We start from the raw sequence: 142,896 nt of genomic DNA, 5'->3' as shown, positions 1-142,896 counted from the left end.
ATATATATATATATATATATATATATATATATATATATATATATATATATATATATATATATATATATATATATATATAACTTTTTTTTTTTTTTTTTTTTTACTAGTGTGTATTTACTGTCTCTGATAATAAAGGTTTGTCAGTCTAATAAATGTGCCTTTTTTTTTTTTTTTTTTTTTTTAACACATTGCAGTATCCATCAACAGACATGACAGAGACTGGTGAAGTTATGCGTCCCCATATTGTTGGTATGTAGCTTTTAGCATTACTGATAATTGAACTTGAAATATTCTGAACAAGAATATTCTGGCTTAAATGTATGTCATCTTTATCTCATCTGTACTTCACAAAATAATACGAACTCACAACTTTACAAGTTTATAAACACAAAATGCTTTGGTGTTCTTTAAAACCACTAACTTGTGCAGTATTTAAGCTGAAATGTTACAAAGGAACAGTTGTGATGTTTTCATACTATATTGGAAATTTGAATTTTTTTTTTTTTTTTTTTTTTTTTTTTTAATGCTTCTTGGCATAAAAGGTCATTTTCAGATACTGTTTGATGAAATGATGTTATTAGGTATTCAAAGCCCAGACCAGCGCTCCCTTCTGGCCAAACACAATCCCTGCAATCCTGTGTTTGTGGAAGGCCCATTTCCACTATGGCTCAGAAAAACCTGTGTTCATTATTACCTACTCAGGGCAAAAAAGGTACAGTAATTGGGCTAATGATGGCATTTCTTGAAAGTCAACATATCAGTGATTTCTAAAGAATCGTGTGACACTGGAAGCCAGAGTAATGGCAGTGAAAATTCAGCTTTGCCATCATAGGAATAAATGACATTAGAATGTTGCTGTTTTACTATATTGTGTTCAGATAAATACAGACTTGGTGAGGATAAGAAATTTAAAAAAAAATCTTAATTTATTCTAAACTTAGTGTAACAATCTTCCTTTCCTGTAGGTTGAGGAAGAGTTTGACCCTGAGATGATTGGTCCAGAGCAGAGTGTCTTCTATCCTCAGCGAGTGGACCTCGACCTGGAAAGAGACATGGGTGATGATTTCAGTTTCAATGTGGATGATGGTGAGACTCGTATTGCTTTGTCAACGTGGTTTGAATAAAACGGTTTGCATATCACCAGACACATACAATGATGTCGATTCATTTGATCCTGCAGTGGAAGAGGGGCCGGTTTACGCCATGTGTATGACCGGTCAGGGAGACGAGGCTACCCTGTCTAAGTGGATTTCTGGTCTACAGGAGACTTGTCCCATACTGGGCCAGATCCCTACAGTGTTCCGGCTGGCTTCTGGACCCAGAGAACTGCAGACCTCGTCGGATACTCAGCAAACCCCCAAGCAGGAGGCTGAAAATGAACAAATTATCGAGGAGGAGCCGCTACAATCACAAAGAATGAAACAGTGAGAGCCATGCCAATGGATGTGTTTTACGAAGGCAACTGTGGTAGTTTTACATTAATCTAATTTAATGAACCTTATATTTAATTTAGTTAGGGGATACTGGTTCATGTCTTATCTATTACACACTGCTTTTCAGTTGAGATCTGTCTACAGTATGAAGAGTTGCTCTGTGTGTAAATATGCTATGAACTCATTTGGCAGTGCAATAAAACAAACATTTCTCTGATATTTAGATTTATTTAGTTTTGTACTGTAATGATTGCTTTAAGTTGACAAGAAGTTAAAAACTTTATGTTTTAAAATTGTAAGCAAGCGTAGACTATATAGCCAAATCTCTATGCGGTCAATGTCATAAAAAGGTTCTCATAGTGCTAGACTGTATGTTAAGTGAATTAACATTTTTAAATTACAGACAAGCAAACAAAGACTGCAAAAGGTTTCATTTAAACAGTTTTATCTAAAAAAGATGCGGACTGAAGAGGGAATGAGAATTAAATGTTTTACTTATCCTAGGTCTAGACGGTACAGACTAACAAACTATGTTTGCTAAACTGTATGTAATGTTTAATGATTCTCATCCTTGTGCCTATTTTCTTTTGTTTTTTCTAAAACACGTGGTCTGTGTATAACCAAACATTACCTACCACACTCTCAGATAATTTGGAAGGTTAACTAGTAATTAACAAGGAAGATCAAATTAGGTTACATGTGAATTATATTTGATTCTATCACCTCTATCTCCTAAGGTTTTTACTTTAAGCCAGTGCATTTGCAACCAAATTAAAGATAATCTTACCTAAGACCCTTGGACAGAGGGAATGTTCAGAATAGAGCACTAGTGTAATGCTTACAGCATCATTTAAAATAGCATGAGAATGCAATGCTACACATACTGTAACTCAACCACTGTCACGAACTCATTGCGTAGATTTTTAATGTGCAATTAATGTGTCAATTTGTATAAAGTTGGCACTCGTACTCAATCTGGTTTATTGTGGCACAAATGCAGGACAGTTCAAGTGCATTGCATTGTGGGATACTGAACTGTTTTCCTGTCTAAAACAATTATGATCCCCAAGAAGGAGCGCATGCAGAATCAGCAAGCCCAAATAAAATGAAGATGTTCAAATAAACAAACACTAAAAACAAACAAATCAAAGATGAGCGACTGCATCTCAACCGTGGTTTACAAAACCATATGCTCCGTGCAAAACAGTCTGTGAAGCGTTTGGTATCCACTGCCAATCACTGATTATGCAAAACAGTTTTAACTAAGTCCGCCCCTGCATCTTCATTCTTACTCACAAACACAAATTCTTACCTCCCACGAGACAAAAAGCAAGAGAAAAACCTGAAACAACCTTCAAAGTTTATACATAGAAGAACTATTAACTAAATATTATCTAGCTGGGAGGCTTTCTTGCGTTTCTCCGAAAAAAAATCCTTCAGTTTGAAATAAGACAGTCGATCCAATTTTTCCATTAGAAAATTTCCAGACCGATTCTGATCTGTTACTGTTATGAAGTCAATTGAGTTTTGACAGAGACACCGTTATGCATCTCAAAAAATAGCAGAAACTTAAGCACTAAACATTTGATAAAGATGAGAAAGAGTAGTGAGAAATTCACAGCGAGGAAAAATAACTTATGCATCTAATATCTTCCAAAGCGCATATTACAAGAAAACACCAATTCAGTTTTCAACTTTAGTTCAGCGTGCTACTTGGAATTTCTCTGTAATATTTACTCGCAATTTATGAGTGAAAAGTGACTCTACAACACGGTTTAGTGTATGTATGAGTTTCAAGATGCCATCAAGGTCAAAGACATTTCATTTTGATAATTCTCGTGAAATGAAAGCATGTGCAAAACTATTTTCATTTAGGCCCGTCACAATAACAGCTTGATATATTGCCCAATAAGTAGTTGCAATAAGCAATTTTACTGTCCTTTTAAGACCATTTTATGCCACAGCATAATAATGCAAGAAGGCCTACACACTTTCAATTGACAACTAATTTTTAACCTAAAAATATTTAAATCATTGAAAATAAGTATCTAAATATTAAGTACCTTAAAAAACTTGAATAAATAGTAAATACACATTTTCTTACAAGAAGAAAAAAGACAGATTTTACAGATTTTCTCTCTGAAAAGTAATGGTGAACACTGTTGCGCACAAGTGGAATGCAAAAACCACATATTTACATTTTTTTATTGTAAATATAACGGGCAATATATTGCGTCACCAAAAATTATTGAGGTCATGTACCACTGGGCGACAAGTCAATATATTGATTATTCTGACCTTTACATGTTATTTACATGTACATAATTTTCAGGAAACACAACATGGTTTTATTTACAATTAATTTCTTTACAAATCCCAACTAATTTCTTTAGTAATCTGATTCCAAATCTATGCATTTATAAACCACTTCCACAGTGACACACTCTTTTAAACCTCATTTTTCGACACAAGGAAAACCAAACACTCCAATCATGGCCGTTGCACCAATTATCAGACATCTCTGGCGATCATCTCTTCTGACATGATGCAGACTTTGAGGCACTTGAGATCATCAGAGAAAGACAAGCTGGGAGAAATTAAGCATCTGTGGTAAAAGAGCGACGCCAGAGGGCTTCCTGCATGACATTTACTGCTGTCCGCTGACCCAGCATGTTAGCAAACAGTAAACAAAACAAAAGCACATGCGGTGTCACTGCTACAGACACCCACTCAACATTGACAATAAACTATGATTAATCCTTAATCGCAACCAAAATAAAAGTTTTGTTTTTACATAGGAAATGTGTGTGTAATGTGTATATTTATTATGTATATATAAATACAAACACATGCATGTATATATTTAAAATAAATATGTTCTGTTGGTATATACAGTACAGACCAAAAGTTTGGACACACCTTCTCATTCAAAGAGTTTTCTTTATTTTCATGACTATGAAAATTGTAGATTCACACTGAAGGTATCAAAACTATGAATTAACACGTGTGGAATTGTATACATAACAAAAAAAAGTGTGAAACAACTGAAAATATATGTCATATTCTAGGTTCTTCAAAGTATCCACCTTTTGCTTTGATTACTGCTTTGCACACTCTTGGCATTCTCTTGATGAGCTTCAAGAGGTAGTCACCTGAAATGGTCTTCCAACAGTCTTGAAGGAGTTCCCAGAGATGCTTAGCACTTGTTGGCCCTTTTGCCTTCACTCTGCGGTCCAGCTCACCCCAAACCACCTGATTGGGTTCAGGTCCGGTGACTGTGGAGGCCAGGTCATCTGGCGCAGCAGCCCATCACTCTCCTTCTTGGTCAAATAGCCCTTACACAACCTTGAGGTGTGTTTGGGGTCATTGTCCTGTTGAAAATTAAATGATGGTCCAACTAAACGCAAACCGGATGGAATAGCATGCCGCTGCAAGATGCTGTGGTAGCCATGCTGGTTCAGTATGCCTTCAATTTTGAATAAATCCCCATCAGTGTCACCAGCAAAGCACCCCCACACCATCACACCTCCTCCTCCATGCTTCACGGTGGGAACCAGGCATGTAGAGTCCATCCGTTCACCTTTTCTGCGTCGCACAAAGACACAGAGGTTGGAACCAAAGATCTCAAATTTGTACTCAGACCAAAGCACAGATTTCCACTGGTCTAATGTCCATTCCTTGTGTTCTTTAGCCCAAAAAAGTCTCTTCTGCTTGTTGCCTGTCCTTAGCAGTGGTTTCTAGCAGATATTCTACCATGAAGGCCTGATTCACAGTCTCCTCTTAACAGTTGTTCTAGAGATGTGTCTGCTGCTAGAACTCTGTGTGGCATTGACCTGGTCTCTAATCTGAGCTGCTGTTAACCTGTGATTTCTGAGGCTGGTGACTCGGATGAACTTATCCTCCACAGCAGAGGTGACTCTTGGTCTTCCTTTCCTGGGGAGGTCCGCATGTGAGCCAGTTTCTTTGATGCGCTTGATGGTTTTTGTGACTGCACTTGGGGACACTTTCAAAGTTTTCCAAATTTTTCGGACAGACTGACCTTCATTTCTTAAAGTAATGATGGCCACTTGTTTTTTTTTACTTAGCTGCTTTTTTCTTGCCATAATACAAATTCTAACAGATTATTCAGTGGGACTATCAGCTGTGTATCCACCTGACTTCTGCACAACACAACTGATGGTCCCAACCCCATTTTATTTAAGAGAATGCCAAGAGTGTGCAAAGCAGTAATCAAAGCAAAAAGTGGCTACTTTGAAGAACCTAGAATATGACATATATTTTCAGTTGTTTCACACTTTTTTTTGTTATGTATACAATTCCACACGTGTTAATTCATAGTTTTGATGCCTTCAGTGTGAATCTACAATTTTCATAGTCATGAAAATAAAGAAAACTCTTTGAATGAGAAGGTGTGTCCAAACTTTTGGTCTGTACTGTATATTATAGAAAATATAAGAACGTAAATATACACATATTTTTAAGATATATACTGTATGTGTGTGTATTTATATATACATATTAAATATGCAGTATACACTCACATTATGTAAACAACACCCTTTTTGAGGAGAATTGTGTTGTAACAAACATTTGCTTAACAATACCAGTTTTGACTGTTACTTTAAAAACATATATCAATTAATATGGGCAAAAAGTTATTCATTTATATTTATTGTTCATGTCAGTGCTCTCTCTTAAGACAGATATTTAGACTAACAACCAGTTTGTCTGACCAGCCTAGGAGACCAGCTAAAACCAGTTTAGGATCGTCTCATTATTAAATAATATCAACTTATCACTTTTAATACAGCAACAACGAATGTAGCAATTATATGTTGCAAAAACCTTTTATGAACTCACCGAGACTATTCGTAGATCCATCCATGTCTGAGTCAAACAGTCCTTACAGATCTCTCAAATATTGTTTCATACTAGTATATCCCACTGGCAGAAACGCAACACATAAGTCCATATATGCTGTCAACAGCATTGCCGAGAGCGGGCGGGACACGCGTGGAGGTGCCACTGAGGACTGCAGAAGTTGTTGAACAGATAAAGATAAAAAAGACAAACTAAAACAGAACTTTGACAGCTGCGGCTGTGGTTTTCCTCCAATGCCTTTCTGCCATCTAGCGCTGATGTCGTGTATAATACACCCAGCCCGGAACCAACGCGAGAGAAACCTTCCTCGTAACGTTTCTGGGGGGAAGTTAAAAGACGATGGACCAGGAAACCAGCCGGTGCGTGTTTGAAGGAGACCTGATTATTTCTCTTGAGTAAATTATTATTTTTATTTTACAGCTTACTTACATTTCTACTAAATGCAGTAGCGAATGTCACAGTAATTATTAATAGATTACATAATTGCTATTGCATTATATTTAAGTACTCTATGATAGATCACTAATAATTAACATGGATATATAGATAGATCTAAAAATAATATTATTTTTCCATGATTTAATTATAGATAGATAGATAGATAGATGGATAGATATTGCATAAATTATTACATGAAAAAGATATTGATAATCTGATGTTTTCCTTTGTTTCCTTTCCAGGCTGATTTTAACACATTTGTAATCCATCTGATGTGGTTAGTAATGTCATAATCATGAATGCTCCTCGTCATCTGTTTCGGATCCAGTGTATTGGGTGCGTTGCAGGGTTTTTGAGAACTCCTGTACAGCGTGTGATACTACCTGGTGGAGCACATCTGCAAACCCCTGGATCACAGCACAGCCATGGCCAGGTACCTGCTGTCCTCTGAATAATGCCCATTCATAAACTGTTAGTGCCTGCATTAATGCCCTGTGTTTTTCCAATTTTCTTAAGCTTCAGAGGCCATTCCACTGCAGTTCAGTATGCTCCACGAGCCGTCCAAGCCAGACACCTGAAGATAAGACACTTAATAAAGACACAAGTTTAGTCACACATGATGATTTATTTGAGCGAGCTGCTAGCGACTCAAAGAGCAAAGCTGATTTTAATAGAGTCGTGGATGTTTTCAGCCAGAAGGACATTCGACGAAGAGGCCATGTGGAGTTTATTTATGCTGCTCTAAAGAAGATGCCAGAATTTGGAGTAGAACGAGACATTACTGTTTACAACAAACTCTTAGATGTGTTTCCAAAAGAGGTGTTTGTGCCACGGAACTTCATTCAGAGGATGTTCAACCACTACCCACGACAGCAAGAGTGTGGAATACAGCTGCTGGAGCAGATGGAGAACTATGGTGTGTGTTTGTTTCTTTTAGGAGAGAAAGAAAAACATACATGGCTTAAATGATTTGCCAATTATTTGTGTTCTTAATTTTTCTAGGTATCACGCCGAATGTAGAGACCAAGGTTTTACTGGCTCAGATATTTGGAGAAAAGAGTCATCCTATGAGAAAGTTTCAGCGTATCATGTACTGGTTTCCCAAGTTCAAGCACGCAAACCCTTTCCCCGTCCCACATGTGCTCACCAGTGACCCAGTAGAGCTCGCTCGATTCAGTCTTACCCGGATTGCAGATGACCTGAGTGCTAAAATAACAATCTATCAGGTGACTATTGAACCTACAATTTAAAGCAGCATTAAACAAGCAGAACCACTACTGTACAAAAGATTGGGGTTAGTAAGATATATATATATATATATATATATATATATATACATACATACATACACACACACACACACACACACACATATTTACTCTATCTGAAAATAAAGGCTTTTGTCTGATAAATGTGCTTTTTTTTTTCTTTTTACACATTGCAGTATCCATCAACAGATATGACAGAGACTGGTGAAGTTATGCGTCCCCATATTGTTGGTATGTAGCTTTTAACATTACCGATAATTGAACTTGAAATATTCTAAACAAGAATATTCTGGCTTAAATGTATGTCATCTTTATCTCATCTGTACTTCACAAAATAATACGAACTCACAACTCAGTTTATAAACAATGCTTTGGTTGTTCTTAAAAACTACTAACAGTATTTAAGCTGAAATGTTACAAAGGAACTGTGATGTTTTCATTCTATATCTTTATACAAAGTGATTGGAAAACATTTTTTTTTTTTTTTTTTTTTTTACATGCTTCTTAGCATAAAAAGTGATTTCCGATACTGTTTGATGAATATGCACACAAAACAAAACTCATTGCATCTATATGTTATTAGGTATTCAAAGCCCAGACCAGCGCTCCCTTCTGGCCAAACACAATCCCTGCAATCCTGTGTTTGTGGAAGGCCCATTTCCACTATGGCTCAGAAAGACCTGTGTTCATTATTACATACTCAGGGCAGACCTTATACCGTCTGAGGAAAAGGTACAGTAATCGGACTAATGATGGCATTTCTTGAAAGTCAACATATCAGTGATTTCTAAAGAATCGTGTGACACTGGAAGCCAGAGTAATCTGAAAATTCAGCTTTTCCATCATAGGAATAAATGACATTAGAATGTTGCTGTTTTACTATATTGTGTTCAGATAAATACAGACTTGGTGAGGATAAGAAATTTAAAAAAAAATCTTAATTTATTCTAAACTTAGTGTAACAATCTTCCTTTCCTGTAGGTTGAGGAAGAGTTTGACCCTGAGATGATTGGTCCAGAGCAGAGTGTCTTCTATCCTCAGCGAGTGGACCTCGACCTGGAAAGAGACATGGGTGATGATTTCAGTTTCAATGTGGATGATGGTGAGACTCGTATTGCTTTGTCAACGTGGTTTGAATAAAACGGTTTGCATATCACCAGACACATACAATGATGTCGATTCATTTGATCCTGCAGTGGAAGAGGGGCCGGTTTACGCCATGTGTATGACCGGTCAGGGAGACGAGGCTACCCTGTCTAAGTGGATTTCTGGTCTACAGGAGACCTGTCCCATACTGGGCCAGATCCCTACAGTGTTCCGGCTGGCTTCTGGACCCAGAGAACTGCAGACCTCGTCGGATACTCAGCGAACCCCCAAGCAGGAGGCTGAAAATGAACAAATTATTGAGGAGGAGCCGCTACAATCACAAAGAATGAAACAGTGAGAGCCATGCCAATGGATGTGTGTTTCACGAAGGCAACTGTGGTAGTTTTACATTAATTTGATGAACTTTATATTTAATTTAGTTAACAGATACTGGTTCATGTCTTACCTATTACACACTGCTTTTCAGTTGAGATCTGTCTACAGTATGAAGAGTTGCTCTGTGTGTAAATATGTTATGAACTCATTTGGCAGTGCAATAAAACAAACATTTCTCTGATATTTAGATTTAGTTTTGTACTGTAAAGTTGATTGAAAGTTGACAAGAAGTTAAAAACTTTATAGTTTTAAAATTGTAAGCAAGCGTAGACTATATAGCCAAATCTCTATGCGGTCAATGTCATAAAAAGGTTCTCATAATGCTAGACTGTATGTTAAGTGAATTAACATTTTAAATTACAGACAAGCGCTATATAAATAAAGGTGACTTGACTATAGTATTTTCTATACTGAAGAAGGTCAAAATTCAAAGTACAAAAAAAATTACATTATACATAAATCTAAAAAATATAAACATTATGCAGTGCAACAATTACAAAAAGAACATTTATTGTAAAATGTTTTCAAAAATGCATAAACTGTACAGAAATAAATATTGAAAATACAAGCTCAAAATGCAGTTCTTTAGATTACCATGCTGTTTGTGAGAGAGAGAGTGAGAGAATGTGTGAAAGTTTTTACAAATGGATCTTATATTGTAAACTGATTTACAGGATCTGCAAATGCACTGTTTGGAGTATTACCAGAATTTAAAAGTAGAGTTAATGAGGCTCAGTACTCTGATTTACATGACTGATGGAACTTACAAAGAAAAATGTAAGAAAACCGAATCATTAAGAATTAAAAAAAAGAAAGTTCGATTTTCAGTGGAGACCACGTCCACTAGATGGCCATCGGGACAAGTCCGGTCTGGTCTGTCACCCATTAGTTTACTCAAAGTCTTCGGCTTTGACCTCAGCTTCAATTTTGACTGTGCAGGTAAAATTCTGTTCATTCACATTTTTGTAGCAAATTAGTATTTTCAAAGCCTGAAATGCAGATGTCCCCGTTACCGCCGCATCGCTGTTGAAGCTGGTGGGTGATAAAGTGCTCTCGGGCGGCCACCTGTTTATCCCAGGTATCAAGAATGCCTTGACGTTCAAGGTCTCCCAATGATAGTGTATCAGGATGCACCTCCTCAATGTGAGCCTTCACCCCTTCCACACTCACAGAGTACTGCTGCTCTCCACAAACCATACACACCAACAACGGGTTGACAGGATCAAAGTCCATGAGGTAGACATTTCTCCACTGTGCCGGTGATAAAGGTCCCTCCGTTGCCTCATTTGGTGCAAAGCATGATTCCTCTTTAAACAGAAGATGTTGGCAATGTCATTAAACTAATTTGAACTGTTTGCTAAAGTGTTAGTTAGAAAATGTAGCAAAAATAACCTTTGAGTGCAGGTTGACATGTTTCATCAAAGCAGCCAATTTGGTCTTCTAATTTTACACTGTTGGGGAAAAAAAGCCAACATTAATGTTTTTCAGCATGTTAATATGATTTCTGTAGTATATATTAAATATATATAATTATTACTTTTTTTTTTAAATGGTGATATTGTTTGACAATATTACAGTATCAAATAAATGCAGCCTTTGTGAGCATAAGACACTTTAAAAATATTATTAAAGATTTTACTTACCTCTGATCTACTTCTGAGCAGAGACTGGTGGAGTTCTGAAGATATATAGAGAGAGAGAGAGAGAGAGATTTTTTATTATTATTATTATACATTCACATATGTATAAATGCTCTGAGTGCCTTGAGGCATTTTTAATCACGCAGTTAAACCCTTAAATCCATGTTGAGGAGGTTCAATCATTTGAGAAACTGGAGAAAGGAACAATGAAAATATTCAGTTAATTGGTATTTTAAAAAACTGGCATTTCGCCATCTTCATCCAATGTATAAGTAATCTAAAAGCAGCAAGCTGTGAGAAGGCTGCTGATCTTAAATGCTAAAATAAACATTATTTTTTTACATGCTTGTTTGTTATTTGACTTCTAATCAATTACAAAACTCTCCACCATGACACAGTCCTAAATTTTTCCCTACATTCTGCATGGTTCTACAGTATGCTAGTGCACATACATGCCTGGAGGCACAGGGGCCCCACACAGGGCCTCTGTACACTGCCAGGAGTCTAAAGAGGCCTCCAAAATGTTTCTGTGATATTTTAGTGCTGAGGTATGGCTGGGGCCCCACATGGGGCCCTGTGAACACTACTCCAATTCAAAAGAACTCACCCCCATTTGTCTGTGAACTTCTGGTGCTGAGATATAGCTGGGGCCCCCAGGGGACATAAAGCATGTAGTGTTATTATTACAGGGTTTTGGTATACTGTGATGTTTGGTTCTCAGTATAAACTGGCCTTCATGTAAGCTTTTCTCTGACTGCAAATACATTACTTCCCAAAATGTTGGGATTGGTAAGGTTTTTTTAAGTCTCTTGTTCACCCAGGCTGCATTTATTTTATCAAAAATACAGTAAAAAGAGTCATTTTCTAAAATATTATTACAATATGAAATAAAAGTGATCTATTTTAATACATCTTAAAATGTAATTTATTATTTTGATGGCAAAGCTGAACTGTCAGCAGTCATTTCTCCAGTCTTTACTGTAAAACGATCCTTCAGAAAATAACTAATATGTTATTCAATAAACATTATTAATATTTTTTTTTTAAAAACTGTGCTGCATATTTTTTTGGAAACATTTCAGCTTTTTTAAGCTTTTCTCTTTTTGACAGAAACCATTTGTAACATTGGAATTGTCTTTGCTCTACAAAAAAACGAAATATACTACAACATCTGAATGGCACTTCCCCTTAAAAAAAATAAACAATAAACCTCTATATTACCTGAATTATTACCTGTGAATCTCGGTCTTGTGAAGGTACCATCATCTGGCATAGTTTTATTTCACGTGCTGCCTTTCTAGCTCTCTGTTCCTGTTTCTTGATCCTCCACTGCATACGTCTTCTACATATGACCTCCTCTGGATCTTCTTGTGGAATTGGCATTGCCACTATTTGACTTCTTTCAGATTTTGATTTATCTGTAGGCTGTGGAACTGAGTGCTTGGTGCACCTGCTTGTTTGTTTCTGAATGGGAATGCGTGTGGAAGCGCCCTGGGATATGGCTTGCATGAGAGTTACGCTTCGTGTTTGCTTCTGTGGGATCTGAGAAATGCAATAGTTCAAATGACGACACATTTAATAACTCCACATTATTATTAATTGCTTCTCATGACATTCAAATATCAATGCAACTCACCGGTGGAAGATTACGTTGAAATGCATGTTTAGTTGCATCTTTGTTGGCTTTTTTAGCCCTCTGTTGTCTCTTCTTCAACCGCCAATACTCTCTCTTTCGTTGAAGCTCATCGCTTTCACCAAACTTCTGCTCTTGCAAGGCTTTGGAAGGACAGGTCTGCTTGGGATATGCTCCATCGTCACTTAACTTCTGAGGTTGCAGTGCCACTTGAGTTGTGTCATGACTTCCATCTGTAGCCTCTTGACAGACGTCATGAGTCTTATAATTACTGGTGTTTTCAAAAGTTGATGCATCAGGACTCAATTTGATATCTTTAAGGCTTGTGTCTTTTGAGAGGTCACACTGTAATAAGACATTTTGTTGTATGGTAAGACTTGGCTTTGCATCTTCAGATGTTAAAAGGTCATCTTTAGTCAACGGAAGAGGCTCATTTTCACACTTGAAATGCATTTCGTTGGCATTATTTTCTTCTGGTGTGCAAAGTGTTTCCTCCAGGAGCTTTTTCATGGAGGCAACAGCCTGAAGAGTTGTGGAGTTGTGGTCCACAGCTGTTGGAGGCTCAATGTCTGATTCTAAAGAAGCACAGGGTGAAGGTTTGCTATCTTTAACACTGAGGAAGGAATTCATTTCTGGAAGGGAAAACACAGCTTGTATAGTGGGATAGATGGGCTCTTCTTTTATAGGCGTTGGGGCACTGGTCATAGTTGTTCTGGTCACAGATGAAGTAATACTCTGCCTTTGGTTTGACTTCTTGTTTTGCTCTCTCTGCTTTAACACTAAAACCTTCGACCTAAGCAGACCATTTCCAAGTCGCGCAGCTCGACTAGCCCTTTGCTCTCGTTTCTTTATTCTCCAGTACTCCCTCAAACGGGCGACCCTTTCTTCTTCTGTTGGGGTTTCAGAATGGATGGTGACTGTCATACTGCCCATAACTGCTCCTCTGCTTAACCTAGATTTTACTTGAGAGTTTTGGTGAGCATTAGTACAGTTACTGGAACTGTTGCATGAAGCGGAATATAGCTTTGTGGCTGGCTGATTCTGGTGAGAATTTCCTTGAACCTGGAGTTTTACCTTTCCAATGCATTTCACATTGGAAATGTCTTGACTTGCGGGTAGGGAAGCCTCAGGAGATGTCTTTGAAATGGAGACTGTCACCGTGCCATCTTCTTTGATAAAACCACCAGTGGTATCTGAGGGAACTGCAATTGCACTTGCTTTGCTCGCTTGAACTCCACATGCTTGATTTAAATTGTGGTGGGAGTGTCTCCCATGATGCTTTAGTGCATCTCTTTCCTTCAGGCGTGCTTTTGTTGCCATAGACAGTCTTGCTCTCTGCTCACGCTTCTTAATTTTCCAGTACTCTTTCTGCCTGGCATGGCGGTCCTCTGGAGACTCGACTTTGAAAGCAGAGAGGAAGGATTTCCTCAATTGTTTTTGACATCTCTTTTTAGTGTGTGCAAATTTTTGTACTTTTGATTTGAATTTACTTGAGGATGACCGCAAAATAGCAGGGGTTAAGGATGCATGGTTTGGTTTAGTACTTTGAACATGTAGTTGTGTTGTCCGAGAACCATTACATTTTGCACCCAGTGACTGTTGATTGAGTGATACAAGATTCGAGATGAGGCTCTTTCCTCTCAAGGCTTTACTATTAGTATGAGACGAAGTATGCATGATACCACCAGATAAATGTTGTCCTTGACTGAGACTCCCTTCTCGGTCCCTGGACAGCTTTGCAGCACGCTTTGCTCTCTGTTCTCGCTTTTTGATACGCCAGTTCTCTCTACGCTTAGCAACCATCTCTTCTTCAGTTATAGCTCCTCCCATGTTGTGCTCTGAAGCAAAGGCACATGTTCTTCTCTTAGTCACAGATCTCTGGTTTTCACGAACCTTACATTCTGCACAGATCAAGGGTCTAAGTGAGTTCTGAGGCATATTTTGGTTTCTGTGCTCTGGTAAAACCATGGACACATGGCTTTGCAGAGATGTTGTCAATTGCTTGCCATTAAGGCATGACATTCCTGATTTAGATTTTTGAGGAGGATTATTGTTTGGATGCAATTCAAAGCACGTTGTAGGCACCGAATGGATGGTAGGGCAGAGAGATGCAACCATCGAAGCATTTGTTGTTGATGACCCTGTATCTGAGGACTTTAATTTTTTATTGCCCATTAAACCCTTTAGGGAATTTGTGCTTGTTTCTGGGTACTGAGGTAAAGCATGGTTGGGCTTGGTCCTTTGAAACCATCTCATCTTTTGGGATGGCACCACAGTGACATTACTCTCAGATACTGATAGACCTGAGCTGTAGGAATTTTTAGGAGCATCAGCATCTTCACGTTTCAATGAAACATTATGATTATGTTGAGAGGGATCATCGCTGGCTACACTTACAACAGACATGCGCAAGCGCAGATTTTCATTTCCAATCTTCTTTTTGGTAGATGACTTTCTCGCCCTCTGCTCTCTTTTCTTACTTCTCCAATATTCCCTTTTGCGGGCGATAGTGGCATCATCAAACTCTGCTGCTGGTTGATAACGACGTTTAGAGGAAGTCTTGCTGGACATGGCTGCTGTTTGGTCACACCATCATTATACTAATGTCTGCCGCTGGAGTAAATCTTCTTAGGCATGGCAAACCCTTCTCTAAACAGGATATCTGTGGGGTCACATCTTTAATTAATGTGAATCAGTCTCTCAAGGTCGTTCTGTTTACATGGACTTTGCATGCAGTGCTTGATTCAAACTGTCCATTTTTCTGGAAAACCAAGAATAGTTGACCTTTAGGGGAAACAATAATGAATAATAAATAGTAATAATCAATAATGAATCTGATGAATAATGAAAACGTTGTCAACTTATGTACTTCAACACAAATCAAATGACCTTAAGGCCACACTTCGGCAAAAATAAAATTTAGAGGGCCCTTTGTTGGGTGACAAAATACTCAATTGTGATTCATATGTGATCATAAAGCAACAATAGAAGTCCAGGGGCCCCTGTAGTCTTCCAAAGTCATGGCTGAGATCAGAAAAGGAGACCTCAAGTACATATTGGGTTTCGGTACATGCACATTTAGTCATTTAGCAGACCCTTTTATCCAAAGTGACCTACAAATAAGGAATAGTGCAAGCAATTTATCATGAGAGTAATTTATGCAGTCACAATGACAAGCGCACCCTTAAGTAGTACATGTAGATACAAGAAATAAGGGAATGATGCCCTCTATCCATGTGGGGGAAGGGGACGTCTGGGGCCCGGGGGAATGTGCCCCACATGCTGAGTCTGCAATGCTGATATGAATTTATAGGAACATCAAGCACTGCCACGCAAGAATCTTCAAGAAACGTCTAAAGACAACTCAAACTCGCACCCATTACCAAGTTACTTCCAATCTTGTCTCCATCTTAATACTAGCCTAAGCTTTTCAAGCCAACTTTGGGATTTCGTATTGCAGCATTTTTATGTCACTAATCACACTGTAGCATTGCTCATTTGCAAGTCGCTCTGTACAAAAACATATGCAAATATGAATACATGAAAATGCTTTATTCTTTCCTTTATCCATCATTCCTTATCTTATACATTTTTCTGCACTAATATTTTGGGCCATTCTTTGGAGGTCGATGGTACCCGACCACGTCTACGTTCATGCATGTGTGCATTTCACACAAGAAAGGAAATCTTACAGGTAAGCAAGCAATTCCCGGTTTTATTGTTTATTCAGCTAACGTTACTCGTCTGATAACATTACGACTGCTACGTATCGCCAAAGCATGGGGCTAACGAATCTATTCGAATCGGAAGCATACAAATACGCCCACATTCATAAAATGCGTGGCAAACGATAACTCGAACAGAACCCAAGGAGAGGACAAACACGTTGCTGTCACTTTAAATCTTATCTCACGATCGCAGGCTGACGGTTTCTTCGGCTAACGCTGCCGTTTTGTTTTGACGCCGCGATGGCAGCGCGTGGCTATTTATATCAAATGTATATCGTTTTAAAAGCATCCGAGCAAACGCTGAAAGTGATTTTACCGAGCAAGCGGTCGCTGTCTCTGTGACAAGAGACAACGTTGTCTTCTGCCCTCCCGAGCGGCGGTCCGTGTTTCTGATTGTTAGCTCGCGGACTGTCGTATCGTTAAAGCAAAAGGCGTCATGACAACGCCTAGTGCGCGAAGCGTGCGTCTGTTTTACCTGCTAAATGTACCTAACTTTCTTCAAGCTCAGTCTCAGGACACTGCAGTCGCTTCCCGTTGCAGCCTTTCTTCCTATCGGTGCCTTGACAACGGTGTTAAAAAAAAAAAAAAAAAAAAAAAGAAAGAAAAATACCAGGATGTAGGAACTTACAGCATGTGCTCGGACGAATAGGGTCTTTTAAAGCAGTCCCTCTCTCTATAAAACAAAATTACGTTTTGTAAAAATAATAAATAAATAGAAAACATGAATAGTTGCCGGTACATTTTTTGTTTTATAGTTAATGTGTATTTAAAAATTACCGGCACACAAAAACGTGCCCTATGTGTCACTCATGAAAATGTAAACAATGGCCTTAACAATACAAATTATATTTTGGCATTATGTAGGCATTACGTATCTCATTTCTCTTTTCTCTCTTTCTCTTTATATATATATCTATATATAACGTGTCAAATAATTAGAAAATTACAGATGCAAACCTGTATAAACCGAAGACAAATGTTTATTTGCGCTTTTTTGAATATTGAAGATATTTTAATATAAAAATATATAATTTACACAAATTTATACAATTTCATTAAACTGTAATTTCATGTAGAGTAACTGTATTTTACAAAAAAAAAACGGTCTGTGAATAAATGTACCGTTCCGAACTAAAACGAACAACATCTATTTAATCCTATTTTATAGTCAATCAATTAATTAATTAAACGCCATGTACAAAATGCACAGTTTTGGTTACAATCTGATGCGAAATATAAAATAATACCTTCAAAATGGGCCCCACGGTGCACCCGTCACTACAGCACAGCCGCTACTGTCTCTTTAAATTTACCCAGGAGCCCCTAAAGGAGCCCCAGGGGCCCCTAGCTCGGCTCTCCACCCTGAAGACAAGCAGAACATCTAAATACAAACAGGAGACCGCTTAAAGTCACCGACCATTTGACAGACCCGCACTCCAACCTCGATCCAAATGCGACTCGAATCGTCTCGCAAAGTTAAGTTTAACTGTTACTTAAAGCAAAAAGCAAAGAGCGGCGGGGCTTCAGTGCAGAGACAGACACCGCACACACTGTAATGGGTGAGTGCGCGTTTCAGATATTTAGTCAGCCACCCGACGAATGCATCTGCGAAATCCTCCGCTTGTGACATTTCTACGTACAAAAGGGGAGAATCCTGTACGTTAAAATCACACAGCACAGGTATGGATGAAGCGGAGTCCAAAGAGTCGGTGCACAAAGCTGAGCAGACAGAATCTCGCTCATTAATAATAAAAGCTGAGGAAGAGGAGGCGACACCGCAGCGGGGACACTTGGGGGACCTCTCGGCAGGTAAATGTTGTGTTAGGTGTTTAACTTTGACCAATAGCTCGATGGCTCGCTCTTGGAAGCGTTAAAAGCCGTGACGAACAATAGCATGCGGAGGCATGGCCCCTAATCTTTCGGGCTCCACTATAAACAAAGGCAAAATAACCATGCTGCATATGTATATGCGGTGCGCTGTCTCCACCTAGCGGCGGCGCGGTGGCACTGCACCATGCCGCCGCCCCCTCGCCGTGCTAAAAACGGGCCTGCAGAAATACCACGTTTTCACTTTGATGTCCCTTTAAATCGCGCCGCACTGTTATTTACCTTAGTATTTTTATTAAATGGAAAAATATTTTCAGCAGCAGTAAAAATGGCGTGCTGATAGCTTATTGTATCAGTATTTTTAGTTATTGAACTATATGAACTATAGATAATTAGTATATCGTAGAATATGCAAAATCATTTGCCTATTTGTTTCTTGTGAAGTTAACTTTAGTTATAATATTTGACAGAAATAATAATAATAATAATAATAGGAATGTAGACGTGTAATGAAAAAATATGTAATGTGTAATGAATTATTTATAGGTTTATGCACAAAATTGACTTTATTATTGTTTAATACTCAAATTGTCTGATGAGTTTAGTAACTTGTCTTTTGAGAATGACTTAAAGTCTATCGGTAATATTAAAATTAAAATACGACTTCTACTACTTGTTATTTACATTAATAATTAGTGCTGACAGATTTTTAATAATTTATGCACAAAAAGCACTTATTATATAACATTTTACATTCACCATGACAACATTTTTATCATGAATTAAATATACATTAAACTATTTGTGTATCACAAAATCTACAAAATACAGAATAATTTTACAATACCATAAAAATAAAAAATTTCTTACTTAATTGTTTCCCTTCAGTTAATATATTTGAGAATGACCTTTATTCTTTAGCAATAGTAATCCTATATATGTAATAATAATAAATACATCATTGTCGTCCTGTATTACATGCACATTGTATTTTCTGAACATAACTACACAAATTATTTAAAACATTTACGCACAAAAAGGGCTGATGAAAACACATTTTCACTTAATATCCATCTCCATCATTTCATATCTACCTCTGTTATTTTATATTTCCCTCTGTTAGACCACAATGTAACAATTTCACATTACGCTTCATGTTTTTCCGTTTCTAATAGTTTTTTGTGTCCTCCCCAGGTGAAGAGGACATGACCAATGGTCTCACATCTCATAACAGCCACGATGTTCCTGTGACCTCTGTATGCTCCCCAGGCACCAGTTACTGGTGCGTCTCCGAGAGCGCAGACTCTCCTTTCCTTCTGTCTCCAATCCCAGGACCATCTACAAAGGACCCCCTCCCTCAAAGAACACGCCTGGCCGAGACCACCGGCGTTATTACCATGAGTACTGGCGCAGCGAGTACCTCATGGACTTTGACCCGCAGAGACAGGGGATGATCTGCATGGTTTGTGGCAGTTCACTGGCAACCCTGAAGTTAAGCACCATCAAGAGACACATCAATCAGAAGCATCCGTACTCGCTGCTGTGGACCGAGTCTGATAAAGACGTGATCCGGTCGGGATGGGAGAGTCATTTGAATCGAGAAAACAGCCAGCCGTTGTGTCCCGAGCCAGATGTTCCTCCGGAGTCACAGGAGATTCTGGATGTTAACAGGCACTCCACAGGTTTGTGCTTATATTTCTTTGTGCATGCGTTTGTTTTACTGTGTGTTTTTGTGCTTTTCTGATGTTCTGAATCACAAAGCATGTCTTAAAGTTCACCCCAAAAAATCTAATATTATATATTTAATATTATAAATCGGAAAATGATCTAATATTATTATCATGAGATTATTTTTAAATAAGCACATTTACCTCTCCCTTATTATCATGACCAAAACAAAAACAAATAATATATATAAAAATACATTTTATTTATATATATAAATATAAATACATTAATATATATAAATTAATGTATAAAATACATAAATACATTTGTGTGTATATATATATATATATATATATATATATATATATATATATATATATATATATATATGTATATATATATATATATATATGTGTGTGTGTGTATATAATTCTTTTATAATATATATATATATATATATATATATATATCTTTAAAGCAATAACAAATAAAAACTTTTATTATTTGTATCTGGATGAATAGAAAAATGATGAATGACAAATGTGTTTAAAAATCATAAAAAAATGTAACAATTAAAAACCTGAAATTAACTCATTTTATATATGATTTCTTTATCATAAAACAATTAATGATCTTTATAAATACGATTTTTTTTATTTCATAACACTTTATTTTACTTTTGTTTATTATTATTATTATTATTAATAAAATATTTTATATCTTGTTCTTGGGATGTTTACTTATAATTACTTCTTATTGTATTGCAGTGCTTTGAGTATAAGAAATGCACATTATAAATAAGATGCATTATTTATTTTTCATTGAATTAAGTTTATTATTACTATTAATATTATTACATAAAGTGCTCATTCTTCTCTTCAATCTAGGCAAACCTAGTGGTTCCATCTCTCCAGTACTTCAGGCCCAGTCTGGCATTAGCAGGGTCACACCTTCCCCTCCGGCCTCCTCGGTCCAGGAGCTCCCAGGCCCTACAGCTCAGGTGATGGAGCGCTACCTGAACGACTCGCTGCACGCCTGGTTTCGTCAGGAGTTCCTGATGGAATACCAGGCAGAGGAGGGCCGTCTTGTATGCATGGTATGCAGCTGTCTGTTGCCTTCACTGCACCTGGATCACATCAAAAGTCACATGTTGGATCTGCACCCAAACTCTCTGCTGTACAGTGCTGAGGAAAAGCACTCTATCCTGCAGACCTGGGCTAAGACGCACGGTGAAGGTGAGAGACAAAACATCTATCTCTAAAAAATATCTCTAAAATGTCATGGAATTATTGCATACACAAGATATTAAATTGTAAAAATCGATTAAACGGAGGACCAGTTAAATATGATGCTCAAAAAATAGAATAAAGATAGTAAATGCGTGTTATTTATAAATATGTTCATTTTTATGAGTCATTACATTTTTTAAAAAGCAAAGGTTCAAATGAAAAGGTAGAATATATATGTATGTATGTATGCATGATATTTATATCATATCTGTGTATATTTATTATGCACATAAAATACACACACATGCATGTATATATGTTGGAAAGATATGGTACGTTTATATATTAAATCAATTTTATGAATATAAATATATTCATGTAAATACAGGTAACTATTTTAAATATATTCTTTATGTGTTCATATTTAAATATACACAGTACACATATATATTATGTAAACAAAAACCTTCATTTTGGTGGATTAATCATGATTAATCGCTTGACATCACTAATTTAATTCTGTTATATAATTATAAAATCAAAAGTCAAAAATGTACACACTGAGTAAAAGGTAAACATAAGGATAAATAAAAGCACATCAATTGCTTTATTAGAAATATAATGTCCTTTTGTCACTGACTGTTTATTTTCAATTTTAACATGTATTTTTCTCTTTGCGTTTCTCATATGCAATGCAGAATATCACTCTTTGCAACCTCAAATCAAATCGGAACAACATACCAAAGAAATAAACCTAGACGGTTCAGCGTCGTTTGTCCCTCTGAACATGGATCCCATTCAGGGAAACCTGATGAACTACACAAGAGGAGATGAGAATCCCCCCGACACCGGCCAGAGATCCCAGTCCTTACCTTACTATCCCAGAAAGAGAAGACTGAAATACGGCAGCCCCTGGCGTCTCCGGCTGGATTATTTAGTGGCGTACGGTCCTCCGGAAAACCCGCTCTGCTACTGCATGGTGTGTTCCGAACACCTGCCTGTGCCGAGGGTCAGCAACTTCCGCAAGCACATCCAGGAGTGTCACCCAGAGACGTGCAGCCTCAGCCGAAGTGAGAGAGATGCCGTGGTCAGCGCCTGGATAAAGGAGGAGAAAATCGACAAGGCCGCACCAAAAGAGGATGGTGAGTCCTATAGATAACTTATAGATAAGAAACAAACTATCGTTGTTGGGCTTGTTCTAATTTTTTTATTAAAAGGCATTCATTTACATGAAAATATAACACCACAAGTTAGATACAAAAGTTCTTACTCTGTTAAAAACAAATGCATGTGGCTGTTAGGTATGTTTTGAAGCTGGCTCATGCTGGTCTTAAGATGGTTGGACCAGCGCATGATCAGCTCAAACCAGCATCCCAGTTGGTGTTTTTTTTATCAGCAGGGTACAAATCAATTGTGACCAGGCTGATTAAACCTGAGAAGCAAAACTGATTCTCTAAAATGAAAGATTATTTATTTTATCACGTAAATCTACTTTGTTTTAAGGATGAAATGACAAATTAAGAATTGAACATTTCTTTTTCCTAGTGTTTTCAGTTAGCCTTTGCTTAGAAAACTAAAGATTAATTAACTTCTCAGACAAATTAATCTCGTTTAAAAAATTAATGTTATTTAATGTCCTTTAAATGTCGTATTATATATTTTGGAACATAAAATTACCACTTTTTTTTTCTAGTGTTTCTAGTGCCTTTGCCTAGCAAGCTAAGATATTTAGCTTTTCAGGTAAATACATTTCGCAAAAGTATACATTAATGTTGCGCTTAATCATGTTGATGTTTATAATTTACGCAACATTATATTTCAAAAGCCAAAAGCAGTTACACTTCTTCTTCTTCCTGGTGTTTGCAGTTTGCTTTCACTTAATTAGCAAGTTAGATTATTTAGATTCTCAGGAAAATAAAGTAAAGATATTCGTGTTGTACGTCTGAGCTAACTTAGGCCAAGGTGGGCAAACTTATGTAAACCTACTACAATTTCTGTAGTAATTGTTAGTGTTGCTTGGTTAAATCCTGCTATAAATCCAATACACTGTTCAATGATGCGTTTCTCGTTTTTCGTTTGCCACTAAAGACCCGCAAAGCGGCCCCGTCACTACAAACGCTGCCGGTGACACACGGGTGTCTCCTGTGAAAGCCACGGAACAAGGAGGTGAAACCGAAGACAGTAATAGCACAAATATCACACCGTCAACACAGATGACTGGGCGGCACAGGCACTACCCGGGGAAGGACCAGCGGCGCAATTACCAGGCCCGCTGGAAGATGGACTTCCTGATGGACTACGACTGCAGGAAGCACGGGTTGATCTGCATGGTGTGTGGCGCCACGCTCGCGACACTAAAGGTCAGCACCATCAAGAGACACATCTTACAAGTGCACCCTCACTCGCTGGACTACAACCCAGAGGAGAGGCAGCTGGTCCTGCTTTGCTACAACCAGATCTCAGCGCACTTTCATTCGGATGACTGTTTTTCGGGTTCGAGCCACGGCCATAAAGAGAACGCTAACGGCAATGCTTATGTTAATACCGAATGCACTACGAGCCAGAGCACTTAATTGAAACAGAAGGGTTAGGGATGAGTTTTCTACATCCTGTTTTCGTTTTCCTTCACTCAGGAAGTTTGCTGCGGGGTTACGCTTTTTTTTTTTTTTTTTTTTTTTGAAGGATTTGACATTGTTGAAGAATTAATGTACTTTTTGTCTCTAACAAAGTGAGTAAAACATCTAAAATGTTTGATAAGCTTAAAAAGAATATTTATGCTTGAATCACTTTTGTAAGCGGAACATACGCCGTTTAAACGGTTCGTTTTTTTTCAAGAAGCGGTTTTGCTGAACTTACATTTTCTCTTCTGTGGATAAGCACTCTTAAATGCATTTGTACATTCATTGCTCTTTTTGCAGACTGCAAGACTGTTATTGATTCCCATGCTTGACATTTTTGCATGACATCAACACATTACAGTGAACGATATTGTTTTACTTACCGCACTTAAAATAGGTGCTCAGTGAGGGGGTTAAAACCTTTTGCGTTTTGAAAGAAAAAGCATAAATATAATATATGGTTTATAATGTTAATGTTATATATTACTGGTTCAGTTCACCAAAAAGTTATATATTGAAATAAAAATCTTATGGACGTCCTGTTTAGGCAAAGTCCGGTTTCTTTTGAGTGAGATCCAAGCCTCAGGGAGTGTTTTATTCATCACTGATTTTCTGCATTTATGAATCTTGTTCCATTTGGAAATTGAATTTATTCAGAAAGGTGCAATTAAACGGGCAGGTAATGCATGCATGTGCTCTAATCATTAACACTTCCTGGTTGCATTCATTTAATATATACTATACAGCCTGGAATATGTTATCAAGACGTATCCTGTTTGCTCATTTATTTCTCATATCAGAGGAATTTTGCACTGGTCTATGACAAACTTGTGACGTTTTCAGTTCTTTTTAATCCTGTACAGAGTGAGCTAAAAAAAAACGAATGCTTCGTCAGCACTGGTGTCATATGATGATGCACAAGTTTTTCACCTCTTCTTTTAACGCCATTTTTCTTGACCAAATGCAACTTGGAGGCACTTTCAAAGTTTGGAACATCCCACAGATCTTTTCCTGGAAAATGGCACACTGTTGTGATGACGAGGTTCAAACTCTCAGGGTTGTAATGTTTAGCAGTAACATTTCATCGATTACTTTTTAAATGATGTATGCATATAACGTACTACATTCATCACATGTACATACACTCTTCTCGAGTTTGGATTTAAATATCATTCCTTGTATGATTTACTGCAACACCAATAATCAATAAAATGTCCATTAATGTCGATATGAAAAGCCTAGTTCTTTAAATTAATAAATTTTTTTTTTTCCCATAAATGACATTTCTGGTACAAATGAGATGTTCACAACAAAACTTTGATCTATAAGATTTTAATATTATTTAAATGTTCACCACAGCATTTATTTGATGAAAAATACAGTAAAACGGTATTACTGTAAAATGACATTTTTATTCTAATTTAATATATTTCTGAAACTTTTGCTGGTAAAGCAGAATTGAGCACCACTTCAGTCTTCAGTGTCACATGATCCTTCAGAAATCATTCTAATATAATTTTCTGATTTGGTAATCATTTTTGTCGGTGTTAAAAACAGCTGCTTAATATTTGTGCGTATTTTCGGTCACTTTCGATGAAGTTAATGCACTCGTGTTTATTAAAAATAACAATCAAACAAAACGCGGCAAGCGATACAAATGCTTTTGGCATTTTATTAAGTTCACTTTGACATCATTACAGGGACCACAAGTTTTCCTGTTTGCATCTTTTTGCATCCCCCAAAAGCTCCCACATATTAACTTAATTCAAAACTAACAAACTGAATGTAGATGTTAGTCATCACATCTAGTCTTCAAGAATCAAAAGCAAAAAAAGAACGTGACCTCTGTCACCCCTTCTCGGAGAGAAACACGGGAAAGAAGAAACAGCAAACATGCTAAGGTACTACAGGAATAAGTAAAAAAAAAAATATGCCCAAATATTAAACTGAACCTCAGAAAGAGAAGAAAGCAGATAATAAGACAAAGAACCTAAACAGAGGTTTGCATCTCTTAAAAAATTAGTTATATAGTCATCATTTACCCTTAAATTCAAAGAAAACAATGTGGTAATGCAAATTGTCAGAGCTTGACCTGTTCTTCGAAAGCAACACCGCACATGTGATCTCGACTGTAGAACATGCTAGTTAAGCAACACAATGACAAGACACTTCCGTCTGAATCCGATCATGTGTGTAAGCATGCATACGACACAAATAGGATGAAAGAGAGAGAGAGAGAGAGAGAGAGGAAAAAAAATAAAAAATTAACAGCAAATCAAATTATATTAGAAAGGGGCCGTAATCACAGAACAAACTTTTAAAACGTGATGGAACGTGTTAGTGTTAAAATGTCAATTTTCCCAATTTGGACATGCTTCCAACTGCATCAGCTGGAATGTTAAGCGAAAAACACGATAAAACCATCAGGAGCCGACAGGCTACGCAGTGACAAAAGCAACAATGCGAATGCAACTTGATATACGGCAGATAATCCATTTATCACGTCGTAACTGTGTAGTAGTTTTTGCGCGGACTGATGCTGCTTTCAAACACAGCGGGCCCAACCTGAAGTTATTTTCACTACGCTACCCTTCCCTTTCTCGCAGTTGTGTCCTAAAAGCCAACAGTGTTTACAGTGGGGTTTCGACTTTTAAGGAAAAACAGTGTTATTAGTAAGTGTGTAATTATCCAGCTTAAATAATAGCTCTTTGCAGCCTTTAAATATTTCAACTTCTTCAGTGCTCAAGGTGGTAAACGATGCCCCGAAATGCTGACAAAAACAAAAAAAAAACCTCTTACTTATCTAGATGACAAATGATGGGCACTGGCCCCGTTTCAACAGAAACCGATGACTTGTGGGGCCAACATCACATCAAGCAGAAAGTTACTGCCTTCCTATACTCCTATATTCTGGTGCTCTGACGATCCTATACATAAAACTCAATCTTAAGGTGATTAATATTTATTGTTATGAAGCTAATGTCAGACAGGGGACTTAAAGCAGCCATCCTAATCGAGATATAATTTAATAACTATTATTCGAAGAGTAATAACAATAACATTTACATGTGAACTCAACTCAGGTGACTGAGTGCGAGAGAGGTGCGAAAGAGACAAATATAAGAGCTGTATATTTGTTTTGTTTTTTTTAAATATAAAAAGCAACACTAACTACTTCACAGCAAAGAGCCTGTTGTAATTGAACTATATATACATACACAAAATTAAAAATTGCGCCAATAACGGGGAGGAGAGTGAACTAGACCGAATTATCACCGCTGGTGGCATCCTGATCAAAACGTCTAGAACTGTTCAGTGCATTTCAGATGAATACGGACACATTTTTCAAAGAACAAATAGGAGGGAAAGTATAGTTCATTAGGATCTCTCTCTTTTTTTTTTGTCAGTATTTTTCAGTGAAATGTTAATTTTTTGGAAAAAACAGACATTTGCTTTTGAGTCAAATACCTGTCTTTATTCATTACTACAGCACCACCCAACCCAACACTCAAAACCAGGTCATAGGTTCAGTCTAGTTCACAAATCCTTCCGTGCACCGGCCTTCAAAACGGGCATCCAATAGCATCACTTCCTGTGTTGAAAAACACCAGCTCCTGGAGCCCCGAGCTTCTTTTCCTAATGCTCATTAATAAGCTGCAGTTAACATTGAATATCAAGAAGCTTTTTAGATTTTACATACTAGCTGGTTCAGTGCAGATGGTTGTTTTAAGGTGTGGGGTTTAACTGGGGAAGAGAGGGAAAGGGGGCTGGGCTTAGTATAAGGGGAGGCGGCTAAAGATAGAAGGATGGTAAACATGGTAACGAGGGATCGGAGAGGAGGATCATTCTGCTTTACAGCGCTTCATGGCTCCTGGGAGTTTCTCTTGCAGCCTGAAGGTGAAAAAAAAAAATAATGAGACAAACGCCCATTAGGTGGCAATGTTACTACATGGCACTAAGGTTTTTTTTTTTTTTTTTTTATTAGCATGCACAGATGGCATACATTTTTACTAAATTACTCTACTCAAACCATACTTACTTGGCAATTGTAGTGTTGATTTGAGTGCGTGCAATGTCAATGTAACGGTCAATCTGAGTCTGTGGAAATAGCAAAGAGAGCTTGCATCATAAACAATGACTGTAATATCACTGTACTTTGAAATGCAATTATTATATTAAATCACAGCCTCGTGCAGTTTAATGAATCACATTAGGTTGTATTTTTCTGTCCGCAGGAAATTGCAATGAAACGTTTCTTATAACATTAGAAATATATTCAATATTCAATTTAATTAATTAAATGACCTGCAGGGACTCTAAATACAACAATCTTTATCGAGGTCGCATTTGTGGATGTAAATATATATACTGCTGGAAAATAACCTGAATCGTAGATCAATGCTTTGTCTTACCGTTAAACACTTTTGCTTCTTTTAAACTAAATAAACTGAACTTTTAAAACATTTAAACATTTGAAACATTTAAAAACGCAAACATTTTATTATTTGAGCTAGTTGCTCTTTTTACATTTACTGTAACGTGATGTACTAAAATAACAAAAAATTCGATTTTTAAAACAACTGACACAAGAACTTACTAAAACTAAGATGAGAAATTAAACGGATGAAATATAAAAATAAAAACACTCAAAATATTGATAAGAACCATCGTAGTAAAGCTGTAAGAGAGTTGTGGCTATTTTCTCACTGTAAAGATATTAAAAACTGGGTTACAGCAGTTTTGAGGTCAGTGCATAGAGCTCTGCGCCTTGGAAATTAAAGAGACAGTTCTGAGTTTTGTGGCACCATTATGGATGCATCGTTATAGCCGTGCATTAGCACTGTGTTTAATTTGTGAAAAGGTCAGAAGAGGAAAAAAAACTTCACCAGGCACTCATTAACAATCGCTCTTATATAAGAATTTAAGACTTGACAAATGCTTTAAGTAAAGATTATGACAAGTCTTCAGTAAGGGCTTACATAAGACCCCTCTGGTGTAATAATCATACATACTGATTACTGTTCGCTCTGAGTGGGCCGCCTGCTCTCAAACACTAACTGCATTTGAGCATGTGTCATCCATTATTAGATGCTTTTTTTAAAAAAGCAACTCTTACGGACTTGTTTTAAAGCCTTGTGCTTGTTATGAATGCAGTGAAACTATCTTCTTTGTACATGTTTCCTCTGTGTCATGAAAGATCATGTGTAACAAGAGCAACCTGTAATACTAGTTAACATGACAGAGTTAATTGTTAATACATGGAGGCACGTGAATACAATAAAACATGGTTTTCTATCCCTCACCTTGATTAGGTAGAGCTAAATTAGTTACTATGCAAAACCTTTTATTATAATTATAACATTACTGTTAGGTTAGGTTCAGTAAGATTAATATAATAATAATAATCATTCTTTCAGCAAGGATTGATCGATTTTTTTGAACAACCTATTCAAAATGATTAAACGGTGCATATTTTGCAACTGAAAGATGGAGATCTAACCTTGTTTTTCTCATAGACGGGCGGTACACTGAAGAGCAGGATGTCGGCTGGAAAAGAAAACACCCGGTATGAGCTCATTACAATCATTCTTAAACTCTGTGGACGTGGATTCATTTTTCATTGGTCAGGCTATAACTAACTATGAAGCAATTTTGCTCCCCTCGAATTTTAGTGTGAGGCTAAAAGTGGAACATTTGGCCTACCGAGGATGAGGATAGTGATGCCATTGAAGACCGCTCCGACGTATGTCAGCAGCCACATAACCACTGCCAGCTGAAATCAGAAAGTAATGTGGGTCAAGGCAACAAAAAGCCTCAGAACATAATTATTATAATGGATTATGAAGTAACTGCATTGCTTTAATAACAATACTTTAGTTGATATAGCAATAAATAACTTTGATCCTTTGACAATCTGTATTCTTAAAAGTGCTATATATATATATATATATATATATATATATATATATATATATATATATATATATAATGGAGTCACTATACATTTAAACAGTATATAATTTATAGTTGTATGTACAAAAAAAAAGAAGAAGCAAGCTTTGAACAACAACTAGAAAACTCATAGCATTTCTAATTGCGGGCACTGACCTTGAGAGAATCCACCAGATCCTCAACCAGAAAGAGGCGGCTCATCTGCTTGAGCACACGGTTGACGTGGGAGAGACAGGCGTCCACGTGCTTGCGGAAGGTCTCGGGGGGCACGGTGACATCTTTCTCCATCAGAGCCCTGTCACAAGAACATGGGTCAACCCAATTAGCCCTGCCCCTGTATAGCCACACACCTCTGAGCACCACTGCACTCAAAACCAACACAGAGCCTAACATTAAAGTGCCAAACGGAGATATGTAAATATATGTGTGTGTGTGTGTGTGATATATATATATATATATATATATATATAAAATACCTGAAACAGAGGGTTTACATTTATAAAACATTTGCACACAAGACTAGCTACTTTTCTAGCTAGTTTTTAAAGCATTTATGTTGATACACTGTTAAAGAAATTTATGATTTTAACAGTAAAACACACAATGCTACAGTAATAACCTGCTAATTGGTTAACAGTAAGTTTTCATATTATATACGGTGAATAAATGTAATTATATTTAATGTAATTGTACAGTAAAATACTGTTAAAATGACGTCTTCGGCTAAAATCATTGTATAATTCATAACTGACTTTATTTTTATCAGTTGTGCACATTAGGGTTTTATTTTACATCGAATGTTCTTAAATTACTTATGTATTTATATAAATAAACACACACACACAGAGAGATATATATCGATCTCTATAATTTAATATGTTCATTTAATACACTGATATTAAATGAACATCATTTAATTAAATAGCTTATATTCATAATAAAATAAAAGTAAAAATGTCTAAATGTTGCTACCATACAAGGTCTGGCAACCACATCTGTCGGTATTTTACCATAAATGTCAGTTTTTGTGAGTTTTTCTTTAAATTTCATTTTGTTGATAAAATGAATATTTTCCTGACAGCTTTATTCACACCCACTTATTAAATTAAGAAGACAACAGTTTAAGTAAAAACACTGTCAAAACATCCCATCAAAAAATCCAAGAGGATAAAGCGATTTTCTCAAATATTTACACCGCAGTGAGTTTATTAACAGCAGACATAGACAGACAGGCCTTACTTGAAGGGGTGTCCTTCGCTGGACTTCTGCACAGCCTGGATGACAGATTTGTAGATGCGGAAAGAGATGGTGACACAGAGCAGGGCCAGCAGCAGGTAGGAGACCACGCTGATCACGCTAAACGCTGCCAGAGAAAGCAGCAACAGCAGCGACACGCCAAACACCACCCCTGACTTCTTAGGGTCCCGCCAGTGCACCAGGTCATTCACTGCACGACAGAGAGAGTATGTGAAAAACGTGTGCGTGGCGCGTTTCCACGAACAGTGACACAATGAATGAATTGTTGAACTGGTGCAAAACACTTTAAAATCCCGAGCCTTCAGCTGTAAAAGGCTGCAACATATTATTTTAATAGGTTCTCTTTTTGCACCTGAACTGCAAAATCATTAGGTCTCTCATAAATAATACAGAGCTCATATGTTCCATACGGCTGCGGTTACGTAATGCAGTTTCCGAGTGGCTGGTGATGCGGCGTGAAAGTAAGCTTTTAAAGAAGCCTTACATAAAAGGCATTCTCCGTGTGGAGCGATGCCTTGAGGGGGTTCGGCTCTGCGTGTTTCCATTACTCAGGAAATCACGGACATATGGTCTGTGGGGGAAGACGGTGGTATTCAAAACATCAAATTTCATGCGGAGGATGCTCAATTTTGTAGCCTACAAGAACAGAATAATACACCTATATATATATATATATATATATATATATATATATATATATATATATATATATATATATATATATTTCCCTGGCAAAGACTCTGTGTTTTCAAAACACTGTCTTATTAGAGGAGGAATTCCAACTTGGGCATGTGTGGGGACGGGTCTCGTAACATAAGACCATACACGTGCAAGCGCTGCCCGCTTGAAACATTACCACCATCTTCCACTCTTACTATGTTTGGTCTGTCAGCTTTAATATATCACCTCGAGAACAGATATGGCATTCACACTCCAGGAGACTGTAAATGCATTCATGTATTAAAGCAATACATGGTCAAGTACAGTTTTCCCCATCAAATTTTCAGAGAACTTTTAAACTCTGAAACGCAAGAATATTTTTTTTAAATATACAGATTTAACAACTGTTCTACAGGGCATATAAAAATGTATTATTTTAATTGGTGAATACAGCCAAGGTCAAGGTCGCTGAAGAAGTAGGAGAGTTATGGTTAAACATTTTGGTGTTGTATCGTTTTTTTTTTTTTTTTTTTTTTTTTTTTTAATTTCTTTAAAAAATGTTTTTGTAAAGGCTACATTTATTGTTTTTATGAAAAATACAGTAATAACAGTAATATTGTGAACTATTATTGCAATTAAAGAGCATGCACAAAGATACTACATGGTGCCTGAAAATGCTGGGGACCATTTTAAAATGCTGCGTTACATCAATGCGCCTGCAAAGGCCATGGTATGGCAGTAAAGTCCCTTGATTATTACTATTAATATTATTAATATTATTATTATTATTATAATTCCTAGTCATTTAGGTCTAGAAACTCTCAAATTTTCATTTTATGTCAGTCTTAGTACACAGTGTAACTACAGAAGAGCCAAGTTTTTAAGTATTTAAACTCTTTGGTAATTTTTGAGCATGATGCTACCGGTCTAATCAGATTCAATGATCTATGCTAAGCTATGCTAAAAGTGCTACTGCCTGACCAAGAGATCAGCTGAATGGATTCGAAAAAGGTAAAAAACAATTCTTTCTTACCAAAGACAATTATTAAGATCAAAAACATGTTAAAATGTTCAGCCTCTGTTCAAAAGAACACATTTTATTTGAAATATAATTAATTTGTAATGCTGTCATTAGTGCTACATCTTTCTTTACCTACTTGCTCTCACAACAGAAAAAAATGCCTCCGTGTCATTTCCTAAGACTTGCTTCATAAATTCTCACGAGACACTGAGGTCAACTAAATAAAACCAACAAGTATACTTAAAGTACGTATGTGTGGAAAAAAAGTGTTTTTTTTTTTCTTTTCTCTTTTTTAAAATGTGGAACTCTAAATGAGCTCTGTTTAGATGAATGCTGCATTTTAAGGGAGTAAGTAGGCAAAAAGTAAAAAACAAGAATAACTGCTCGAGCAACCCATGGAAAAAAATATTGTTTACAACAACAGTCAACGTGACATAACTCCAGCACAATGGTGTGGGGCAAATGATTCAGAGCCTGAGAGAGCACCATTGTTTTTGTCCACTCTCAAAGCTCGGGGGCTAAAACGCTCGGTGCATGTGAGGGGTTTCCTTATTGCTCACTGCAGGGGTCTGAGTCCCTCCCAGCATGCTTTGCTAGTGCCCACGGGGAGGCAGCCTAGGCTGAGAACAGTTAGCTATTCGCTATCATTCCCTCCCTCCCTCGCTGGCGTTAGTGGACCCAGATACAACAGCATGTCCCAGTGGCCGTTGAGCCGCAGTGGCCTCTTTTAGTTCTCTGAGCTCGGCTCTTAAAGGTACATACACCATCTAATGCACTGGAGCGAAACCATGTAAGAGTCCACGTGTGTGTGAATCATTTAAGAGTCATGCATAAAATCACCCATCCCAAACAAGCACAATAATTCCAGCTAAAATTCACATTTTTCCCTCATCACAGTGAGTGCTCATTTGTATGTTCAGAAACGAACAGTGTGAGCCAATTTTCATGCAATGAAACCCTAATGAGGTCAGTTATTTAAAGGCTATTGGCCATATTTATACACTACGGTCTGTTTTAGCGTGCTTAAAATGTTTGCACTTGTTTCTCATCCTTTTAAAGTCTCAAGTGAAATTAAACTACTATATTTTATAAGGCAGACCATTTAGAAAAATTCTAATACCCAAAATGAATATTTGTAGCTTTATATTCCTGTAAGTAAATAATTGAGTACAGTGATTAGCCAAACCTAAGTTAAGAGTTCACACAACCACATGCTATTATCTACAGCCATGACAAACCCAAGTGAAAATTGCCACACCCATTAAAACAATTTTAAAACCACGGGAAAGCTCTTAGTCTGCTGTATTTAGGTGATTGACAGCTAAAATGCAAAGTTGCAATTGTTTTCAGAAAATAAATAAATCTCACCCACAGTAAACAACTCAAGCAGAATGAAAAGTGAGACAAGGAATATGCTCTAGATCTATTAAATAACCCATTTACTAGGTTACAGCTATATATGGCATTTGGCACAAGAAATGAATTACTGTCTGTATGAATTGGTAACACTTTACAGTAAGGTTGAATTCATTATTATGAGCTGCTTTACAGCATTTGTTGAAGTTAATAAATCCTAACATAGTTAACATTTCAAATAATGAACACCAAAACATATTTATAACAATACAGTGTTATTACTATAACTATACATAAATTTATTAATACAAGTTAAAGATAATTTAACTAAGAAAAAAAAGATACCTGGTGCATTAACTAATGTTAACAAATTAATACTTACTGTAAAGTGTTAAAATTATATAGTTTTATTCATGCTTTAACTACTATTTACTAATATGGAAACTGGTGCTTCACAATTATAAATTTAGCTGTGAATTGTGATAAGCAAACTTATTCTCTATTAACTTCGAACCTAACAGGATCCTTCACAGTAGTCCAAGGTTCAAACCTCAGCATTAAAGTAATTGAGGGAAATATTTTAAGCTTGTTCTGGACACGTAGATTACCAAAAAAAACCAAAAACAAAAAAAACAAAAAAAAAAAAAAAAAACAAAAAAAAAAAAAACATAATATAGGCTACTAATTTAATTAAAAATAATAATTGTGCTGATAATGAATAAAATCACAGTAATCATGTAGCCTGATTATACATTATTAAGAAAGTATTTGTTAAGAGAATAATTGTAGAGATCATAACAGTCATTGCATGCAGAAAATATACACGTTTTAGATAATGAGTCAGGCATTGGATCGCATATGTGAAACAACTGAGTTTTACCGGGCAATGTGTGGCAAAGGGAGGGGGTAATAAATATGTATATTTATTAAGTCTCATTATATGAGACTTAATACTTAAAATCATATTCTAAGGAATGCATTAGAATTATTTATAATTAGCAAACAGGTAAAGAATTGACTTCACTTTCTCTCAAGTCACACCAGAGGAGTACACATAAAACAATTGACTACTAACTGCCAAATGTAAGATAACGCTACTCCTGTTAAACAACACATTTACCCTGACTTCCTGAAGAAGGTTACATAGAAAGATGAAACCTGAGACAAGACACAAACTGTACCATTTGACTTCAAGGGCTTTGCATGCAGCCATCCTGCAAGATTGTTTATACAGGTTCTTATCCATTTTAATATTGCACCATCACGTTTTACAGGTCATGATGCATGTATTAGAAAAAAAAAAACATTAGTACATTTAATAAAGATACAAACAAGACATTTAGAATCTTCATAAGGCTATTGTAATAGTTTGAGAGTGTTTAGTTACTGACATTTTCAGCAGCAATTTTATAGGTTAGAGTTGAGAAAATGAAAGCTCAGTTATAAAGTAAAAGAGGAAAGTAAGGTGTAGTGTCTGGGCATACTATGCGTGCAGGGTTAGCAGGCTACTTGCCCAGAAGAAAGACATGTTACCTGTAAGATGGGTTAGTATTGCTGTCAAGACATGCTCTGCAAGATGGTAGGCCTCTGCTACCCAAATGTCGATTGCCTCTACCTCTTTGGGAAGCAAGGCATCAGGCTGATACTTGTTTTGAGTGAGAGAAGATGAGGTTTCTGAGGCCTCAGGTTTAGCTGTAGGAAGTGGAGGGTTATCAGGCTTTAGGGCAGTCTTCATAGTGGGAATATCCTTGTCTTCATCTTCTTGGCTGCTCCCAAGCTGTTTCAAAGCAGAAATTGTGAGACGCTCCTGCTCTAAATCCATGATCATAGCCGGAGAGGATTGAGTGGAAGCAGGAGCATCAGATTTGGGATTCTGGTCTATAGTTTTTTGTCTGGGACTGAGGACCTCCGGTTCCTCATCCTGCTGTGACTTAAGACACTCCCTCATGAACTCCACGAAGCTGTCAGTTGCTGCTGTTACTGAGCATTCTGCTTCAAACGTCTCTGTATCGCTTAGGGTCTCTGGTGAATCCGGTCGGTCTAAAAGATCTTTGGTGGGAACAACTCGAGGTTCAGACTTGGTTATCACTGATCCTTCAGTAATCTCATTTGCCACAGGGCCAGAAATATCTTCACTGATTTTGCTAGACTGTTCTTCATGAAAAGAGGGGAATGGTGAAGGTGGGTTCTCTTGAACTGGTGGTTGTTGATCAATTGACTGGACTGGCAACTCTTCCTGTTCCTGAAAGATTGAAGCCTTGATTTCTGCTGCTGACTTTTGATCTTCTGGATCAACACTATAATCTGTAATTTTGTTTTGACAGATTATAGTCTCAAAATCAGAAATATCAGATGAAGGATCAGACAGGAAAGGCTCAGGCAAAGATTCATAGTCTAGCCTGCATTCATTGGGTGTCTCATTGAAATCATCATTAATATGTTCAAAGGACTCCCGAACATTGGTATTTTGATTATCTTGAGTACAACTTGATTTTGAAATCTCTGTTTTCTCACCTTTACTTTCCTTAAAATAAGATGAATTCAGCTGGTCTTTTAAAGCAAGCTCTTCACTGGCGTAATGATCCAGGTAAGTTTCTACATCACTGGGTTCATTTGAGGGGGAACTGATGTCGGGTGGCAGGTCAGAAAGTATTTCTGCAGTCTTGTCAAGGTCTTTTTCTAGGAAAGACTCTTTAAGGGGTTCAAAGGACACTAAATTCCGAGACATAAGCTCTTGAGAGTCCTCTGAATGTAGTCCTCCGGAGTCTGGAGAAGACTGGAGAAAAATGCCACTTTCATAATCATCTTCAATCACCTTGTGTTCAGGAGAGCACTCAGCATCAGAGCAATTTTGATTTGTCTGAGAGGAAATGCCATGGTCAGGTTTACACTCACCACATAGAGTTTCCACAGACACTTGTTCTGGAATCTCTGAGTCGTGTTGCTCTGGTGACCTTTTGCCATCACCTTGCAATATTTCACACTTTTCATCCTCCTCCTCCTCCTCCTCCTCCTCTTCCACCTCAAGTGGTTCCTCATCATCACTTAAAACTTGTTCCTCTGTTTCAATAACATTAATAATAGGTACCAAAATTGGCTGTTTTTCAGTGGTTGGAACTACCTCCTCTTCTTCGTTGGTTTTTATGTCAAGGTCATTGTTTCTCACTGTTGGAATGCTCATGGTTTCTTCAATCACTGTGTCATCGGATTCCCCAGAGCTGTCTACCTCTTGGATTTCAGCAGGCTCCAAGCTTTCCTTTGAAATATTGGAAGGTTGTGTAGAACTAGGCTCCATCTGTTGGGACACAGGGGGGGGTGGTGATGTTGACTGAAAATCTGCCGGAGGAGCAGGGGAGGAAGGAAGCTCTTGATTGTCAAGGAATGTCTGATATCCTTGAATGCCTGTATCAGCTTTGTCTTGTTTATCCCACATATAGGCTGTTGGTAAAAAGTTCAGGTCAAATTCAGAATCTTCCTCAACACTTTCTTGTTTTGATTGCTTGTTTTCATCATCCTTTGACTGACTGATATCATCTGGAACTTTGATGGGACTGTCCATAAACTGATCAGGAACTCCTGCAAAAGGTTCTGGAACTTCTGCTGTATCTTTGTTTGGTTTCATAACTTTGGATGGGCTCTCTTGCACCATGGGAGAATGATTTCCCTCATCAAGATCAGGATCTTCAATGTTGAAATCCGGTGCTGGAGGTAAGTGAGCTCTCATCCAGTCAGCGGTGTCTTCAAAATCACTTCCACGCCTTTCCTCTCCAAGCACTTCAAAGGGGGATTCTGGAGATTCCTGTTCATTTGACATGGTCCTTTTCTGAAAGGGTGATTCCTGCTCATTTGACATTTTCCTTTTCTGAAAAGGTAATTCTGAAGATTCCTGCTCATTTGATGTTGTCCTTTTCTGAAAGGACAAACGAGAGGAAATTCCTTGTGGTTCAGTAGGGGACTTCTCATAGTGACGCTCCTTAAAATGTGGAAACCCCCCATCACTTCTATCAAAATCATTCTGCTTTGCAGCTAAAGCTTCTAGTGCTTTGATTCTCTCAGACACTGGGGATGTCTTTATAGGGGAGTCCTGCTTTTGAGAGCCAAAAGACGAATCAAAAAGCTCCCGTTTCTCTTTGAAGGTACGATCTATGTTGTCAGCAGGTGATCCCGATGAGTCGATTCCATAAGCAACTGGTGAAAAGGAACTTGACTGAGAAGAAAAGCGAAGAGATGAGGCCAAATTCTCTGAAGGTTTGTCAGAGCCCAGTACCACTCTTTTGTCTGCATCCAACATGCAGCAGGAAAGAGGAGGAAAAGGAGGGTTGGAAATAAAGATCAAGGCATACTTTACCTTAACTCCGATTTGCTAAAGCAGGGGAACATGCTGAAGCTCAGGTTTGTATAGGATTGTCTTAAATTAAGATCATAAAAATTTCACAGCCAAAGATCCCGACAACTTTAGCAATCAGCAACTATATTGGAACTTTATGGAGCATTCCCAAGATGCTTAATTTGCTTGCATCCATTTAACTGAAGCTAAAGCGATCATGCACACACTGCATGGTCCCACATATTAATGGATGGAATTTGATGTCTGCATGCCAGCTTGACAATGTGCTGATACCATTGAGGAATCGCAATGACACACAAGCCTTCTTAATGGTTTTAATGTACTGTTCCTATAAGGGCAGATTTACACAACGGTTTACTTCAGATGACATTTTTAATCAATCAACACCCCCCCCAAAAAACAAAGATACAATTAAAACAGACAAACAAAAAGAAGTACCCTCAGGAAAATTACTAAAGATTTTTTAAAGCACTCCTATTGGGGATTACACTAATGGGCTGTCTTAACTTCAAACATCTCAAAAAAAGAGATTAAATAAGAGCACAGGGAATACAGCAAAGTGAACATGCTAAAAAAAAGGCAATTCTGACCACTTTTCCATGCAACACAATGGCAGTGTCCGAAAGATGAACAATTCTGCCATTATAGGCACTATGTGGAAGTAAGATAACAAGGCATATCTGAGTACAATGTTTTGAGTTAAAGCAATTTTTTCCTCCTGACTCTCCTGTAGGGTGATAAAACCAGTTCTAGAGAGACTACAGGTAAAAGTATAATATGACACACTGACTACCACATTATAACATCCTATAAATTTTGTCCCTTCATAAACCTGCCATTTCCTGGTTTTACTTTAAGAAAGGAATTTTCATGCTTTAGGCTATATATATATATATATAGTTAAAAAACACACGTACACTGCATCTAATAGAAATTAATTCATTTCTTCATACTATACTTACAGGGTTTACCTGGGTAAAACCTCCTGAAAATAGATGCAGTTTGTAATATAGACAACACGTAAGTTATTGTATTTCATATGTTACTTTACATGTTATGTTGCAAAACATGTTTCAAATTTAAGACTTCTGCTCCTTTGCCTCTTCAAGATTCTGATATTGTTAAGTACTCGTTGTGCAAACTAAGCAATAATATTATTAGGAGTCATTTAAATAAAAGGAATTAATGAGAATTATGAGATTAAAACACTTTGGCAATGTTTAAAAATATGCACACTATTTTATATAAATCAACAAAGTAAACCAAAAATTTAAAGACATTGTCACCTAAGATATCTGAAAACTTCAACACCGTGTGAAGAACTTATTTAAGATCCACTAATGCTAATGCTTCTTATACATAAATTCTACAGTGATCAAAAAAAGTAAATAGACAGGAAAGAAAAGAACAAACAAACACAAATAAAAAGACTAAAACTTGAGGATGTCCTCTTGCTCTGTGGTAAAAGACAACATGCAAAATGCATGGAAAAAGCAGGTGAAGAGTCAGCCGCAGCACTCATGGGGATGTAACCCCAAGCAGCGTCCTGTTGCTAGATCCCTCCCCAGTGGCGCTCTACCTTCAGGACCAGTGCGGTGTTGGGGGTGTAGCTCCAAACATGGCTTGTTGTGGGGGAGGGGGGGCATCAAGGACATGAATCCTCAGGGACACCAACCTGATCCATATTTAGGATTCTGCTCTCGCACAAAGTGAACTTGAACTTCTCTGCTATCTTAAAATAAGGTGGCAATCTTGGGATTAAGCTGGACCCACAGTAACGCTGACCTAAATCGTGTTTGCAGTGGGTATATAATGGAGCCGATTGAATTTCTAGCATCTGTGGGGACTTAGCTTTCCCATTTTTAATCTGTGAACCATGTCAGATGTGGGATGGCGACGAAATGACAGGGGATACTAATGGTAAATGGGAGGTGGTAGCCACAAATTATTGCCAGGAATGGCAACGTTCAACCTTTTAGGCTGGGAAACCATTTACTACAGGGTATTGTTGGATTTACAGAGCCAAGTAGAGACTGTGTTAGATCAAATAAGGCATTACAAGACAAGCCACAGAAATTTGGATGACCTCAGTTGATGAGCGTTCATGAAGTGAATCCAAGTTTGAGGATTTCAGAAACTGTTGAAAACAGGAGGGACTTGGCCGTTATTATGGATTCCAACGTGCATGATTGCAAGGGGGACACCATTAGAAACAGCAAGGGTCTTGTTACAAAACTGGTCAGGGAGGGTGGTTGGACTGCACAGTACACGGTCAAGTGGCGTGCAGGTGTGAGACTTACTGATTGTTAATGTTTAGGTAAGAACTTTATCATCAAGACCATACAGACTGAAGGAGAGGACATTCTGATGATATTCCACAGAAACTGGTTGAATTCTAGCTTGAGAGATAGAGATCTAATTCTTTAGTTAAACAATTGGTAGCTTCTTTCTGTGTCCTCTGCTTCATTTCCTACTCCTAAAAGGAAGAACTCCAAAAGAAGCCCTTAATGCGAACATCTAGTCTGGTATAGAGGAGGAGAGGGTCACTGGCGAGAGGGATGGAGAGCGTCATAGCAGCAGCCCAGCGGGATATAGCATACTTAATAGAACAGAGATGACAGAGGAGCATGGAGAGAAAGATAAAAGGTAGAGAAGCAGGCGAGCATCATAAGAGAACTATACACTTGCCTTGAGGAGACTGAATGAGAGATACAGGCGAAGAAAAAAAGGAATCTGAAAAAATAAAATAGGACAGAAGAATGAGAAGAAAAGTCTCAGTATCCTTCTTATACTCTACATTTGAAAGGGGAAAATGTTAGTGAAATGCCCAGCGAAGCACCTTTTACATATCAAGAATCTAGAAAAGAAAAAAAAATGACAGCAAAAAACTAAGCCATAAGGAATAGAGAGGAAAAAAATAAATAAAAAAATTATCATTTACTCAGCCTCTTATCATTCTAAACCTGACTAAACCTGAAACAGATTTGAAATAACACAAGGGTGAGTAAACAATTACAGAATTAACCTTTGCCTTTAACCTACTATTTAAACAAGATCTAATAATCAACCATTAGCAATGTGTGAGATGCTCTTGTCTTTGTAAAGCTATTCCAAAAAGCATTCCTCATTTTTTAAGCATGCAGTTTATACTACTTGGAAAAACTACACATAGGCAAAAAACAAAAGGTATGTGAAAGTTTTTCTTTACAAAATTAATTAAATGTTTAAATGTTAAAAAAAAAAAAAAAAAAAAAACCCAACATGATTAAATAAAATAAAAAAAAGCCACGGATAGCATTTCATTGACAAGGCTCATGAGATAACATTATATTATGAGCATTTAATTATAGTTTTAACTATAATTAAACTGGGCTTTAATGAACTGTTAAAAAATATTAAATTACATATTTTTGGTTTCGGTATACTTTATTACTACAAACGAAGAACTTAAATTGCATTTGATTTATTGTTTGAGCATCCATTTTAAGAATTTGATTTCAATATTTGACAATTTTCTTTGCGAGAAAAAAAAAAATCCATAAAGCTGATAAAAAAAATAATAAAATAAATGTTGACCAGTCCAAATACCTAAAATAAACACTTCTGCTTTTTTACATGATGCTATTTGCATGTGTATGATACACAAAAAAATATTTTGTATCAACTATTTAAAGCACTTTTAGCTGTACAAACAGAACTAATCATATACACAACAGTCCTTGATGGTCTGGCCACATAAATGTACAATACTTACTCATAATAGTCAAATGGTGGAACTTTCTCATGGAATTTTCAATGATCCCTCCCATACTTTCTGACATCTAACCCTGCAAAGCACCCACATGTTGCACCACTGTGTTATGTAACCTGTTAAGGGAAGCCATTTTCAGCCACACTTCAAAAATTCATGTGATTTGGAAGCAAACAATATTTGCATTCATCCAGAAGCCACTTACAACAGTTGGGTCAATCATCAGGTTGTACTAGGTCACCAGAATTGGATTAATCATCTCTGGAATCTCCACAAGAACAAGGAGTGCCAACAGTGAGAGTTGTGAGAAAGTTAAAGAGAACAGGTTGATCGAGTATCGCAACAGTCTTAAACGGGGCAAGCTCTACAGGTCACAGATAAGGAGTGCACCCCTGCTTCACGGCATTCCTTGCCCAAACCACACCTGAACGTATTAATAAGCGACACACCTTGCACCATTGATGTGGACACCAAACCCTGACAAATCCAAACACCCTCTGTCATCTTGATTGAAGTTTTTTCTCCACTTGTGAGTCAGCCATATAGAATTTGCTTCACTTTTTGACAGTAGGAACCATGTGATACAAAATATGGCAACACAATCTGATATCCTACCATGGTCGGTTGGTCGTGTTTAGCCGGTAAACGTTTAATAGGGAAATAAGGTGTAGTAATACAACATCCAAGGATCTAATAGACAGATACCATCTACTGCAAGGGCAGAGGTTAAAAGCACAGAGATGGCTTGGGTTACAGTGCAATGCCTAAAGTGGTACTGGACTGGCCTCTGACTCTGGAAGAGCCTGTGTGGCATCTCTGTCATGCCAGCAATATCAGCTCTATTCCTGAGGGGACTTAACGATGACACCTAAATCTTTAAGAGTGCGGCCTCAGCCAGCTGTATCGACCTTAGGTATCATGCCCAGACAGAAGAGTTTTCTGACCAAGCAAAAAGAAAGTATTGATATAGCAAAGATGAAATTGATTCGAATACGATCTCTTGGTCTCATATAGCATAACATTTTTAACAGATTGTTCTGGGTTGAACACAAGTTAAGGTCTACCAAAAACATCTTGGGGTGGCTGACACAATACTTTTGGAATGTTGAAGCTGGAATGTTAACTATGCTAGCAAAACGCAAATAAATGTATAAAAAGAAATTAAAGCTTCATGAACAACTTATACTCTATATAATTGATATGCATGTAGCTTTAATTTGCACTCATTTAAATACACCCGAAAGACTACTTGATTGCATTGAAAACTAAACTGTTATGACAAAAAATAAAAATAAAAAGATTTCGCAAGAACGAATGACTTGCAAACAAATGTACTGGCAAAAGATGCCTATGAAGCAACCAATGCACGCTTGCTCCATAGATTTCCAAATTAAAAGAATGTAACCGTTTGTTCACAGCTACAAATTCTACAGATTGATCTTAACCTGCATTTAACCCAGAATATTGGATTAAAACAGCATTTGGGTAGGTAAGGCTTCATTTAATACCTTATATTTACATACAGGCTTTTACTATGAGTATAACGTGACAACGGCACCCAGACAGGCATCTCAGACTGTGTTTTGGAGGGCCATTGCAGCTAAATTTAACCATCCAGTCCAATATGTCACCTTCACATATGGTGTCTGAGATAGCAAGCCTGTAGGCCAGTTATCATGTCTACATCCTTCAAGCAATATTTGGACTCTGATACCCATCTGAAGTCAATGAGCCTAAACTCAAGAGCCAAAAAAGCATTTGACGGAATTAAGTGATGGAAAAGAGTGCTGAAAATTCAGAGAAGGGTGACGTCTTGAGCCTTAACTTCACGTTCTAATTCTATTAGACTCCCAGACGCCTTAATGACGCCTCAGCAAGGAGGCCAGAAGAGCTTTATATATTGCTGACGACCTAAAAAGCAATGAGCCAATATCCCAAGTCAACAAAAACCATGCTGCATTGTTTTCACAACGGAAAAATACACAGGAAGCGAACAAAGAGCAACGAGTCATTTCCAAAGAACGACTTTTTACATGTAAATATGGGCTACCTTAACTGCGCATGCATATATATATGTGTGTGTGTGTGTGTGTGTGTGTGTGTGTGTTGTGTGTGTGTTTACGGCAAGCAACGTGACAACTGAGAACAATTTATTAACAAATCAATCATTGAATGTACTTGGACTTGGCAGTAAGAGAATGTAATTCTGACTCATTGCCGCAAATCGATTCTTTCATACTGTCCATTTTAAAGCACCTAGACAATTATTTTACGCCGTGACATAACTACGTCAGTCTGACTGGGCATATTTATACGTACCAATACAGTAAAACGCAATCTTTTTGATAAATAAACCAGTTTATTTGAATGTCATATGTCCCAGTTCAATATGTTGCAGCCATGGTTCAGTTCATAAAACAAAAAACAAAACAAAAAATATTATAATAACATTAATTCTTAAAATCTTAATGTAAACACTTCCTCGCACCGATTCAGTTCTGAACAAATTCAACTGATTCTTTGAATAGATCCGACTCGAACGATTCTTAATAAGTTCTAGGCAGCTACATTGATTATTCTATCTTGTCACGTCGCTAGCACTGGAGATGGGGTGTGTTTGTAACGGTAGGGACTTCCTTCGTTGTACACCGTCTTCCAGTTTCGGATGCATCTGCAGTGCAGATCATCAGCTGAGCCGCAACATGTGCCCATTTCAGCACGGGTTCAAAGGGGTATTACGTGTCCCCATATTTCTCCGTGGCCTTTTCCTAAAAATAAACTTCAGGTCAAAGCTGTGGATGAGAACACATTCATTCCGAGTCCCAACATCCGCCATGCCATTTCTGCCTGCGAAGTGTAACGCCAAAACCCTCCTACTATGCCCAAAAGGAGGCGATATGGAAAGTGTAGGTGAGAAATAAACAGTGCAAACATATTACATAACGCCAGAGAGTCCAGTGCTGGCTTCAATGCATTTTAAACTTGTGCGTTCATTCAAATCGATCTGATGCACACTATATGACCTGCTATTGTCCTTAAACTCTCTATTCCGCGCGACCTGCCAAACGCGCTTCCATTTGGAACGTCGGTAAACTCGTCGGTGAACTTCAAAAGAAACAGAACGCACTTCAACGGAACTGTTGTATGACGTTCACGCTTTCTTACCGGAAAACTTGGAGTCTTTGGACGATGCAGAATGCCCATCGTTTAGGCCTTGTGACGACGAAATCTGAGAAGATTGGGTCATTGGATCTGCCATGTTCGTCGCGTTGTTCTACAGGATCTGTAGTTTAGAAGCGTCGTTTGATGTTCGGCTGCCGATTAGTACTCTGAACACTCCCGATTCACCGAGTATTTCCCAACACAGCAGCGGCGTCACCGAGCCTGCACAAGCACATTAGGTGAACCTGCCTGAATGTTGCAGTGGATGGGGGCGGCGGAAGAGACAAATAGGGCGGGTACACAGCGCGCTCGAGAGAGAGAGAGAGAGAGAGAGAGAGAGAGAGAGAGAGAGAGAGTGTGTGTGTGTGTATTAGGGTGATAGGTCGTTATTTTTGTTTAAAGATGTACGCAATAAAACTATTTTGCCTCGATATCGTGCCACAGAAATTCCTTTTACTTTTTAGAGAGACCTCTGACGTTCCTCATACAGGTCTACAGCATCACGTGTTGTAAACAAATGCTTTCTGCATTAAAATGATGATATGCAACACTAAGCATTTGTTATATATTTTCAATCGTTAAAAAAAATAATACGATAATATTAAACGTAATTTTCCCAGATTTTCCATTCTTTTCTGCCGTCTCGAATATCCATGCAGTTGTTATTAACCCTGAAATCTACGGACGGTTTAGATTAGATTGTTGTCTCATCTATCCTCGCCTACTTAGAAAAGATACACCAAACGCTATGTAACTCTATGTGGTGCGATTATGTAATGTTTTCGCATTTGTGCTCCGGAGTTACCTTCTACCACAACATTAAATGGTGGGTCAGCGTTTAATTTCTTGTTCAACAGCGCGCTCTTTTGGTTAGCAGCAGACATGCACTTGTTTGCTTGTTAGAAAGGGAAACGGTTGACCGCATTTCCCTCAGCACCAAGAAAACGGTTAGCTAATAAAAAACACCAATAAAACAGAATTAATAGCAACTGTGATAATTCCTAGATTAAGTAACCCGTCTTTCTGTCGACGCTTTACACTCCAGTCCGATTGGGGGCGATAACGCGCCAAACTCTAGTTCGCCAACCGCAAAGGCAAACTAGAAGACTACACTTCCCAAAATTCTTCGCGACAACAGGAAGCACTTTTCGCGTCGCCGATCTGTTCACAATAGTACCGAGCATAGTCCGGTCGGCGCAACGTTTTGACGTGCGAACAGATTGCATACGTCTCAGGTGTTTGTAGAAACGTCTGTCTTGTCTGCTGCGCGGCAAAAGCACGGGGCAAAACAAAAGCATGTGGATGTAATTTCAACAAAGGTATGTAGTGTGAATGAACCCGAGCGGGGCTTTATTGTCTACAAAGTAAGGAGAGAACAATCTGTTCGCTGCAAAGCGCCCTTTAAGCTGGAAAACGCCAGAAAGGGATAACGTAGTCTTAGCTAACTAGCTGCAGCATCATCACGCAGATGTCCGCCCATACGCACATGGGTTGCACTTGCGTTGTTTTCCATGCTCAAATTTCACGCACTGGCTACATTTTGGTAATCTCTAGTTTATCATTATTTTTGTTTGTAAAGCTGGGTTAAATTTCTGTATTCGGTGTGCATAAAGTAAACATTAATGCTGCAACGAGATACCGTTTTAAACCAGTCTAATGTAATTTTCAGTCAGAGCCAAAAGCTGTATTTTGCATTTAAACTTTTACATGTCAAATTCAATGGTACATTTCATAATTGGGACATCAGATACGGTCTCACGCGTGTCTCTGGGAATTCCCCTAAGTTATCGTCACTACTTTGGATAATTAAAAACAATAAATAAATAAATAAATAAATCATAAATTGTTATTATGCAGCACCTTTAAAGCACTGTCGCATAATACCAGAACTAAACCATTTTCCCTTACATATATAGTGTAGTGAGCAAAGATTAGTGTAAACTACTGCTCACACTTTTGAGACACACACAAAATTAGATAAGACATATGTTTTTTGTTATCTACAGAACACAATAAGGGAGTAAACCTGGCTGAAATATGTTGATTAAAGCTGGATCTGGATCTCTTTTTCAATAACCCCTTTTATAATATGCAAAACAATTAACTGCATTAAAAAGTAAATAAAAGTAAAAAAAGTAAATCTTTATATTCTACGTACATGTGTGTTGTGTACATTTATTATATATATATCTAATACATCTAATGTGTGTATTTATACACTCTATGTAAACAAACAAAAAAAAACCCCACAACAACTATAAGTATGCACATGATGAATTCCCATGAGTTCGCCAGGTGCCATATATCCTATATTGTTGTGATTTCATGAAATATTTACAAAGGGATGTATTCTATTATTGTTGTTAATATTGCACAGTATGCACGCAATCAGCCTTTAACCTGCGTTTGAAAGCTTGAATTATACATGTATAAAATAGTTTTGCTATGTTTTATTATTGTAGTTCACTCTTTATTCATGTTTTTAAGATTGGAATTGAACTCAACCACTAACCATGGGGATTCGGGCAGCTCAGAAGAAGCATTTCCCTCTTCGGGGCATCGATGGAGTGGTGCAGCTTTTCGAGTCTGAGCTTAGCAACCCAGAACCGGACCTGGCTCTACTGTCCCTCGTGCTAGGTTTTGTAGAGCACTTCCTGGCTGTCAACAGAGTTGTCCCTGTCAATGTCCCGGGCGTTCGCTTTGAACCTCTTAAACCTGACTGCCTCGACTCCTGCTTCCCCACAGTAGAGCTGAATCTCATATCTGCCCTCTATGAACGCTTCACCGCCCAGATTCTTGGTGCCGTGGACCTGTCACAATACCGTAAACCGGCCGGCGGTTCCAGCCGTGAGCTGGTGAAAAAGGTCTCGGATGTGATCTGGAACAGTCTTAGCCGCTCGTATTTCAAGGACAGGGCACATATCCAGTCCCTTTTCAGTCTGATCACAGGTAAAACTTTAAGTCCTACGTTCTCCGTTATGCTGTATATTTAATGAAATGATAGCAATGTTCTCATACAGATTCAAATTGCATTTTTGTCTCCCTTTCATTAAGGCACAAAGCTGGACAGCTCAGGAGTAGCTTTTGCAGTGGTAGCTGCATGTCAGGTGTTGGGCCTGAAGGATGTTCATCTGGCTCTCTCAGAGGACCACGCCTGGGTGATCTTTGGCAAGGGCGGGGAAGAGACTGCAGAGGTCACATGGCATGGGAAGGGCAACGAAGACAGAAGGGGTCAGACTGTCAGTGCAGGAATCACTGAAAGGGTGTGTAATGTTCTATTATTAATGTTTACCATGATATTAATAACTCATAAACACCATGTATACACTACCATAGAGTAGTCTGGGATTAGGCTGTTTTTTTTTTCAGCAAGGATGCAATAAATAGTTAAAAAAAATTACAGTAAATAAATTTATTATAAGTTATAATTTACTATGTAATTTATTTAATATAAAATTGTAGTAATATTATACACATTGCTGTTGTATTATATTTAGCATCAAATAAATGTAACCTTTGTTGAGAAAATGTTTCTTTTTTTTTTTTTCCTTCTCTTTTCTTAGAGCTGGTTGTATCTTAAAGGCTCCTACATGAAATGCAACAGGAATATGGAGGTAGCGTTCATGGTTTGCGCCATCAATCCATCTCTAGATCTGCACACCGACAGTACAGAGTTACTCCAGCTCCAGCAAGTATGTCTACAAATTTGATCTGTTTTTATAGCATTGATTTTTATCGCATCATCCTATGTTTCTTGCCCTATATTGGCTGTTTCATCTGTGTTATGTGCTGTTAACTGTCATTACGTTGGCATATACATTGTGTACACACAAATATTTAAATATCTGTTATACTCATTTATATTCAGATTTTTAATGGATTAAATTTTTTTCTTGCAGAGGTTGTTATGGCTGCTATATGATCGAGGAGATTTGGAAAGGTGTGAAATGTTTCTAGTAAATCAGACAAATTCAGAGCCAGAATGGGACTCATTGGAGCTGATTGTTGTATAGAACTCCTCTGAATGTTTGTTCTCTTGTTTTTGGTTAAAGGTATCCTATGTCAATGGGCACTTTGGCCGACCTTGAAGATCAGGAACCAATGACTGGCAAGGAAAACCCTCTCTCCATTCACCTAAAGGTGTATGATTTTAGCTATATCAGAGATATTTACAAGGTTATAATTATACATGTCTATACTAATCTTTATTTTTATTTTTTTTTTTTAATTCCAGGCTGTTGACTCGGCTAAAAGATACTACAACAATGAGCACATATACCCTTTCATGTATCTAGCAGGGTATCATTATAGGCACAGAAATGTCAGAGACGCTTTGGGTGCCTGGGCAGAAGCTGCATCAGTAATGCAAGAGTAAGTCAAACTTTGTAGAAATCAAAATATTAAATGATACAGAATTTTAAGTTGCCTCTGATAAAATAGTGATCACACACAGGTCACACAAGTAAATACATTTTTAATTTACTTGAACAGCAGGGGGCAGTATTTACTACTGCTGCATACAATTTATTACCAAATTATTCTGTTAAAAACCTCTTAAATCTAAAAAGAAAGAGATTTATGTAAAAAGGCTAAATCAGTCTCTAAACTTAAACTGTATCTACTGCTGCACATCATGATTAGATGGCAATATAATTTCTTAAGCCTCTTGAATGTTCATACGGAATGGAAAATGTGGCCTTTGCCAGCATTGTCTGTTTTGCCTCACGCTGTTTGTCTTTAGAAAGCTCATTCGTGTCTTAGCCTTGGCGTCGGTCCCTGTCGACAGAGACAATCTGTACTTTCCTCCCTCTAAACACAGTGCAGTGGACAGAACGCTAAAAATACTATATTCTGATGTCCTGAAGGATGTCTGCACAAAGCACGCCTAGAACCACTGCTCACTCCCATCCACTTCCGTTTCCTGCTCTTCCTGTTTCCTCTTCCTTCATGACAACATTAGCTATCTCCTGTCCTCTGTCCCAGTGACGCGTTTTCTTTTTGTTTGTGCTGCTTTGAACCATGACAGACTTGCTTCATAAATTGTGTAATCATAAGCATTACTATATACTGTATATATGCTTTCAATTTGACTATACCCATATGTAATATATTTCATATATTAAAATAGTAATTATGTACAGTGTGTATATATATATATATATGTATATATGTGTGTGTGCATGTGTGTGTGTGTGTGTGTGTATGTATATAATGTATATATATATCTGTATATATATATATATATATATATATATATATATATATATATATATATATATGTATATATATATATATATATATATATATATATATATATATATGTGTGTGTATATATATATATATATATGTGTATGTATATGTAAAATAGTTTTTTGTAGAATTTAATATTGCTTTAGGCAAGTCAAGAATAAAATGTAATGTTTAATTCCATAACATTTTCTTGTTTATAGTTACAACTACTGCAGGGAGGATGAGGAGATATATAAGGAGTTTTTTGACATCGCTAATGATGTCATTCCCACCCTCCTTAAAGAGACAGCAGCCGCTGCTGAAAGCGGTGGCGAAGGGGCTGATGAAACAGAAAAGGAGGTCTTGTTTAATTTTACATAGACATTTTAAAATGTTCTAAGTAATAAAAAAAAAAAACAAAGGTTTGAACAGGTTTTTCTCTTGTTCTACTTCTACCTAAAAGGACCAGCCCAGAGAGGTAGCTGCTTTATCTGCCCTTCAGGACCCAGAGTGCTTTGCTCACTTACTTCGGTTCTATGATGGTATTTGCAAATGGGAAGAAGGAAGTCCAACACCGGTGCTTCATGTAGGCTGGGCCACATACCTGGTTCAGTCCCTTAGTCGCTTTGATGCACAGGTAAAACCTCCTCTGTTTACTCACTTTTAGGTTTCATTAAAATGACATTTATCATCGTACTTTACGTTCTTGCTTTTTCAGATAAGACAAAAGGTTTCAATCATCACCAAGGATGCAGAACCAGTGGATGACGATGACCAATCCAGTGAAGACCAGCGCGAAGGGCGCAGACGGGGCCCGAGACGAGAATCCAAGTTAGATGAACAAGCAGGGCCATCGTCTCCCTCGAGTGCAGCGTTGCCCCCTCAAAATCCAGTGCCCAAAAAGGTGGGAGGGGAAGGAGGACGCAGACGGTCTTCTGCTAGCACTCGAGGCAAAGAGTCCGATGGCAAAAATGAGCCTTCATCCCCAAGTCCCACACCTTCTCCTACCCAGCCACCTGTAGTACAGGGAGGGCCGGTAGTGATTTTTCACAGTGAAAAGATGAAGGGTATGAAGGAGCTCCTCTCTGCGGCCAAGATCAACTCTAGTGCCATTAAACTGCAGCTCACGGCCCAGTCCCAAGTGCAGATGAAGAGACAGAAGCCCACACCTTCTGGAGATTACACCTTGTCCTTCATGAAACGCCCTCGCAAAACTCTTTAAAATGACCTCTTCTTTCAAACTTTTACATTTTCACCTGGAGTGAAGTTCATTTGTTTTACCTGCAAATTGACTGTTATCAAGTGTTTTGATAAGCTAAGGTTGGTTTTAAATATGACCCGTTGCAAGTTGGAAGAAATCTTTCATACACCAGCAAATTTCCTTTATTTTATAGTATAAATTAATTTTATTGATTAGCCTTAATTTTGTTCTACTAGAGAAAATCCAAATTACAACAAGCCAAAGTGATTGTCTTTTGTTTTATCAGGATTTTAGAAAAGATGCAATTCTTCTTTCATCATACATTTTGACTGCAGTACAATGAAACATTTACTTCACAAGTTCAGTGTGTTGTAAAAATGTTGTGATCTTTCAGCCTATGTATGTAGGTCTTGCACTTGTTTAGTTATTTTCCACATAACTGCTGGATTTCATATGTGGTCTCAAAGTTGTCATAGCAAGTATTCTTCTGTAAAGTGCTGCACTTCAGTTAAAAAGCTATTTTCTTGATGTTAAAGTGTATTTTCCACTAAATAAACAACTTGAACAAAGCAACTGAGTGTTTTACTGCATTTTTTTGACTGGGTTTACTGTAAAATGTTGCAATGTTGAACGTCCATTAATGCTATGCACATGCGCAAACGCAGCCAAGAATGTCGCGCAAGGACCGCTCGTGTCTGCGAATCGGTTCATTTCAAAGAAAAGCAGGTGATTCTTTTAGAGGTATTTTTCGTCACCGAGGTTTCTGACATTCCGCCATGCTCTTTTGGCGTGTTTTTTTTGTTTATTTCGTTTCGTTAGATCTGTGCTTATTGCAATTTGACGTCCCCAGCTTCACCTTAAACATAAAGGTTGAACCTCAGACCGTTTTCCATTAAATTATTCTTAAAGTGAATGAATTTTTCATTTCGTTTAAAGAAACGTATATAAAAGGCGTATATAAAAGGATGTGTTAAAAAGATTTTTTCCCCCCCCTAACCAGTCAGGGATTCGCTCGACAACCACTGTTCGGTCCTATTCGTTAATGAAACGTGCGAACCGATTCATCGAAAAGATCCGACTCCAAATGATTCGTTTACGAATTGACGTTGCTGCTGCGAGTCTACGGGCGCGCTAGTGTGAGAAGGACAGGCAAAGAGATTATAAAACGAAGCCCGTGATTTCCCCGTTAAATTGGATGTGGAGATTTTTTTTATTCGTATTTTTGCTTTGCGTTATAGATAAATCCATACATTTCAATCATTTATTCTCTTTCCGCCACTTTTGATGACGGCGCAACGGGATGAAATGAGTTTACTGCACATCAAACGGTGTGACAGCTGTCACGAATAAGTGAAACGTACAAAGAGCTGCAGGCATGAATACTATAGGAGTTTCATTTTTAGATCCCTTGGATGATTATGAGATTATTCAAAGGATCGGGAGCGGCACTTACGGAGATGTCTTTAAGGTCAGAAAGAACTTCTGTTTTTATTACTCAATGGTAAACGTTTAAGCAATGACTATGGTTTGATGCATATCACGCTGTCAGTATTTTGTGGGAAAAAAACACTTTTCCTTCTGGAAGACTATCAGAAATCTGCCAAAAGGAATTGTGTGACTTGTTTGTATTGTGTTATTGTACACGGATTGCATTACTCTGTATATGATACCATAAGTATTCATACATCGTTGCAATTAGGCAATGCCTATGCTTTGAGTGCCATGGTATGATTAGCATTCAACACCATGTTAAATGTCAAAGTACCATCTGATACCTTGTAAGGGGAGCCTTGCTAAAGTTGACGTGATTTTTTTTTTTTTTTGCTCGGTTGTTGTCGTAAATTTCCTTGTTTAGGCTGAATATTTCAAGAAACCAGATCCGTGATGCTAGCTGACAGACTGGATTGTTTAGTTTTCTAGAATTCACAGCGTGTGTGCATCAACACATTCCATCTGACACGGGGATCCCAAAATGATGCACACAGGCATCCACGTTATTCATTTTTATTGTCTCTAAATGTCTTTGTCAGGCCATCTAGCCATTTCCTCCGCAAAACATCTAACTTCAGCCAGCCTGTCTTCAAAGTCTGCTTGCGAAACAGTCCTGCAGAACAGAAAAGCGTAGTTTAAAGCTGTATCAGATGTGATTCTAAAGTGAAATTTGACTTGATTGAAGAGCGATCTGCTGGCGCAACCGCAGCAGGAATGTTACAGATCTGGACTTTAAAATGTAGGCCTCCCTCAGGTGTGGTGGTGTTGATCTTTGTTTGTTAGGTGCAAATATCTTGTTGCTTTTCACATGTTGTTATATATGTTTAATGTGGAGATTGTGCCACCCTTATGTAGCAATCCCCAACACAGTGCACTTTATGATAATTCAGTGGGTGAGCCAACAACCCTTACAATGCTCATCTTACAATGCACAAAGAATCCTTTCTAGTGTCCTCTTGCTCTCTCAACTTGGACACAGAAAGTTCTCGAGATCTAAAAATATTCCATGGCGAGGATTCCCAGCTGCATTCGAACAAAACAGTCTGTTTCGCATTTGATGGACTTGTCAGGTCTGACCATGCCAGCATAAAGAATAACAAGCTTTGGAGATTTCTGGTCAAAGTGTGGACAGATATTCAACCCAAGCCATTGTTTTTTGGGTCGTGGCTACGTTATTTCAGGTTGCGCAGTTAAAGCATTAAGAGAACGTTACACTGTCGCTTTAGTCATGGCAGGAAGCTCTTTGGCATGCCAGGAAAAACAACAGGAAGGCAGCTCAGTGAAGTTCCAGGTTTTGTCCAGAAATGCTCAATTTGTTATGTTTATGACTAGCTGAAAGCTGAAAGCAAAAATGGAGGTCCACTTTCCTGACAAACGTGCCTGCTGGTTTCCAGTCATAACTGACCTGATCCTTATAAGTATTTAATAAACCAGTCTGTATGTACAGAATTATATTCAATCACCCTTATGCTTGTTTATTTCTTCAATGAAAGAGATTTATAGAAATGCATGATTGTGAATAGGAAATGGCTAATGAAAACATCACAGTAATCCATGAGTAACCCATTAATGTCTTATGAAGCGAAAGACTGTAAGAAACAAACCCATCATTAAAGCATTTTAACTTTCAATTACTGTTTCTGTTAAAAATACTAGTCCTTAATAATAATGCTTGTTAAAAGTGGGAAAGGTCCATCTCCTGTTGTCATCAAAATATTGCTGTCCCCAATGAGAAATGACTCCTTTTTAGCCACAAATGTATGCATTTGTTCATTGTAAACCTGCAACTTTTAGCTTACAAAGATGATAATTGTTGGCCTGGAGTCATATGGATTACTTGTGGATTACTGTTATGTTTTTATCAGCTGCTTGGACTCTCACAGCAGACGGTACCCATTCACTGCAGGATCCATTGGTGATGTAATGAATTTCTCAAAAAATGTCCCCAATATGAAAGAGACTCGTCCATAAATTAGATTGCCTGAGAGTATGTCCATTCATAAACTACCTTGATACACTGAACCTTGATACACTTGATCTTGATACACTGAACACTGGCTGAACATTCAGCTCTGCCATTACATGAATAAATTACATTTAAAAATATTATAGTACTAATTTAGTTGTCACAATAGTACAGCCTTATTGAGCATAAGAGACTTCCTTCAAAAACATTTAACATTTGAAGGGTATAGATTTATTAATTTAACATTTGTGCACAGCCAGATTGGCAAGATGTATTAATGGTTTTATAGTAAACCGATAGAGTCCTTCCTAAACAGAACGAGTGAATAACTAATAGTGCAACATCGTACGGTCTAGAAAGATGAAGTAAGAACATCAGCTCCTGGCAGCAGCTACAGGACAAGGTTACAGTGAAGGACACAGCAGGCTGCTGACACTAGGTTATTTGTCATTAAGATGCCTACCAGGGGAGCTGGACCCGTTCCTGGTTTGTCTACAGCATCCCTTGCATTTCACCAACGTAAACATGGCCGTAAAGTCACATTTATCCGCCCCTTTGTTACATCTGCTTATTTACATAAGCCGTAAAATGAACATTTGAAAACCAAAACAAATATTTACAAAAATAAACACAGTGATTTTAATGAGGCTGAAATGTGTTTTTAAAACCATTTAAACGTGACAACGTTCTATTAATTCTATTAGGAAATATACTTGGTGAACATTTTGCTTTGCCATTGTACAAATGAATTTTAATTTATAATTTTGAAATATATTACAGTACTAACATATTCGTAATGCTAATTCACATTTTCTTTTACATTTTTGATCAAATGAGTGCAGCTTTAGTGAACGTAAGAGACTTCTTTTAAAAATGTTACTAAACATTTGACTGGTATAGAATTAATAATAACGTTTTTTGAACAGACACAGACGTATATCATCTGCTTAACAACCCTTCAAATGTAGCTAAACCTAATTATCCATTTTATAATTAATATTGTTGTAAAGAACAAAGTGCAATCTCATTTTCCAGTTCATCATGTATATCATCTACTTTCTTTCAGGCTAGAAACATTAGGAGCTCAGAAATGGCTGCTATCAAAATTGTTAAACTGGATCCAGGTGTGTGAGTAGTTTAAATTTCATACGTTTTTTGACCACAACACATTTGAATACTGGGGGATATTCATGCTTCAGTGCTGTAGAGAACCTCCAGCAAGCACTCAAAGGCAAATTCTGTTTCTAACTAATCTCTCAAAATTACAGACGCTTTACTGAATCGATTCCTCGTATGAAGGATTTACATTGTAATGAGCTCTATATTTACACATAATTATAGTTCTCAGAAACCTCACTGCGCTATTACTTTAAAAAAATGATCGGACTGCATTGTGTCACATGATTTGAAGTTATTTTTACTATTCTCTGGAATGGTTGTTTCGGTTTTTGTCAATCACTTTCCAAAGTAAAATATTTTAAATATTTTGTTATTATAGTCCATTTTGTCTTCGGTATATACAGTTTTTGTTGTTCTTTTCCTCTTTGTTCAGGTGATGACATCACCTCCATCCAGCAGGAGATAACAATGATGAAGGAGTGTAAGCATAAGAACATTGTGGCCTATTATGGCACTTACCACAGGTACAGTAATGTTTGTGCCTCGCTTGGTATTTCCCCAGTAGTTGTCAGGGCATAGAAAAGTGCATTCCACAAAATGTTTTATACCCCTACAGGCAGAGTTACACAATAGTCGCACGAAACACCTAGACATGTTTAATAGGTTTTGTAAATAGCTGCCGACATGTGTCCGCACATGCTCTAGATGACTTGTGCATTCCCGAATATTATTTCAAAGGCATGCATTCCCACTCGCAGGCTTTCAAAATGTTTATGAGATTCTTGTCGTGTTTATTAGGGGCGCGTGTGTATCTTTTGGTTTGTGTGTGCGTTGACTCAAAAAGTCCCGCCACTGAACTGTTGAACTTTTTAGGAATACTAAATTGTGGATCTGCATGGAATACTGCGGCGGAGGATCGCTGCAGGATATCTACCAAGGTATAGAGTAAATAACAGTCATATTCCGTGCAGGCATTTGAGAGTATCGCGCATCACGGGGAAGGGTTGTTACGTATCTTAAAGGAATTTGTTGAAAATGTAGTTGCCCTCGGGCCATCGAAGATGTAAAGGAGTTTATTTCTTCATCAGAAACCATTAGGAGAAGTGTATCATTGCATCACTTGCTTATAGATTGGTCCGCTGCAGTGAATGGGTGCCATCAGAAAGAGTCCAAAACAGCTTATAAAAACATCACAGTAATCCATAAGTAATCCAATTAATGTCTTACAAAGAAAAAGTTGCATGTTTGTGAGAAATAAATTAGTCATTAAGCTGTTTTATATTGAAACTATCACTTCTGCAAAAAACATAGTCGATAGTTTATGATGTTTTTATCAGCTGTTTAGGCACTCATTATGATGGCACCCATTCACTACAGAGGATAAATTTCTCTAAATCTGTTTTCGTATATACATCTACATCTTAGATGGCCTGAGGGTGAATACATTTTCAACAAATTTTCATTTTTGGTGAACCATTCCTTTAAGCATCTTTAAGCAATAGATACATTTCTTTATCGCCCTCACATTGTTCCAAACGCATTTGACTTTATTGCTTTTTTTAATCTGGGATGGGAAACCTGCATAAAAGGAGAGGAATGTGTTCCACAAACCACTATAAATTTCAGTCTGTTCCTAACAACAATTCCATCTCACATTTTTGAGGTGAATCATTCCTTTGGGATTAATGTCTGCATTTAACCACTGGCCCAGTTAAGTGAGAGTTAACATAATATGTCCTTCACAGTAACTGGACCTTTAAAGGAAAAACAGATTGCTTACATCTGCAGGGAAACACTCCAGGTGAGGCTGATTAATTATTTAAAAAGATCTTTGGAGGCGTAAATCTTTCTCAATGACGCATCCCTGCATTTTGAGAAGACTTCTGTTCTTGTCTCATCCAGGGTTTGAATCATCTCCACGAGACAGGCAAAATACACAGAGACATTAAGGTGAATGAAGCCAATACTGTTTAAACCTCCTGCTCTTTAGCATTTTTAAAATGTATTTGAAGAAGCATATTTATTGATTAGAAAATCCAGTATAAGCGGCAATAGTTTGAAAGACAATTTAAGATAACTGTTCGATTTAATTTAAGTTAATTTTAATTTTTTTAATTAATTTTAATTTAATTTAAATTAATTTAATTTGTGATGATAAATGACAAAGCTGAATTTTCTCTTCTAATGTAGGGGGCCAATATTCTTCTTACTGATCGAGGAGATGTCAAGCTGGGTAAGTTATTTTAGTTCAGGCAGACATCTAGAGCTGCACATTTTGAGTTATTGTATCTCTCTCTCTCTCGTTCTCTCTTTGTAGCTGATTTTGGGGTTGCGGCTGAGATCAGTGCTTCTGTTGCCAAGAGGAAGTCCTTCATAGGAACTCCTTACTGGTGAGCCGTCTGCACGGAGATGTGCCCTTGAGTCCCGCAGAATCACACTGTCTGGATTGTTTTGCAAAGCAATTATCATTCTGTCTCTTAAGATTAGCACAAAGCAACAGCTGACCCATAAGTGAACGCATTCAGCCTCATATCATTCCAAACCCTTTCTTACTTTCATGAAACACAAAAGGAGAAATGGCCGGGGTTGCGTTTCCCAAGTGTTTTGGGAAAACAAATGATGTGTAAACTATTAATTTTTATGTTTTTAGTTCATCTGTTTACTCCAAAAAATCTGCTTAATAAATTGTAGCTACAGAATATCGTTTCCATTGTTCATTGTTTAATGATATTTTTGTTTGTTTTGGAAGGACATTAGATACGTTAATGGATCCAAAGTGACCGTAAAGTCGTATACTGAGAGATTTCTCATTTGTCTGTGATATTATTATGTTTACAGTTTTTATAACAATACATACAAAAGAATGCATGATCCAGACTGTTCCATATTCCCCTTCTCCATTCATTCCTTTACTTCTTGCATTACTCTGAAAGACAATCAGACTGACAGCAGGCTGTGGTTTGTCTAAAGGAAATGTCTTTGTGTCTTTGTTTTGTTAGGATGGCCCCTGAGGTGGCTGCGGTGGAAAAGAAGGGTGGATATAACCATCTGTGTGATATCTGGGCAGTGGGCATCACTTCCATTGAGCTGGCAGAGCTACAGCCACCTATGTTTGACCTTCATCCCATGCGGTCAGAATGACTCATTTAATTCATTTACAAGAACAGAACGTACTCTGCAATAAAGCATTTTTAAACTGAGTTTTTATTTTCCGTTGTAGAGCTCTGATGTTGATGTCTAAGAGCAGCTTTCAGCCTCCCAAACTAAAAGACAAGAGCAAATGGTAAGATTCAAAACCCCCCCCCAAAAAAGAAAGGAGGATTTTTCTTAGACATGGAAAATTGGTGAGAATTGGTCTTGTCCTTGTGTTTGCAGGTCTGCAGGGTTTCATAGCTTTGTGAAGATGTGTTTGATCAAAAGTCCTCGCAAGAGGCCAACAGCAGAAACTGTTCTCCAGGTGACGAATTAAACCTAATATTAGTATTGCTACTGAATATCACTTAACTTTCCTTGTTTGGTCTTATATATATATATATATATATATATATATATATATATATATATATCTAAGTCAAAGATCTAAGTCAAAGCTTTCATAAGATCAAGAAAAATCAATGAAGAAGTGTAGCAGCCGTACAAGACAACATTAATTGTACAATACTGTATTTAAAAACATTTTATATTTATTTTGTCCTTGGCTTCCTAGCACCCTTTCGTAACACAGTTACTCACCAGAAAATTGATGATTGAGCTACTGGACATGGCAAGTAACCCAGACCTCCATCATCCACCCAGTTTTGAGGAGAATGAAGAGGTGAGAATAAGTCATGCTCACATTATGTTGCAATTACTGTAATTATGAGATAGTAGCTCTGAGCTATTCATGTCCTTTGGCTCAGAATTTACTTGTTTTTATGCAAAACTATGCAGCTATTATGGTAATTCTGACATGACAGGAATTCAGGGTTGCACCATTTTAAATTTCTGAAATATGGTATTATAAATGTATTTTGAATGGCTGTTTAACAACATGCCAATTGTTTAGCTGACAAAACATCTTTCTGGCGGAAACATTTCGTAGATGAAAACTGTTTTAAAAAGTTGTGACATGCTCTAGGACCTTTATACAATGTGTGCCTTTGAAAAGACTGTAAGTCTATTCCTCACAGCCTTATATTCATCTGTGTTAAATTCAGTATGCCGTCTATTAAATTCCGAGCTCATCTTGCTATCATAAATCATTTCCTTAAAAGCATGCTTAATCTTTCAAATAACTTATTTAAAATGACTTAAAAATTGTATAATTTACTTTCACATCTGCATGTCTTAAAAAAATATGTCCAAACAAGGAGAAATAAAAAATAATGTAAGGAACTCTCCTTATGCGTGCTCAGGATTCTTGAGAAACCTTTCCCTAATTTATAAAGTCATTTAATGTTTTTTCCAAATATTCATGTCAGAGTTCAGTTTGTCAAAGGGTACAGTTTTTTTAGTGCCGATATTTGTGTGTGTGTTAAAGGCGAACGATACAGCCCCAGATACAATCCAGTCTAAAGGGAAACATATGCCAGTGGAGAGAAGTTTATCTGAAGAACAATGTAAGTTCTGGATAACATTGTCCTTATTTCCAAGAGAAATTGTACGTATCCATTCATATTGAGCATACTGTTAACATATATAATACACTATTCAGTCCTAATTCTTTATATATTTTTTGTATATTATAAGTGTGCCCAAATTCTATTTTTATGTCCTATATTCTACTTTTCTTTCTTAAGACTATAAAGAAAAAAAAATAGAATATAGTCTTTGCACTGAGAAATATGCATCCTATTTGCTATCATTTATATTATATACTACATGTATTATATATTAACTTCTGATATGCAATCATGTGTGATCTGTAAAAATAAGCAGGGAATACATCTTTGGCCGTATCTTTTAAAATGTTTCTTGATTATATTATGTTTGATGTTCGCCCGTCACTCCAGTGTCTACTTTCACTGCAGCGTGTGCATGATTAGAAAGTTGAATGTATGGAAGTGTAGCAGAGGAGGTGCTGCTTTAACAAGGCTGCTATTGAGCATAGCTTCAGTGATGTCAAGGAGCACACAACTCATAGAGCTGGTACTGTTTAGCACACGTCTATGGCATGTGCTTATCCATCCCCCTCACACACTCACTCGCGTGAACTGGATCCAGTGCTCACATTCGAGGCCGAGCGGAGAGTGCGATGCGCGCGCGTGTGTGTTATCGTGGCAAGCCCATGTCCATATCACTGAGAATCCATTGTCACCGCTCTTGACTGTAAGATTACAGCATTCACAGGCGGACAAATCAGGCAGACAGACAATGAAGCTTCTTTAGGTGTTTAAGTGGTGTTTAAACCAACGTTTGATATGAATATGAAGTTATTGGAGCTCTCTCATAAATGCAGCCGACAAGAACACCATAGAAATCACGTTCTAACATGATAAACATCTGAACAACATGATTACCTATATGTTGGATTAATTTTTGTGGATATTTACACTACTATTCAAAAGGAGTCAGTAAGATGTCTATATTTAATAAATTATATCTGCAAGATAATGTATCACAGTTTTCACAAAATATTAAGCAGCAGAACAACACAGATAATAAGAAAAGCACTACAGTATTAGAATGATTTCTGAAAGATCATGTGACACTAAGTAATGATGCTAAAAATTCAGCACAGATTAAATCACATTATGAAATATACTTAAATGGGAAAAAGTATGGAATTTTACTTTATTTTGATCAAATAAATGCAGTCTTGGTGAAAATAAGTGACTTATTTCAAAGGCATTACTGAAACTCAAATTTTTGAATGGTAAAAACTAATAAATGAAGACTTAATTTGTAGTAATGTGTAGTAATATGTGTTTGTTGTTTATTTTAGTTGACCAGGTCAAGTTTACCCCTCCCAGGAGAAAAGAGACTGAACCCTATCCTGATCTGGTCAGTTTTACTGCCCTCTCTTATTGATGCTCTTGTGAAGCCATTGAGACAAATAAAACACATTCCACATTCTTTTACGTGTTATAATACATGGTTATCACTTCAAAAAAATCAAGTTTGTTTATGTTCTCAGGGATCGTGTGATGATTGGAGCATATCTGGAGACGAACCAGAGTCACCGTGAGTGCCGATTGGTTTAGGTGGACTTATAATTTCATTATGGACTAAATAATTATTATAACCCCTCATCTCAAATGTATTAATTACTGCAGGGGTCTTTTGGAAAGCGTGGAGGAAGAGTTACAGCAGAGGTGGGAAAAAAACTATATTTTGGCGCCATCTCGTGGTTACAAAAAAAAGACAATAGCTAAAAAGTGAAACTAGATTTTGATTAGGGTTAGGATATCAGTTTGTGTGTGTGTGTGTGTGTGTGTGTACTGTCAAATGATTAATCACATTCAAGAATACTGAAAGATTTTGTTTGCATAAAATGTGTAATTTTTACACATTTTATGTAAACAAATTATATATATATATATATATATATATATATATATATATATATATATATATATATATATATAATATATTTTATATTTTTACCTTTTTATATCATTTATATAAATAATTATATAAATTATTTATAGAATTTCAATTACAATTCCTTAGTACCTGTTTTTATGCACAGTTTTAAACTCAGAAAAAAAAAATATCACCTGCGGAAATATGATTTGCACATGATTGTGACAAATATTTTGTCATTGAACTTTCTTTCCATTTCAGGAGTTTGACAGTAGAAAGACTCTCATATTTTGAGGTATTTGTGAACGTGTCCTAATGATCAATTTATCATGATTAAAAAAATACATAAGTCTGTAAACGGTTTCCGATGTGTCATAGTGGAGTAAAAGGAAAAGTGGACTGTTCAGCCCACCACCCATCTCTGCTACGACATCACTTCCTCCCATGAGCTCCTTAGACTCTGATCTGGAGGACAAGAACCTCACTCTTCGGCCCAGTGCTACTCTTTGCCCTGAAGCTGTATTAAATCCTAAATCAGGTATTACTATCTGAACGTAAAATACATGGGAAATTCACCGTACAGAATTTTAAAACGTTTCTCTTTTGTCAGTGTTGTCGAGGTGCTCAGGCAGTCAGGATGTGCGGCACTGGTGCAGTAATGACACACAGGACAAACAGAGGACTCTTACAAGGACTCTCAGCAGAGACACGGCTCTCTCTCCGGAGTGGAGCACCATGAGAAAGAAAACAGAGGACTCTGTGAGTTACACAGTAATGTTATATGTAACATATAACAGACTTACACTTGTGTGCTTATATTCCACACTTTAATGGATCTCAGCTACTTTAACGTCCTTTTGTCAAACACAGTGTCAGATATAAAGAACCGATTCACATGCATTCGGTAGATATCTAAATGTATCAACATTGAATTGGTAATTGAAAAACCTACATTTGTCATAATTTAATTGGCTGAAACATTATTATATCAAACATTTTGGTTTTATTTAATCACATATATCGCATTATTTTGTTTGGCTCAAAGCTAAATGTTTCAGCACCATGGACAGATCTCAAAAACCTATTATATATGTTAATACACACTTTGTACATTTTTTAAGTTACTAAGTGTATTAATGACGGACTAAAAAGAGACTAAAGAGAATATAAAATGGTTCCTCGTATCTCTAACCTTTAATTCATAGAGAGCCGATTCTCACGGACTTCCTCCCACTCCCCAAGTCTATGTAAGTTTAACCACTAATAGCACTTTTAAATGTATTAAATCTGGCTATTACTAAATTTGAGTGTGAATATGCATAATAATATATAATTAAGGATTAGTTTATCACTAGTTTACCAGTATTAACCTTAGAGTTTATCTTAATATTTGCATCTGGTGTACTATATTTATAAAACATTATATGTAATTCATGTTGCCTAGATGGGGGCCTGTTTTAGTAAAGTATTTAATGGATGCCCACTGACCATTCACTGTGCAGAAACGTGGGTTTTGCCTAAAACAAGAGGTACAGATTTCCATTCATCTTATTGATCCGGAATTGCGATGAAAATCAAATGTTATTTAAATATAGAATGAAGAGTATTACCGAATTCTGTTTGATTTCTCAATCATTTCCTCACAGATCAGTATTTAATTCTGGGTGCGGAGGAGGGTGTTTATATTCTTAACTTAAATGAACTGCATGAAGACACCTTAGAAAAGGTATTTGCCGTTTTTACTGTTTCTGTCATAAAAAACAACATGAGAGAGAGAAACGTCTTATTTTTAATGGCTAATACGTTTTTCGCTCCTGCTCTTGCTTTGCAGTTGCTTCCACAGAGATGCACTTGGCTTTACGTCATGAACAATGTCTTAATGTCCATCTCTGGTACGTAACATTTGTATAGTTACTTGGTTGAAGTATTAGATGTTGTGATACCAGTAACAGCCAAACATCATATAAATCATGAATAAATAAATACATCTCAGTGGTCTGTGAACTGCTGTTCTATTTTGTTCAATTCAATTCAATTCAATTCAATTCAATTCTATTCTATTCTGTTCTGTTCTGTTCTGTTCTGTTCTGTTCTTAGGTAAGTCGTCTCATCTCTGCTCTCATAGACTGACAGCTCTGTTTGAGCAGCGAGGGCACTTGCAGAGGAAACAGGGTCACTTGTCTCTCGGCACCAACCGCTTCACAGAACGGATCATACACAGGTCACATTAACACATACAAGTTTAATAATTCTGCTTATAAAATATTCATCTTGGAACTCAAAAGAATGTATTCACAGGAAGTTTGCCGTGTCAGTGAAAATCGCAGACACCAAGGGATGTCGGAAGTGCAGCGTGGGTGAGGTTCAGTTCTTGTAATAGATCGGTGTTTATTGATTTTATCCTGATGGATGTCTTTGCTGACCTTCTGTTGTTGGTTAAGATGGAAAAATACTGAAAGCCGTGTTTTCTGGATTTTTCTTCATCAGCTCGTAACCCATACACAGACAGCACGTTTTTATGTGCTGCGGTTCCCTCTGGTCTTGTGCTACTATTGTGGTATGAACCACTCCAGAAGTTCATGCACCTCAAGGTAATCTCTATAAAGCTAAGACCTCTTAAATTATCTCTAAATGCATGTCTTCTGTTCATTTTCAGATTGAAAGTTTATATTATAAAAAGTAAAAGTCATTTTCCACCAGGTTGTAGTTCACAATTCTTTTTGCTAAAACTTTAATAATTTTTATAAAACAGAAGTATCCATTTGATATTGTTAGTAGTATTTGGAGATGAAAACTTTATATTAAAGAATATATGAAGAGGCTCTTTGCAAAAACTGATAACTCTACTTTTAAGGGGTCATATAAAAAGGACAATATTTTGTGTATTTGGTGTAAAGCAATGTGTTTATGTTGTTTAAAGTTCCAAAGCACATACTGTACGTTTTAGTTGTTCCTCTAAGCCCCGCCTTCCTGAATTGTGTGGATTCTTACAAAGCTCATCTTTCTGAGGTCTTGATTTGACCAGCTATCCAGTGCATTGTGATTGGCTGAATACCTATAGTGTGTGACCTTACTGTGATGGCGTGTCCCGACGTGATGACACACAAACAATAAATCCCATTGCAATCAAGGCACTTGTTGCATTTAATGGAGACATTAATTACTCATTATACTGCCTTATTACGGGCTGCATCCCAAAGTGCTGCGTAAACAAAACACAATGTGTTTATTCTAAGCAGATGATTTTTTACATAAGCAAGTGTACTTACAGACTGTGAGTCAGAAGTGCCAGACTGTCCTTGCAAAGTTGGAATCGCCCCACTTTATAGCCTTTGTGCCCAGCCGGCATAGGCTGCTCTGTCAGGTTCAGGAATCAGTTCTCTGTATGCTTTGAACACATCTGAATATTTGGGTTGAACTGTTCTGTTAACCACTAGTTGTGTCCAGATTTTCATCTTACTTTCTGGCCATGAAAATAGCAGCTGCACTTATCTGCATATTTTTTGCTGTTTTTTTTTCTCCTCCTTTATTATGAGCACCATATTCTCCTATGAAACACTATATGAGCCAAATATAATACTCAACAGGAGCGAGAACAACACCATAAATGCATTTTTTTAGATTTTTTATGAAAGTTCTACAAACTGTGCCATCTTGTAGTGATTTTCTCATTACATTTCTCCTTACTTGTCATCTTCTCATTGAAGCACATTGCAGTGCCCCTACCGGACCCGTTGCCCATCTTTGAGCTGCTGGTGTTAATGACAGATGAGCTTCCTCAGCTCTGTGTGGGCGTCCAGGAAAGCCTCCAACAGCAAAACGAACAACAGCTAAAGTTTGACATCATCCATCTGAACGGCACGCCAAACCCTCAGCCAGGTAAGTGACTGACTGACTGCTGGTCTTGCATGAACTCAGGGTTGAAGAATTTCACAACAAACATCACATTTCAATGAATTCAACAGATAGCATGAAAAACATACAACTTTGACACGTGAGTGAATGATCTTTGTGTTTTTTCTTTAGACAGTGAGACAGTAAGAGCTGTACAAGTGACACAGCTGGACAGAGACACGGTTTTAATTGCACTGGAAAGTATGTATGATTCATATGCGTGATTAAAACTTCTAAAGCATGCACTAATACTTATAATGTAAATGAATCCTCGCTGTCATCTAGAAACGGTGAAGATTGTCAATATGCAGGGTGTCCCGAGCAAGGAGTTAGCATCCAAACTGGAGTTTGACTTCGCTATCGAGACTTTAGGTACAAACCTGACATATTATGCAAACGTAGTATCGGTTCACAATTAAATGATACAAGTTTCATGAGTTGTCATAACTGTTTTTCAACAGTTTGTTTAGAAGAAAGTGTTTTAGCTTTCTGGAAACATGGGCTTAAAGGACTGAGTCTGCACAACTGTGAGGTAAAGAGTTATGATTTTTAATTTTGACCGGGTTGAAAAGGATAGAAGTACAGATTAATTGAAAAAAAATTAAAAGACATATATTTCATAAAACGCTGTGAGTGGTGAAAATTGCATAATTTAGAAGCTCTATTCAGTGCATGCACTTTCCTTCACAGCCTCATTTTCTTTCATGTCAAAAATTAAACTTAACCTAACCTGATATACTTGTCTAAATCTGTATCTAATAAATTTGTTATTTTTTTTAATAGTGGATATAAAAAGTCATTCTCACGTGTCCCTGTAGGTAACACAGGAAATCACAGACGAAAGCCGAGTGTTCAAGGTTTTAGGCACGCACAGGTATTGACTCTCTTCCAACAAAAAACTGTACTTGAATAAAAATCGCATTTCTCCATTCTCAATGTTTTTTTTTTCTCCAATCTTGGTTTTACAGAGACATTGTTTTGCAGAGCACCCCAACTGAAAACCCTTCAGCCACTAGCAATTTATACATTTTAACGGGTCACGAGAGCAGCTACTGAGGAAAGCCAGCGGATGTAACCTGTAAATAACATGCATGACGACAAGATTGGCGTTTAAGAGACAGAATGCATGAAAACAGATAATACAGATAGCTTCAGAGCTGCACGTCTAGTGAACGCAGTCCTTCAGTCGACATCACTGGTACACGATTGTGAGGGTACAAAAAAGAAAGCCCAAACCCTTGCTTCTTTTTGTTTGTCCCTCTAAAGATGTTTTTTTTGTCATTGTTGTCAATAAACTCTCATATGAAATAATATGGTTTAAACAAACGTATTTAAAAAAAAAAATCATGTGATATTTTGTGATGGAAGGATTGTGATAACTACTAATAAACTGATGCAGTGAAAGCAAACCGTCCCAGAAGTCTTGATAATCGCGTTCTGATTTGATCTGTACTAAAAAGAAGAAGAAAATAACAGATGAGTTGGTACAGGTTAACAATAATCGTTCTCATTTATGTTATCTGTATCACTGGGTAATTTTAAGGTCACTAACTGTATCCATCCTCAAGAGGGAGCTAAAGCTTAAACAATTACAGTGCCCATATTATGATTTTTTTCATTTTTCATGCAATGTGTAATGCTGAATGAAAACATTCTGCAAAGTTTTACATCTGAAAGTGCACCGTGCATAAAGTTATTGTCTCTTAAAAGAAAGAGTCGACTCTGAATCATTGAAACCGTCACGTTCGTGGTTTCTCGGGGGAGAAAAGGAGCACTCGAGAAGTAACATGAACTCAAAACGGATTTAATTCTCTTATGGGCAAAATAATAATGAATACAAAGGCAGAACAAAAACCACGTATGGACATCGAGTAAAGACATTGACGATCGGACAACCGGAATACAAAGACACAGGACTTCAATACACAAGGAGATTGACCAAATTAACAGGGAGCAGGTGAAGACAATAATACAATTAACATGGAGGGAAGGCAGGGCACAGAGAGCACGTGGCACGAGACAAAAACAATAAACAAGGAGTCCAGAGACGTGACAGAAACGAGTCATTTTTAAAAACCGGTTCTAAGCCATTTCATGTTTATGTCAATATGAAACATTAGCATATTGGCTTGTTATTCTCGCCACTGCAGACAAATTCGATGATGAAAATGTCATGACAGTCCGTTTGGCAAGGACGGTTTTACGTCGTTTCCAAATAGATTATCTGGTTCAGTAGACTGACGAAACCTGAATAAGCAGTTATTCTGACCACTTCCAGGCATCTTTGAATAAACAGACGTAAGCTGATCCCACATTACTTTATTAGTTTATTAGTGATGAGAAGCGTATTGGTGATGCAAACATAGTTCTCGCTGCATGTCAAATTATTTACAGGGTTACAGGACGGGAAAAACACTAATGGCCAAACTAATTCTAAGACAAATCTGATCGATTATGAAGAATATCTGGCAATTTTAAGCGAAGAAATACACAACCACACATTTAATATTAAAAATACTGTGAATGCACAGGATAACGTGCTTGACATTATGCTCTCTTTTTGTCTAGAACCATCCACAGTGCTTGATTTTGCCTTAAGGCTGTTCCCTTTTCTTTTGATTTGACATTAAAATGATCATACAAGAGTCATGTACAACATTTACATTGCAAAATCAGATTTGCAGATTAGAAAAGACATGCAACTTGTGAGTTTAGCTGATTTGAATTAATCCATTTAAATTCTGTTATTGTACAAGTAGTACAACAATAGTACAGCAAATGCTTTATGTGCTCTGAAAGAAAAATGCATTTCATGAGACCTGCACCACTCCAGCAACTGCCTTTGAGATGAATTGGAATGTTACTGTATATTTTTTATTGATCCAATTTCTTCATTTATTTATTTATATCAGTACCGTGCAAATAAAGCAGCACTACAAGGGATTGCAAGCAAGTTCTTCAAAATAGGTCAGGGAATGGTATATGTAAAGAATTTTTGCCAGCATATTTACAATGTGTTCTTGAGGCACTCAGATTTTCTTAACAAATCAAAGGCACTTTTGATACTCACACTGAGAGCAACTCCAGTAACTTCCAATGCATCACAAAAACTCTTTATTTTTTAAAGATAAAATTTCATGGCATCAGGCAAACGGAATGACCACAAGCTAGCCTTATTTCATAATACTGACTTTATGTACCACAACAAAACGCAAACGATGTTATATACAGTATGTTTTGCTGACTGCCAAATATGAACGCAACTTCTCTGAAATCTGTGCACAAATTTGTGGTTATCATTTTGTAATTTAGTTATTTCAGTGAACAGCTCTGCAAAGAATCATAAAATAATAATAATAATCATAATAATAATTGTTTTATTGTGCATTCCAATTAATTTCAATCAAAGGTCTTTACGAGGAATCAAAAATTTTACTAATCCATTATGATTATTATAATACCCTAATAATTCTTTTTTAAAAAACGTTTTCTAGCAATTAATACCATATCACCACACACTAAATCATATGTTTCTATTATATTATTATTATATATCATGAGATAATGACAAAAATATGACTAAATTAAATTCAGTGTAATTTAGTGTTTTAAAACAAAAAAACATGAACAGACCTCACAATATGCTGCTATTTCACAATTCATTAAATTTTATTTGCTGCTACCACTTTCACTGACACAGTTAGGCCTAAGAACATAATCCCCCATAACAAACAGATTTTTCAAATATAAATATAAATATTTTAGAAACTAATTTGTCATGATGTTCACACTACATATAAGAAACAACTTCATTTAAACAAATAGAACTTCATTTCTTATTACACTAATAAAATTCACTGAACATAACATAAAATGTATTTACAATTATACTTATAATTAATTATTTAAGTACTTATACATTTCTTAATTAAACTATAATTGAAAAAACTATGCTAACTCCACAAAAAAGCTCTACCACATTCTGGGCTATTCATCTGAGAAATATTTTGCTAGACATTTGTTGTGTTCTGGGTTTGAAATATTTGTCCATCAGATTGTGTCCTCCATGTCAGCCTAGTGTTACTCAGCAGTCCCATTTTCCTCAGCTTTTGCTCAAACTGAAGACAAACAGAACCATCAACCAGCTTATAGTCATCATAAAGATGTTTTCGTGTGTCATTCAAACATCACTTAACACAGAGAGCATATGAAATAACATATGATGCAAATATAATTTAATACTGACCTGCTGTAAAATGGTGTCGTTAAAATCACTGACATTAAGGTTCAGTGGTGACTTTATGTTTATTTTCAGTACTTCAATCTTCTCGGCTGAAGGGATTTAAATGATCAGATCAGTAATATGCAATAGTAAACACTATTGTCTTTATTCTAGGATCACACAAACACCAGCAAACAAAGAGGTTTTCTTACCAGAGCCACAGACAAATTTGAGTTTCGTTGAACATAGTGTATCAATCCATTTTGTGTATACTAAAGACAGTTTCCCACAATATTCAACTCCATTAAAATTATTGGGTTCACCGGGCAGCCAATCCTTGAATTCATAGATGCTCTGATCTGACCACTTCCAGGTGTCTCTGTATAAACCTATGAAAGCTTTTGTCACATTATTGTTGTTGAGCAGCTGCTTTAGTTTTTCGTTCTGATCTTGGTTTTCTATTGTAGCCAAATCAGTGTGATACAGTCTGCAGTAGTTTAAAGAGTCACTCCAACTTCTCTTCTCTTGAATCAAGACAGTAGTATTTGTTGTGGCTGTGGACATATAGTTTATTTAGACATTCTATTTGTTTAGTTATTTTTGAATATATATATATATATATATATATATATATATATATATATATATATATATATATATATATATATATATACACACACACACACACACACACACACACACACACACACATATATTATATAATTAGTGAAGCTAGAAAAACACATTCAATTACCATTATAACACAAGCTGAAATAGAGCTCTACACATGGCTTATCAATCCATGATCCTGATTTATGTAAAATAGTACAAGATTCGTTTGACAGATAGCTGTCTGGTTGAAATGCTTCCCAGTTGGTGTATGTCATTTTTTTTTCTCCATAGGACCATCTCCAGCTGTAGCGATCATCATACAATCCTATCCAAACACCATCAGTGTAACCATTGCTCTTCAGAGTTTGAACGACTTGGTTCGTGTTGCTCCTTGTTGTCAAATGATGCTAAATCAAAGTAATATTTTCTGCAGTAATCTTGAGCCTCAGTCCAGTTCTTCAACTCATCGATGATGTAAAAATTTTGAGAAGAGCACAGCGGAAGATTTGCAAAACCTCGAAAAAAATTTTATTTTGTAAAATTTTATAGTTCATTTAAGTATTCAAAGGAACTGTTGTTTAACATTATCATGTAAAAACACATAAACATTTTTTTTATACTTACCTACTAAGAGTGCTGTGAGAAGCGTTCTTGTTAAAATTTCCATTTTTTTGTTTATTAGAAAAATGATAGGTTGTGAATAATATAATTAATTCAAATATGAAGTGATTTTATAATGAATAATGAAAACTCACATGCATTGCAATAGCAATAATTTACTCGAAATCTGGTGTTGTTTTTGCCAGTGTGGGTGAGAGTGAAGTTAGACTTATTTCTTTACTTTTTTTTTTTAGAAACAACCACAGACCTTGACTCTGCATTAAGGATCCTCCCATTCCCTAACTAACCCTATCAGATTAGAATAAACTAACCCCGCCAGTACAGAGTGTAATACATACTGCATTACAAGTCATCAAATGACCACCCTACATTCATAAATGCCATAGCAGCTCAGGAAAAAAGTAAAAATAAAAGAATATGTGAATATGTGGTCTCCACATGGAAGCCACTGTAACCGGACTACTGTTATATATAATAAATCAGCCTTTTCAGTGTAATTCATTTGCATAATAAATTATTATCAGCAACCTGTTTTGACCTGGATACATCTGATTTAAAAAGTGACTGTATAAAAGACAAAAACAGTTCACACGCAGAAGATGAGAGGTGATTTGAATTAATTTGATAAAATCTTATTTATCTTAATAGGACACCAAGAAATACTAATTTTAGGGAAGCTGGGGAGTGGTACTTGCACCAGTTGAACACCTGAAAGGGAAAAGTTATTTTAAAGTTGCTAATGATCCATAATCTGTTTTAGTTTATTTTATTAATATTTCATTTTATTCAAATCTGGCATGTAAGACATTCATAAATGTCCTTCTCAAATCCGTGACAAATAAGTTGCTATTGTTGCTAAGAACAACGCATAATCAGTCCCACACAAATTCACTCATATGCTCAAAACAGTTCAAATTTCATGGCCTTTCTTAATATATATATATTAATATATTTTTAATAATATCTTTAATGTTTGAAGACATGCTGCCTGTAAAGTATGACAAATGTTTATATACTAATTTCCCAAAATTATAGGGGTTTTATTGGATTGATTCGTTGTGTGAAGTATTTACATTTTAATAAGCACAATAATTTTATATAATTGTAGCTCATGTAGTATTGCTTAACAAATGTTTTGACTGCATTGTGTCACATGGATTGAAACTATTTTTTAACTGTTCACTGGAATAGTTGTTTCAGTTTTGTCAATCACTGCATTCTAAAGTAAAATGCTTAAAATATTTTTATTGTAGACATTGTTTCCTTATACTGTTTTTTCTAGTCCTTCAATTCTTACTCAGGTGATCAATCAAATGACATCACCTCCATCAAGCAGGAGATTACAGTAATGATGGAGTGTAAGTATAAGAACATTATGTCCTATTACGGCACTTACCACTGGTACAGCAACGTATTTGAGACTACTGAAAATGTTAGACACAATATGGAAGTAATTAGCCACACCCCTACAAATCACATCACTTCCTGAATCCTTCTTCATCGGGCCACCTTATACTGCACTGTTTGTCTCTTCCTTTTGAAATTAACAACGTATCCAGAGATCCAAATGAACACACCCAGACCAGACTACGATTTCTTAAATTCAATGTATTCAATCGTGCAGACAGCCGAGTTACATTTTGCAATATATTCAGTTTATTCATCATAAACTCCGAACCCTCAGCACTACCGCCAACGGCTAGTGTATCGCACCGTCACACGTGATGTCAAGAACATTCTCCTGCACAGCTGCCCCTTGAGGCGGCCAACATGCTTCACAACAAGCTTGACCGACAGGCGATCTGACCAAGAATGACACAGAATTAGAAATAATCAGACAAGAGCTTTATTGCCTTGTGAGTTTGCACACAGAAGGAATTCATTGTGGCGTCAAAAGCTAGTAAAGGAAATACTAATATAGTCAATTATTTTCATTAAGATGAAAATCATTCATAGTATGGCAAACAATGAGACAGGAGAACAGGATTTCATCTAGAAATTTAAAGTCTTACCATCTCCAATTTCATATCAAAATTATATATCCTTCAATTCCAGCTTTGCTACCATTTGGACACACTTGCTTACCGCTGATATCTACCTGGTCCCTAGTGGTCCTATGGAACCATACAGAAAGGTCCCTATTATTTATATGCTGTACACCTTAAATATGTTGCACAAACCAGATTTTCAACTCCCATTATGAAAAACTTCAGAAGAACTCCCTGACACCTTTCACCTCATGGGCGATTTCCTGACGCTATACCTCCATTGCACAAACGCGATCAGGATTTTCCACACAAATTAGGGTTAGTTCTCCAAACTCGGTTTCCCAATTCAGAGTAGGAACTCTCAGGGCCCCATGTTGCAGTTGAGTTTAGACATCACCATTGACTTCCATTTTGAGCATCTCCACAACTCCACAGAATCTCACTGCTGCTTCTCTTAACATGCTGATGAACAGCAACTGATGAAGCGGCCAGTTTCAGTTTTCAAGGCCTCAACGCACACCAGCCATGACATGTGTGTGTGTGTGTGATTTCGTGGGCCCACTGTTGTTGCTGTTTAGTTTTGTTGACATTCTTGCTCTTTTATTTATTTACCCAGTTTAGGAACTAGGTAATATTGAAACAGACCCAGCTCATTGTCAATTTATAACTTGCCTGCACTCCCATAAGCTAAAAGAGGGAGGGAGATACGTGGTTTGGGGCAAATTGAGATTTAGAAATTATTCTACTTAACTGAAGTATCTTCCTTGATTTCTCTTTACTGTTTCATTAAATTAGTCTTTTCTATTCGTTTCTATCTTTTTTTTTGTTTGTTCGTGGGTATCGTAGTAGTTGTAGGACATTTAAGTCTTATTGAAATAGAACTCAGGAAGTAAAGTAAATTTAAAAGATTTTTATTTAACTATATAGTGAGAAAGTACGGTATAATCAGAGAGAGGGAGGCCTTAGTCCAACATCACAAGGCATTTTGTTTATGAACCAAGAGCAGTCCATTAGAAATTTCTGCTCTGGAAAGAGAGGGGGTGCTATTTTAGAAAATAATTTGTTACAAATTCCACACTACATATAAGAACAAATTAATTTAAATGGGTAGAACTTCATTACTTATTGCACTACTAAAATTTGCAACCAAAAATGTATTTATAATTACAATTAATTACTTATACATTTCTTAATTAAATTATAATTGAAAACTATGCTCACACCACATACAAACTCTACCAATTAATAACGCATCCTGAGCTATTCATCTGATAAATATTCATAAAACAATTTTGCTAGACATTTGTTGTGTTCAGGGTGTGAAATATTTGTTCATCAGCTTGTGTCCTCCATGTCAGCCTGGTGTTACTCAGCAGTCCCAGTTTCCTCAGCTTTTGCTCAAACTAAAGACAAACAGAACCATCAACCAGCTTATAGTCATCATAAAGATGTTTTCATGTGTCATTCCAACAATTGCATTACTTAACTTAACCAGATATTATGAAATATAAAGAGCATATAAAAATAAGATATGATTACCAATGTTGCCAAAACATACTGACCTGCTGTAAAATGGTGTCGTTAAAATCACTGGCATTAAGATTCAGTGGTGACTGTATGTTTATTTTCAGTACTTCAATCTTCTCGGCTGAAGGGATTTAAATGATCAGATCAGTAATATGCAATAGTAAACACTATTGTCTTTATTCTATGATCACACAAACACCAGCAAACAAAGAGGTTTTCTTACCAGAGCCACAGACAAATCTGATTTTCTTTGAACATAGTGTATCAATCCATTTTGTGTATACTGAAGACATTTTCCCACAATATTCAACTCCATCGAAATTATTGGGTTCACCGGGCAGCCAATCCTTGAATTCATAGATGCTCTGATCTGACCACTTCCAGGTGTCTCTGTATAAACCTATGAAAGCTTTTGTCACATTATTGTTGTTGAGCAGCTGCTTTAGTTTTTCATTCTGATCTTGGTTTTCTATTGTAGCCAAATCAGTGTGATACAGTCTGCAGTATTTTAAAGCATCTCTCCAACTTTTCTTCTCTTGGATTAAGACAGTAGTATTTGTTGTTGCTGTGGGCATATAGTTTTTTTTAGATATTCCATTTTAGTTATTTTTTAATATGTACAAAATTAGTGAAGCTAGAAAGCACATTTAATTACCATTATAACACAAGATAAAATAGAGCTCTACACATGGCTCATCAGTCCACAAACTTGGCTACATAAAGCGACACAAGATTCGTTTGACAGATAGCTGTCTGGTTGAAATGCTTCCCAGTTGGTGTATGTCATTTTTTTTTCTCCATAGGACCATCTCCAGCTGTAGCGATCATCATACAATCCTATCCAAACACCATCAGTGTAACCATTGCTCTTCAGAGTTTGAACGACTTGGTTCGTGTTGCTCCTTGTTGTCAAATGATGCTAAATCAAAGTAATATTTTCTGCAGTAATCTTGAGCCTCAGTCCAGTTCTTCAACTCATTGATGATGTAATAATTTTGAGAAGAGCACAGCGGAAGATTTGCAAAACCTTGAAAAAAATAGGTTTTTAGTTAATTTGTCAATGTAAGTGTCACGTTCTCTGGACTCTTTGTTTATGTTTTTGTCTCATGCCATGTGCTCCCTGTGCCCCGCCTTCCCTCTGTGTTAATTATATTATTGTCATCAGCTGTGTCTCGTCAATTACCCCGTGTATTTAAGTCCTGTCTTTTCAGTTCTGTTGGTCCGAGCGTCAAGGTCTATACCCTATGTCTTTACCCGATGTCTACACCTGTGTTTAGCCTGCCTGCCTGTTCTACCTGCCTGCCTTTTTGTACCTTTATTTTACCATTTTGAGATTAAACCCATTTAAGTTTATTTACGTCTCGTGAGCTTCGTCCCGCGAAAGCGCAACCGTGACAGTAAGTTATCAAATGTAACTTATAAATCATAAACATTTATACTTACCTACTAACAGTGCTGTGAGAAGCATTCTGGGTACAATCTCCATTTTTTTGTTTATTAGAAAAATGTGGTTGATTGAGAATAACACATTTAATTGAAAAACAACACTATTTTATTCAAATCTATGAATAACAATAATGTAAACACATGTGCTTAGCAATAACAATAATTTACTTAATCTGCTGTTGTTTTTGCCAGTTTGATGATTTAAAAGCTACTCTTGCACATGTTTCTTTTCTTTGAAACTACCACAGACCTTAACTCGGCATTAACTAACTCCCCTTCCCTAACTAACCCTATCAGGCTATAATAAACTAACCCCGCTCAGTACAGAGTGTAATACATACTGCATTACAAGTTATCAGTTGACCACCCTATAGCCATAAACCCCACAGCTGAAGAAAAAGTTAAAATACAATGTATATGTGGTCTCCACAGGGAAGCCACTGTAACTGGACTACTCTTATATATAATAAAACAGCCTTTTCAGTGTAATGTATTTGTATAACAAATTACCGTCAGCAACCTGTTTTGACCTGGATACATCTGATTTGACATAAAAAGCGATTGTGTAAGAGACACATGCTCAACATTTACCTAACAAAAACAGTTCACTCACACGAACACAAAATAAGAGGTGATTTGCACAAATTTGATAAAATCCTATGTATCCTATTAAGACAAGCTGTCTGTAAGGTAGAATCAAACATTTAGAGGCAAATGTTAATCATAGTTGTTGTTTTTTTGGGATTGATTCTTTGTATATTTTCATATAACTGACGTTCTCAGAATCTGTCATGTTCCACTTAAATGATTTGACTGCATTGTGTCACATGAATTGAAGCTATCTTTTTAACTACTGGAATAGTTGTTTCAATTTTGTCAATTACTGCATAAAGTAAGATACTTTAAATAAAAATAATAGACAATATTTCATTATTTCCTTGGTGTATATTAGTTTTCCTTAATATTCCTTATTATTTTTCCATCCTTGATGATGGAAGTGTAAGAATAAGAACATTGTAGCCTATTATGGCACTTACAGTACCACAATTACAGTAACCTATTTGGGACTACTGAGATTATTAAACCTTACGAAAGAGTTATTATTTGGCATTTATTTATCTGCATTTAGTTATTAATTGGAAAATGTGCTTTCCCTCAGGCCATCCAAGATGTAAACGAGTTTGTTTCGAAACTGATTTGGATAAAGTTATCATTATATCACATGCTCACCAGTGGATCCTCTGCAGTGAATGGAACTCTAAACAGTTGATAAAAACAACACAGTAATACACAAAACTCCTGAAATGGTGCATTTTTGTATGAAACAAATTTACCATTAAGGTTTTTTAACTTTAAACCGTTGCGTCTGGTCAAAATATTAATTAATAGGTAATTTAATTCATCCAGAGGAAACCTGCAGTTTGCGGATTATACAATATTTGTGATATTTTTATCAACTGTTTGGAATGTTAATACATGCGATGCTACTGGAATGGTTTGCAGCCGAGTGTGAAGCGGCTGGGATGAGAATCAACACCTCCAAGTCTGAGGCCATGGTTCTCAGTCGGACAAGGGGGGTTTGTCCCCTTCAGGTTGGTGAGGAGCTCCTGCTTCAGGTGGAGGAGTTTAATTATCTTGGGGTCTTGTTCACGAGTGAGGAAAGGTTGAAGTGAGAGATCCACAGTCGGTAGAGTTTCAGGTCGGTAGAGTTTCTGTACTAATGCAGTCATGGTGCAGGTCTGTCATGGGGAAGAAAGAGCTGATCTGCAGGATAAAGATCTCGATTCACCGGTCGATCTACGTTCCTACTCTCTGGAGGGACTATGTCTCCACTGTCCATTTTTATTTAAAGCACTGTTACTGAGCTTTTAACACGCTGTTAGAGCTGTGTTACACACTGTGTGTGTGTGTGTGTGTGTTTTAATAAATGTTTTTGTTTTGTTTTTTTTCAATAATGGAATTTAGGAAACGTTCCATGTCATGCAACATATCTAATTAAAACTGCTGTGATAAAATCCAGATCCTCGGCCTGGTCCTGCTACTTCCTTTGCAGTTCTTCATCCTGTTTACTTCTGAGGCTGGTTCCAATGGTCAGCTTAGGCTGTCTTGTATTGTAGCTGTTGTTTGAATATTTTACAGATCACAGTCCTCTTGTGCCCTGTCTGTGGTAATAAAAGCTGGAATTTGACATTCTACATTTTGGTCCACACTTACAGATCCTGACACTACACATTTATGCACGCTAACACTTTAGAATACTGTTCCATCTTTAATGAATAACTATACAGGAACAAATGACTAATGCACTATTAACATTAACAACTTATAAGAATGACTGTTTACAGGTTCATAATTAATGTGAATTATGCATAATAAATAATTCCAAAATTTAGATCATGGTAACCCATTAGTAATGATTCAATTACTACCAAATCCTACTAAAGGAAATACTAAAAGTGTTACTTTTGACAATTGTGACAGCCTATGTCAGCATGAGATATTTCTATTATAAAACGTCTTATTGAGACCAAACTTTTTATTAATGCAAACGAATAAACGTGTGAAAATGTTTCAGTTGACCAGGTTAAAACATATGCTTACATGTTGGCGCCATCTTGTGGACTGAACATCAGTGAGGTGAGATAACGGCTTGAATTTTTGTTGTTGCAAGATATCATGTGTATGTTTGTTTGTATAAGCAATGTGTTAGTTTTTCTACTTAATATTTGTATACAGTAAATACGATTACAGTTTTCTTTAGTAATTATGTTAGAACATGGTTGTTTTAATGTTAAAAAACGGCTCATGTATGTAATTTATACATTTTAACGGGTCACAAAAGCAGCTACTGAAGAAAGCCAGCGGATAGAACCTGTAAATAACATGACATGACAATAAGATTGGCGTTTAAGAGCCAGAATACATAAACTCATAACACAGAGTTTCAGAGCAGTGCATCTGTGTGGACGCAGCTCTTCAGTTCACAGTTCTCTTTGCTGCTTTTTTCAGTATGTTTGTAAGTTCTGTAGCAATTGTTTAGAAGGAGCGAACCTCCAATTCCACCAGTCCTAGAAGGGTCTCATCTCCTTCTTCGACACAGGCCTTGGGATCCGTTGGATGGCTTCCACTTTGTCCACTTGGGGTGTCACCTTGCAGTTGCCCAGGTGATACCCAAGGTAACTGGTCTTAAGTGTGAGTTCTGGTTCTGATACGTTTTAGGGTCTCCTCCAGGTGTGTCAGATGCTTCTCCCGGGGGGTACTGAAAATGACCAAGTCATCCAAGTAGGCGGCTCCTCACCCCTCAAACCTTCATAGAACTTACTCCATCGGTCGTTGAAATGTGGCAGGTGCCCCATGCAGTCTAAAAGGGAGAGCTGTAAAGTGGTATAGCCCCGATGGTGTCCTAAATGCTTTGTACTGTTTGAAATTGTTGTCAAGGGGGGAACATGTCAATAACCCTTGGACAGATCCAGGGTGGTAATACATTGGGCTGTGACTACATGTAATCCATGATTTCTCAAACATTAGAGATATAAAACATATAACCTTGAAAGAGAAGGCTGTATTTTCAGTATCTGTTTTTATGTTGAAGTACTAAAACACCACACATACATATATATTTAAAAGATGCAAGTTTTGGTTATTGCTTGACCCAAACAAGTTTCAAATGCCACTGGCTCAATTATTATATATTGTACGGTAATAGTAGCAATGTATATCCTTTGTTATATTTTAAATTATATTATAAATCATGTAAACATATAGAAAAGGTAAGATTCAGGTTTCTCTAGAAACAAAACCTTGGGAGAGTTGGGCCAATTCTCCTCTGGCCGGACGCCCAGCACTTAACCTCCAGTTCAATTTTTTAAATGCAGCTGTGTCTTAGAATTGCAGAGATTAGTTAAGTCTCGGGCTCAGATAGTCTAAAAATATATCAAACAGCCCCTACATCATCACATATTGTTCAGCAGGATTTCAATAAAAATGATTTTGACTCTTGTAAATATAAAATCCAGAATATTCAGTTGTCAGACATGACTACATCCTCAAATGACACCGGCTTTTATGGTCAGATGATACGGAACAAAGAGCTTTTTTTTAGTACAAACAGGCATATAAAGCAGCCCATTCCCTTTAATGTTGTTGGCCTGTTTTTCTGCCAGAGGTCCTGGACATCTCGTTCAGATGCATGGCATCATAGATTCTCTCAAATATCAACAGATAAAAATCTAAAGCTGACTGCATCTGTTAGAAATCTTGCGGCCATGGTTGGATTTTCCATTGAGACAATAATCCAAACATCAAAATCAACCAAAAATGGGTCACTTTTATTTTTGAACATGTTTGTTCCACAGTCACACATCAGATGCGTGGTTACCACATACGCCTACCCACACTTGCAGTGCAGAAGAGGCCTAGGATGCAATGGTCTTCTGCATTCTCAATTTTCCGATGCATTAACACTGTGGTTGCGAAACATTTCAGTGACAGCGTTACACCTATGTCTTTTAAAATTGTGTCTGCACTTTCACTCACATGTACACACAGGATGCGTGTCCGTCCCGCTGTGACTTGTATCTCTATGATTGCTTTATATGGTGCTTATGTGGTCGGTGGTCGTGTCTGATAGCCATCTTAAGACAAACAAGAAAACCACAAACTGCTTTCACACAAGCATTACAAAAAACAAAACAAAACAGGTTGTTCGCCTACTGTTATCTTTTGCATGCATTATGCGTAGTCCGTGATTTATCTCAAAGATTACAGATGTATAACCTTGAAAGAGGATATAGGTTGTATTATCACTGTCGGTACTTTAAAGCGTGCTGAAATATATCACTGTGGAATACGATTTTACTGCCTTTGAATATTGCGTGCACACACACACACACACACACACACACACACACACACACATATATACTGTATATCATGACTCTTTAATATCATCTGCTATCATCATAAAGAGGCTAATTGAACTACTCCTTGTAAATTAAATTGGGGTCTATGAATAATGTAAGACTGAAAACTGTCATATCTAAAATGTGATTGACATTGACACCTTCACAAACTGGATCTGTTACCATTACAGGAGCAGACCTATATAAAATCACATTTAATAACATCTCTGTTATTAAAGACAAAGTGACACAGTTATTGATCATCACCCCATCATTTTAGTAACAGATGTCTTCAATTTGGGAGTGGAGTTAGAGATACCAGATCGATTTCAACCAATCACAGTCTTATTCAATTCTGTCTTGGTTTGAAAGTGTCCAATCACATCACATGCGAGTCTTCTAAAAAGCATTTTCACACATTCATCGCCTCAAACATGATCATTTGGGCCATTTTGATCTTTTGGGCTTGTAAGTAGTTTTTTTTCCTCTCTTTTCACTGTTTAGGCATTTCTTTACTGGTGCATGCATACACACATAGTGTTTAAAATAAGACCGGTGTTCTGTTTCAGCTGGAGTTCGGCCTGATAACAATGGTGAAACTCTCTCATTGCAAACGTTCCAGCTGGGAGATGATGTTACAATCAAATGTTTCTCAGCAGAAGAGCATTTTGGCAAAACAATGGCTTGGTATAAACAGAGAACTGGACAGGTCCCCTGTCCTATTGCAATATCATACAATTATGTGAAGAATATCCAATTTGAGAATGAATTTAAAGACGGGAGATTCAATGTTTTAGCAAGGGAAGACACTTTTCATCTCAACATCACAGCTACAACCAGAGAGGACATCGGAAAATACTACTGCGGTACAGTTGTCTTGAATAAAATGGAATTTATTTCTGGAGCATATTTGATGCTAAAAGGTAAAATATGTTCAACATGCTATTGTCTTTTATTTAACTACCTCTATTTTGTATTAGTTTTAAATTACAACTCTGTGCCTTAACAACATAATTTGCTGCTTTGAAGGATGTGAGTACAAAGACATTAATATGGGATGTGATGAGAGAGAAGTTATGAATGGAACCACTTTCAAAAATACTGGTAAATTCTTCATTGCATTGCTATGACCCAGTAAACGGCCCCATAGTCCTTTACTATCTAATATTTTTAACTGTCATCTTCACAAAAGTGATTCCAAAAGTATATGTACCTTTACGACACACCATTGTAGGAATTTTATTGCATTATACATATTATCCAAGGGCCCTTTTACATTATAGCTATTATTCCAGTTACTTTTCACCAGCAGGTCTCAAAGCTTACTTAATGTATTACGAAATTTGTTTACACGGGTGTAATCAGATATCCATTGTTTTATTTAAAATGTAAAACTTGTGAAATCTGTTTTTTGTGGAAAGTGTGCTTGCATTGTTTCTTTAAAATCAACAGCGTGCTTTTGGCAGTAAATGTAATTACATTTGAACACTGTAAAATATATATATATATATATATATATATATATATATATATATATATATATATATATATATATATATATATATATATATATACCACTGTATACACTTTCAAGTCATGGAAAAGTATCTACAGAGCACACAGCAATGTATTCACAAAATTTTAAGAAATCTTTACTATGAACAATCCGTTGTTTTTTAATTAAATCTTTATTTATTTATTAATATTTATCTGCATTTCAGATAGCAATAACCAAACCGCTTGGGATCCGGTGTTACTTTGCTTGATATCCATTAATGTTGTGCTTGTGATGCTAATAATCGCACTTCTGGTTAATTATTTTAAACGCTGGAGAAAAGGGCAAAAGGTACAATTTCACTCACACTTTTCAGTTGTTATGAGTTTCCAAAGTTTAACATACTGTAAGATCAAAATATGATGTGCAAAACAATTTAAATATGTTAATTAAAACGTTAATTTTCTGCACATTTTGAAGGATTTCAAAATGAAACCCCATCATGCCAGGTAATTTCTTCTTTTTTTTTTCTTTAAATATTATTACATTAAATATTATTATTATATTCCATTTTTTATGTTACATTTGGCTCTCTAACAAATTAATAAAAATAAAATTATATATATATATATTTATTATAATTTTTGTTTTCAGATTGAAAATTCAGATGTGAATTATGCAGCTGTGAGTTTTGCCTCTGCTCGTCCAGCCAGAAGATCAAACAACAAACTGACTGAATACAGTGAAGTAAACTACAGGCAGAGAGATCACTTGCCATAACAGTGCCTTTTCATAAATGTACTTTTATTGCACCAAGTACTGCAAATATATGAAACGTTTATCTTTCTTTCCCAGAATTAGATTTTGATTATACTCCTTATTTGCATAGAAATAGTGTTAAATAGCTTAATGGATATATTGCATGAAAGATAATAAAATTTGCAGGGGAGACATGTTCCCACCACTTTTTACCAAAGTTAATTTTGTCCCTACTTACTTCTTGAAAGCCACTGAAAAAAAAGAAAAAAGCTAAGAAATGCAATGCTAAGAAAGCATGCTTGCCTCTGATTCTGTTTACCCTGACTGACTATGCTTTATAAAGAAATCATAGTGCAATGCATCTGTTGCAGTACTTGTAGGGTTTATATTTTAAAAAGACCACTTTTTAAAGACAATTACAACAGTGATCACATATTTTGAAATTATTATGAAATGTACCGTAACAGTGACTACTGCCGTTGATGCGGTGTTAACTGAAAAACATGCATTTTCAGACTAATCTAAAATGATTAATCATCATCCTGTACAGTCCGCTGTATGGTTTTATCAGTCAAATATTTAGGTTTGTAAAAACTACTATGGTATGATTCCAAATATTGACACCTATGAATGTGACTTTCAGCTGCTTTCCTGTGCTTGTCTCTTATCAACCTCTATGACCAGTAGAAAAACATGAGGTTCTGGTGGACGGAAAGTGGTCTGACTGAACTTGTCCGACCAGTAATATTTAAAATATAAACACTTACAGTAGCTGTGTTATCAAAAACATTTATTTCCCTCACGCCTTGTGATTTAAACAGTAAAATTCACCTGTCATATTATCTTTAGCATTTATTTTATTCCTAATTTTATTTCCCTTTGCAGACCTTTGAATAAATCTTCTTTACAGAAAATAACCATTGTTTTAAATGCTTATTCCAAACGATTTATTAAGCTTTATTTCACATCTAAAATATTAATTACTTTTGACTTAACTCGTTTAAGTGCATTAAACATATTACATAAAGGGTTTGTAAAGGAACTGCAGGGGGGTTGCGAGTTTATTCAAAAAGCTAACAATTCATTAAATCATAAAAATAAAAGGCGATCATTCAAATGATAATGTGTTCATCCGTAGTTGATGAAACCCTTCTATAAACTTAAAATGATTTTTATAAACCCAGAGGTCAAATACTGTGTCGCCACCTTTTATAACTTATCATCTTTGTAATCAGTAGACTGTTTTAGAAAGGAAAACTAAAAATTAGGGGGATTCAATGAATTCTAAATAAATTATTGCTATTGTGTGAATAATATGTAATCATGTAATCCATAAAAAGTAACTGTAGTCTGATTATGAGTATTATAAAATGTAACTTATTCTTAATGCACATATTTTTTGGAATATAATTATGTATAATCCATGTTGAAACGCGTCATCTTATGAAAAGGGTCCAATTTTTGAAGAGCAATATTGGGGAGTGGGACCTGCCATTGAGATTAAATGGAACGCTACTTTACATTTGTTATTGACCTAGAAACAATGTTTTATTTTTATTTATTTTATTTATTTGTATATTTAATGCAAACCAAGCAGCACCCCAGGGAATCAGGAATCACAGGCAAATTCTACCATATTTAAATGCAGACGTGTGCATGATACCTGGATTGGGAACGACTCCCAAATACAACTCCGACACAAATTCAATGCAAGCCAAGTTTATTCATATGCAACATTTCATACACAGTGATGTTTCAAAGTGCTTTACATAAAAGGAAGTAAAACAATCATAAGAAAATAACCACAAGGAATTTATACACAATTTATTTAAAACAGTTAAAATTTGAAAAAGATTACTCGAAATACAGTGCAATCAGTTGAGATGTAGCACAGTGCTCATTCAATGAATGCACAGCTAAACAGATGAGTTTTGAGACTGGATTTAAATGTGGCTAATGTTTTATCACATCTGATCTCTTCTGAAAGCTGGTTTCAACTGTGGGTATTATTTCTAATAATGGGTGATATTTCTAACTGTCTCTATCCTAATGAGTTGAGTGGTCTGTTAGGTTCATATTCAGTGAGCATATCTGCAATGTATTTAGGTCTTAGGTTGACTATGTCAACAACTGCACAGAAAATCATTAGCCTTCAGTCTTCGATAAAAAAAAAAAAATGGCCGTCCTTTTTCATGTACCACAACACAACATACCCCAACTACAGTATACTTAATCTGTACATAACCATTTTGTTATTTAGCTTGTGCACTCTTAAAAATAAAAAAGGTTCCAATGTTCCAAAAGGGGATTTTGTTGATGCAGTCACGTAGAAACATTTTGGGTTCAAGTGTGACTTCTCTCTATAACATTTTGTGCAGTGGAGAAGTTTGATGAATGTTAAAGGTTCTACATGCATTGATAATGTTGGCTTGATGTTGCAGAACATTATTATAGGTGTTGTAACAGTGGACCGGTGTTGGATCTTGACTCTTCTGTCTGGTTTAGTTTTGGTTCAGTTGTTGTTTAATAAAAGCCCATTACTGTGTGCTGTAAAACAACAAAACACAGCTCTTTAGATTTTATGTGCCACCATTACCTTTGCTTAGGGCTTGGAACAGGATGTCCCATACATGCAAAGTACAATTGCCGAGGGAACTCTTAAACAATTTAAGAAACTTAACTTAAGAAAACAATGCAAATAGAAAAGGCACCAGCAAATGAAGAAAACATCATCAGTTTGACAACACATGCTGCAAATACTCATAACACAACCTAAAACAGAAATGTATTGAAAACATGCAAAATGCGACCAAAAAAGCACTTTATGCACAGAAAAAAAATGCACAAAAATGTTTCAAGGGGACCCCAACAACACTTACCAAAAAGTAACCATGCTTTTATTATGGTAAAAGTATAGTAACCTTTTTATGACCACAGTTGTACAAAAATCATGGTTAGTGGTTCAGTGTAGAAAAAAAAAAACATATTTAAATTGTGGTTAGATTGAAATCCAAAATTCTGGCATGAAACTCTAGATGCACAGTCCGATAGGTCAGACTCAATCTGACATAATGACAATATTATAAAACGTTGCAGCTGATCGTATTAGCAGCCAATGGAGTGGAAAACTAATCTGAAATTAAAACAGTTTTGAGAGGTGAAATCTCCATTTCACTAAAAATGTCACTCACGACCTTCTTGTTCTCACCCCTCTATTTCCTTCACCACTTTTTTTGACTCATTTAGAGGAACGGAATGTCCCTTAAGTATCAAACAGGTTATTCAAACAGAAATATAAATATTTTAGAAAATAATTTCTTAAGACATTCACAACAGATATATGAACTAAATTAATTTAAACAGGTAGAACTTGATTACCTATTACACCAATTAATTCTAAAATACTCTGAGCTATTCTTCTGACAAACATTCATGCTAAAGTTTTACATTTGAAGTATTTTGCTGTCTTTGCAGTTTTCAGGGAAATATTTGTCCATCAGCTTGTGTCCTCCATGTCAGCCTGGTGTTATTTGGCAGTCCCAGTGTCCTCAGCTTTTGCTTAAACTGAAGACAAACATAACCATCAACCAGCTTATAGTCATCATAAAGATGTTTTCGTGTGTCATTCAAACATCACTTAACACAGAGAGCATATGAAATAACATATGATGCAAATATAATTTAATACTGACCTGCTGTAAAATGGTGTCGTTAAAATCACTGACATTAAGGTTCAGTGGTGACTTTATGTTTATTTTCAGTACTTCAATCTTCTCGGCTGAAGGGATTTAAATGATCAGATCAGTAATATGCAATAGTAAACACTATTGTCTTTATTCTAGGATCACACAAACACCAGCAAACAAAGAGGTTTTCTTACCAGTGCCACAGACAAATTTGAGTTTCTTTGAACATGGTTCGTCAGCCCACTGTGCATTTGGCATATACACTGCTCCACAATATTCTTTTCCGTTTGAATTATTGGGTTCACCAGCCAACCAAATGGTGAATCCATAGATGCTCTGATCTGACCACTTCCAGGTGTCTCTGTATAAACCTATGAAAGCTTTTGTCACATTATTGTTGTTGAGCAGCTGCTTTAGTTTTTCGTTCTGATCTTGGTTTTCTATTGTAGCCAAATCAGTGTGATACAGTCTGCAGTAGTTTAAAGAGTCACTCCAAATTTTCTTCTCTTGAATCAAGACAGTAGTATTTGTTGTGGCTGTGGACATATAGTTTATTTAGACATTCTATTTATTTAGTTATTTTTAAACACATTAGTCAAGTTAGAAAAGCACATTCAATTACCATTATAGCACACGGCAGAAAGGGGCACTCCACATTGATAATCAGACCAAAGTCCTGTGCTATGGAACATAGTACAAGGCTCGTTTGACAGATAGCTGTCTGGTTCATATAAGTCCCAGTTGGTGTATGTCATTTTTTTTTCTCCATAGGACCATCTCCAGCTGTAGCGATCATCATACAATCCTATCCAAACATCAGCGTAACCATTGCTCTTCAGAGTTTGAACGACTTGGTCGTGTTGCTCCTTGTTGTCAAATGATGCTAAATCAAAGTAATATTTTCTGCAGTAATCTTGAGCCTCAGTCCAGTTCTTCAACTCATCGATGATGTAATAATTTTGAGAAGAGCACAGCGGAAGATTTGCAAAACCTTTGCAAAAATATACAACGAAACTTCTCAGTGTTCAAGTAAATATGAGGAATATAATCTTTTTATACTTAAATGTGAAACATAAATATATTTTTATACTTACCTGTTAACAGTGCTATGAAAAGTATCCTATGTACAAAATCCATTTTTAGAAAAAATATTGAAGACTGAATAATATATTTAAATTAAAAATACAGAACAAAAACCATCAAGTCTTATTAAATACAATAGAGGCAATAATGAAAAACATATGCCAAGCAATAGCAATAATAATAATATTATTTGAAGTGTCTAAGAAGTTCTTTGCTAGTGTTGATAGGCTTCCAAATGTTTCTTTTCTATCTTTCTCCCCAACCAACTACAGTCTTTGACTGTGCCACAAGGATCCTCCCCTTCAAAACTTGTTTTAACTCTATTAGAATATTGCTGTCGTGGAAATTTTGAAGCAACTTTCACCACGTAAGAGACAAACTCGATAAATTGCATTTAAAGATTTTATTCTTTGCAAAGAAGATCAGACAGTCATACAGAAAAGGAGGGCAGTTCTTCACTTTTATATCTTAGTCTCACCCAAGGTTACATAACAGCTGTACTTTTCAACAGAAGGAAAGACAGTGACCTGAAAACGCTTCACTATATCCTTTCTGTTAAAGCTTAGTTCCCTTAGGTCAAGTACAGACACCAGCTATCCCATCTCTCATCAGTATAAATGAATTTTCCTTCACATTACAAACCTCACCTACAACACAAAGTGAGCATTTAGTCATGTGATCTCAACATGGCCGCCACTGTAACTATACTCTTATATAGAATAAAACAGCTTTTCAGGGTAATTCATTTCTATATCACATTACAATCACCTATTTTGATCTGGATACATTTGATTAGACTTCCGTGTAAGAGACATGCACAACATTTAACAAAAACAGTTGCACACAAGTGAGCTGGTTTGAAGGAATTTAATTACATCATGTTAATCTTAGTATACAGAAGAAATACTTATTTTGGGGCAGTTTGAGGAGCAGGATTTGCAGCAGTCGTATTACTTTAAAAAGCTATTTTACATGTGCTAATGATCTAAAATCTTTTATTTTACTTTATTATTTATTTAATTCAAAAGCTGACACATAAAAAAACGGGCAAATCAATTTAATTTACTCATGCAGCAAACAATGCCTAGCAGTCATTAGAGAGAGGCATAACAAAGATAAGGTTGTGGTGGATTGCTGTGGTCAAGGACCAAACAAGCACACAAATTACATAAGCAAAACAGTTATATTTATGATTATATTTAAGTGAAACTATAGCATTTAAGGGCATATATATTGTGAAAAATAACAAACAAAATAAACATTAAGGGGAATTAAATATCCTAACCTGCAGCAGACTCAACTCCCAAACAAAAAATAAAGCAATTTGTGTCTGTGTTCAACAAAGATGAGCACACATTTTTTTAATCAAAATGACCTCTTATCCCTCATCTTCCTGATTTTCTGCATCTTCTTTTTTTCAAACCATCTCTCAGTCAGACAAGGGTGGTTTGCCCCCTTCAGGTTGGTGGGGAGTTCCTGCCTCAGGTGGAGGACTTTCAGTATCTTCGGATCTTGCTCATGAAGGAGGGAAGGATGGAATGAGAGATCGATAGACAGACCTACTCTCACCTATGATAATGAGCTCAGGGTCATGACCGAAAGGATGAGATCTCGGATACAAGCTGCCAAAATGAGTGTCCTCGGTAGGGTGGCTGGAGCTCAGTCACTCGGGAGGAGCTCGGAGTAGACCCGCTGCTCCTCCACATCGAGAGATGCCAGCTGAGGTGGCTCAGGCATCTGTTCCGGATGCCTCCTGGACGCCTCCCAATGGAGATGTTTGGGGCAGGCTCGGGGGAAGACCTAGGACACACTGGAGGGACTATGTCTCTCGGCTGGCCTGGGAGCATCTGTGTTCCCCCGGAAGAGCTGGAGAAAGTGTCTGGGGAGAGGGAAGTCTGGGTGTCCCTACTTAGACTGCTGTCCCTGCGATAAGCAGCAGAAAATGGATGGATGGATCTCTTAAACTAGCTTGAAGGAGCATTGCTGCCACCTACTGGATGAGAGTCATTGTAGTAACACCTATGGAGAACCATTTTATCTTAATGCAGCTCCTGCTGCATTTACTAGAATGAGAAATGGATTATGTAGAAAAAAGTATGTCAAAACTGAAAAAAAGTCGAGAAAATGTGCATGTGCTTTCTAAAACAAAAAGATGCTCCAGTTAGCTCTTTTGGTTAACTGACTTCCTTTCTTAGCAGCCTTTCTTAGCAGTGTTGCTGTTTCAAGAGATCTGTCTCTTCTGTATCTGGATTTGCTTCTTCTTAAATTCAAATTTTTATTTTATTTGTCACATACACATACATACATGGTACGACATGCAGTGAAATGTTTTTTACAACCGTCCAGCATCAAAATAGAAAACAAAATATATATATAAATATATAAAATATAAAAATATATATATAAAGAAGAAGTGTGCAAAGTATAAAAAAATAAATAAAATAAAGTATAGAATATAAAATATAAAGTATTAAATATAAAGTATAAATGCAAAGTGACTAGTGCAATATTTTCCTGTGCAATTGTCCAATTGTAAGTGGCGAGTATCTGGGGAAAGAGCGGGTAAACATGGGAATCCCGGTGATTAGGTGCTGGGTGTTCTCTGGTTCAGACTCCGAATGGCCTGTGGGAAGAAGCTCCTACTCATTCTCTCTGTGTTTGCCTTCAGGGAACGAAAGCACTTTCCTGAACGCAGCAGAGAAAAGAGTCCATTGTTGGGATGGCTGAGGTCTTCCACAATCTTCCTGGCCCTGGTACAGCATCGCTTATTGTAGATGTGCTGCAGCACAGGGAGCTCAGTGCGGATGGTGCGCTCAGCTGACCGCACCACCCTCTGAAGGGCTCACCTGTCCTGCATGGTGCTGTTCCCGAACCAGGAGGTGATGTTTCCCGTCAGGACACTCTCAATGGTGCAGGTGTAAAAGTTCCTGAGCACCTGAGATGGGAGTCTGAAGTCCCTTAAGTGCCTCAGATGGTATAGATGCTGCCGGGCCTTCTTCACCAGGGTTTTGATGTGACAGGACCAAGACAGGTCCTGCCTGATGTGAACACCCAGGTACCGAAAACTGTGCACTCTCTCCACTGGGGTCCCGTCGATCATGATGGGATGGTAAGAGCGCACCTGCTTCGTGCTGAAGTCCACTATTAACTCCTTTGTTTTGCTGACGTTCAGGAGCAGATTGTTCTCCTGACACCATCTCTCCAGGTTGTTGATCTCCAGAAGGTAGGCCATCTCATCGTTGTTGGAGATCAGGCCCACCAACGACAGTGTCGTCAGCAAATTTAATGATGGTGGTGGAGTTTGTAGTGGCCACACAGTCATGTGTGTACAGCGAGTACAGCAGGGGGCTCAGAACACAACCCTGAGGGGCTCCAGTGCTGAGAGTGAGGGAGGATGAGGTGTGTTTTCCCATCCGTACGGCTTGTGGTCTGTCGGTCAGGAAGTTGGTGATCCAGTGACGCAGGGATGGGCTGAGTCCTAGGACCTCCAACTTCGAGGTGAGTGTGGAGGGAACTATGGTGTTGAACGCTGAACTATAGTCCACGAACAGCATTTTCACATAGTTCCCTTTTCTAAAGTCCAGGTGGCTCGTGGTTGTGTGGAGGAGGTGTGTGATGGCATCCTTCGTAGACCGGTTCTGGCGGTAGGCAAACTGTAGTGGGTCGAGTGTGTCCGGTAATGATGCAGTGATGAAGTCTCTGACGAGTCTCTCAAAGCACTTCATCACTACCGACGTCAGAGCTACAGGGCGGTAATCATTCAGGCAAGATGGTTGAGGTTTCTTCGGCACAGGAACAATGATGGACTGTTTGAAACACGAGGGGACTGTAGATGGTTTCAGGGAGAGATTAAATATCGAGGGCATGATTTTGCCTTGTAGCTGTCTCTGAAGGGTGTGTAGCAGTGATCCAGTGTCCTTTCGCCCCTGGTGGGGCAGCTGATGTGCTGGTGAAAGTTCGGCAGTGCACGCTTGAGGTTTGCACTCTTAAAATCCCCCAGCACAATGGGTGCGGCGTCCCGGTGATGTGACTGGTGTGTTGTGAGGTGATCGTGAAAGTCCCATATTGCAGTGTCCGTGTCCGCTTGAGGTGGAATGTAAACGGCACTGACTATGACCAAGCTGAATTCCCGTGGAAGATAGAAAGGGCGGCATTTGATGGTCAGAAGTTCCAGGTTTGGTGTGCAGGAGCGTGAGAGAGGAACAACGCTCGCGTTGTCGCACCAGCGGTTGTTCACCATCAGACACACTCCACCTCCCCGTGTCTTCCCCGACTCCATTGTTCTGTCCATGTGGTAAAAATAGAAAAACTCGGCCAGTTGTATGGTGTGGTCCGGTACCGCTGGGTTCAGCCATGTCTCGGTGAAGCAGAGGAGGTTGCAGTCCCCGAATGTCTCTCTGGAACTTGATCCTTGCCCTGAGGTCATCAAGCTTGTTTTCCAGAGACTGGACGTTGGCTAACAGGACACTAGGTAGGGGAGCGCGGTGTGAGCGTGCCCTCAACCTGTTCCTGACGCCGGCTCGTTTCCCTCGTGGACACCGGTGTGGGTCGCGTCCTTTTGTCTTCGACAGGATCTCGCTCGTCCAACATGGGTCCGGGTTTAAAAACGGTTGGGTGCATTGTACACCAATAGATATAAGAGTGGCTCGGTCGTATGTAGTAATAGCCATCTTATATAAAGAAAACCGCACAGACTATCAAAAATACAAACAATTAACAGAAAAACAAAAAGTTTTGCAGGAGCGGTCGTGACGGCAGCCGAACTCAGCGGCGCCTCTTAGTGGTGTACCTTGTGTTTTGAACCTAGGCCTGTGAAGGATTGGTGTCCTCATTTGATTTTCAAAATCCTGTCACACTCACATAATAAGTTTAAAATTCCATGTAAAGTATGCATTATATGTTTTTGTAAAAAGTTAATTTACACACACATTTGTTTTTGTGAATTGTAGTGAATTGGAGGTTTAATAGTTTATTGCATACTGTACATACTGTATGTGCTATTGTCCAACACCAACATTGCACCTAAACCTACCCCTTACAGTAAACTACAGCCATTTTAGATAGGGTTATCCCTCACTATGAAAAAAACTCACTATGATTTAGTGTTTTGAAGAGTGGGGATATGAGGTAAAAAGTCACCTTCTCCTTGTAATACCTATGTCATACTCATGTCATAGAAATTTATATGCGTTTTTGTGTCCTCATATGTCACAAACACACACACACACACACACACACACACACACACACACACACACATATACACACACACGCAAAAAGACTGTTTTGACATGAGATAACCAGCCCACATAATTTCCTCCCATTCAGATTGGTCAAAGTGTGCTCTTTGCGGTCAGCTGCAAAAGTTGTCTCAGCATGTACATTGGTGTAACATTGAGGTGTTTGCACAAAAGCAATAGCAGACCCTCACTTGCTTCTTTGTCAGGAAGTGTGTTGTGCTGACCTGATTTCAGTTATGTGTGTTTGCGCCACCAGTGACCTTTTACAATAAATGTACCCACACCAGTGTAGTAGAAAACTGCTGAGACATGCACATTGGTCAAAACAATCTGCAAAACACTATTAATAGAAATTTATTTATTTTTATTGATTTTCAGCATGGTTTTCAAATACTTTTCAAAAACAGTTTCTGTGATGTCACAGTAAATGAGGTTTCAGTCTAAAGAAGATCTAAATGAACTGTAAAATGTCCTAATTTGTTTCAAACACACAAAGATGTAACCAAACAATACTGTAGCCCATTGACTTCCATTGTATGGGCAAATAGTGCAAAATAATTTTAATAGTGAGTAAATCAGAAGTAAATTAGTTTTTTATCATTCATTCATCAATTAATTAATTCAAAGCAAACTATTCCTTTAAGCAATTTTGGATATACAGTAGCCAGTACAAACGATAAGCATTATTAAATATATTGTGCTTTATTAAAGGAATAGTCCATACAAACATAAAAATTCAGTGATTTAGAAATAAATATTTAAACCTGTTTGGCATAAAAGAAAATATTTTGAAGAATGTTGGTGTCACCAAGCCAGCAGAGGGAGCCCTTACCCCTGGATGATCTGTGATCACTCCCTCTGCTGGTACTTCCTGTTTGAAAGACTATAAATTCTGTAGCAGGCCCCTTACCTGCAGGTTGTATTGTTGGATTCTTTGGTTTTGACCCTGGCTGTCTTTTGATACTTTGATTGTTTGCTGCCTGACCCGACCTCTGCGTGTTTTTGGATTCTGTTGTTGCCTTGCCTCTTACACTCCTTTTTGCTGTGATTTGATGCCTGCCTGCTTTGACCATGCCTTTGTTCAATAAAACCAGCGAATGGATCCGCACGCCTCAGACCCCTCAATCATGACAGTTGGTAACCAAAGATTTTCACTTCCCATTGACCCCCACTGCCTTTTTTGTCCATACAGGGAAATTAAAATGTTTGGTCATCATTGTTCTTTAAATTATCACCTTTTGTGTTTGCATTAACGTGTGTTGAATGCTACCTTTCCAAAACCTGACCAGATGTTCTGAATCGTTAACCACCTGTGGCCCACTCAACCAACCACAAAGAATCCGAAGACCCCTAAAATATACTTGTCTGTAAAAAAAAAAATTGACCTTCGTAAACAAATGACTGTAAACGTTAGAAGTTATGCTACTACAAATCTATTAATATGCAAAATGCAAAGACATAGTACTGTTTGCTGACCTTTTTGGTAAGCAACCGGCTCTCTTGGGGCAGAAGACATCACTATACTGAGAATAGGAAAGAGGAATATTAACAGACTGTTTTTTCTAGAGGACTTTCAACTGACGTGGAATTAATAGGCAGACTGGAAATGACAGTTTGGGGATGAATGGAGAGACATTCAGAGAAACAGTTGCTAACTCAATGAAGAACTTCACCCGTGCCCAAAGAGAGGATGGCTTCGTGCTCAATCTTACAATGCAATATATATTTGACCTTCCATTTCCAGTATTAGGAATACAGTAGACAGTTTTTTTATTGTGATATCATCAGACAAAAAATATAATTCAGCAGAATATGTTTTAAATTAAACAGGATATTCAGTGCAGGAAAAAAAGCAGGACAGGACTTGATTTTGTGATGATGTATATTTTTTTCTTCAAAATAATGTGCACTGATGAAGCATGCATTTAAAATTGTCTGTTTTAATTAATGTGGACTAGATGTTTTGAGAATTTGCTGAAACATGCAATATGATGTGAAATGACAACAATATTGCATACTAATGTAACGATTTGCTTGTGCGCTTATGGGTGTTTTCAGGGCTTTATCTAAATGTTTATATAAATAAAACCATCGAATACGGACAAGCTCTTTTTCTCCACTTTATTTTTCTATTTCACCGCTCACCGCTCTTTTTCCCCGTCAGAATAAAAGTCCTTATAACAACAGGCAATTTAACATGAGGAGGGAGGGTATTTCTAACACAAAATAAAAGTTTTTTTTTCTCTTACACTAATATCGTAAACTACCAGGTGATGGCAGTGAGGGATCACAAATAGAGAAACACAGACAGAGATATTTCTGCCTTCATTTCCAACATATTATGCTCTTATAAATTCACTTAGTATTCTTTCAGAATACTAAGTGAATGGCGGTTGTCTGGATGGCCCTGTTTGATACTGTTTTTGTACTGCTGAGAACTGCTGGGCAAAGCCCTCGACAGTGCCGCTGAAGAGGCCGGCCTGGGAGACGGGTGCTTTGAGAAAGCATACTTTGTCCGTATCACTCATCTGCGCCAGGTTCTGCCAAAGATGGCGCTCCTGGTGGACATCACCTGTCCAAGGGACTGTGCCGTTACCTTCGTTCTTCATAGATCAAAATCATTCGCCGTGCAGAGTTCCTGCATTACAAACAATGTCAATGTCAGAAATTTATGGAATATACATGCATGTATACCAATTATTCATAATTGAATGGATCGTTTTTGAATGTAATGGCTTACACAATAAATTTTTTTGTAATTTTGTAGAAGTTGTAAAGAGTATGACAGTTTAAGTAAGAATCGACTCATCAGTTTTGTTGTTCAACTGTAAATGGAACACTACTTTGCATTTGTCATTTACCTACAAACAATGTTTTTTTTATTTTTTTATTTTATTTGTATATTTAATGCAAATCAAGCAGCACCTCCAGGAATCACAGCAAGTTCTACCATATTCAAAATAAGACACTCATAGATTTCCTTAACAAATCAACAACACAAATTCAAGGCAAGCCAAGTTTATTTATATGCCACATTTCATACACAGTGATGTTTCAAAGTGCTTTACATAAAAGGAAGTAAAACAATCATAAAAACATAATCACAACAAGAAAATAAGAAATTAAAAAACCTTTCAAATGAAATTAAAACAGTTAAAAATAAAAACAAGATTGCACAAAATACAGTGCAATCAGTTAAGATGTAGCACAGTGCTTATTCAATAAATGCACAGCTAAACAGATGAGTTTTGAGACTGGATTTAAATGTGGCTAATGTTTTGCCACATTTGATCTCTTCTGGATGCTGGTTCCAACTGTGGGCAGCATAATAGCTAAAAGTGGACTCCTTGTTTTGTGTGAAACATTGTTATTTCTAACTGACTCAATCCTAATGGTCTGTTAGGTTCATATTCAGTGAGCATATCTGCAATGTATTTTTTTTCCTAGGCCATTGATAAATAAAAGTACTTTAAAGTAAAAGTACTTATATCAGTCCTTAATGTCACAGGAAAGAACCTGAGGTGATATGCTCAGATTTTCTAGTTCTATTTAGAAACCTGACAGCAGTATTCTGGATGAGTTGCAGCTGTCCAATGGTCTTCCTTGCAATGCCGGTGAGGGGACCATTACAATAGTCCAGCCAGGGACAGTTTTAGGATTTCAACTTTATGGGGGCTTAGCCCTTAGAGAGACCATTATAGATACAATGATACAAATTACCTAAATAAAGCATTTTATTGAGTTTATTAAATAAATTGACACAATTACCTATTAAAATTTCAGACGTTACAGTGAGTGATTCTCATGTTTTTCTTTTGGTGTTGAATGAACATATAAGCTTAATACAAGAAATACATGGATCTATTGTACTGTACTGCCCAAGTCTTCATGCTGGCAGAGCACCCCAGTATCTAAATGCTTGCTGAGCACCTCCATGTCTCCACTCTTCAAGAGCGCTCTCCAGTGCTCATGTCTTGTAGGTGCTCCCAAGTCTCCAGGCTGGCAGAGCACTCTAGTGTCTATGTGCTTTTTGAGCAGCTCCAAGTCTCCATGGTGGCAGAGCATGCCTGTGCTGCAAGAGTGCCCTCAATGCCCAGAACCTTATTTTGTGGCTCCTCACCTCGCCACTGAACCTTTGCTGTTCCCGTCCAGCCCCCCCTCCCTCCTCCTGAGAGCCTTCTGTACCCACTCTTCTTGATTTCCCTCCTGAATTCGCCAGAGCTGTTGCCAAAACTCACTTCTCCAAAGTGCCGCAAGAGCCCTGGATCCTGAAGACCCGGAACTTACTGAGCTTCCTGCTCTGCCTTGGGCACCTGGACTGCCTCCATGAATTTCATACCTGAATTTTGGATTTAAATCTAACCACAATTTAACTTTTTGCTACACTAACCATAGTTTAACCATGTACACCTGTGGTCATACAAATGTTAATCAATATACCAAATAAAAAGTTACTATAAAAAAGGCATAGTTACTTTTCATAAGTTTTGTTGGCTTCTCGCAGTGCTGTTTGGGTCAAGTTGTGAGTGTTTTCAGTGAATTTGTGTTTTTGGTTGTGTTATGAGTATTTGCAGCATGTGTTGTCAAACTGTGGATGTTTTCTGTGGATAATTGCTGGTGCCTTCTCTATTTGCATTTGTTTTTTTTACTTGCTTAAGAGCTATCTCGGCCAGTGGACTTTGCATATGTGGAATATTCTTTTTCGAAGCATAAACAAAGGTGATGGTGACACATACAATCTAAATAATTGGGAAGTAGCACCATAAAGTGGCTTTTTATGTTTTGTTTTACAGCAATGGGACAGGAGTGTGAAAATCCAGACAACAACGGTCAACTGCTATAACACCAAGAAAAAGATTCTGATAAATCAAACCAACATTGCCATTGCATGAAGAACCTTTAACATGCATGAAACTCCTTTACTGCACAAAAAGTTTTTAATAGAGACAAGTGGTACTTTAAAATATTAAATTGTTCTTTGCGTTTCTTTGAACTGATCAATGAAAGGATCTTTTCAGAACCCAAAATAAATTTTAAGAGCCAATGCTGCAGTTGGGGGTTGCACATTCTGATGTGTTCCTGGGTGAACATATTTTGTTAATCCAAACATTTAATGATAGATGAATGACAACAAAGGGCAACAAAGATGTTGATCCAGGAACACATCCAGCTCTTAAGGGTCTCAACTAAGTTGTGGTATTGAAGGTGGAGAAAGCGCTGGTTATTCACCTCCTGCACCTATAATCCCTGCCAGACCTGTGACCTGTGGGTTACAGGTCCAAAAAAAACAGTTTTGTTTAAACACCGTTTAATTTTTGCTTTAGAAACAAGTAAATTAAAAATCGTGTCAAGAATCTTGGTGTGGTTCTTGAGACAGGCCTTAAGCCGCAGTACAGTATTTTTTGCCCAATTTAGCCTCGATTTATCAGATTTTCCCCTCCAGGTAAACAGAGGAAAAATACATCGTCTAGTACATCGGTCCCGGTGTTCGGCACTGATCTGGTAATGTGAGACGTTCACTTATGGAACTTTGCATCTCCTAATCTGTTTGCAAACAAATCGGGCTCGCCCCTGATCCTATTAAACTGGATTGATATTTAGGATTTAAATGAGTGGAAAACAACAGCTTAGAAACAACACAGTGGTGAAAGTGGTGTATTGTTCAATGAAAATGAATAACTTAACCAGAAGTTGTAAGTGCTAATACCATGAATAATGTACAAAACATGTTTGAACGTTTTAGGTGTGATATAGCTTGTTGCAAGCTTCATAAAGCAATGCTTCTTTTGATTTATTGTTCAATCGTTTTTGGTAAAAAATTATGTATTTATCCGTTTTAAGCCCAGTAATAGGTATTTGATGCACTTTTACAACATAATTAAATTCAGTGCTGAATTACAGAGGTTTGTGCTGTTATTTTATAATTTACTGCTTTAATATTAAGAAATGAGGACTATATCAGAATCAGAATTAGCTTTATTCACCAGGGAAATGTTTGTGGTCTTCAGAAGATCTTGTTTCATACATATACGCATGCATATATACGAACAGACAAAACATTTAAATAAAAATAAAGTGGAAAAAAACATTTACATGAATAATAATGTGATATAAATCTAAAACAAAGATTCATGCACATATGTGTGCAATGCTTACTAATTGTTTAAGGAAAATATATATTTTTTAAATTATATAACTAAAGAAGACAATTACTTCCAGTTAATTAAATTAAAAGAACAGAACATGAAGTTCACTTTTTTTTACTCATTTAGACTTAGGAACAGAATGTCCCTAACGTGTCAAAAAGATTATTGAAAAAGAAATAGATAATTTAGAAAGTAATTAAAATAAGATGTTAACAACAGATATATGAACCAATTTAATTTAAACAGGTAGCACTTGATTACCTATTACACTACTAAAAATTCCCCAAACACAGCACAAAACTATATTCATTAGCAACTATGTTCATTTACTTCACCAAATAAAACATATTCTGAGCTATTGTTCTGACAAACATTCATGCTACAGTTTTACTTTTGAACTATTTTGTTGTCTTTGCAGTGTTCTGGGTTTGAAATATTTGTCCATCAGCTTGTGTCCTCCATGTCAGCCTGGTGTTACTCGGCAGTCCCAGTTTCCTCAGCTTTTGCTCAAACTGAAGACAAACATAACCATCAACCAGCTAATAATCATCATAAAGATGTTTTCGTGTGTCATTCAAACATTTACATCACTTAACACAGAGAGCATATGAATGATGCAAATATAATTTTAATACTGACCTGCTGTAAAATGGGGCCGTTAAAATCATTGACATTAAGGTTCAGTGGTGACTTTATGTTTATTTTCAGCACTTGAATCTTCTTGTCTACAGGGATTTAAATGATCAGATCAGTAATATGCAATAGTAAACACTATTGTCTTTATTCTATGATCACACAAACACCAGCAAACAAAGAGGTTTTCTTACCAGTGCCACAGACAAATTTGAGTTTCTTTGAACATGGTTCGTCAGCCCACTGTGCATTTGGCAAATAAATTTCTCCACAATATTCTTTTCCGATTAAATTATTGGGTTCACCAGCCAACCAAATGGTGAATCCATAGATGCTCTGATCTGACCACTTCCAGGTGTCTCTGTATAAACCTATGAAAGCTTTTGTCACATTATTGTTGTTGAGCAGCTGCTTTAGTTTTTCGTTCTGATCTTGGTTTTCTATTGTAGCCAAATCAGTGTGATACAGTCTGCAGTAGTTTAAAGAGTCACTCCAAATTTTCTTCTCTTGAATCAAGACAGTAGTATTTGTTGTGGCTGTGGACATATAGTTTATTTAGACATTCTATTTATTTAGTTATTTTTAAACACATTAGTCAAGTTAGAAAAGCACATTCAATTACCATTATAGCACACGGCAGAAAGGGGCACTCCACATTGATAATCAGACCAAAGTCCTGTGCTAAGGAACATAGTACAAGCCTCTTTTGACAGATAGCTGTCTGGTTCATATAAGTCCCAGTTGGTGTATGTCATTTTTTTTTCTCCATAGGACCATCTCCAGCTGTAGATATCATCATACAATCCTATCCAAACACTGTCCTTGTAACCAATGCTCTGCAGAGTTTGAACGAGTTGGTCGTGTTGCTTCTTGTTGTCAAATGATGCTAAATCAAAGTAATATTTTCTGCAGTAATCTTGAGCCTCAGTCCAGTTCATCAACTTATTGATGATGTAATAATATTTAGAAGAGCACAGCGGAAGATTTGCAAATCCTTTAAAAAATGTACACAGAAAACTTTACTTGTTCAAGTAAATATGAGGAATATAATCTTTTTATACTTAAATGTGAAACATAACTATATTTTTATACTTACCTGTTAACAGTGCTATGAAAAGTATCCTATGTACAAAATCCATTTTAGACAAATATGATAGACTGGGAATAATACTGGCGATAAATATAGAATAAATAAATATAAAAATACAGAACAACAAACATCAAGTCGTATTAAATACAATAGTGACATATTCCAAGCAATAGTAATAATAATAATATTACTTGATGTGTCTTTGCCAGTGTTGATAGGCTTCCAAATGTTTCTTTTCTATCTTTCTCCCCAACCAACTACAGTCTTTGACTGTGCCACAAGGATCCTCCCCTTCAAAACTTGTTTTAACTCTATTAGAATATTGCTGTTGTGGCAATTTTTGCAAACAAGATCAGACAGTCATACAGAAAAGGAGGGCAGTTCTTCACTTTTATATCTTAGTCTCACCCAAGGTTACATAACCGCTGTACTTTTCAACAGAAGGAAAGACAGTGACCTGAAAACGCTTCACTATATCCTTTCTGTTAAAGCTTAGTCCCCTTAGGTCAAGTACAGACACCAGCTATCCCATCTCTCATCAGTATAAATGAATTTTCCTTCACATTACAAACCTCACCTACAACAGAAAGTGAGCATTTAGTCATGTGATCTCAACATGGCCGCCACTGTAACTATACTCTTATATAGAATAAAACAGCTTTTCCGGTTAATTCATTTCTATATCAAATATTTAATGATATTTAAAATATAATTTCTATATCAGACGTACTAAGTTGCAAGTTGGACCCCCCGCTGTTCTTTATATGTACATTTAACTTTTGCGGCCTCTTACTGCTACCTTTCCCAACTTTTTTATAATGCAGCTATCATGAAATCCAAAATGAGACAATATTTGGCATGACATTTCAGAATGTTATCTATATTCTGTTGTGAGGAAAATATAAGTTTATGAGATTTGTAAATTATTGGATTCTTTTTTATTCACAATTATTCAGCGTCCCAACTTTTTTGAGTCGGGTTTGTACGTGAGCAAAACAGTTATATTTGTTAAAGACTGCAAGTGAAATGACAGCATTTAAGGGCAGATATTCTGGAAAATAACAAAAAAAAATAAACCTTGAAGAAATTAAATATCCTAACCTACAGCTGACTCAACTTCAACTGTGCAACAAAGATGAGCACTAATTTTTAATCAAAAAATTGTTCCTCATCTTCCTGATCTTCTGCTTCTTCTTCTTTCTCAAACCAGCTCTTAAACTAGCTTGAAGGAGCATTGCTGCCACCTACTGGACCGAGAGTCATTTTAGTCATTAACACCTATGGAGAACCATTCATGCAGCTCCTCATACAAAAAAGTATGTCGAAACTGAAGTTTTTTTCCAGAAAATGTGCATGTGCTTTCTAAAACAAAAAGATGCTCCAGTTAGCTCTTTTGGTTAACTGACTTCCTTTCTTAGCAGCCTGAGCGTTGCAGTTTTGACAGATCTGTCTCTTCCGTGGTTGGGTTTGTCTCTTCTTAGTGGTGTACCTTGTGTTTTGAACCTAGGCCTGTGAGGGATTGGTGTCCTTTAACATCCTATAACAACCACATAATAAGTTTAAAAATCCCATTTAAATTATGCATTATTTGTTTTTGTAAAAAAAAATATTTACACACACGTTTGTTTTTGTGAAATGTGGGGACATTCTGAATTATACTCTACAGACTGTGTGTGCTATTGTCCTACACCAACCCTACACCTAAATCTACCCCTTACAGTAAACTACCACCATTTTTAGATTAAACAAACAAACAAACAAACAAACATAAACAACTCACTATGATTCATAAGCATTTGAAGAGTGGGGACATGAGGTAATAAGTCACCTTGTCCTTGTAATACCTATGTCATACTCATGTCATAGAAATTTATATGCGTTTTTGTGTCCTCATATGTTACAAAAACACATACACACACACATACACAAAGACTGTTTTGACATGAGATAACCAGCCCACATAATTTCCTCCCATTCAGATTGGTCAAAGTGTGCTCTTTTTGCGGTCAGCTGCAAAAGTTGTCTCAGCATGTACATTGGTGTAACATTGAGGTGTTTGCACAAAAGCAATAGCAGACCCTCACTTGCTTCTTTGTCAGGAAGTGTGTTGTGCTGACCTGATTTCAGTTATGTGTGTTTGCGCCACCAGTGACCTTTTACAATAAATGTACCCACACCAGTGTAGTAGAAAACTGCTGAGACATGCACATTGGTCAAAACAATCTGCAAAACACTATTAATAGAAATTTATTTATTTTTATTGATTTTCAGCATGGTTTTCAAATACTTTTCAAAAACAGTTTCTGTGATGTCACAGTAGAAGATCTAAAGAACATCTAAATAAACTGTAAAATGTCATAACTAGTTTCAAACACACAAAGATGTAACCAAACAATACTGTAGCCCATTGGCTTCCATTGTATGGGCAAAAATTAAGTTTTTTTTATCATTCATTCATTAATTCATTCAAAGCAAACTATTCCTTTAAGCAATTTTGGTTATGAAGCCTCAGTAGCCAGTACAAACGATAAGCATTATTAAATATATTGTGCTTTATTAAAGGGATAGTCCATACAAACATAAAAAATCAGTGATTTAGAAATAAATGTTTAAACCTGTGTGGCATAAAAGAAAATATTTTGAAGAATGTTGGTACCCAAAGATTTTCAGTTGACCCATTGACCTCCACTGCCTTTTTTGTCCATACAGGGAAATTAAACTGTTTGGTCATCATTGTTCTTTAAAATATCACCTTTTGTGTTTGCATTAAAGCGTGTTGAATTTCCAAAACATGTTAAAATTGTCTAGACCAAATGTTCTGAACCAATAACCACTTGTGGCCCACTCAACCAACCGCAAAGCCTCCACAGACCCCTGAAACATACCTGTATATAAAATAAATTGGCCTACAAAAACAAATGACTGTAATCGATAGAAGTTACGCTGCTGCAAATCTGTTAATGTGCAAAATGCAAAGACAATACTGTTTGCTGACCTTTTTGACCTTTAGATAAAGAATCTCTTCATATTATACAACGTGTGACGTGTTGTTGCTTATCTGTAACATTGCCAGTCCTCAGCAATAGATCTACTGTGTATCGAGTAACTACACATAAAGCCTCAATGATCTATTGGATTATAAAATTCTCTATAGGAAAGTTAAACACACTGATGATACAAGCTAATAAATTAAATTATTATTCAAATTGCATTTTGCAATTGTCTAAAAAGGAAACTATTAATAAGGATTTGTCTGTCTGCCTGGCATTTGTATTTCGTTGACTGCAGGAAGTCCACTAGGTCAAAGGCTTATTTATTCGCATGGAAACGTTAATGAGGACAAGGGGTGTCAACTGAAAAACAGAGAAGGTATATATGACTATAACTTCTCTTGGCTAGTGAGAAATTGTTTTGCAGTTCGGCCAATTTGCATCCATAATATACTTGAACATTTTACATACCATATTCTTATTTCGTTCTCTGGATGGAGACAGCTCTGATGCCAGCCCTCAAGATGTTTGCTCTGCGTGCCAATATTCTTATGTCTTGCATATCATGTAAGTAATTTATGCATACATACAAACATATCATATATGTATAATATATATGTAATATATTTAACAAAATATTTTAAAATGCTACACATAAAATTTTTTGTAAAAATGTTTTTGTTTAGTTTAACTGAAAAAATAAAGGCTTAAGTAGCATGGATATATTTGTAGCAATATCCATAAATACATTGGGTTTATTTAAGTCTTTTACACCAAAAAAAATGAATAAAACAACATAAAAATAGGATATTATGTAAAGAAGATGATGTTCCATTAATTTATTCACTCAATTCACTTATTTTTAATTAGTAATATGCATTGCTTAAAACTTAATTTTGACAACTTTAAAGACAATTTTTTCAATATTTAGATTTTTTTGCTCCTTCAGATTACAGATTTTCAAATAGTTGTATCTCTGGCAAAAATTGTCCAATCCTAAACCATACGTCATACATCAATGGAAAGCGTCTTTATTCAGCTTTCTGAAGTTGCATAAATCTCAATTTTAAAAAAATTAAACCTTATAACTGGTTTTGTGGTCCTGGATCACATATGAGTTTCTGCGTATTTGTTTTTTATTTTGCTTTAATTGCAGTAGCACTTAAAGCTGATTATTTTGTGAACAAAAAAAATAGTCAAAGTTGTCTTAAGACAAGAACGAATTTTGCTTTTATGTTTTGATCCACTTCAAAAGCTGACTACTGTATATACACTCATTACATATATATAACATTGTGCTAATTGATTGACTTCCCAGGACTCCTTGCGACTTTCTTTGTTTCTTTGTTTATTTCAGGTGTGTCTATGATCCCCGAGGTTTTTCAGCCGAACGTCTCGATCACAGCAGCAGTGGATGGTTCGGTCACCCTGGATTGCCACACCACTGCTGATCTAGTTGTGGCCTGGTTTTGGCTGAAACAAACCCCAGGGCAAAAGTTGATCCCTATAGTTTCCACATATTACCAGGAGATAAAACTTAAAGAAGAATTTGTAAATGAGTCAAGACTTCAATTGAAAGTCGAAGGCAATAAATCTGCTTTAACATTGACCAAGATTACCTCCGCAGATGCTGCCTTTTACCATTGCGGTGTGGTACTGTATGAGAAGCTGTACTTTGGAGGGGGAACTTTTCTGAAGGTTAATGGTGAGTGGGAAGCCTGGAACGTGAGATCTGTGACTTTTACTGGTTTTTTATTGTAATTGCTGCCGGTACATTATATTATTTTTCATTATAGATGCAATGCCAGTTCAAGTCATTCAGCATCCCGTTTTAGACTCACATCGTGTGGGAGATTCAGTGACTCTTCATTGTTCAATTTTTGGTGAGAGTTGCTCAGGAGGGCAGAGTGTCTTCTGGCTTAGATACAAACCAAGAGAGTCCCATTCAGGAGTCATTTACACTGATGGAGGCAGTGAAGATCAGTGTGAGAAGATCTCTGTGACTGGATCATCTGTACAGAGTTGTGTGCACAAAGTCCCCAAAAGCGTCTTCGGTGATGAAACTTACTTCTGCGGTGTGGTAGCATGTGGAAAGCTAATCATTGGAAATGGAACTAAACTGAAGGCTGATGGTAAACGAAGCTTTACTGTTTGTAATATACTTTTATAATCTTTTATAGTAGATTTCATAAATCAGTATGTCATTATTTATATGTTATTTTAGTTATTTCTATTTGGATTATTTGCATTAAGATTATAAAATTAAGTCTCCCCTCTCCCCCCCAGTTGTTCCCCAGAAAACAATAATTTATATAATCACACCGCTCTGTGCTGTATTATTGATATCAGTGATAGTAAATATAATCATGGTGCTGTTATGGAGAAGAGCTACACACAAAGGTATTTTTTTATACAACTTTCAATATACAACTATTCAAAATTACACTGTCTATGAATGTTTGAATATAAAAATTGCCATAATTAATTTAATTAAATTATATATATATATATATATATATATATATATATATATATATATATATATATATATATATATATATATATATATATATATATATATTATTAATTTATTTTATTTTATTTTATTTATTTATTTATTTTTTATATTTTTTATTTCCTTTTATGATACATTTTTAAGGTGTGGATCATTCAAAGCCTACAGCCCAGGTAAGTGCTTAAACTTCACCTGTCAAATAAACATTATGCACATTAATTAAAGTTAAAACTATATCATTCTCCTGTTAGACTACGGATATAGACTCTGAAAACTATGCTTCGCTGAAGTTTTCTCCAAACCAGCCTACGCAAAACATGAAAAACCGTGAAGAGAGAACCTCTGTCATCTATGCATCTGTCCGTCAGACAAGAAGCATTAAACAAGGGTTTCCTCGTTCTTAATTGTTAGCTTTTTTAAAAGTGCGCATAATATCAACATTAGAGAAAGGTGGGTTTTTGTCTTTAAAACGTAAACATAAGTACATTGTAAAACGTGTGTGTACACAATACGTGCGTTGTACCAAATGATTTATTTAAATGTAAGTACATGGTAGTTAACGCCACGTAATATAAAGTGGGACCATGTCTTTTGTAGATTTTCTTTGCTGTTGTCAATAGGAGTGTGGTCATCATGTAAATCAATGTCTAAATATACATTGTTACATTTTATTTGTAAACATTAAAACATGAGGAAAAATACACATCGTGAGTTTACAATAACTTACCATTCAGCACCATGGAGAGAAGCAACATTTTGTCTTTCAGTCCAAGCTGCTTGCCATCGGAAACAAAAAACTGTTAAGTGTTAATAACTATGTTATTAAAAACCACCCAAAAGTGACAGAAACCTGGAAAAGGATATAGTAGATTTAGCATGTGTTTGCTTGTATGTAATATGTATGCAGCATTTTGCAAATATATTGAAATGTACTACTCGTCACCTCCAGGTGATGGCAGTCAGAAAACACTAATGCACACAAACACAGATATATTCTTTATCCACTATAAACATGTGTTAACAACGCCTTACGATAGCTTCCATTTGTGAACCTAAATATATAACCTATGTAACTTAAGTGTTTGTTTTCTTTCTTCTTCCTCTTATAGACTGCTCTGATGTTTAAGTATCATCGTACCCTGTTTAAATCATTTCATATTTCGTAACATGTGTTATTGTAGCGTTTATTGAGTTATTGCCTGGCATCACCCTACACACCTCTCTAAATTTCATTAACCTGGCCTGCTTGCAGGATTAGATGTTGACTTGTTGCAGCTGTTTGCATACTGCACTTAGCAGTTCACTTCAGGAAATAGTAATGTGTGCCGGAGAGAACCGATGCAGTCACATGATAAAGTCAAACTGTGCCTCAGAGAGCAACCAGATTCACTCAGAGCCTCATGTCGACAGAAGACCCAGGAAGAATATAACATGATTAATAAAATGCACACGATACTCTTTCTTTTTCTTCATGAAGTCTGTAAGTACAAAATATTAATTCACTCTGTCATTCTTTTCCCAATGAATCTACATGTCATTTTTTTTAATATTATGTTAATGATTTGTCCAACAGATGAACATAACTGCAATGTAGCTCGTGTGGATCAGGTTTTAACAGTAAAAGAGGGAGGCAATGTATTGTTGCCTTGTCTTATTTTAAATGATAATATACACCGAGCACTGTGGTGTAAACAGGTTCTTGGAGAGAAACCTGTCCTAATAGTGTCATCGTATCATCACTCTCAACCGAATGAATTTTCTCCTGACTTTGAAAAAAATCGTTTCCATGCAGTGCGAAAATATGATAGCTTTAACTTAACCATCCTGAGGACCTCGAAATCTGATTCAGGCACATATTTCTGCGGCAGTGCTTTTGCTAATATTATTTCCTTTAGCACTGGAACTGTTTTGCTGGTCAAAGGTGAGGGCTATGATATTTATATAAACTCATTTAGGACGGACGATTCCTTCTATTTCCAGTGTTAACTGTTTTTGCTTATAGGTGCCTACATCAAACCCGCTGTTGTTCAACAGCCTGCGCTTGGTGTTATGAAGCCAGGAAGCAATGTGACTCTGCAGTGCACAGTAGAGACGAAGATGTGTGAGAAAGGAGTACAACTAGTCTACTGGTATAGACGCAGTTTGGACACAATCCATCCAGGAATGGTTTATATTCATGGAGACATGAAAAATGAGTGTGGGAAGAACTCTGTAGCCTCCTTTGATACACAGAGCTGTCTGTACAACCTGCCCAGGACGAATGTTGGTTTGTCTGATGCTGGACTGTACTACTGTGCGGTGGTAACATGTGATGAAGTTTTATTTGGAAACGGCACAACATTGGTCATTGAAAGTAAGTGTTTTGTTTTAAGTTTTAAGGAATATGCATAATATGTGTGTATATATATATATATATATATATATATATATATATATATATATATATATATATATATATATATATATATTTATATATATTAAATTTTATTGCATGTATATTATTAATACCATATAAGTTTTAAATACAGCAAGTTCGACAAACAAATGTAATATAAATATAAAATATTCAAGTGTGTCTGTGTGCATGTGTATACAAATGCACACACACACACACACACACACTTATGCTCATAAGTTTACAAACCCCTTGCAGAATGTAATTAATTGATATAAAATAAAAGGGATCATGAAAACGGCATGTTATTTTTTATTTAGTACTGTCCTGAATAAGCTACTTTTAACAGATGTTTACATATAGTCCACAAGACAAAATAATAAAGTATTATTTATAAAAAAACGACCCTATTCAAAACTTTTCATACCCTAGGATCTTAATATGGATGATAAAATCTCAATATTTAGGTGTGTTATTTCTGGATGATCCACAACTGTCTTTTTGTTATATGATAGTTGTTCTTTGTTGGTACTAAGCAGTTCAACTACATGCTGTTAATTGGGTTTCCGGTATCTTCTGCATATATTAAACCTTCGCAACATTGACTGTATGATTTTGAGGTCCATATTTTCACACTGAGGACAACTGAGGGACTCGTACACAACTAGGCCTATTACAAAAGATAAAAACATCTGCTGATGCTCAAGATGGCAATGCAATGCATTAACAATTATTATGATTTTTCACATTCTGCAAGGGTGCCACGGTGTGGTTCAAGAGAAGGAGCGCTAGATGAGAATATAAATAGTTTTAATCTTCTACACACAAAGCAAATAATACTAGTGCAGACTGGCAGGCAAGCAGGCAGGAAACAAAACCACGCGTATAAACGGCGACGATCGGACAAACTGAACGGAAACAAATTGGACTTAAATACAAATTAAATTACTAAATTAACGAGACACACCAGAACACAATAAGATAATTAACCGAAGCGAAAAGTAGGGCATACAGAGCACATGGAACAAGAGTCCATATACGTTACAAAGGGGTATGTAAACTTATGAGCACAACTGTACTGTCCACCATCTGTCTCTGAGAAACTATTTGTATTTCAGCATTTTAAATGAGCCAATCAAATAATTGTTAGTTTAAAAATGATTAACATTAATGTCATGCTCTTCATAATTATATCCGTGCAGGCTTATCATTTCCATTTTAACTTAACATGCAATACGTTATGCAATATGTAGCATTGTATTTGTTTGAACAATGACAAATAGCAGGTACTAAACTTAATCCGACAAAACATTTATCGGACCCACTTTCTGAATTCACACAGTTGCACCACTTTTCTTGTGTTTCAGATGAATTTAACAGTGAGAGAAAGCAGTATTTTATTTTAATTGGACTTGCAGTGCTGTGTACAGTCAGTTTTACAGTCAATATTTTACTTTTTATACCATTGAGAAAAAAAGGTAAGATCCTGTTTCTTCATTAATTTTTGCAATCTTTTAGTTTAAGCGTTATTATTGTTTTTTTATTATTATCATCTTCATCATCATCATCATCATCATCATCATCAGACCTTCTCATAATGCTTTATTTGACTTCTAACAGAAAGAACGACTCTTCAAATCCAGACCACTAATGACACAACAACAACAGTTCAGGTTTGACCAAACAGATGTGTAAATAACAGTTACCTTTTGTAACCTGACAGAATGCTAAAAAACAAGGTTGTCCTAATTTCTCTCTTCTAGTATCGCAACACTGATGCCATTAACTGTGCTGCCCTGAACCTTTCCACAAAAAGAGGTCAGAGAAGAAGGACCTTGCAGGGGACAACATGCTCTGTGCCGATGTTGCGAGACAACATTTGAAACGTATTGCCGCTGACCGTCAAAACATACTGTAATATTCCATAGTAAGAGTAAGATAACATCTACCTATGCACGTCTGTGATTATTACGCTGTGTGTTAAAGGTGTTAACGTGAACACTTCTGGCAGACGACGCGCAAATTTCTATAAAATTTCTATAAAACCATAACCACATCCTGTAAGGGCCTAACTAGATGTGAAAGTACTGCATTCATCACTTGTATAAACCTTGGCCTTGGTATAACTTTGGCTAATTAGATTTAGGTCAGCCTTCTAATTTGGTAATTCATCTCTAACACAATCGTTACTAGTGTTAAGAATACAGTAAAACAAATATCGAACATAATATTTAAACATACTTTTTAAAAAAGCAGGGCGGGACTTGATTTGGTGACACTGTTTATCTTTTCTTCAAAATAACATGCACTGATTTTGAATTAAAATCTTGCATTACAATTGTCAGTTTTGATTAATGTTGATTATATGTTTTAATAAAAATTGTAACTCTTTTCAAATTTCCAAGATGACAACTGGACGCCATTTGCTGAAACATATGATATGATGAGGTCATGTGACACCAATATAGTATACTACTATTATAAGCTACCAGGTGATGGCAGTGAGGGATCACAAATAGAGAAACACAGACAGACATATTTCTAACATATTTCTATTCTTTTGTAAAAAAAATTTCAATATATTCTTTCATAAATAATCACGCAAAACCTTTAATATAACGTTTTACAGTAGTCTCCTAGCAGCTAGATCGCATTTACATTTATTTTTAAACATGGTAGTTGTCTATAACTCATTATCATTTTAAAATATAAATATAATTTCTTTCAAAGGTTTAAAATAATGCAAATTTCAAACTACAAGCTAAGCAGTTCGCTTGATAAATGTCATGTAAAGATTTATGCAGTTTGTGCACCACCAATATCTATAAATATCATTGTACTTATTGTAAAAATGTAATTTTGCATCAAATCATTTAAAGATTAAAGTAACTTTGTGTATGTTTTTCTCTGAATTCACATGTCAGCTTATTGACCTTACTCCAACGTGCTATAAAAAAATTGAGTGTATTGTGTATAAATAGTGCTAGTTATTTTAAATGTGCGTAACTTTGTTTATGCTCTTTATATCCTTTAAGGCTATAAATATAATACTTTACAGAACATTAATGAAAATGTAAAATCTGTTAGAAGTGCAAAATTGAACAAGGAAATGGGCAATGACTTGTTGGCTCAGAGAGCCAATGCAATGATGTGATAGTGTTTCCACTCAAAGCAGAGCAAAGGTTTCAGGTTTTCATCTTAGGTTGAACACTGAAGGTCACCTGAAAATGTACGCCATTCTCTTCATTCTATACGTTCTCTTTTATAAACCATGTAAGTACAAAACTACAATAGTAAAAGATTTACTTTTGCTTTCTTTCTTTTTTTTTTTTACTGTCACCTATGCATGTCTGCACATTATTTTACAGCGACGCCATACTCTGGAGATATTCTGCAGATGGAAAATGTAGCAGTTCAAGCGGGTGATGAAGTGACATTTTACTGCTTTCACCCAAAAGATCAGCTAAATAGAGTTATGTGGTTCAAACAGACTCTGGGCGAGAGACCTGTTCTGGTAGCCTCTTCATATCACTGGACTCAAAATAGCGTGCTTTATGATGATTTTAAAAAGGCAAAACGCTTCAAAGTAGTTGCAGCTCTTGGCAGCCTTAATCTGACTATTCAAAGTACTGTGCAATCCGATTCAGCCTTATATTATTGCGCTGTTTCTTTTTCTAACGTTGTGTACTTCGGAGCAGGAACTAATCTAGTGCTTCGAGGTTAGTAGCCAACATTTAGATGATCTTTTTCTGAAACGAGCACAATTTCACAGTCTTAAATTCGTTGTATTCTTTCAACAGGTTCTAAATCCGACAAGATTCATATCCTGCAGCAGCCTCATCCTGGAATAACACCGTCAGATAGAAATGTGACTCTACAATGTACAATTCAGAATGAACACGAGGGTTGTGGAGGTGAAAAGAAAGTGCACTGGTTCAGACGCTGTTTAGGAAAATCTCATTCAGGAATCATTCATACTCAAGATAGCTGTAAAAACAAGAGCTGTGCCTACAGTCTCTCTATGGGTAACATTGAGCCTTCTGATGCCGGGATGTACTACTGTGCTGTGGTCACGTGTCGGGAAATTTTATTTGGACATGGAATCAATCTGGCTTCTGACGGTAAGCGTTATGCAACTTATAATACGTTATATACATCCTAAATGACCATTTTATGGGAAATGACTCAATTCCATTTCATTTTAGGTAGCTATTGAGCAAAGATCATACAAACCTATATGAAGTGCCATTGAAATTTGCATGCATGCTGCTTGTAGTTCAGGGACTAGGCATGGGGTGCATTGAAGCTATTTGTTGCTTTTTCAGATGAACCTAAAGGCCAACACATGAAGATCTACATTCTAATAGGCCTTGCTGCACTGCTGACCTTGAGCTTCATCAGTAATATTCTACTTTGCGTGAAAAAGATAAAAGGTAACAACATCTTTTTTTATATGAAGGTATATACAATAAGATGAAAATATGCAGTTTTTCTGTTATTTAGGTCCAATTAACACACTTCCTTTTAACATGGGCAGGACGCTATTATTTTACTATGACAATGTCATTTTGAAGTACTAAAAATCGTTTAATATTTTATCTTATAACAGACAACACCCCACAAGATGTTCATGCTACGGATGATATAGTGTCAAGTGCACAGGTTTGTATTATATGGATACAATTATGTTAAAAGTCAAGCATTTAGACAAAGGTGGTGTATATTGTGTGCAAAAAGGTTTATTAAGTATACTTTTTTTTTTATTTTAGTACCACAGAACCTCTGATTTGAATTATGCTGCATTAAAATTCAAAACCCAAAGCACAACACAGCAGCGAGAAGAGAGGCAAAGACATACAGAATACTCTGGATTGAAATGTAAAAACTCTGTATTGTGATACTGTATATACTTAGTTGCTAATATTGTTTGCTAATCAGAGCCACTTTGAAAATCATGCAATAAATCATAGTTGTGATGTCATGTGAATAAATATGAAACTGAAATATTTACAACCATCCTCTTTATTCTGTAAATAACCGCAGACGTCTAATGTGCGTTATTGTGGATGTTGTACTTTATGTGAATAAAGTAAAATATAATTTCAGCAATATGCCATGTTTTCCTTATTATAAACAGAATACTCATGCATTTCATTTCCAGATACCATTATAACATATTCAGGAAGAAAAACACAAATTTGTGCTAGATTTGATTTATTTTGAATGTGAATGGTGACATGATCTGATTATGTTTGATAAGATCAACACCACAAACCACAAGGTCATGCCACAGTAAGATAGCCCGGTTCATACACCTGTGCTCAACTCTTTGGTAAGATTTAATAAATTATTTAAATTATTCAATAAATATTTATTGTTTATAAGGCTGCCTGCTGTAAATCTGGCCTGTTTAACAAGATCTTCTCATGAAAGCATGACTTCCACTAGGTAAAATCTCTTCATTTTATTAAAGTCCAGAAGAGAAATCTAATAAAATTTGGTCAGGCTAAACACGTGACCCAAACTACGGGTGGATGACATCACATCCTGTTGAGTGAGTGACAGGAAGAAACTGCTTAGTGTAGAGTAAAACCTTCTGAGGTGAACATCAGCGGATCAGCTTTCATTTACTGTATGCTCACAACGGTGATCAAAATACATCGTTACAATAATCTAGAATCATTTTGGCTTAAACTGAATAAATATTGTGATGAATTATTTTATTTAGGGTTCAATTCTTTTACGTAATTGGCTATTTTGTTCACACATATATTGTATTACTGTAATTTTAGATTATTTGTTGGTTGTTATTTGTATTATTTCTGTGCTAAAAGTAAATATATATCAACTCCTGCGCTAATGTTATTTTGACGTAACACACATATGTACAATCATAGCATGTTTCAAATTAAATAAACTAAATAATATACAAAAAATACATATATACATAATAAAAATAAAACGGTGAACGGATCGACATCTTTGCTCTATTTGCGAGCATAAACATCGAGGGTAGTTTCCACCCACGATAGAAACCCATTTGTTTTTCTTTCACACTTGCTGCATCAAAACCACAAAAATACTTTGTCTTCACATCCCTTTCCATTACCAACAACACAAATGGGCCAGCCTACTTAGAAAACAAGAAGTCTCTGAGATCTTTCTGGACAGTTTTACTTGTTACATATCGCTAGACATTCGTTCATGTGTGCCCCCAGTGTACACGTATTTCCTTTATATAATTTAAACCACAAATTATGTATCTTTTTAAATAACAATTATAACATTGGACGAGGACTTTGCTTGTAATAATTACAGGCCTTCAACAAATTGCATGATTTTTACGATATTATTACAAAATATTGAACTTTATTGTCATTTCATCAGCCTGTTTTCTTTCAATTAGCACAAGATTGCTCAAAAAAAATAATTTAATTTAAAAGTGAGCTGAGCTTAGACTCTTGAGGTTTTAAGAGCCAAATAACAGACATTACATTTACTGAAAGACAGACGTGCACAGGATCAGATCAATGAAGGCCTTTTTTCAAAAGATTACAATTGCTAATTAAGATACATTTGCTAATTAAAATAAATTAATTAGCCCAGTACACGTTAAATAAGTATATAATAAAATATGTACAGAGCATACATTTAATTATATTTCATTTAAATTAAAATAAAAATCCACTTTAATTATGCTCCTCTGCTGCTGAAAACAGAAAGAATTGAGCAAAAGGGCTAACTAACATCATACAAAATATTACACTACAGATATAAAATTGATTGTAGGGGCTTGATATTTTGATGAATTAATGTACTTATTGTACTGTATTGTTACTGTATATATATATATATATGTGTGTGTGTGTGTGTGTGTGTGTGTGTGTGTGTGTGTGTGTGTGTGTGTGTGTGTTTGTGTGTGTGTGTAAATATAACATTTGACAAATGCATAAGGATGTTATATTTTATTATTATCATTATTGTTATTAACATCAATATCAGTAATTACTGTTAATATGTGTTTTTTGGCATTACAGTGGAAAACAGATCAGCAACCTCATTTATGAGGCCACAGTGCAGACTCAGTGTTGCGATTGTGGTCAGCGCATGAAAGTGAAAAAAGGATGGAAACATCAAGCAGCCTTTAGCTGTAGATCTCGATCTTAGTGGTCAAAAGTTTCCACACAGAGAAAAAAAAAGGTGTGCAGTTACATGCATTTACAGCTGTTTAGACTGCTAGTGAAAGCCTGAGACTGAACTGCAAAGACCTTTGATTTAAAATGTTTCATTTGTTCTCATAGGACCCTGCTCTAGTTAAACAAAAGTTAAACAACTTATAGGACACTGCTCTAGCTATACTAAGCTTTACAGTTTTCAAAAATACAATTTAGCCTGCTCATGCACACTAATACAACCTCACTTTCTGACGTGAATGATTATCACCTCATGTCTGTCTGTCTATGGCAGGCCAAAAATAGATATGAATTACACACATTTTCAAAGGGTTTTAATTTGTGCAATATATAATTACCAAATAAAATATAAAGTAGCCTATTTTAAACACGAATCATTAGATAAGTCAACATTGCTGCGTTGAGCTACATCATAATGCTCATAAAACACAATAAAGTTTTGATATGGGCCGGTGTTTCAAAATAACCTACTAGTTAATGTTACTTATGTAACAAGTTAAACTGTTTAATGTTGTCTCAACACAAACGATTTAAACGTATATATTATGCTACAAGTATTTTAAAAAGTACTTTAACATTGAAAAAAAGCACATAATTCACCTTTAATTTGTGGTTCTATAATAAAATAGATTCGGTCCACAGGCACATTAAATATTTACAAATGTAATAGAATGTAATATATTGTATTTAAACATGCACAAATTGTGTTTAGTTATTAGGACAAATGCAAAATGAAGAAAATGTGAAGGTAATATCAAAAGCAGCCCATTCAAGGAAGCTAATCAAAGAGGATCATATGTAATGTGATGTACATTATAATGATATCACATTTCATTTATTAATTAGAACACTAAATATGGTGCGTTAAAATATTATTTTGCTATTTGTACTCACAAATCAGTATAACTTCTGAGAGTTCTGTATTTTCAGGACCACGGACAGGGATTTTTGTCTCAAAAGTTGCAGTGCATTTTAATTTGCATTAATTTAAATAATAATAATAATAATAATAATAATAATAATATTTGTTAGATTTGTTAGAGGATGGCAAATAAATATTGACCACTTTTACTTTATTTCTCTCTATATATATGTAATACTTGTAACTATATTTAATAGTCAGATGTGGTTACATGAAAATGAAATAATCATTTTCATTTATGCTTTTTAATAATTAAACACAAAATAAAAATGCACTTTTTGGGAAAATATTTCATCTAGGAATATTCTGCATGGATCAATCTTTTTTGCCCACAGAATTATTTTGTGTGGGTTGGAAGCGCTGCACATAAAACTGTGTCAAGTTCAGGAAATGGGTGATGATTTGATTGGTTCTGTGAACAGAACATGTGATCTTAAGGTATAGGTGTAAAGACTATAACAGTTAACTCTGCGTGAGATGCTGTTTTTTTAGCCTGAGCTCAGAATGATCTGGATGGCGATAAAATGGACAAAAAAGTTTGTGTGATGATCTTCATCTTGTATGAAATCAGTAAGTTTCATTTCAATAACATTAACATAAATTTAACAAATAATGATTATGCTTTTGTAAGGATCGTGAAAATGTAAGCATTGTTTGCTGTCTTTTAGCAGTTAAGGCGATATATGGAGACATCGTACAATTGCACCCGGTTGTATCTGTGCATGAAGGAGATCGTGTGGTTTTGTCCTGCTTCATTAAATCAAAACAAATAAGTACGGCGTTGTGGTACAAGCAAGTCACTGGAGGAGAACCGCGTCTCATTGCTTCCTCACTTCTCCGTTTGTCAAAAATCCATTTTCATGATACATTTAACAGCAATCATTTTAATGCTGTAAGAAGGACTGACAGTTTTAATCTGACAATTACGAATGCCTTACAGTCAGATTCAGGCACGTACTACTGTGCTTTCTCTTTTTCTAATGTAATTGAATTTGGAAATGGCACTCATCTGGTTATTAAAGGTGAGTCAGTGCATGTCACCTTCATTGCTTAAAATGACGATGGGGGAAAAACAGCTATTTACGCAAACATCATCCATTCTAGGAGCGGAATTCAGCAAACCAACTGGTCTAAAACTGTCCAAGACTGAATTAGTTAAACCGGGGGTACATACATCTCTGCAATGTTCAATCCAGAATGAGTTAGTGAGCGAGCACCGTCTTTACTGGTTCAAACACGGATCGGGAGAATCTCCTCCGGGATTCATCTATGTTCAGGGAAACACGAGCGATGGATGTGTGAGGAGCTCGGCTGGGTGTCTTTCGCCGACCTGCGAGTACAGCCTCCCGGAGAAAACATTCAGTCCCTCACAGACGGGGGTCTACTGTGCGCTGGCCTCATGTGGAGAGGCTTTATTTGGAAACGCTTCTAAACACAATCCTGGTAAGTGTGGGCTTTTCATAATGTCTTTGTATTTGTAAGTGCGAGCTTTTCAAAATTAATTTTGGTAGAGTTGACAACGCATCGATGCAGTAAAGTCTAACTACAAAACAGATAAGTAAATATTTTCAATTCAGGTTACTTTTAAATGTATATTCTTCCACAATGCTGAATACAAATTTAAATATAAATCCAGGTGACTTATTAACATATAAGTATATATATGTGGTGAAGAAATTCATATCATTTATGCGTATGATCAGTAGTTTTTTTTTGTTTTTTTTTAGACAACTTTGATCATCTGAATATATTATTTTACATTCAAATCAGCCTTGCAGCACTGCTGCCAATAAGTTTTGCCATCAATATTCTACTTTGTTGTTTGCTGAAAAGGGGTAAGCTTTTATATGAATGTAATATAATTTTTTTCTTATTCAAATATAGAAATATATTCCAATCCATGTATGAGCAATGGCCTCTCTTTTTAAAGATGACATTTCATTCATCTTTATATAACAGGGAGAAAAACTCAGCAGATACAAACTACTGATGATAATGACGATAAGGTAATAAAAAGGAAGCAGACTTAAAGCCATTTATAAAGCATCCATAATGACTAATATGATAAACTGTTTTTATTTCTATTAGAACAGTGAAATGACTTACGCAGCTGTCCAGATCTCCACTAAACACTCAAGAGTAAAGAGGGAGAGCCGTCCTGAGGACACGCTGTATTCTGGTTTAGCATGCCATCAACAAAGCTGAAAACCGCGTTATACTGCCGTATTTGCAGTAACTTATTTTAATGCTTTGTCAACACACGTTTGCTTACATTTTACTCAAAACAAAGTATTCTTACCAAAGAAAATCTAATTTATTTGGCATTAGTGTAGCTACATAAAACAGCAAAAGCACACTGTACAGTAAAGGTCCAGACAACGTTGTTATTAATACATGTTAAAAAATGTCATATGATCTGCTCAGACTTTCCAATGAGCAGCTATTGTCCAGAAATCATGTATTTTTGTACATATTTAATAGTGTACACGTGTTATATGTGTGTAAAGTAGTATATGTAAAAAAGAGAGCAATGCTTACTCGAGGAAATAAAGAGATACAGTACATCTTTCTCAAACATTCCTGTATCATTAAACACTATAAGGCCACTTTCCTCAACACAGTTTTTAAAATAATACATTAAAATAACAATGTCATGGTAAAATAATTAGCTTATATTGTGACGGTAGTGGGAAAATTATATTTATATATAATTATATAAATATAAATAAAAGCAATGTCATTTTAGAATAAAAAAGAAAAAGAAAGAGCTTTTGTTAATTAACTTAATTAATTGCACACACACATACATACATATATATATATATATATATATATATATATATATATATATAGAGAGAGAGAGAGAGAGAGAGAGAGAGAGATCCTATATATATATATATATATATATATATATATATATATATATATATATATATATATATATATATATATATATATTCTGAAAAAATGGAAGATTCTCTTTTAGAATGACCTTTAGTCCCATTGTACCGACTAAAGTAAGAATACTCCTTATTATAGAAGATTAAAGAGTCTATTTATAGTCTTGAGTGCCCTTATCTATTAAAGAAACATAAAAAGACATACATATCAGTTTTTAAGGAGAAACTGTCCTTAATCAGATTTCGAAATCAGAAATGCAAACGATCTGTTTAAACAGACCTAAACTAAGTGAACATAAACCAACATCTAAAAACCAGCAGGTGGCAGCAGGGGCTATACATTCAGAGCAAGGGGCTACATGACCTTGTTACATTCCCAAGTGTGCAGGTAACTATTTTGTAGCCAGTTTGTCCTAGACAGAGATCAAGTATACACTCTCTGAACTCTCTGTTCATATATTGCAAGAATTTGAAATCTGTTTCTCAAAAATCAAAGCTAGAAACCTGACCAAACTGGGGAGTGTGTTGGCTACATGGTGAAAAATTGAGGCCGTCACGAGAGATATAATCTAACACAAAATAGGCTAAAGAGCCACTTCTAGAAACTCTCTAAAACCAGAGCTGATAATAACAGATAGCATAGACCCTGCATCATAATGATAATCATAATCATAATTTTAAGTAAGTAAATAAACCAGTCACTGTACGAGGCCTAGACTAAGCTCTCTGTGAAGGTTGTTTATTAAAATGAATTCAATAAGTGCAAAATACTCACATACATATTAATACCGCCCTATACATATTAATTAGAATGTTCTTGAAAAACAAGTACGCCTTGCCAGAAAATAGTACATATATCAAATGTTTATTTGCAAACTGCGTGATCCTAATCTGTGGTGTGAAGTGTGGTTTGAACTGTGTCAGGCCCAGGAAATGGCTGATAGCACTACCTGAACAGATTCACGTGACAGTGCTATCCTTTAAGCTGTAACATTACTTACATATCATTGAGCTTCTCCTCCGCTCGAAGAAGAACATGGGTAAGACGCTCTGCGGGACGGTGCTGCTCTTAACTCAAGCGTGTAAGTTTATATCTCAGTAATTACGTTTAAAAGTGCTCAGATGCTGTTTCAGATCATTTATTTGTGTGATGTTGATTGTTTTACAGTCATTGGAGTATATGGAGACATTATACCACTGCAGCCGGTTGTATCTGTGCATGAAGGAGATCGTGTGGTTTTGTCCTGCTTCATTAAATCAAAACAAATAAGTATGGCGTTGTGGTACAAGCAAGTCACTGGAGGAGAACCGCGTCTCATTGCTTCCTCCCTTTTCTATTTGTCAAAAATCCATTTTCACAATGAATTTAATAACAATCGTTTTGATGTTATAAGAGGGACTGACGGTTTTAATTTGACAATTACGAACACCACACAATCAGATTCAGGCACCTACTACTGTGCTTTCTCTTTCGCTAACATAATTAGATTTGAAAATGGTACTCATCTGGTTATTAGAGGTAAATAAGCACCTCTAAATAACCTTTAAGTGGACATTATAACGATAGTAAAGCAAACAAAATAAAATGTTATTTATTGAAAACATCATGCATTCTAGGAGCAGAAATCAGCAAACCCACGAGTCTAAAGATGCCCAAGACCGAACTCGTTAAATCGGAGGCAAATGTGCCTCTGCAATGTTCAATCCAGAATGAGTTAGTGAGCGAGCACCGTCTTTACTGGTTCAAACACGGATCGGGAGAATCTCCTCCGGGATTCATCTATGTTCAGGGAAACACGAGCGATGGATGTGTGAGGAGCTCCGAAGCTGGGTGTCTTTCGCCGACCTGCGAGTACAGCCTCCCGGAGAAAACATTCAGTCCCTCACAGACGGGGGTCTACTGTGCGCTGGCCTCATGTGGAGAGGCTTTATTTGGAAACGCTTCTAAACACAATCCTGGTAAGTGTGGGCTTTTTAACATACGTGACACCCCTTCTTAACCAAGACAGCTCTTTGTGACTTTGCTGCTTGGAACTTTGAGTCATATCTTGTTAAATCTTAAACTTCAATTTTTTACCTTTAATATAAAGGTTTCCTAATCAAGTGATTCAGTCTGAATACCTGTGTATGCATTCCTGATATATATTAAATATTGCCCCTCATGTTTTAGACAACGTCAACATCCTGAACACACGCTTACTCTTTGCAATTGTCCTTACGGTGCTCCTGATATCAAATATTACCATCAATATTCTTCTGTGTTGCATGAGGATAAGTGGTAAGTGTTTGTTTGAAATCTCTTGGTTCTATTGCTATTTAACTCATGTCAGAACTGACCGTTGCTTCATTCATTACAGAGTCTGTTAATGCAACGCAAAGCAAATATAAGCAAATCCGGATTACTGATGATGACGTGACGATAATTGAGGTTTGGCAAATGAGACTCTCCAGATTTAAAACCACTTATGATCATTATAATCATCATATTTTAATTGATATTATTTTATCTGTAATGCTCTTTTTTTTGGTAGTATGAAGAAAAGGAAGAGAAGTTTTGGCCTTCACCCATCATCGCCAAATACTTAAAGAGTCAAAGAAATACCAGTGTTAAGGAAATATGAAATTAAGACCATGGCAAAACATTGTTGTATATTAGATCATATCTATCATTAAAAACACAGTTTTGAGTAAGTCTGTCTATCATTTCTGATAAAAGGTAATAAATTCTGTTTAAGTAGTTATTAATGGGTTGTACTGTGTATATATAATGACTGAAAAAACAGTCACACTAAATAACTTCCAGAATGTTGTATAAATATTTTCATTTGCTTTGTTCATTTAAAAAACAGTAACGCCTAGTACAACTTACATCACTTTTTTGACTGTCTTGTTGAATGGCTTTCTGTTGTTATATATATGTATGTATATGTATATATATGTATATATATATATATATATACTGGTTACACCAAAACAGGACTGAATAAAAGACTTAATTTCAAATTTCAATAATATAAATAAATAAATAAATATATAAATATATATATATATATATATATATATATATATATATATATATATATATATATATATATATATATATATATATATATATATATATATATATATATATATATATATATATATATATATATATATATATATATATATATATTGTGACGAGTCGGCTGCCCCTCCTCTTTATCGTCACCATCACCCCGTCCTTTGTTCGCCGCCTTTCACCAGGCTCCCACGGGAGTGGGTGTGTTCGAGAGGAGGGGCGTGGTATTGTTCAGGTCTGGCGGCGTGTGACGAGGCACACCTGATGTGGATTTAGCCTCGTTACCGTCGCCGTTAAAGGGCCGTGACGCGCCTCTCCTCGGAGACCGGTCTCTTCCCCGTGCATGCACGCTGGTGTCCTCGTGGGTCCAGGAAGGGTGCGCGATGGACCTCACCCGCCGTCCGAGAAGTGCGTCGTGGGACCCCCGTAGTCCAGGCTGTGAGCACACAGCTCATCCCACTCTGCCGCCGGAGCAAAGAAACGACGGAGACGCCGCGGAAGAAGCCGCCGCCCCTCGCGCCCCGGGCCAGAAAAAAGGGGAGCGTGTGCGACCGCCGGACTCCGCCCCTTACCTGGACCCTTCCCCTGGAACACGGCCTCAACCTGCACTTTCCCGAGCACGACGAGGACACCAGATTCCCCTTTATTTGGACACTTTTCCCTGGACACTTTATTTTGTATTATTATTATTTCTGTTAATAATAAAAAAGCCTCTCCGAGGCCTGACGCCACGCCCACTGTGTCTGTCGTTGGCTCCTCCCGTCACAGTGGTGGAGAATGCGCGCAGTTTTAAAGCGCAAGAGAACAGAGAAAACAAAGAGAAAAAGGAAGAACGCTGTCGCCGCCTTTATTAAAGGTCCCCCACAACATCAACTTCTCTCTTTGTTTTTCCCCCAGGAAAGCGCTCGCTTCCCGGCGAAGATGGAGGAGTTCCTCCAACGCCTCTCAGAGGTTTCTATTCGCCAGCAACAGATCGTCGAGCATTTGGCCACCCGCCAGAATGAGACCGAGCAGGAGCTCGCTGCCCTCCGTGCCGCCACTCGACCACGCCCCGCCGTGCCTGATCCCCGGATGCAAGCCACACAGCTGATACCCAAGATGTCCGCCAGCGACGACCCCGAAATCTATCTTGAGATGTTCGAGAGCGTCGCAACCACTGAGGGATGGGACCGGCGGGATTGGGCACGCCACGCTGGCCCGCTGCTGTCAGGAGAGCCCCAGCGCGCCTACTTCAGCATGCCGGCCGACCTGGCGAAGGGATATGATAACCTGAAGAAGGAAATCTTGGGCAGGGTCGGTCTGTCACCGGTCTGCGCAGCCCAAGCCTTCCAAGAGTGGGTCTTCCAGTCTCGCCAGCCGGCAAGGACCCAGGCCGCCGAACTTACTCGGCTGGCGCAACACTGGCTCCTGGACGGGACACCAACCCCCGCCATCATTGTGGAAAGAGTGGTGATAGACCGGCTCCTGCGGGCTCTTCCCCGAAATTATCGCCAGGCGGTCGGTATGAGAAACCCCAAGAACGTTGCGGAGTTGGTGGAGGCGGTCGAGCTGGCGGAAGCCGCCCAGCGTCGAGAGGCCGGGGAGCGGGCGCCATCTTTTCCCCGGAGGGTGTCCCAGGAGCGACGCGCGCCGGAGGGCACCCGGCGACCGATGGAGAGGGCGGCGGTCCCGACCGCGAGAGATGAGCCAATGCCAACCGAAGAGGCCTCAAACCCCCCTAGAGCGTGGCTGGCAGGCTGCAGCCTCCACCGGGAGCTTCCCCACGCCGCACCGAAAATCCCCATCGGCCTGAATGGACAGAAGTTCAGCGCCCTCCTTGACTCTGGCAGTACCATTAGCCTGGTTCAGTCCCGCCTCCTACCCCCGCGCACGGAACCACGGAAACAGCTGCCACTGACCTGCGCTCCCACGGGGACACCAGGAAAGTTTCCACCGCCTCATCACCGTGACGACGGCCGGAGGAAGCTGGCCCCTGGAGGTGGGTCTCAGTGAGGATCTGCCAGTACCAATCATCCTTGGGCGGGACTGGCCGGGCTTCGAGGAGGCGCTACACACCGCGACACAGCCTGTCAGCCCCCGAAACCCTCGCCGGAAGAGGCGAGAAGGGAGAGGAAACCGCCGCCCTGCCGTTCTCCTAGCATCGGACAGCGGAAGAGATGGTGAGTCCCCTCCTCCTACAACTAATGTTTTCTTTGATGTGTTCCAACAGGTAGTCGGAGGGGGCTCGTTCGGCCGGGCTCAGCGGGAGGATGACCGGCTCAAGAATTGCTGGAACCAGGTACATTTCATGGATGGAGAGGAGACGCGGCCCGGCCCCCATCCTCTTCCCCACTTTATTGTGGAGAACGGCCTGCTCTATTGTGTCGCCCGGCGGAGGGGGGAGGAGAAACGGCTCCTGGTGGTGCCCCGAGGGAAAGTGGACACCATTTTGGAGCTCGCCCACGCCCACCCGCTGGCCGGACACCTCGGGGCCGCCAACACTATCAAGAGGATCCGGGACCGTTTCCACTGGCCGGGGCTCGACGGAGACGTGAAACTTTTCTGCCAGGCCTGCCCAGAGTGCCAGAAGACCTCGCCCCGGCCACCTCCCCCTAGTCCACTTATCCCGCTGCCCATAATCGAGGTGCCCTTCGAGCGCATCGGGATGGATCTGGTGGGCCCGCTGCCGAGGTCTGCCCGCGGCCACGAACACATCCTGGTGATCGTGGACTACGCCACCCGGTACCCCGAAGCCATCCCACTCCGCAAAGCCACCGCCAAGGCGATCGCCCAGGAGCTCTTCACCCTGTCCACCAGAGTGGGGATACCCGGGGAGATACTGACCGACCAAGGCACCCCGTTCATGTCCCGGGTGATGGCCGACCTCTGCCGGTTGCTACGGATCCAGCAGCTGCGCACCTCAGTGTACCACCCCCAGACGGACGGACTTGTGGAGCGGTTCAACCAGACACTGAAGCAAATGTTGAGAAGGGTTGTCTCCGAGGACAAACGCGACTGGGACCAGATGCTCCCCTACGTCCTCTTCGGGGTGCGTGAGGTGCCCCAGGCCTCCACCGGCTTTACCCCATTCGAGTTGCTGTTCGGTCGACAGCCGCGAGGCCTGCTGGACGTGGCAAAAGAGGCCTGGGAGCAGCAGCAGCAGCCGGATGCCCAGAGGTCGGTCGTGGAACATGTTCAAGCCATGCGGACCGGATTGAACGGGTGATGCCCCTCGTGCGGGAGCACATGACGCAGGCCCAGCAGCAACAACAACGGCACTATAACCGCCCTGCACAACCCGGGAATTCCAGGTCGGCGACGGGTCATGGTACTGGTCCCCACCAATGCATGCAAATTCCTGGCCACCTGGCAGGGCCCATATACCGTCCTGGAAAAGATCGGCCCGGTTACCTACCGAGTCCGCCAACCAGACCGTCGACGTGCGAACAAATATACCACATTAACTTGTTGAAGAAGTGGGTGGGGACTAGGGAACACCTATCCGCACTCACCGTTCAGGAGGGCCCGTCGTCGACACCAATGCCCTGCTCGCTCCCGCACAGAAGACGGAACTCCAACATCTGGTCGGTCAGTTCTCGGATGTGTTCTCGTCCACGCCCGGGCAGACTAACCTCCTCCAGCACGAGATCCGGACCCCTCCCGCGTCATCGTCCGGCAGCGGCCCTACCGGATCCCTGAGGCTCGTCCGGCGAGCTATTGAGGAGGAGGTAAATCAGATGCTGAAGTTGGGGGTGATTGAACCATCGACGAGCCCGTGGTCCAGCCCCATCGTCCTGGTTCCAAAACCTGACGGCACCCTCCGCTTCTGCAATGACTACCGGCGACTCAACCAGGTCTCCGAGTTTGACGGATATCCCATGCCCCGTGTAGACGAACTGCTGGAACGTCTTGGAAGGGCCCGGTATATCTCCACCCTCGATCTCACCAAAGGATACTGGCAGGTCCGCTGTCAGAGGAAGCCAAGCCAAAAACGGCTTTCTCCACCCCCGGCGGCCACTGGCAATACCGGTCCCTTCCCTTCGGTCTACACGGGGCACCAGCCACCTTCCAGCGACTAATGGACGTCTTACTACGACCCCACCAACAGTACGCCGCAGCCTATCTTGACGACCTTGTGATCCACTCGGAGACCTGGGAGGACCATCTGGAGCGCCTGCGGAGGGTGCTTCGCGATCTTCGACGGGCTGGACTCACCGCCAACCCCAAGAAATGTCACCTGGCGCTCTTCGGAGCGAAGTACCTGGGTTACCGAGTTGGGAGAGGACTGATCCGGCCACAGGAGAGCAAAATCGCCATGTCCAGGAGACCCCGAGGCCCACCAACAAAACCCAGGTACGCGCCTTCTTGGGGTTGGCAGGGTATTACCGTTGTTTCATCCCCGACTTCTCCTCCATAGCCGCCCCTCTGACAGACCTGACCAGGAAGGGGCAGCCTGAACGGGTTCTGTGGAACCCTGACGCAGAGGAGGCGTTCGGAGGATTAAGGCCGCACTCACCTCGGACCCTGTCCTGAGAGCCCCGGACTTCGGCTGCCCCTTCCTGCTACAGACGGATGCTTCTGATGTGGGTCTGGGAGCCGTACTGTCCCAGATCCAGGAGGGTGAGGAGCATCCGGTCCTATATATCAGTAGGAAGCTGACCCCGCCCGAGAAGAACTACGCCGCGGTAGAGAAGGAGGAGGCCCTAGCCGTCAAGTGGGCAGTCCTGGAACTGCGGTACTACCTCCTGGGCCGGGCGGTTCACCCTACTTACCGACCACGCACCCCTACAGTGGATGGCCAGGGCTAAGGACACGAACGCCAGGGTGACCCGCTGGTTCCTCGCGCTCCAGGACTTCCACTTTGACGTGCAACACCGCTGGGACAGCCAACGCCAACGCCGACGGCCTATCACGGATGTGGTCGGCTTTTGCAGGTCTGTCAGGGTCACTCCCACCCACCCCAAATTTCCCGTTACTACGTTCTGCTTTATCCACCAGGACCAGGACAGCGCTTGGGGGTGTGTGGCGTCCCGAGGACGGATCAGCGTTGCCCTGGGAACAAACCAGGAACACCTTCACCAGCCACTCAACGAAGGATTCGCCACACCTGGAGCTCATCAGCCGCGGGCCAGATAAGCCCGGCCAGGCGACGGCTTCAGTGAGCCACGAGACTCCGGGTTGCACACTAACTTGTTGTCTTTCTCTTTATCTCCCAGAAGCCTCACCGTGACGAGCCTACCTGAGCTAATTCCCGATTGCCTCACCGTGGACTCCTCACCACTCCGAGCACTGGAAAGCACTGAAGACAACGCTCCGCTGCACTCACCGGACTCACCGCTACACTTCCCCGGACGCACCGCTGCATTCCCGCACGCCTCGAACTCACCGCGCACCTTCTGTGTATTATCTAATAAATACACCCTCCGGGTTTCACTGCACCTGTTTCTCTTGTGCTTCCTCTGCCTCGCCCAAGTGGTGGAGAATGCGGGCAAGGCGGAGCTTAGACGGCACAGTTGGGCGACATCTGATGACGTCATCCTCTCGCTGGTACCCATGCCGGACGGAGGAACAACGGAGACTCGCTCCCAGCCACCAGGAAGGGTAAGTGACGCTTGCGCTTACTGTCATTTACCCGGTGGCTGGTTGAGCATGTCGACTAATTCCCGGTTTCTCTGTCCCGGTGCGAGAGGAGTTGCCCGGAGAGGAATCCCTGCCCCGCCCACTCCGACCGCTGGAGCCTGGTTGAGGAAGGTAGCACTCCTGCGTGGCGGCGCACCGCCTGACGGGGTTGACGCTGGGGAGGGGAATGTGACGAGTCGGCTGCCCCTCCTCTTTATCGTCACCATCACCCCGCCTTTATTCGCCGCCCTTCACCAGGCTCCCGACGGGAGTGGGTGTGTTCGAGAGGAGGGGCGTGGTATTGTTCAGGTCTGGCGGCGTGTGACGAGGCACACCTGACGTGGATTTAGCCTCGTTACCGTGCGCCGTTAAAGGGCGTGACGCGCCTCTCCTCGGGAGACCGGTCTCTTCCCCGTGCATGCACGCTGGTGTCCTCGTGGGTCCAGGAAGGGTGCGCGATGGACCTCACCCCGCCGTCCGAGAAGTGCGTCGTGGGACCCCGTAGTCCAGGCTGTGAGCACACAGCTCATCCCACTCTGCCGCCGGAGCAAAGAAACGACGGAGACGCCGCGAAGAAGCCGCCGCCCCTCGCGCCCGGGCCAGAAAAAGGGAGCGTGTGCGACCGCCGGACTCCGCCCCTTACCTGGACCCTTCCCCTGGAACACGGCCTCAACCTGCACTTTCCCGAAGCACGACGAGGACACCAGATTCCCTTTTATTTGGACACTTTTCCCTGGACACTTTATTTTTGTATTATTATTATTTCTGTTAATAATAAAAAAGCCTCTCCGAGGCCTGACGCCACGCCCACTGTGTCTGTCGTTGGCTCCTCCTGTCACAATATATATATATATATATATATATAAAATGGGAAATTAAAACAAACAAAAAATACTAGTTTAAAAGCCGGGCAGCGCAGCGATTTCTTACACCACTAGGTGGCAGTAAAACCACCAGTTGAATTCGCACAGCAAGTTTCTGATTTGTGAATTGAAGTTTCAGACCTACAGGCCTCTACTTTGCATTGGAAGCAGGCTGGGCCGTGTTTACGGTGAGTAACGCTGTTTCACACTTCTTTTGCAGTGTGTATTTTCCCCCGTGCATTGAACGCAGGGAGATGCGGCACGGCTTTTTTTTTACTGTGCTGCACGCGCTGAAATAAATAGCGCATTGTTCGTGTTCAAACGGAACACGGACTGAAATGATAATGTAGCAATACTACTGGTATTTAGAAACCTACATGTACAACATTCTGCTTGGGAAAAACGATAAAACAAATAGTTTACAACACCATGAACCTGTCGTGCGAGTAAATAGATAAGCAGGCCAAAACAGAAAAGTAAACAAACATTGAGATTACCAAAATCGGTGTGTCTTAACCTTCGGCCTTAATTGCAAAAACTAGCCTACAATATGACACATGAAGCATGCTCATAATATTCACAAGCTTTCATGATTTATTTGTTATCAAACACACACACACACACACACACACACAGACAGACAGACATTAGTAATGCACAGATATTGAAATTTGGATTTATATGCTTATAGCCTAAATATTTTCATGTTATGTTGAATCCTACCAGTTGCATTGATGTCTCTTACAAATGTAATTATTTTGCAGTAAAAAATAATAAATTCAAAAGTTTCATTTACATAAAACATGTTGAAGATAGGCTGCCAATTTATGATATTAGTCATTTCCTCTAAAAAGCTGTTTATTCAGCGTAATGAAGCCTCAACTGACTCGTAATGTTAGTATTAGCCATTATGCTTTTTCAGCTAATGGTTGCAGGCTTACCTCTTAATGGCTTTGATACGACCGCTGCAGACAGTATGTCATCACATGCTTAAGTTTGTTTAATTATTATTATTTGCTTATTGCTTGTGTTTGAGTATTAAAAATGGGATGACACAAACTGATCAGCAGCATGATGCAACAAGCCTCACTTCCTATATGGGAGATTCCAGTATTCAGTGGTGATCCTTTGGAATATATAGACCTTCATGAGAACTTCTTTTCTTAATATCAAGGAGAAAATGGATAACAATCAAGAACAAATGCCTTATCTGGAACAGTTCACAGCAGGTGAATCTGAGGAACTTGTTTGGAGTTGTCTCTAGATGAACCTGAGCAGATGATATGCTGAAACAAAACATCTTTTAAAGCATCATTTTAGAGATGAAGTCAAGCTGGCTAGTGCATATGGAGGAAGATCTGAAGTGGGATAACGTTCGGTCTGATGATGGAAAAGCATTGTATAGCTATGCGTTTTGTCTTGTAGGATGTTGCAATGCAGCACAAGATCTGGTGGAACTTGCAGAGTTGAATTTACCATTCAGTTTAAAAAAATCATTATACTTCCTTGCAAGTTTAAGTGAAGAGTGGAAAACTACAGTGTGAAATTCAAAAGGACAAAAGCCTGCAAAAAGCTTCCCATTAGTCAAATTAGTTTTTTACAATAGCAACCAACAGTGCTATTGTATACCCTATAAAATGTCAGGGTCATAGATATTCAAACAAAGACCATAGAAACGTTTGCAGTAGCTGGCAAATTCCTCTAAGGGGCGACTTCTTTTGGTGAGTGATGTGAGATGATAAGGGGAAGAAACATTCTCTTGCAAGGGAGAACAGAGAGAAAATCTGCTGACTCGGCACAATAAGCTTTGAAAAAAAGAAAAAAGCGAAACATGCACAAAAAGTGTTTAGGTTGATTTTAATGAAATTCAAAGCATAATGCACCGTTTCTTAATCTGTTTCAAGTTTTGCTCCATGTTGAAACTTGTTTTCTAATTGTTCTTACATGTTCAAAGTTGAGAAGTGTAACTGATTGTAATAGATGATGAGCAAATATTTGTGGATGTGCATTAAAATGAAGACATAAGTACTATTTTGCTGTGGGAAAAAAAGCCAATTGGAATAAATTGATTGTTCAAATTGCTGTCACATGTTAGCTAATGGGGCAGTTTTTTGTCAGGCAGAATCCTCCCACTGATCGGCAGATTTTTTTTTTTTTTTTTACATTAACCTGGAAGTTCGGCTACATTTTGCATGAAGACATAGATTGTTTAACATGATGATCGAATAGGAAAAGCCTATAAAAACCTTTTGGTTGAGTGGCTTGGAAACAGTCTGGGTAGTGAATACTACCAAAATAATGAAATATCTCATGATCCTATTTTGTATTTTTATGTATTGTACATTTCCTAAAAAAAAAAAAATCAGCTGTAAAAAGGTGGTTTAATACCATGTTTTAATGTCAGGAGGTACATTTTCAGTTTTTTAAATGCGCACACACATATGTATGGGTATTTGTATAATCTATTCGCATCCACATGTATGAACGATGCAGGCACAACATAGCTAAAGCAGACAAAATACACTACACAGAATTTTTTTTTTTCAGGTATATATAACTAAAAACAATAATCCATAAGATGAACGACTGTCAGAGATCGCCGTGAGATTGTGAGCATCCTAAGCTAATTTTATGAGTTGCCAAATTCATATGAACTTGAATGACCTACACCTTACCTAAATTAGCAAAACAATTTGCAATCTCGTAAAATGCATACGAATTGGTACTGAGACATCTGTTCAGACAAATTAGATTCACTAAGTTTTACATAACACATATTCAGCGTGACACAAAAAGCATTCAAATTATATTTCTAAGCACAATCTTTTTTGTTTACATTTATAGCTAAGATATCAAAGGTAGCAAAAGATACGTCTGTATAATTTTACCTCTTTACTGTCTAAGAAGATTTTTCCAGTTATTGGCCAGGGAAAGAAAATAATGGTAGCAATTTATTTTACAGTATACGTGTCTTGTTTGTTACCACACAATATCACATTTTTTCCACATTTACAGTGTACCTATCATTAGTATGTACAGTAATGTGTCTTATTAATTAGCATATACGAATACTATAATGATGTGCCTGTTTGTACCCACTTGTCTGTAAGTACTACTTATTTACCACGTATACTCATTAGTAAGTTCAGTAAAGTATCTTAATAGGTACCATGTAACTGTAACCGTTCTTACCCACGCTTGTCTCTATGTACAATAAGACCATACGACTAAGTATAGCCGTATTTCTTTATTTATACCATGATATTTACTCATGTATATGGCCCATTCTGTAAAATATAGTGCTCCCGCGACAATGGAAATTTACAATACAGAAGTTAACACAGAGCATACATTTTTATTCCCATATAGATTGGGTGAAAGTCAAATTTCTCTTCTCGTATACCAGTTTTATTCCAAAATCGTTGTAAATTTTAAAGACGCTTGTAAAATATTGTAGTTGTGACATCAGCCTGAAATAGAAACAGAGTTGCAATGATACATACTTTCAATATTTTATGTATGTATGTACTCATTGCAATATAAATTGGAAAAAATGAATCATTAAATGAATCATTAAGCACTTTCATGGGGTTTTTTATATCGGCATAACTTTACGCTGAGTCTGAAAGCAAAAGGTAAAGGAGGGCTTACCGCTGATTCATCCAGCACAATGTCAGGGAATCTGTCTTAAAGTAACAATAATAATTAATATTATACAACTGTTACAACTGTGCTGAAACTGATAGACGGTGCTTTAACCATTATGACATGGAGGGTGATGAAGCATTTAAATCTTACCCTTCTTCTGGTGCTTGTGCAACTCTGCACCCAGAAATATGATCACAATCAGAGATAAACAGTTTGAAAATGCGAAAACTACAGCAATTGTGCTCCATGGTGTTTCTGTAGATATGAAAAAGTCAACATCAAATGTAAAAAAATATTAGCAGTGCATTTTTTTTAAAATCAAATTTAATGAATACCTAGTCTTGGCAAACCAGGTTTTCTCGCATCTCCGAACACAATCTGTCCACATGCGGCCACAGCGCAGTAGTAAATCCCAGCATCAGAGAGACCGAGGTTTGTCTTGGGCAGGCTGTAGATACATTTGTGTGAGTTGATATCAGAGGTCCTATAACTCCCGGAGGAGATTGTCCAGATTCACGTCTGAACCAGTAGACGTTGTGTTCTCCTGCACAGCTCTCAGTGAGGACAGTGCACTGAAGAGACACTGAGTCTTCTGGATCATCTGGATCTGTCACAGCTCTCTCATGTTCAGACGGCGTGTTCAGTCCTCTGCCTAAATAGAAAATAAACCACAACGACATGATGGTGATTTGACCAAATGCAATGTACACAGTAATATTTAAGTGAACGTTCTGCTTACCTTTAACAATGAGATCAGTGACGTGGCCAAATTTGAAGTTATATAAAAATTTAATACAGTAGTATGTTGCAGTGTCTGATTCCTTTGTATTTGTGATGGTCAGATTAAAAAAGGTATCATCTTTTGCTGCTAAAAAGCGATTATGTTTGTCAAATCCATTATCAAATATGAAAGGTAAAGCTTGATATGATGAAACGATTGAAATGGGTTTCTGTCCAAGTATTTGTTTGACCCAAACAACGCTGTTTCTTGATTCTTTTGGAGAAATACAGGTGAGGTTAACAGTGTCTCCGGCTTGAACGATCTTCAGATGATTCTGAGCCACGACATCTGTATTACCTGCTCTGCCTAAACAGATTAAAAAAAGAAATTAATAATAAAATAATGAGTATTGTTGTTGTGCGGTATTATTATTATTATTATTATTATTTTCTTTAAACACACTGAGATTATTATGATGTCTCTTATGATGTTTTTTTTGATAAATTTAGTCTGCACAGGAGATTAACAGAATACAAAAGAGTAGCTTACACTTGAAAAGGAAAAGCAGTAGTATAAAAAAAATGTTGAATCATTTTATCACAATAACTCTAAACTGGTTGAATAATCTAGAGGGGAAGAAAATAAAATAAATAGTTATTACATTATATGCATTATTAGGAAAATATTATTTACACTATTTTTTACTACAGCATTTTGTAAAATTAAGAAAAAGACTTATGTGCATAGTGTATATGATCATCCTCAGAACAAATATAATCAAAATGTATTTATTTTTACCCTCTACTTACAGTTTGTTTATTAATAAAAGATCAAGTTGTGTCGTAATCCGTCTTTTCTTCTTTGTGGTTAACTGAATGAGTTATCTTACAGCAACAGAGCTGGATTTACTTGATTACAGCGAATGAAAAGGTTACATTCAGATATACAACTACACTAAACTAAACTAAAGCTGCAGGATATATCTGCAGCATAAACTACATGAAACGTGCTCTACATGATCTCTTATTATGAAACTGACCTACTCAAAAGATTGACGCCCCACCACGAGTGCCTCTGAAGTGTGAAAAAGTAGTAGAAAAAAAAAAAATACACACACCAAGTTACACAAGCAGTTCTTTTATCAAAAGCACAGACATTTCTTTATCAAAAGCACAGACATGTTTGAATCCTTTTTAAAGACTGCATTTATATATATATATATATATATATATATATATATATATATATATATATATATATATATATATATATATATATATATATATATATATATATATATAAAAAACATAAACTCAATACTGGATTTTTTTTTTTTTTTTTTTAAAATTGTCTGAAAAAATGCTAAATTATATTTGCTATGACGTATGATACTTATAAACAACAAAATGCTGCTTTTGCTTACTCTTAGAAAATGAGTTTTGAAGATATAACTGGTTTATTGTTGTATTCCTTTAGGTGAAGTTTGCTCTTTCTATTTCATAGTTTAGTGTGGCCTTGAGACCACCAACTTGAGACAATAAGCACAAACCTAATGTGTAAAATGCACATTTCCTGAGTTTAAACTGACAGGTGGTTGTGGTTGTGGAGGCCCCATCAAGTGTTTTTGCACTGAGGCACAAACAACCCTAGATAAGCATTATAATACAGATAGGAAAAATGAATCATTGAACGAATATAGTAAAAATAAATACATATTATGAGAAAATAAGTGTTTTTTGAAATTGCATGCATGTCAACCTGTTGCATGTCAACCTGTTGTTTGGGACTCACAAAATATAAACTTTTTATAACCCATAATAGTAGCACTTTAACATCATAAAAAATAAGAAGAAAAACAACGCAGGGCAATTAGTTTCAGTTTAATGCTTATTTATTTATATAGCTAGATTTTTTGCTAAATATCTTATGTTTTTTCTTTGGATCTTCTAGGGTGCAGGCCCTGCTGAAAGTTCAAAGCAGCATAATTCAAAGCATTCCTGTCTTCATCTTCAGTTGATTATATGTGTGAGGAGGACCCAGGCGGCGTGGTAGAATTCATGTGCGGAAGTTTATTAGTGAATGAGACAATAGACATAAACAGTGAAACTGTCAAAGGGTCGATACCAGGCAGACAGTCCAAACAGCAAACAGGTTCAAGGATGATCCGAGTTAAAGAGTAGGCAGTAGGCAGGCGATGAGTCATTAACAAGATAGCAATCTGAACAAGCAAACACAACAGGCAAAAAGAATCCAAGGGACGAAGACGAAACAAACAGGCAAAGGTCATACGAGTGATAGCAGGATAAACGCTCGGTAAGACGGTGAAATTGGCAATACTTTGCAAATCACATGTGGAGGAGTCTCTGTTTAAATAGTCCTTAAACAGGAAGTTACCCATGAAGCGGTTTCCTCTGGTGGGCAGGCATTACCATATGTTCAGTCAAATGTATTGCCTACAATAAAGTCTGGTCATTTTTACTGAATTACGTAGGCATCACGTAGGTATAAAAGCACATGAAATATTGAATTGCTTACCATTAAGCTTAATGACCAATAAGAGTCCCATATAGAAAAACAAGAACTGGAACACACAACTGCATTGTCATTGAAGACCTTTCACAAGGACACACACACACACACATCTCTGCATGTTTATTAGATGGGGAAAGGCATGGTCTCAAAATTAAAGATGAAAGATGCAACATAACCAGCAGGGGCACTCATCATTTATTAAACAAATAACAGACATTTAATGTAGCAGAAATACATGATGCATGGAACAGTTTTAAAGGAATATTTCACCAGAAAAAAAGAAAATCACCCCATATTTCACTCACCCTGAAGCCATCCTATAGGGGTCTGTGACCTTTTTCTTTCAGACTAACATAGTCGGACTTTTTAAAAAATATATCCTGCATCTTCTAAGCTTGGTAATGCTAGTGGATAGAGGCCATTATTTTGGAGCTGAGTTTGGGCTTCTTGGCTGACTTTTAAGTTGCGTTATACGTCGAGTCATAGGTCAGCCAAGAAGACAGAACTCGTTATTTATTTACATTACCCTTTATAGACTAGAAATATTTTTGTTACAAAAACCCATTTTTAAAACTAATAACAAAACATATTTCCAAAACATTTTTAACTTTAAATATTTAAATATATTTAACTGAATGCACTACAAGATCACATGCCTAAAAGTAAAGATATACTACCAGCAATACAGACAAATCTAAGGTCTTTCCTGATGAGCTTGTAATTTTTTTCACCGTTTTTCTGCTCTGTTGTCAGCTGTCTACTGTTCTAACTCTGCCCTTCTGATTTAGTTCATTTCTGTTTATTGCTGTTGAATGTTCCAGTGTCTCGTCAGAGGATAGTGTTTTTTTTCTGTTTTGTTGTGTATTTTTGTTGTTATTCTTGTTTATAAAGCCCATTATCTACCTACACTCCTCACATCATCCTTCAAAAGTAGACCTGGCATGGATTTTTTTTATTATGGAAGTTTTTATTCATTCAAAATTATTTTATTCTAGATTATTGATAATGCATGCGCCTCATGTCCATGTAAATTTCATATACTTTGTTTCATGACATGTACTTTACATTGAGATAATGCTTATTTCACTTTTACAATGGTTAATTTTTTAATATACACTGTCTCAGACGGTCCCATTAAAATTCACTGATTACAATAATGCAGTAAAAATAAATAAATATAATCTTTACAAATCCCGTTTCCTAATATTATGCTAGTTCGCAAGTCTCAAAGGTAATTGCAGTTAAAGGTAATAGTGTTTTCACTATATTTTAGATTTTATTATCCAGCACAGAATTGATGTTGCACAGCTTGTTCAGTGAATAGCTGGCCAACTCAGTGATCAGGCATAAAAACAATAATTATGTTCAAATAAAATTTTTAATTGATTCCTTTTGAGCTGATTTGCTACAAAATGTTTCTTTATCTTTTTCCCTTTCCCCCAGAACCAACCTCATTCCTTGACTTTGCCATAAAGATCCTCCACTTCTAATTTTTATTTGCAGGTAGAGGAAGCAAACACCCAGAAGGAGTTATTTAAAGCTTCCATCTAAATAATAATGACAACCGAAAGAATATTTCTAAGCTAACTTTATCCTTTAAATTAGACCAGAAAATACTCACCAACCCCTCCAGTCCAGAGCGTAATTGTACACTGTATTTTGAGTGAATGTATAATATTTGGTCATGTTGTAGGACTGTCCTTACATAGAATATAAGAGCCTTTTCAGGGTAATTGAGGTTTAAAATAAATTACTATTAGCAACCTACTTTGACCTGGATACATCTGATTTGACATTAAAGTGATTATGTAAGAGCCATGTGCAACATTTACTTAACAAAATTGGATCATGTACACAAATGAGTTCATAGCATGAATTTGTTTAAATCCTGACTTAATCTTAGTAAACGACTGCAGAAATACAAATTTTGGAGCAATTTGGGGAGCAAGACTTGCACCAGTTGAACAAATGAATGGGAAAGCTACTGTACATTTTCTAATGGTATAACATAAATGTTTGTTGTTATTGTTGCTTTTTTTTTTTCATTAAAAAGTTTAAAGGCACTCCTTATCAAATTTTCCTTTTCAAATCAACAAATGTCCTTATCAAATCACTGCCAATTCACTTTCAGTACTCTTCTTGACAACATCAGAATCAGTCCCGCACAAATTAACTCATAGATCTCCCTGCGCAAAGATTGAACCTGTACTAATCCCAACCTTGGCCTTGCCAACATTATGAGGATATTGCTTTGAAGCTTTTAAAAATTCTAAATGGCAATCATGTGTCAGGATAGCAAAATAAAATAGATGGCTATATGCAAATGGAGTTATGTGTAATAATAAGGTGTTTTTGATACATCAGGCTTCTAGTGTCTAAATTTATCAGTTCTTCATCATCTTCTTTTTTTTCAAACCGTCTCTTAAAGAAACTTAAAGGTACATTGCCGCTACCTACTGGAGTAGAGTCATTTATTAACAACACTTGGCAACTGCTTTATATCCCTGCGGCTGCTGCTGCATCTACTAAAGGAAATGGATCATGTATAAATGTCATGTTGTCAACTCGAAAATTTATTGGCCTTGTTTACAATACAAAATGTAACCAAGTGTCAGCAATTAAGCCACTGGGTGCCAGTGGGCGGGGCCTACAATGAGAACATGTCTTGCTCTTGAAGCAGTGGTTTTGCAAATATTTCTTCTCCTGTGATGCCAAATTAAAATTTTAAGGCAACCAGCTTCAGCAGATTTGTGAGTTTTCTCAATTTGTAAATTACATAAAAATGTAATTTGGCCCAACTTTCTTTTTTTTTACATTGTGAGTTCTCTTCCGTGGAGTGATGAGCCATTCTCATGAGACGGTTTACATTAGTTTTGGAACTTGCTAACTAGCAGTCAAAAACATGTGTGAGAAAATACCCTAAACCAATTCCAAAACAAATTGGGACTTACTGTAAAATGCCATAAAATCAAGAGTATGTGGTTTGTTCTTTCTCTTTAACGTTAATTAAATGGACATAAAGATCAATTAAATAAATATACAGTCATGTGAAAAAATTAGGACACCCTTTGAAAGCATGTGGTTTTATTGTAACATTTTTAATAAATGGTTATTTCATCTCAGTTTCAACAATACAGAGAGATTAAAGTAATCAAACTAAACAATGAAAACTGAAGAAAAATCTTTTCAAGATCTTCTGTACATGTCATTCTACAAAAATGCCTTTTCTAACTAAGGAAAAAGATAGGACACCCTCACATGTATTCCCTCTTAAATTGGCTCAGATCTCACACAGGTACATCACACCAGGTGTACATAATTAGTAGATCGTTACTCTGCATGTTGAATGAGGCTTGCCCTATTTAAACCGCAGACATTTAGTTTGGTGTGCTCCTGACTGTTGAAGTGAGAGTGAGCACCATGGTGAGAGCAAAAGAGCGGTCAGAGGACTTCAGAAAAAAGATTGTAGCAGCCTATGAGTCTGGGAAGGGATTTAAAAAGATCTCAAAAGATTTTGAAATCAGCCATTCCACTGTCCGGAAGATAGTCTACAAGTGGAGGGCTTTCAAAACAACTGCCAACATGCCCAGGACTGGTCGCCCCAGCAAGTTCATCCCAAGAGCAGACCGCAAGATGCTAAAAGAGGTCTCCAAAAACCCTAAAGTGTCATCTCGAGAACTACAGCAGGCTCTGGTTACTGTTGATGTAGAAGTACATGCCTCTACAATCAGAAAGAGACTCTACAAGTTTAACTTGCATGGGAGGTGTGCAAGGAGGAAACCTTTGCTTTCCAACAGAAACATCAAGGCCAGACTGACATTTGCCAGAGATAAAGTTGACAAAGACCAGGACTTCTGGAATAATGTTCTTTGGACAGATGAGTCCAAAATTGAATTATTTGGACACAAGAGCAGAGGACATGTTTGGCGTAAACCAAACACAGCATTCCAAGAAAAGAACCTCATACCAACTGTGAAGCATGGAGGTGGAAGTGTCATGGTTTGGGGCTGCTTTGCTGCAGCAGGACCTGGTCAGCTCACCATCATAGAATCCCCCATGAATTCTACTGTGTATCAGAAGGTGCTTGAAGAACATGTGAGACCATCAGTTACAAAATTAAAGCTGAAGCGGAACTGGACCATGCAACATGACAATGACCCAAAACATACTAGTAAATCAACCAAAGATTGGCTGAAAAAGAAGAAATGGAGAGTCCTGGAATGGCCAAGTCAAAGTCCAGATTTGAATCCCATTGAGATGCTGTGGGGTGACTTGAAAAGGGCTGTCTGTGCAAGAAACCCCTCAAACATCTCACAGCTGAAAAAGTTCTGCATTGAGGAGTGGGGTAAAATTTCCTCAGACCGATGTCGGAGACTGGTAGATGGCTACAAGAACCGTCTCACTGCCGTTGTTTCAGCCAAAGGAGGTAACACTCGCTATTAGGGGCAAGGGTGTCCTATCTTTTTCCTCAGTTAGAATAGGCATTTTTGTAGAATGACATGTACAGAAGATCTTGAAAAGACTTTTCTTCAGTTTTCATTTAGTTTGATTACTTTAATCTCTCTGTATTGTTGAAACTGAGATGAAATAACCATTTATTAAAAATGTTACAATAAAACCACATGCTTTCAAAGGGTGTCCTAATTTTTTCACATGACTGTATATATTTTTTATATATATATATGAACAAAAAAGTTGGGATAAAGACATGTTTATCACTTTGTCACATCAAAATACAGTGTTTCATTGTTTGAAAATTGAGGCTACTAATTTTTTATAGTTTTGCAAGCAAATTATTTGTCCAGTCTCACTTGATAAAAGAAAAGGTTTCCGGAAGTACTCCTGAGCCTGTGTCTAGATTTAACACCTCAGCACGGATTCATGCCATCTTAGGGCTCAAAGATTTCTTGCTTTATCCTACACAGACTGAGGTTTTTCTGCAGCCATTAAAATCCATCCATCCATCTATCCATTTTCTACCACTTATCCGGGGCTGGGTCGCGGGGCAACAGTCTAAGCAGGGACGCCCAGACTTCCCTCTGCCCAGACACTTCCTCCAGTTCTTCCGGGGGAACACTGAGGCGCTTCCAGGCCAGCCGAGAGACATAGTCCCTCCAGCGTGTCCTAGGCCTCCTCCTGGTGGGACATGCCCGGAACACCTCCATTGGGAGCCGTCTGGGAAGCATCCGGAACAAATGCCCGAGCCACCTCAGCTGGCATCTCTCGATGTGGAGAGCAGCGGGTCTACTCCGCGCTCCTCCTGAGTGACTGAGCTCCTCACCCTATCTCTAAGGGAGCGCCCAGCCACCCTATGGAGGAAACTCATTTCGGCCGCTTGTATCTGGGATCTCAT

The 142,896-nt window shown here is 37.4% G+C and overlaps 13 protein-coding genes and 1 long non-coding RNA gene across 29 annotated transcripts in view; 11 read left to right on the top strand and 3 right to left on the bottom strand.

Annotated features, from left to right (window-relative positions):
* LOC122348336 (evolutionarily conserved signaling intermediate in Toll pathway, mitochondrial-like) overlaps positions 1-1,650 on the top strand; it is a 5,815-nt gene extending 4,165 nt beyond the window's left edge. Inside the window, exons 5-8 of one of the 2 annotated variants that reach the window (XM_043243697.1) lie at positions 195-249; positions 582-712; positions 966-1,086; positions 1,181-1,650. In XM_043243697.1, the coding sequence (XP_043099632.1) occupies positions 195-249; positions 582-712; positions 966-1,086; positions 1,181-1,428 (555 nt within the window). In that variant the 3' untranslated portion in view covers positions 1,429-1,650. Of the gene's footprint in view, positions 1-194; positions 250-542; positions 713-965; positions 1,087-1,180 lie in introns of both variants that reach the window. The other variant, XM_043243695.1, reaches the window with a different exon arrangement.
* ecsit (ECSIT signaling integrator) overlaps positions 1-9,683 on the top strand; it is a 13,811-nt gene extending 4,128 nt beyond the window's left edge. Inside the window, exons 1-8 of one of the 3 annotated variants that reach the window (XM_043243700.1) lie at positions 6,624-6,673; positions 6,995-7,185; positions 7,269-7,668; positions 7,755-7,978; positions 8,197-8,251; positions 8,604-8,752; positions 9,002-9,122; positions 9,217-9,683. In XM_043243700.1, the coding sequence (XP_043099635.1) occupies positions 7,048-7,185; positions 7,269-7,668; positions 7,755-7,978; positions 8,197-8,251; positions 8,604-8,752; positions 9,002-9,122; positions 9,217-9,464 (1,335 nt within the window). In that variant the 5' untranslated portion in view covers positions 6,624-6,673; positions 6,995-7,047 and the 3' untranslated portion in view covers positions 9,465-9,683. Of the gene's footprint in view, positions 1-6,623; positions 6,710-6,994; positions 7,186-7,268; positions 7,669-7,754; positions 7,979-8,196; positions 8,252-8,603; positions 8,753-9,001; positions 9,123-9,216 lie in introns of those variants that run through there. The other 2 variants (XM_043243699.1, XM_043243698.1) reach the window with 2 other exon arrangements.
* A 307-nt stretch (positions 9,684-9,990) lies between these two features.
* Positions 9,991-17,885, bottom strand: si:dkey-28a3.2. Of its 10 annotated transcripts, XM_043243685.1 has the most exons (7): positions 17,751-17,885; positions 17,132-17,176; positions 12,779-15,536; positions 12,364-12,684; positions 11,146-11,180; positions 10,895-10,953; positions 9,991-10,809 (listed from the first exon to the last, which is right to left on the bottom strand). In XM_043243685.1, exons 3-7 carry the CDS (start codon positions 15,344-15,346, stop codon positions 10,454-10,456), a joined length of 3,339 nt encoding a protein of 1,112 aa, XP_043099620.1. In that variant the 5' UTR covers positions 15,347-15,536; positions 17,132-17,176; positions 17,751-17,885; the 3' UTR covers positions 9,991-10,453. The 10 variants fall into 10 exon arrangements, with proteins under 10 accessions (XP_043099620.1, XP_043099615.1, XP_043099616.1 ...); XM_043243680.1 differs by lacking the exons at positions 17,132-17,176; positions 17,751-17,885 and adding an exon at positions 16,979-17,116 and having other exon boundaries at positions 12,779-15,559; XM_043243681.1 differs by lacking the exons at positions 17,132-17,176; positions 17,751-17,885 and adding an exon at positions 16,979-17,090.
* Positions 17,886-18,183: 298 nt separating this feature from the next.
* Positions 18,184-26,770, top strand: zfta (zinc finger translocation associated). The gene is given in 6 exon segments (XM_043243694.1): positions 18,184-18,312; positions 19,525-19,677; positions 19,680-20,012; positions 20,886-21,233; positions 21,926-22,369; positions 23,316-26,770. Coding segments are annotated over 6 exon segments (1,890 nt in total). The 5' UTR covers positions 18,184-18,185; the 3' UTR covers positions 23,801-26,770.
* Positions 25,493-45,652, bottom strand: rtn3 (reticulon 3). 3 transcript variants are annotated; one of them, XM_043243677.1, is made up of 9 exons: positions 45,356-45,652; positions 41,128-41,172; positions 35,625-38,369; positions 31,037-31,244; positions 29,954-30,092; positions 29,549-29,618; positions 29,346-29,392; positions 27,885-27,943; positions 25,493-27,736 (listed from the first exon to the last, which is right to left on the bottom strand). In XM_043243677.1, the coding sequence occupies exons 1-9, from the start codon at positions 45,447-45,449 to the stop codon at positions 27,688-27,690; spliced, it is 3,456 nt and encodes a 1,151-aa protein (XP_043099612.1). In that variant the 5' UTR covers positions 45,450-45,652; the 3' UTR covers positions 25,493-27,687. The 3 variants fall into 3 exon arrangements, with proteins under 3 accessions (XP_043099612.1, XP_043099613.1, XP_043099614.1); XM_043243678.1 differs by lacking the exon at positions 35,625-38,369 and having other exon boundaries at positions 45,356-45,632; XM_043243679.1 differs by lacking the exons at positions 35,625-38,369; positions 41,128-41,172 and having other exon boundaries at positions 45,356-45,630.
* An 851-nt stretch (positions 45,653-46,503) lies between these two features.
* Positions 46,504-52,352, top strand: men1 (multiple endocrine neoplasia I). Its single transcript, XM_043245798.1, has 10 exons — positions 46,504-46,671; positions 47,840-48,301; positions 48,407-48,615; positions 48,916-49,044; positions 49,252-49,292; positions 49,405-49,492; positions 49,587-49,723; positions 50,803-50,941; positions 51,045-51,218; positions 51,300-52,352. Exons 2-10 carry the CDS (start codon positions 47,866-47,868, stop codon positions 51,801-51,803), a joined length of 1,857 nt encoding a protein of 618 aa, XP_043101733.1. The 5' UTR covers positions 46,504-46,671; positions 47,840-47,865; the 3' UTR covers positions 51,804-52,352.
* Positions 52,353-52,892: 540 nt separating this feature from the next.
* map4k2 (mitogen-activated protein kinase kinase kinase kinase 2) lies at positions 52,893-68,165 on the top strand. Of its 2 annotated transcripts, XM_043245433.1 has the most exons (32): positions 52,893-53,250; positions 56,306-56,363; positions 56,792-56,882; positions 57,232-57,296; positions 58,104-58,159; positions 58,261-58,308; positions 58,549-58,591; positions 58,676-58,748; positions 59,358-59,489; positions 59,579-59,641; positions 59,734-59,815; positions 60,065-60,172; positions 60,878-60,956; positions 62,282-62,340; positions 62,474-62,520; positions 62,613-62,651; positions 63,124-63,157; positions 63,241-63,400; positions 63,473-63,621; positions 64,068-64,109; positions 64,307-64,391; positions 64,509-64,588; positions 64,694-64,754; positions 64,960-65,083; positions 65,161-65,219; positions 65,350-65,453; positions 66,570-66,741; positions 66,889-66,957; positions 67,042-67,128; positions 67,218-67,288; positions 67,575-67,630; positions 67,725-68,165. In XM_043245433.1, exons 1-32 carry the CDS (start codon positions 53,158-53,160, stop codon positions 67,810-67,812), a joined length of 2,577 nt encoding a protein of 858 aa, XP_043101368.1. In that variant the 5' UTR covers positions 52,893-53,157; the 3' UTR covers positions 67,813-68,165. The 2 variants fall into 2 exon arrangements, with proteins under 2 accessions (XP_043101368.1, XP_043101369.1); XM_043245434.1 differs by lacking the exons at positions 52,893-53,250; positions 57,232-57,296 and having other exon boundaries at positions 56,300-56,363.
* A 14,304-nt stretch (positions 68,166-82,469) lies between these two features.
* LOC122348280 lies at positions 82,470-84,539 on the top strand. Its single transcript, XM_043243594.1, has 6 exons — positions 82,470-82,541; positions 82,643-82,996; positions 83,103-83,177; positions 83,795-83,917; positions 84,046-84,077; positions 84,223-84,539. Exons 1-6 carry the CDS (start codon positions 82,508-82,510, stop codon positions 84,346-84,348), a joined length of 744 nt encoding a protein of 247 aa, XP_043099529.1. The 5' UTR covers positions 82,470-82,507; the 3' UTR covers positions 84,349-84,539.
* Positions 84,540-100,883: 16,344 nt separating this feature from the next.
* Positions 100,884-101,615, bottom strand: LOC122348296. Its single transcript, XR_006251302.1, has 3 exons — positions 101,310-101,615; positions 101,122-101,207; positions 100,884-100,994 (listed from the first exon to the last, which is right to left on the bottom strand). It is a non-coding gene; the product is annotated as an uncharacterized LOC122348296 (long non-coding RNA).
* Positions 101,616-105,626: 4,011 nt separating this feature from the next.
* Positions 105,627-108,788, top strand: LOC122349790. Its single transcript, XM_043245955.1, has 6 exons — positions 105,627-105,762; positions 106,553-106,900; positions 106,992-107,327; positions 107,482-107,595; positions 107,855-107,883; positions 107,962-108,788. Exons 1-6 carry the CDS (start codon positions 105,690-105,692, stop codon positions 108,112-108,114), a joined length of 1,053 nt encoding a protein of 350 aa, XP_043101890.1. The 5' UTR covers positions 105,627-105,689; the 3' UTR covers positions 108,115-108,788.
* A 90-nt stretch (positions 108,789-108,878) lies between these two features.
* LOC122349789 lies at positions 108,879-112,443 on the top strand. Its single transcript, XM_043245954.1, has 6 exons — positions 108,879-109,190; positions 109,284-109,631; positions 109,713-110,063; positions 111,473-111,583; positions 111,726-111,778; positions 111,869-112,443. Exons 1-6 carry the CDS (start codon positions 109,049-109,051, stop codon positions 111,986-111,988), a joined length of 1,125 nt encoding a protein of 374 aa, XP_043101889.1. The 5' UTR covers positions 108,879-109,048; the 3' UTR covers positions 111,989-112,443.
* Positions 112,444-112,582: 139 nt separating this feature from the next.
* LOC122349791 lies at positions 112,583-115,205 on the top strand. The gene is made up of 6 exons (XM_043245956.1): positions 112,583-113,378; positions 113,474-113,824; positions 113,906-114,226; positions 114,431-114,538; positions 114,715-114,767; positions 114,875-115,205. Exons 1-6 carry the CDS (start codon positions 113,333-113,335, stop codon positions 115,001-115,003), a joined length of 1,008 nt encoding a protein of 335 aa, XP_043101891.1. The 5' UTR covers positions 112,583-113,332; the 3' UTR covers positions 115,004-115,205.
* A 3,532-nt stretch (positions 115,206-118,737) lies between these two features.
* On the top strand, positions 118,738-120,774 carry LOC122348523. The gene is made up of 6 exons (XM_043244065.1): positions 118,738-118,790; positions 118,892-119,242; positions 119,325-119,663; positions 119,948-120,055; positions 120,180-120,226; positions 120,309-120,774. The coding sequence occupies exons 1-6, from the start codon at positions 118,745-118,747 to the stop codon at positions 120,423-120,425; spliced, it is 1,008 nt and encodes a 335-aa protein (XP_043100000.1). The 5' UTR covers positions 118,738-118,744; the 3' UTR covers positions 120,426-120,774.
* A 1,382-nt stretch (positions 120,775-122,156) lies between these two features.
* Positions 122,157-123,792, top strand: LOC122347892. Its single transcript, XM_043243155.1, has 6 exons — positions 122,157-122,202; positions 122,289-122,351; positions 122,717-123,079; positions 123,291-123,398; positions 123,478-123,548; positions 123,652-123,792. Exons 1-6 carry the CDS (start codon positions 122,157-122,159, stop codon positions 123,739-123,741), a joined length of 741 nt encoding a protein of 246 aa, XP_043099090.1. The 3' UTR covers positions 123,742-123,792.
* The last annotated feature ends 19,104 nt before the right edge of the window (positions 123,793-142,896 follow it).

Source organism: Puntigrus tetrazona, chromosome 7 (assembly GCF_018831695.1).
Source record: "Puntigrus tetrazona isolate hp1 chromosome 7, ASM1883169v1, whole genome shotgun sequence".
NCBI classification, from domain to species: Eukaryota; Metazoa; Chordata; class Actinopteri; order Cypriniformes; family Cyprinidae; genus Puntigrus; species Puntigrus tetrazona.
Note: the sequence above shows the minus strand (reverse complement) of the source record. Positions and strands in the feature narration are given on the sequence as shown.

Bases quoted from the DNA above. Each gene is read 5' to 3' on its own strand.
- map4k2 (XM_043245433.1), top strand. From the start codon at position 53,158: ATGAATACTATAGGAGTTTCATTTTTAGATCCCTTGGATGATTATGAG. The intron at 63,401-63,472 runs GTATTACTATCT...CTCTTTTGTCAG, and splicing joins TGTATTAAATCCTAAATCAG to TGTTGTCGAGGTGCTCAGGC. The intron at 67,631-67,724 runs GTATTGACTCTC...TTGGTTTTACAG, and splicing joins AAGGTTTTAGGCACGCACAG to AGACATTGTTTTGCAGAGCA.
- rtn3 (XM_043243677.1), bottom strand. From the start codon at position 45,449: ATGGCAGATCCAATGACCCAATCTTCTCAGATTTCGTCGTCACAAGGC. The intron at 27,944-29,345 runs GTTAGATCTCCA...CTATTTCCACAG, and splicing joins CCGTCTATGAGAAAAACAAG to ACTCAGATTGACCGTTACAT. The intron at 27,737-27,884 runs GTAAGTATGGTT...TTTCACCTTCAG, and splicing joins ATCAACACTACAATTGCCAA to GCTGCAAGAGAAACTCCCAG.
- men1 (XM_043245798.1), top strand. From the start codon at position 47,866: ATGGGGATTCGGGCAGCTCAGAAGAAGCATTTCCCTCTTCGGGGCATC. The intron at 48,616-48,915 runs GTGTGTAATGTT...CTCTTTTCTTAG, and splicing joins GTGCAGGAATCACTGAAAGG to AGCTGGTTGTATCTTAAAGG. The intron at 50,942-51,044 runs GTCTTGTTTAAT...TCTACCTAAAAG, and splicing joins CTGATGAAACAGAAAAGGAG to GACCAGCCCAGAGAGGTAGC.
- LOC122349789 (XM_043245954.1), top strand. From the start codon at position 109,049: ATGCAGTCACATGATAAAGTCAAACTGTGCCTCAGAGAGCAACCAGAT. The intron at 110,064-111,472 runs GTAAGTGTTTTG...CTTGTGTTTCAG, and splicing joins CACAACATTGGTCATTGAAA to ATGAATTTAACAGTGAGAGA. The intron at 111,779-111,868 runs GTTTGACCAAAC...TCTCTCTTCTAG, and splicing joins ACACAACAACAACAGTTCAG to TATCGCAACACTGATGCCAT.
- si:dkey-28a3.2 (XM_043243685.1), bottom strand. From the start codon at position 15,346: ATGTCCAGCAAGACTTCCTCTAAACGTCGTTATCAACCAGCAGCAGAG. The intron at 12,685-12,778 runs GTGAGTTGCATT...TGCATTTCTCAG, and splicing joins TTCAACGTAATCTTCCACCG to ATCCCACAGAAGCAAACACG. The intron at 10,954-11,145 runs GTAAGTAAAATC...TTTCCCCAACAG, and splicing joins TGCTCAGAAGTAGATCAGAG to TGTAAAATTAGAAGACCAAA.
- LOC122349791 (XM_043245956.1), top strand. From the start codon at position 113,333: ATGTACGCCATTCTCTTCATTCTATACGTTCTCTTTTATAAACCAT. The intron at 113,825-113,905 runs GTTAGTAGCCAA...TTCTTTCAACAG, and splicing joins AACTAATCTAGTGCTTCGAG to GTTCTAAATCCGACAAGATT. The intron at 114,539-114,714 runs GTAACAACATCT...ATCTTATAACAG, and splicing joins TTGCGTGAAAAAGATAAAAG to ACAACACCCCACAAGATGTT.
- LOC122348523 (XM_043244065.1), top strand. From the start codon at position 118,745: ATGGACAAAAAAGTTTGTGTGATGATCTTCATCTTGTATGAAATCA. The intron at 119,243-119,324 runs GTGAGTCAGTGC...CATCCATTCTAG, and splicing joins CACTCATCTGGTTATTAAAG to GAGCGGAATTCAGCAAACCA. The intron at 120,056-120,179 runs GTAAGCTTTTAT...TTTATATAACAG, and splicing joins TTGTTGTTTGCTGAAAAGGG to GGAGAAAAACTCAGCAGATA.
- LOC122347892 (XM_043243155.1), top strand. From the start codon at position 122,157: ATGGGTAAGACGCTCTGCGGGACGGTGCTGCTCTTAACTCAAGCGT. The intron at 123,399-123,477 runs GTAAGTGTTTGT...CATTCATTACAG, and splicing joins GTGTTGCATGAGGATAAGTG to AGTCTGTTAATGCAACGCAA. The intron at 123,549-123,651 runs GTTTGGCAAATG...TTTTTTTGGTAG, and splicing joins ATGACGTGACGATAATTGAG to TATGAAGAAAAGGAAGAGAA.
- LOC122348280 (XM_043243594.1), top strand. From the start codon at position 82,508: ATGATCATTTGGGCCATTTTGATCTTTTGGGCTT. The intron at 82,542-82,642 runs GTAAGTAGTTTT...GTTCTGTTTCAG, and splicing joins CATTTTGATCTTTTGGGCTT to CTGGAGTTCGGCCTGATAAC. The intron at 83,178-83,794 runs GTAAATTCTTCA...TCTGCATTTCAG, and splicing joins AACCACTTTCAAAAATACTG to ATAGCAATAACCAAACCGCT.
- LOC122349790 (XM_043245955.1), top strand. From the start codon at position 105,690: ATGGAGACAGCTCTGATGCCAGCCCTCAAGATGTTTGCTCTGCGTGCC. The intron at 106,901-106,991 runs GTGAGTGGGAAG...TTTTCATTATAG, and splicing joins AACTTTTCTGAAGGTTAATG to ATGCAATGCCAGTTCAAGTC. The intron at 107,596-107,854 runs GTATTTTTTTAT...TACATTTTTAAG, and splicing joins GAGAAGAGCTACACACAAAG to GTGTGGATCATTCAAAGCCT.